The sequence below is a fragment of the Coregonus lavaretus genome, assembly GCF_964263955.1.
Source record: "Coregonus lavaretus genome assembly, chromosome: 37".
In the NCBI taxonomy this organism is placed as follows: domain Eukaryota; kingdom Metazoa; phylum Chordata; class Actinopteri; order Salmoniformes; family Salmonidae; genus Coregonus; species Coregonus lavaretus.
Window position 1 is genome coordinate 4628366 of NC_140024.1, and position 144179 is coordinate 4772544.

The 144179-nt window shown below is 43.5% G+C and overlaps 3 protein-coding genes and 1 long non-coding RNA gene across 4 annotated transcripts; 3 read left to right on the plus strand and 1 right to left on the minus strand.

Moving 5' to 3' along the window:
* Positions 1–11184: 11184 nt before the first annotated feature.
* Positions 11185–22225, plus strand: LOC311111227 (transcription factor E2F8-like; the record flags this gene model as incomplete). Its single annotated transcript, XM_084153942.1, has 13 exons — positions 11185–11253; positions 11457–11705; positions 11813–11966; positions 12211–12519; positions 12734–12895; positions 13149–13286; positions 13583–13783; positions 13887–13974; positions 14106–14613; positions 14799–15074; positions 16972–17101; positions 21426–21778; positions 22052–22225. The coding sequence occupies 13 exons, from the start codon at positions 11185–11187 to the stop codon at positions 22223–22225; spliced, it is 2811 nt and encodes a 936-aa protein (XP_084010068.1).
* A 2826-nt stretch (positions 22226–25051) lies between these two features.
* LOC311111226 (cysteine and glycine-rich protein 3-like) lies at positions 25052–32593 on the plus strand (the record flags this gene model as incomplete). Its single annotated transcript, XM_084153941.1, has 5 exons — positions 25052–25163; positions 30301–30472; positions 30842–30971; positions 31068–31161; positions 32520–32593. 5 exons carry the CDS (start codon positions 25052–25054, stop codon positions 32591–32593), a joined length of 582 nt encoding a protein of 193 aa, XP_084010067.1.
* A 1427-nt stretch (positions 32594–34020) lies between these two features.
* LOC311111305 (putative palmitoyltransferase ZDHHC13) lies at positions 34021–72312 on the minus strand. Its single transcript, XM_084154027.1, has 17 exons — positions 72219–72312; positions 63623–63843; positions 42771–42893; positions 42492–42569; positions 41616–41760; positions 41382–41446; positions 39465–39627; positions 39032–39157; positions 38632–38765; positions 38127–38227; positions 37387–37511; positions 37133–37195; positions 36856–36949; positions 36489–36572; positions 36215–36372; positions 35595–35692; positions 34021–35441 (listed from the first exon to the last, which is right to left on the minus strand). Exons 1-17 carry the CDS (start codon positions 72240–72242, stop codon positions 35303–35305), a joined length of 1941 nt encoding a protein of 646 aa, XP_084010153.1. The 5' UTR covers positions 72243–72312; the 3' UTR covers positions 34021–35302.
* Positions 72313–75182: 2870 nt separating this feature from the next.
* Positions 75183–91483, plus strand: LOC311111509. Its single transcript, XR_014610777.1, has 3 exons — positions 75183–75491; positions 85505–85650; positions 90594–91483. It is a non-coding gene; the product is annotated as an uncharacterized lncRNA (long non-coding RNA).
* Positions 91484–144179: the final 52696 nt, after the last annotated feature.

The window sequence follows — 144179 nt, forward strand, 5'->3', positions numbered from 1 at the left end:
GCCTTCCCCTCCCACCTCATTCCATCCCCACCTCTTAGCTCATTAGGCTGCTATTACCCTTCACGGTAGACCATACAGAAGCACATACGATCACAACAAACATGTCTCATTATCCTGGAAGAGAACACACACTAAACCCGTCTAAAACATGTTTAATGAGCAGCACAATCTAGCCTACAGAGCAGAGCAGATGCCTTAGCGAACACAACCAAAGGGTTTGATTGGGCAATTAGGCTGTGTCGGAACACCTATACTTTTGGTGAGCAAAAATAGAAAGTTAGCCTTAGAAACCTTGTCTGGACCACCCTTGTAGAGCAAGATCGTTTATACTTTACAGTATGAGCAAAATTGCATTTTATTACTTTGACACCTGGATTTGTTTAATGGGGATGTTTGGCATTCCATGCTCCTCCATCAAACCTCTCACACTAAGGTGCCACCAATATGAAACCATTATACTGTGTCTCGCTTTGCACTATAGGTGAACCAAAGTCAACACCTCAACACCATCTGCGCTTTTTGCCTTGGTATAACATTGATCCTGTAAATCAAACATTTTCCACAGCAACCCTGTGTGAAGTCAGAATGTAAATCAAGAGAGAGAGGTTTTTTAATAACCTTGAAGAAACAGGTTTTGTAGAGCTCTCCTGAGAACTCCATGTGAGGCGCAGAGGCAGACATGTTAGAAAATGCCAACGTATACTTCGAACCTCGTTAGTCAAAGATCAGCAAACAGTTCCTCCAACTGCTCTCACAGGTTTTTGAACCTGCTTTTCAGACCTGAAATCCCTCTGACTCAGACTCAACTCACATGGGCTAAAAGCACAGCGAAAAGACCAGGGTGGATGACGCTGAAGTTGAATCTGTGATGACGCAGCTCAACAGGGTTTAGCTCACTGCAGTAGCTGACTATAGCAGGAAAGGCAGCCTGGCACCATCCATGCTTCTCTGAATAACTTTTAGAAGTCAAAGCGGGTTAAGCAAACAAACTGTATGCTTGGAGTTCCTTAAGTCCCATACCTTTCAAAGCCAAGCACAACATAAATATTAAAATTAATCAAACTCTTGCCATGCTGAGGACCACACACAATCACACAACCCACCCAAACACACACACGGCACACTTTACCATGGTCTAGTAAAAAAAATGTCTTCCCTATATCTAGACTACATCTTTGTTTCTCATTACTATATTCCAAGGAGTCCCCCCTAATTCAATGAATGCAATGCACCACATTCCCAACGATCACCCCACAGGATCTCTCTTTGAGCATTGCTTCAGTGGATTAGATCAATGCACAGTCCTTTCTCATGTAATACTCCGCTTTGCCATGTATCCAATGATTGCCACTCAATGAACATTAATATTCGGAGGGGTGAGACACATACGCCGAGGCAGAATCTACAAAGGGAACAGAATCCAATTACCTCAACCAGGGGGTAAGTATCTGGTTGTGGATCTGGAGCTCACACAGCCCAGGTAATTGGGGGGACACTGAGGCGTGCTACACCGGAACCTGAAGTAATTCCTCAACAATTGGATCCCACCGCTCACATCACTACCTCAGTGCTTTACATTTATTCAAGACCACTGATGTCCATTAACACAGAGAGTCGTGGCTTTATCTAGCAGGCTCCCAGTCTACCTAGCCTCCCCAGAGATCCAAAGTGTCTCGTCTCATATTGATGATGTCGCCAGGTTGGTGGCTGAGACAGGCTTAGAGGAAGTATCAGTTTTACAGACAGGACGTGACACACGTCGATACCTCCACAGGCATTCAGTGGACCAAAACACCCATTATGAGCAGAATCATAGGGTATTGCCATAGCAACAACACAGAAATCTAGGCCTTGTTTGCTAAAATAGACCAAATTAGTACCTTGTCCAGGGCACTGGTTTTATACGCACTAATCCACAGTCCATCAGCCCTATTTTTATTTTCTTATGTGGTGCTCATTGTGGCACTTAGCAACTGAGAGATGCAGCAGTCTGGAAAATTGGAAAACAGCAGCTGGGATTCCTGTCCCGTCAATGAATATTCATGCTCTAGAAAATCAGAGATGATGAATTTAACACACCTGATCAAATCAATAATTTAGTGGGCAGAGAGAAAGAGAATAAAGAAGAAAACACAAGAATAGGCCTTCATTTTAACCAGCCAGTCCTCAGACTGCTGGAGTGAGAGTGCTGCAATTCCTCAAATATGAGAGCTTCGAGATCTCTTGCATCCCTATTTCTGGCAAAGAACCAAATTTGCCTGTGGTGGAACTCTTGCATGAAGTACCCTTCCTAGGGCAGCCATCCTCTCCAGTCTCCACAGCTACTCAGAGTATGTGCCACACATTTAGGAAACCAGCCTTAACCAAATGAGAAAGGAAAAAGGGTTCCCCCAAATGACTTTCTGTTGAAAACAGAGAAGGACAAACACTGAAGAGGGTCTCGAAGCCTCAACACCATTAGTTCAGCATGCCAGAGCCTGAGTGTCTATGGGTGGGGGGGATGGAATTCAATCCGACTCCACATCCAGATGAAGAGAAATGCGATCTGAGTCAACACAGAGATTTATTTTGCCCACACAGGATCAGTGATTGGGGCCTCCCACCCACCCTTCCAGGAGTCATTAGAAGGCGTTGGTGCATGCATACATCACTACATCACAGGACCTGGTGGTGAGAGACTGACGGGGCTGTAGCAAGGGGTGGTGGGAGTATTCCATCAGTATTACTGAGAGAAATACTGGGTCTTATTAGGAGTATTCCATACTGTACGTGACAGGAGGGGGGTTGGATTGACTTGCAAAGCATTGACCCATTTGTCCCGGTCCCACTCACAACTACATGGTAGATGGAGATTGCTACCAGCTCCATACCCAGTGAGTTCTACCCCCCATCAGCATCACCCTCTGTCAGAGGACAAAACAGATGGAGGATATGTTTCCCTCCCTCTCCCCCTTCTACCTCAAAATGCACACAAAACACACGCACGCACTCACACATCCATGCATACTAATGTCATTGAAGCTATCACAATACAAGTTCCTCTTATTAAACACGGGGGGCCCTTTCCTTGCTCTCGTCGGTTTTTCAAAAAGCACTTATGCAGATGGATGACACCTCTGGCTTGGTGAGAAAGTCAATGATGCACCATAAGCATTCAAATGCATTCAGTAACTGGCAGTTATACAGCCACTAATGTCTAATGTCAATTTTTTCTGATGTTGGTGGTGCCCACATGCATTTCCAAGCAGCCATATAAGACACACACACATCAATACACAAGTCAATTAAGCCCCAGTTACAGCTGATGCCACCATTGGGCCAGATGGTATGGGACATCCGCTGCAACAGCCAATCATAAATCACAGCACTTGAGGTGGGGGTGCCGCCGGGAAAGGCTCTGTAAGACTCTAACCTTGTCTAAGTATAGTTACATAAGATAAATCTCAGATTGATATGTCATTGGATAGGGCTGGGAATTGCCAGGGACCTCACGATACGATATTATCACGATACTTACAGTGCCTTCAGAAAGTATTCACACCACTTGACTTTTTCCACATTTTGTTGTGTTACTCAAAGTGGAAGAAAGATTCTAACATTTGTAAATAATTAATCAAATAAAAACACTAATACATCATGGTTAGATACAGTGGGGAAAAAAGTATTTAGTCAGCCACCAATTGTGCATGTTCTCCCACTTAAAAAGATGAGAGAGGCCTGTAATTTTCATCATAGGTACACGTCAACTATGACAGACAAATTGAGAAAAAAAAATCCAGATAATCACATTGTAGGATTTTTTATGAATTTATTTGCAAATTATGGTGGAAAATAAGTATTTGGTCACCTACAAACAAGCAAGATTTCTGGCTCTCACAGACCTGTAACTTCTTCTTTAAGAGGCTCCTCTGTCCTCCACTCATTACCTGTATTAATGGCACCTGTTTGAACTTGTTATCAGTATAAAAGACACCTGTCCACAACCTCAAACAGTCACACTCCAAACTCCACTATGGCCAAGACCAAAGAGCTGTCAAAGGACACCAGAAACAAAATTGTAGACCTTCCCCAGGCTGGGAAGACTGAATCTGCAATAGGTAAGCAGCTTGGTTTGAAGAAATCAACTGTGGGAGCAATTATTAGGAAATGGAAGACATACAAGACCACTGATAATCTCCCTCGATCTGGGGCTCCACGCAAGATCTCACCCCATGGGGTCAAAATGATCACAAGAACGGTGAGCAAAAATCCCAGAACCACACGGGGGGACCTAGTGAATGACCTGCAGAGAGCTGGGACCAAAGTAACAAAGCCTACCATCAGTAACACACTACGCCGCCAGGGACTCAAATCCTGCAGTGACAGACGTGTCCCCCTGCTTAAGCCAGTACATGTCCAGGCCCGTCTGAAGTTTGCTAGAGTGCATTTGGATGATCCAGAAGAGGATTGGGAGAATGTCATATGGTCAGATGAAACCAAAATAGAACTTTTTGGTAAAATCTCAACTCGCCATGTTTGGAGGACAAAGAATGCTGAGTTGCATCCAAAGAACACCATACCTACTGTGAAGCATGGGGGTGGAAACTTGGGGCTGTTTTTCTGCAAAGGGACCAGGACGACTGATCCGTGTAAAGGAAAGAATGAATGGGGCCATGTATCGTGAGATTTTGAGTGAAAACCTCCTTCCATCAGCAAGGGCATTGAAGATGAAACGTGGCTGGGTCTTTCAGCATGACAATGATCCCAAACACACCGCCCGGGCAACGAAGGAGTGGCTTCGTAAGAAGCATTTCAAGGTCCTGGAGTGGCCTAGCCAGTCTCCAGATCTCAACCACATAGAAAATCTTTGGAGGGAGTTGAAAGTCCGTGTTGCCCAGCGACAGCCCCAAAACATCACTGCTCTAGAGGAGATCTGCATGGAGGAATGGGCCAAAATACCAGCAACAGTGTGTGAAAACCTTGTGAAGACTTACAGATAACGTTTGACCTGTGTCATTGCCAACAAAGGGTATATAACAAAGTATTGAGAAACTTTTGTTATTGACCAAATACTTATTTTCCACCATAATTTGCAAATAAATTCGTTAAAAATCCTACAATGTGATTTTCTGGAAAAAAAATTCTCATTTTGTCTGTCATAGTTGACGTGTACCTATGATGAAAATTACAGGCCTCTCTCATCTTTTTAAGTGGGAGAACTTGCACAATTGGTGGCTGACTAAATACTTTTTTCCCCACTGTAAGTATTCAACCCCCTGAGTCAATACATGTTAGAATCACCATTGGCAGTGATTACAGCTGTGGGTCTTTCTGGGTAAGTCTCTAAAAGCTTTCCACACCTGGATTGTGCAAAATTTTGTCAAATTAATTGTTGATCATTGCTAGACAACCATTTTCAGGTCTTGCCATAGATTTTCAAGCAGATTTAAGACAAAACTGTAACTCGGCCACTCAGGAACATTCACTGTCTTCTTGGTAAGCAACTCCAGTGTATATTTGGCCTCGTGTTTTAGGTTATTGTCCTGCTGAAAGGTGAATTCATCTCCCAGTGTCTGGTGGAAAGCAGACTGAACCAGGTTTTCCTCTAGGATTTTGTCTGTGCTTAGCTCCATTCCATTTATTTTTAATCCTGAAAAACTCCCCAGTCCTTAACGATTACAAGCATACCCATAACATGATGCAGCCACCACTATGCTTGAAAATATGGAGAGTGGTGTTGTATTGGATTTGCCCCAAACATAACACTTCGTATTCAGGACAAAAAGTTAATTGCTTTGCCAAAGTTTTTGCAGTATTACTTTAGTGCCTTGTTGCAAACAGGATGCATGTTTTGGAATATTTTTTATTCTGTACAGGCTTCCTTCTTTTCACTCAGTCAATTAGGTTAGTATTGTGTAGTAACTGCAATGTTGTTGATCCATCCTCAGTTTTCTCCTATCACAGCCATTAAACTCTGTAACTATTTTAAAGTCACCATTGGCATCATCGTGAAATCCCTGAGCGGTTTCCTTCCTCTCCGGCAACTGAGTTAATAAGGACACCTGTATCTTTGTAGTGACTGGATTTATTGATACACCATCCAAAGTGTAATTAATAACTTCACCATGCTCAAAGGGATATTCCATGTCTGCTTCTTTTTTTTTTTTTTACCCATCTACCAATAGGAGCCCTTCTTTGCGAGGCATTGGAAAACCTCCCTGGTCTTTGTGGTTGAATCTGTGTTTGAAATTCACTGCTCGACTGAGGGACCTTACAGATAAGTGTATGTGTGGGGTACAGAGATGACGTAGTCATAAGAAAATCATGTTAAACACTATTATTGCACACAGAGTGAGTCCATGCAACTTATTATGTGACTTGTTAAGCACATTTTTACTACTGAACTTATTTAGGCTTGCCATAACAAATGGGTTGAATACTTATTGACACAAGACATTTCAGCTTTTCATTTTTAATTAATTTGTAAAAAATTCTAACACAATTCCACTTTGACATTATGGGGTATTGTGTGTAGGCCACTGGCAAAAAAAATAACTCAATTTAATCCATTTTAAATGTAGGCTTTTTCCAAGTAATGTGGAAAATGTCAAGGGGTGTGAATATGACTTCCTCTGAGCTCAAGTAAAATGTACAGACATTTAGCAGAGATCTGAAAGGGAGATTGGGAGGAAAGAGAGGTTTTGTCACTCACCCTTTTCTGGTCTTCCAGGCCGTGCATCACAGGTTTCCTCCTCTGGTGCTGCTGTGGTGATGCCTCTGCTCCTGATTCCATTTTCTCTTCCTTCTACAATATCCAACAGTCCCTTCTTTGTTAAAAAATATCCTATGAAATATCCTCTCCAAGAAACAAAGAGAAATGCTTATTCCAAAGTCCTTCAAACCCCCCACTCTTTCAACCAAAATCACTATTGGTCCAACAACTTTGAGGGAGATAAAAAAAACACCCAACAAGCTATCTCATGGGGGTATGTCCTGGGTGGAGCTAGCTCAGTCAGTTATGTCGTCACTCCATGGCTCTCGGCTGCAGTTTTTAGCCCACTGAGGCTGACCCAGACTGGGCATCAGGGGATAGGCAGGGGCCCTGAGATCCGGATTTCCAGAACCATGGTGGCCCTCTCTCCTCAAGCATTCACCCAGAGCAAAAACCTCTAATCTTCTTCCTGGATATGATCATGGCTCCCTATTCCCACAGGGCCAACATTCCTCCAATGTAAAATCACTGGAGGGGATCCAGTTTCGAACCCCCCAGTTTGTAAAAAATAAAATAAAAAAAGAGAATAGGAGAAAAATGGAATACCACTGATGCTGTTTCAAATTCACAGGCCCCTGAAGAGTCTGGTATCCTGATTGTGAGCAGGTGCGTGTGTGTGTTTTAGAAAAAGAAAACAGAGTTAAATTGAAGACACTTGCAGAGGTTACGGCATCAAGAGGGGGTGAATTTTGGGGGCCAAGGCATCTCAAGAGCCCTGTAAAGTCTGCTGGATTAACCTGTGATATAGTCACCAAACTATTCCCTTTGCACAACTGGATGGGTCAAAAAACAAAAGTTTAACCAGGCTGCCAATTAGACAACAGCATGGAACAATATTCTACAGCAGGGATGGGACTGTCCCCTTATATTTAGGAACTCAGTCGGGGTCTCAGAATAGTAGAATACACAATGTGCCATTTCGAAATGAGGTTATTTTTATGTCCGTCACTGACAGTCACTCAATTAGCACGTCAGCAAAATAATTGATTGGTAAATTAGTCTAGCCAGCTATGTAAACATGTAGTAATCATGATTGAATTGGCTAAATTAGTAGAATTGCATGAGATTTGTTATAAAATTGCAAAATCTTCTCTCAGCCCCATGGCAAAATGTGTAGAATTGCAGAAAACGTGCTTTAAAACTGCAACATTTTCTCTACACCCCATGGCAAAATGTGTAGAATTGCAGGAAATTAACTATACAAATTCAAAAAATTTCTCTCTGCATATGTGGGTATGGATGGGGGTACACAGACCCGCGAGCCACTGTGGACACTCCTGATAAATTCAGATGTTTTTGTGGCCCCCACCTCATCAAAGTTGCCCATCCCTGTTCTACAGGGATTATGTTACTTGCAAATGTATAGGCTACATGCAATAAATTACTGATGAAAGTTGTAATTGATCTTGAAGAATACACAATAATCTCAGACAATAAAGTGTCAATGATATGAATACTATACTTATACTACACTGGATGTAACTGCATAAATTGCTGACAAGAAATCAAATAAGGTTGGTAGGCTACTAACTGAGGTCTAGGCTGGCTACCTCAGAATGTTATAGAAAATAAAAAAACATAATGCATGAGTTTTCAGAATTTCAGGATGAAATGGCATGTTCTCGGGCTCGAGCTTCATGAAAACCAACAGCGAGAGTTGTATTGGGCAGGTACATAGTGCGTAGCATGAGCCGAATGCAATAGTTATATAGTGTATTAAACTAACGATTGTAGCTAAATCAGTTATACAAGCAAGCCCTCAACAATTTCTGCTCATACATTTCCAAATAATAAACACAAAACATGCTAGAAGAAGCATATGGATGATGGTATATCACCCTGCAGAAATCCTGCTAAGGCAGGTGCAGCATTTCCTTTGCTCTGATATGGGGTTTGTTGAAATAGACGTAACCTTACTTCAAATCATAAAAATATAGAGAATTTAAGTAAAAGGTGAGAAGTAGCTACTCACCCAACACAGCAGCAGCGAATGTAATGTTTCCCTTCAAGGACGAAATGCTCCCTACAGCACCTTCGCTACCCTCCCCTCTTTCCCTGTCCTTCTTGAACAGCCAGTGCACGCTTCGCTTTGCTCAGCAAGGTCCCACTCACTCCTCAATCGATTACATTACGTCACTGGCCCGCGCGCACAGCGTTTTCTCCACCAGCTTCCCTGCGCCATCTGTTTCCATGGATACTTACAGAGAATGATTTTGGTGCCATCTAGAGACATTGCATCGAATGTCTCATGCATATAGCAAATCTGTGCAAATTGTATTTTGTGTAAATTGTATCTCCCAGTCTCCCTCTCTGAGTCAACGCACAAAATAAAACGCCAATCCCAATTAATTGTTCAAAATTACATTGTTGCAATACGTTTTTAGTATTTTATGGAGATATATGTATTACATACTTTTTACATTTATTTCATTCATTTTTATCTCCAACGAATTGAAACAGCATGTTACCTGTCTGCTAGTCTGCATGCATTTCATGTTTGCATGATATGATAACATTTTACAGAATGGCTACACCGATATGGTACTAGAAACTGTGGTACTATTATAAAAGTCTACTGTGGGTCCTTTATGTCAGAGGAGGTTGGTGGGAGCTGCCATAGAAGGACGGGCCCATTGTAATGGCTGGAATGGAATTCTGGAACGGAGTCAAACATGTGGTTTCAATATGTCTGAGGTGTTTGACTCCGTTCTAGAACTCCATTCCAGCCATTACAATGAGCCCGTCCTGCAATAGTGCATCCCACCAGCCACCTCTGATGTATATTTGTATTTTCTTCTTCGCCAAAATGTGTGAAAAATAAACAATTGAAAGCTGTTGAAAAAGACGTTGCCTAATTTAATGGTTGCCAAATAATGCAAATGTTGCCAAAACTTAATTGAGTTTACGCCAAGTTTCTGGCAAGATATCCGTGCAGCGTTTATGTAAACTCGTAGGATCAAGGCACTCCGCCTGTGAGTAGTTTCACCGCCGTGGTTGGCTCTATCCGGTGGGGGAAGTGCAAGGTCGGTGCGGGGGGTTGGTTGAGCATGCTATATGCGTAAAACTAGGCGGGACAAATGAAATGGTCCTCAAATAAACCTATTTTACTCACTTGGGGAATGACTACATGGCTAAAGTCCTTTTGGCTCTCCTTTTAAACCTTTAGTGTGAATTAGCTGATCGTCTGGTTCCGAAATTGCATGGGGACATTGACAACATTTCAACATTTTTCCAGATATTAGGATTGTTTTGTCAGCCAATAGCAAAGCACACTTTAATCACCGATGGCTTTAGCTGCTTGACTTCGCAAGGGGGTGCAAACAAGAATTTGAGAGGGGAACAAATGTAACCTGTGGGTAAGTAACTACATATATTTGTATTCTTAATTTCTCTTAATGGGACTGTGATTGTCAGTCAGATCTTATTCACCATATTTAGCTAGCTAGCTACTGTACTTTACACCATTTGTTGGAGTCTAGTGAGCATAGAGTTAACCCGCGCCTTACTGTACGTGGCTAGCTGGTCAGCTAGCTATTGCGATCCAAATTGCATGGGATCTCATGTAAATAAAGGTGCATTTGTAGTTTCTAACATTATATTTAATACACCTCTTATGAATATTAAGGCGCTTATTTGTGACTTGTAGCTAGCAAAAAATACAGTTGTTTTTGGAAGACGTAACTATAGCTAGCGAGCCAGCTGATTAGAAACGGGTGTAGTGGTGACATTAACCCGCGCAACAGTTCATTAGCTGGCTAACAAACTAATTGGAAAGCGATACAATTTGTTCTGCCAGCCTTTATTAACGTGTAACAACATTTTTTTACTTTAATTAATTAATGCTGACTTGCTTTCGTGCACTATAAGCTATGTAAAGCAGCACAAGTTATCCATGTGTGTCACATTTCAATGTTCCGGGTTGTGTCATTGGACTATGTCTGGACATTCCGCGCCAAGATTTTAAAAAATATTTACTTGCGCGGGACAGTCCGAATTTCCTTGAGGTCATCTCCCGCTTCATTCTTACTGGTTACTTTCCGCAAATAGGCGTGTCGTTGAAGCCGTTTTGCTTGATCATTCGATAGAGTGCATGTCAGTTACCGCCAAGCATCAACTGTGATATTTTGATTAGATTCGATTTTTAACATTCATCTAGGGAATCAACCAAGAGGCACGGTATTATTTGGTAAATGTGATTGAATTAGAAGCAAGGCTGCTAGCTATATCATTAGTATGTTAACACCGAACAAATATAATGCAGTTAAGAAAAGGTAACTAACTAAGCCTATAACATTTTGTGAAACGTGGATTAAATGAATCAAATACATTGATCAGCTTGCTAACGTTAACTGTTATTGTTCTAGCTAGGCATTGCTTTTTTGTTAGCTAATATCAGTCTTACATCCTGTGTTTGATTGAAATGCAGGTGGAAAATGTCGAGCACTTTACCTGAGTCCCAGAATCTGAGACATAAAACACAAACCACCACCTCTAACCACAAGGTTAGTCATAGCTAGCTACATGTTTCTGTTATTTTTTTAAAATCCAGGTTACTATCTTAGTTTTTATATAGTAGTTAATATGCTGTAAAGCAGATTCTGTTTAGGGTATGTTCAAGGGCATATGACTGATCGTTACATAACTAACTCTAACCATGACATCCAGTGATCCTTAAATCATCATTGCTATTTACTTTGTCCAACAGGGTAATGTCTTTGCAGAGCCACAAGCACTGACAAAATCACCAAGGAAAGCATCTACCCAAGGCACTGTACTAACAGAGATTCAATCCAACATGGGACCCCTTACGACCCCAACTAAAGGAAGGGAGACTGGGACTGGTGAGCCTTGGACCCCAACTTCCAATTTGAAAATGCTGATCAGCGCTGCCAGCCCTGAGATCAGGAACAGAGAGAAAGAGCTGTGTATGGACCCTGAGGGAGGGGATGCCATGGTAAAATAATACACACTCACTTACACACACACATATGAATGAGTCTGCAGCTAATACCTTAGAAATTGATTGATTGCCTGTTTGGTATTTTTCCTTTTCACACGTAGGACTCTGAGCTTGGAGAGGAAGGGGAGAAACAGATCAGCAGAAAAGAGAAGAGTCTGGGTTTGCTCTGTCACAAGTTCCTGGCCCGCTACCCAGATTACCCCAACCCTGCCCTCAACAACGACATCAGTCTGGATGATGTTGCCACAGAGCTTAGTATGTCCTGTTTTACTCTCTCTCCACTCTCTTTATTCCCATCTCAGAATAGTCAGCTATATTACCCTTAGATTTTATAATTTAGTTTTAAAGAATTCAATACATACTGCATGTATTCCCTAAGTTTAGGCCTATATGTTGGTGGTGTAAATAAGCAGTTACAAACTATAGACAGACAGGACACAAACAAGACCACTTTACTCCTGTTCATTCAACTCACATTCTCTCTTCTCTGTTCGAACAGACGTGGAGCGCAGGCGCATCTATGACATCATGAACGTGCTAGAGAGCCTGCACATGGTCAGCCGACTGGCCAAGAATCGCTACACGTGGCACGGGCGTGCTAACCTGCCACAGACCCTGGCCAGGTTGCGGCAGGTGGGCGAGGAGCACCGCTACGGGCAACAGATGCAGCAGATCCGCCAGCGCAGCCTGGAAAAGGAGTTTGACTCGGACGGCGAGGAGAAGGAGAACGAGGAGGTGGAGGGAGGAGGAGAACAGGGACAGAAGGAGATGTTCTTCGTGGAGCTTCCTGGGGTGGAGTTTAAAGCAGGTGAGAGGCCAGGATTAACCTAATGTGATTAAGAGATATTAATACAATCGTTTGTAATATGTAGCATGCAATTGATTGAGTCTGTACTGCAAGGCTTTTGTAAAAAAAAAAAAAGTTTTCCCTGTAGATATTTCTTGTTTTAGTGGGCTGAACTGAGTGACCATGGTCTTGGCTATGTAATAACCATGCTATTATTCCCCTGTGTTCTCTCCAGCCTCAGTGAACAGCAGGAAGGACAAGTCTCTGAGGGTGATGAGCCAGAAGTTTGTCATGTTGTTCCTGGTGTCCACACCTCGGGTGGTCAGTTTGGAGGTGGCTGCCAGGATCCTCATTGGAGAGGACCAGGTAGCTGATCAGGACAAGAGCAAGTTCAAGAGTGAGTGTTGAGCCCATAAGGGCAAAACAGTCCTTCATGCCTCTGGCACAGCCTGTGGAAGTCTGTGTATAACAGAATTACTAACTAGCAAATGTGTTCTCTCAGCACATTTCTAGCTAGGATACACAAGATTTATCATAAAAGTGTCGTTGGCGCAATAAGTAAGATTCTGCGCACTGAGATGCTCCCCCATGTGTGTTAAGACCTTTATCTGGTGATGATGAGTCTAATGTTTGAGTCTGTGTGTTTGCAGCTAAGGTCCGCAGGCTGTATGATATAGCCAACGTGCTGCGGAGCCTGAAGCTGATAGAGAAGGTCCATGTGACAGAGGAGAGAGGGAGGAAGCCAGCCTTCGAGTGGACCGGCCCTGAGGACTTCCCCAATGTGAAGGGTAGGTACTCATCAGAACACACTGTCTTCCAAATAATACTTCACTTGAAGGGGTTGCCATACATAATAACACTATCACAACGCCTTTATAAGCATCACATGTCCTCGATTTCTACATGATATAGAGGTACTCTGTGCCATTGAAGCTATGCTGAACCTTTGCTATACAAGTTAGTGGTTTATATGGACTTTGTTAGTCAGACGCTATCGTACCATTTAACCTGTAATGGTGTCCAACCTGCCTCTCCCAGTTCACCAGACTAAGTCTTGTCTTCTTGTGTTTCAATTCAAACATAGAGACCACCACCACTGCCACTATAGCCACTGCCAAGAGGACACTTGAGTCTCGTGCCTCCGTAGACAACTGTGCCAAAAATCTCTTCTCCTCTCCGGGGAGCAAACGCAGCTTCACCCGCCACCCCTCCCTCATCAAACTGGCCAAGAGCATCCAGGAAGACCGGCGCAAGGTCAACTCAGCTCCCACCAGCCCTGTCAAGAGTAAGTCCTGGGAGATATATAGACATTAGAGTCTGGGAGATGGAGTATTCAGATGTTTTTCCTGAGAGTTGGTGTCTAAATTAGCTTCTGTTTTTCTTTTCAGATGATTCTTCGGCCAGCGAGTTCTTTCCCACCAAAATGGCCCAACTAGCGGCCATCTGTAAGATCCAGCTTGACCAGCAATCAAACAAGTAAGTGCGGCCTGATTCTCATTGCGATATCGTATCTTTTAGTCTTCTAAATAAACCAGAAATTTGCTACATTTCCTTGTTAACATCAACTCAGACTGTCAGATGTTACAATGAGTCTTGTCTCGTTCCAGGGTTGTTGACAGGACATCTAAGCTTGCCGTTAATGTGACTGAGGCAGTGCCAGCTCATCAACAGAGAGCTGCTAAAAAGCCAGGAGCTCCCCAGCCGCCAGTATTAACATCCACAGAATCCCGTGCCAGCACTGTCCACCTCACCCCACAGGCACAGTTCACCCCCCAGCCTACTGGGGCAATGTCCTTCCACCCTGCCCAGTGTTCACCCCTCATCCCTGTGCTGCTGCCCCAACACCAGGGAGGCGGACCCTACGCCATCTACATGCACCCCTCTTCCTTCAGGCCACACCCCCTAACCAGGCCTCAGCCAACCAGCCTCGCCGTGCGCTCCATGACCTTCGAGGATAAGATGGGGCGGAGTCCAAGTGATGTCACAGTGCAAGGCAACTCGCCTGCTACAAACAAGCTGCCAACCAGCAGCCCCTCAGCACTAAAACGTGTGTGTTCAGAGAGACCCTCCGAGGGAAGCCCCTCCAAGGCCAAGAGGATTGACCCCAGCACCGGGGTAAGACCTGTTCTTTACACGCAACCTCTGCCTCTACGCAGCTCAGTTGTACCTACTTTGACCAGAATGTGAGGTGACACTAGTAGAGAACTTTGACAATGTCATACAAATAAAGAAACCTGATACATAGTTAGAGCAACAGTCATACGAAGCTAACCCACCTCTCTTCCTCTCCTCTCCTCCAGGACACGTCTCCTAAGCTGTGTGAGATCCTCCAGGCTCGTCTGAAGGCGCGTCGCGGAGGTCTCCTCTCCAACCGTCCCTCGCCCCGAGCGCTCCACCTGGACCCCGAGTTCGTCAACACCCCTGGGAGCTCAGCGGCCGCCGCAGCCAATCAGACACTGGAGCAGAACCTGGAGACCTTCCTGGAGAAGGAGGAGAAGGTCGCAACCTCAGACAGTGAGGCAGGGCTCACGCCGGTCAGAGCTGTTCCACTGACCCCCCAACACCTACACACAGAGGTAAACACACAACACACACAAGACATATACACAAGGTGAAAAAACACACACACATACTGGTAATAACAGAAAACACTTGACTTTTGATGCTATGTGTGTATAGTATTTTTGAATGATGTGCATCTTTCCCTTTCGAGAAGATTCGATACGTATCTAGATACATGGGCTCCAATACGATACAGGAACAATTTGTTTTAGTTTGAAACGATTCTGTGCGGTTCGGTTTGATTAGAGAACGAATCGATTTGATACGATTCGATGCACAAACATCTGTTGCATAAACACATTCATATCAAATGTTTTATTTATCACCTGCGCCGAATACAACAGGTGTAGTCTTTACATTTACATTTTAGTCATTTAGCAGACGCTCTTATCCAGAGCGACTTACAGTTAGTGAGTGCATACATGCTTGCTTACGAGCCCTTCCCAGCGATACAAAGTTTACAAAATGATAACACAAGGAATAAAATACACAAGGATGGCGTACCGGTACCAGATCAATGTGCAGGGGTACGAGGTAATTGAGGTAGATATATACATGAAGGCAGGGTAAAGTGACTAGGCATCAGGATAGATAATAATAAGGTAATTGAGGTAGATATGTACATGAAGGCAGGGTAAAGTGACCCGGCATCAGGATAGATAATAATAAGAGTAAAATAAAGAACAGAGTATCAGCAGAATATAATGTGTATGTGTTTGTGTTGTCGGGATGAGTGTGTGTGTGTATGTTATGTGTGTGTGCGCGTATGTAATGTACAGTATGTGAATGTGTGTGGGATTTGTGTGAGAGTGTATATAGGCTAGTGTGTATGTATAGTCTTGTGAGTGTGCATAGAGTCAGTGCAAGATAGGGTCTGTGCAGATAGATCGGGTGACCATTTAATTGACTATTTAGCAGTCTTATGGCTTGAGGGTAGAAGCTGTCTCGGAGCCTGTTGGTCCATGAGCCGATGCTCCGGTACCGTTTGCCGGACGGTAGCAGAGTGAACAGTCTATGGCTTGGGTGGCTGTAGTCTTTGGCAATTTTTCGGGACTTACTCTGACACCGCCTTATATAGAGGTCCTGGATGGCAGGGAGCTCGACCCCAGCCTGGGAAGTCTAAATTAAAATCTGAGCTGGATCTGTCTGAGATTACTTCTGAGTTTGTGTGTGTGTGTAAATGATATATGTCTCTGGTGTATGTACTATGTAGGCACCTGAGCTGAGCCATAAGGGAGACTATTAGGAAGGTGTTCCTAATGTTTGGCATGCTGATTGTTTAAAGCAAAACTACCAAAACTATTGGTGAACCTGAATAATCCAAATGAAATCTATTGTAAGCCCCGTTCAGCAGGTATAGCCAGATGAGAGTTGTCTCTGGTAGCTTACTTTAATTCCGGTAAAACACCATTTTCAACAGCGCATACATAACAATAACCTAGCAAATCACATAGGTTGTCACAATCTTAATATCATGAAAGCCATTTTAGCATTTGAATGCTGAAGGTGCCACACAGATTTGCAAGACCAACTTGTGTTGGTCAGCACGTGAAGCTGGGCACAGTGCGCAGTTTGACTAGGCTACTGATATTGCCTGGAGTTGTTCGGCATGCAAAATTACTTGTAGATCAATGACTGTCAACACAGTTACATTCAGTTCGACACAAGATAAGAGGTATTTTCAGAAGGTAGAAAGAATGTATTAAGAGCCCCAAATAATTATGAACCAGTGATTCGTAACGTTTGAATCGATTTTCTGACCGATGCATGCTACATTTAGATCGGTTTGGGGTCTGCGGACTGACGCACTTGTATCTTAAACATTTGAATCTGGGACCGATGCATATCGGTGAATCGTTACATCCATAATGCTGTGTTAATGACTATTTTCTCTCTCTCACTCTGTTCCAGACTCTGATCCCCACTGGCTACCTGATCCCCATCTCCCAGCAGTCCCTCTTCAGCTACAAAGACCTCCACAACACAGAGAGCAGCAAAGCCTCCACACCCACCTACAACATCTACCACACACCCACTGCAGGTTTACACACCTTTTGTTTTTATATATTTATTTATTTATATATATATATATATATATATATATATATATATATATATATATATATATATATATATATATATATATATATATATTATTTATGAATTTTCAGTTTCATAAACAGACAGATAATGACAGCAAACAATACATTGAGAATACCCCCCAACTGGAGACAGAAAAAACGGAACACAACATTGCTCTTAAGGAATTGGCACCTTGCTTCATTTATATTTGACATACTGTACAGTATAAGGATTACGCTCTGCACAAAAAATAATTACTGTGAATCAGGGTGGGTTGCAGGTTGTATGTTGTGTTGCCCATCACAACGTGAAAGATGCACTATAAAGGGCTGCCATATCTTAACGAATGAATTAGATCTGCCAGAGATCATGTCGAATCCTTTCTGTATGTAGCAAACTGGTGACTTCAGCTAACCAGGTTTTAGAAACAGGTACAGTCTCCTTATTCCAAAAGCTTAAAATGTTTCTTTTTGCAATAACCATGCCATATTGTACAGTCTTCTGTTCCCAGTGGGTTAAAGTCGTTAGGTGCTGTGACCTGCCTAAAACAGCAGTGTCCGGGGCTGGTATTAGGTTACAGCTGTATACTTCTGAGAAACACTTAAAACTATCCTGCCAGAAAGTGTGCAGTTTGGGGCATGACCAGAAGAGGTGACCCAGGGTACCCTCGGCAGATTTGCACTTGGGGCATATCGGAGAGAACAAAGAGTAGAACAAGTGTAATTTGGTACAGGAATAGTGTAGTCTGTGAATCACTTTGTATTGAATAAGTTGGTGTCAGAGGTTTATCGAGCACAAGTGAATATCTCGAAGGCAATCGGCCCAACTGTCATCAGTAATCTCCATACCAAGGTCTTCCTCCCAGGTCTCCTTCAAATGTTGTGTGGATACAGAGTGATATGCTGTAAATACTCTTGGAGTCAGGGGCGAGGTTCATGAAAATATACAGTACGCGGGCAGGTGTAATTGCCTCAATGTGATATATTTAAGCGAACGTACTTTCTTATCTGAAGATGTCGAACACATTTTTTCTATATATTTATTTATTTAGGGGGTAGATCAGCTTTAATATTGCAGATAAATTGTAACTTCCATCAATGTAATTGTCTGCATCACTTACAATCCCCCATATTATTATTTTTCTCGCAAATATATATATATACACATACATATATACACACATACATATACATTTCCTTTTTAAAAATATATTTCCCTTTATTACTTTCCAACCCCACCACCCCTTCCCTAGTTGGAGTAAACTAGTGAACAACAATGCTTAGGCCTCTACTTCCAGCTTATACATACTATATACATTTTATGGACACAGTCAATTTTACAATAATTCTATTTTGTTTGTTTTTACTCCTGAACTTTACACTCAACCTCTCAGATCATTTTCATGATGTCCATCCAGTTTGCCATATCTTTCTAACTGTGCTCTTTCACAAAAGCTCTCAACCTATAACCTATATACTTATTATGGACACAGTATGCTTACATTATTAGTTATCTGTTTTACAAAAGTTCTATGTAGAAAGAAGTTAGATTCCTGGGAGATCGTACACTTCCCTCAACTGTGGCGAATGTGTCAAAAGTATTATTGATGTAGAGGTCTGCGATAGTATTAATACCCTGTCTCTTCCAGAATAGAAAATTATTGTCAGTTGGGGGGGGGGGGGCGTGGTTATGGCAAATAGGAGTACAGGCTGATTTTTTTTTTGTTGCATAAAGTTGCCAGTAATACCTGTAGGGGATTTAGTTGATGAAAAGAGAAGTGCTGGAAGAGAGGTGTTGTGTGTACAGTCGTGGTCAAAAGTTTTGAGAATGACAAGAATTGGTCTTCACAAAGTTTGCTGCTTCAGTGTTATGAGATATTTTTATCAGATGTTACTATGGTATACTGAAGTATAATTACAAGCATTCCATAAATGTCAAAGGCTTTTATTGACAATTACATTAAGTTTATTTAAAGAGTCAATATTTGCAGTGTTGACCCTTCTTTTTCAAGACCTCTGCAATCCGCCCTGGCATGCTGTCAATTAACTTCTGGGCCACATCCTGACTGATGGCAGCCCATTCTTGCATAATCAATACTTGGAGTTTGTCAGAATTTGTGGGTTTTTGTTTGTCCACCCGCCTCTTGAGGATTGACCACAAGTTCTCAATGGGATTAAGATCTGGGGAGTTTCCTGGCCATGGACCCAAAATTTCGATGTTCTGTTCCCTGAGCCACTTAGTTATCACTTTTGCCTTATGGCAAGGTGCTCAATCATGCTGGAAAAGGCATTGTTCGTCACCAAACTGTTCTTGGATGGTTGGGAGAAGTTGCTCTCGGAGGATGTGTTGGTACAATTCTTTATTCATGGCTGTGTTCTTAGGCAAAATTGTGAGTGAGCCCAGTCCCTTGGCTGAGAAGCAACCCCACACATGAATGGTCTCGGGATGCTTTACTGTTGGCATGACACAGGACTGATGGTAGCGCTCACCTTGTCTTCTCCGGACAAGCTTTTTTCCAGATGCCCCAAACAATCGGAAAGGGGATTCATCAGAGAAAATGACTTTACCCCAGTCCTCAGCAGTCCAATCCCTGTACCTTTTGCAGAATATCAGTCTGTCCCTGATGTTTTTCCTGGAGAGAAGTGGCTTCCTCGCTGCCCTTCTTGACACCAGGCCATCCTCCAAAAGTCTTTGCCTCACTGTGCGTGCAGATGCACTCACACCTGCCTGCTGCCATTCCTGAGCAAGCTCTGCACTGGTGGTGCCCCGATCCCGCAGCTGAATCAACTTTAGGAGACGGTCCTGGCGCTTGCTGGGCGCCCTGAAGCCTTCTTCACAACAATTGAACCTCTCTCCTTGAAGTTCTTGATGATCCAATAAATAGTTGATTTAGGTGCAATCTTACTAGCAGCAATATCCTTGCCTGTGAAGCCCTTTTTGTGCAAAGCAATGATGACAGCACGTGTTTCCTTGCAGGTAACCATGGTTAACAGAAGAAGAACAATGATTTCAAGCACCACCCTCCTTTTAAAGCTTCCAGTCTGTTATTCTAACTCAATCAGCATGACAGAGTGATATCCAGCCCTGTCCTCGTCAACACTCACCTGTGTTAACGAGAGAATCACTGACATGATGTCAGCTGGTCCTTTTGTGGCAGGGCTGAAATGCAGTGGAAATGTTTTTTGGGGATTAAGTTCATTTTCATGGCAAAGAGGGACTTTGCAATTAATTGCAATTCATCTGATCACTCTTCATAACATTCTGGAGTATATGCAAATTGCCATCATAAAACTGAGGCAGCAGACTTTGTGAAAATGAGTATTTGTGTCATTCTCAACTTTTGACCACGACTGTATCTTGTTCAATAGCGAGGCATGAAGGGGTGGAAGGATCTACCACGCCAGGGTATGCATCCTGCCAATAAACCAGTGCTCTAGCATTTGCTGCCCAATAATAATGCTGAAAATGTGGCAGACTCATGCCCTCTAATTCTTTGGGCTTGATTATATATATTTTTTTTAGAGATACGGTGTACTTTGTATCACCACACAAAAGGCAAGATAATAGAATCCAAGAATTTGAAAGAAGCTTTAGTTAAAAATATAGGCAGATTCTGAAAGAGATAAAGGAATCTGGGGAGTGTAACCATTTTAATAGCATTAACATGGCCTATCATAGATAGAGGCAACACTCTCCAAATGTCAATGTTGCGCTTCAACTTCTCTGTCATGGCGAGGTAGTTCCATTTATAAATCAATTTAGTGTCCTTGGGGATGACAACACCTACATCTTTAATTTTGTCTCTTGTGATTTTAAAAGGTATATGTTTAAGGAACTCTGGGTTTAAGTCGCCTTTAAGAGGCGAACAAGATGATGTCATCCGCATAGAGCGAGATGCGGTGATCAACCTTGCCCATGTTTAGCGGAGCAATGTCAGGATGGCTGCTGATGCTAATAGCTAGGGGTTCCATAGTAATGGCGAATAGCAACGGACTCAAGGGGCACCCCTGGTGGCAGGAACGTTGAAGTGAAAACGGAGGTGATTTATTGTAATTAGTGAGAACTGAAGCCGTCGGGCACGTATATAGTATTTCAAGGTATACACACCTTTAACATTTATTCACAGTCGGTACACACTAACGCAAATTTGAACTATGTCTTTTAGTTCATTTTTTTGTGAGGACCTTGAGTAAAGCATACGGTATCAGATGACTTCAACTCAATTAAAATAGGAAATATGTATCTTATGACTGTAATTAACATGTCTTCCTTCTCCTTCCCAGGCTCTAGACCTCCCCCAATCCAGGAGTTCACCCCCACCAGCCTCCCCCTCCACAGGCCTCCCCCCGCCTCGCCCTTCTCTGCCCAGGGGCACCGCTTCCACAGCCCTAGCCCTGCCATCCTCAACTTCACCCTGCAGAACCTGGGCCTCATCCCTGGCTCTGTGCCCGCTTGCAGCCCTGGCACTGCCCACACCCCGGAGCACCCCAGCTCCATGCCCAGCCCCCTGCCTCCCCACCTGGGCCTGCATCAGAGGGGCGGCATGGTCTTCGTTAAGCCCATGTCCCCCGTGCCAGTCCAACATCAGATGACCGGCCCAGGCGGGCAACCACTCACGCTAATCAGCCTACAGCAGGTGAGATACATGCTTGCATACATACATCCACACAAACACTGTTACACACACACAAACACTGGGTCGCACATACAGCATACATACACACACAGCCAATAAGCTTAACACACACACAAACAGTCAAAGTCAAACCCCTCCCTAATTGCTAATGGTATGCTGCTGGTTCAGTGCTTGGGTAAATAGCCTCACTGATTATATGAACGAGGTGTGATGTTGATTGTAAACATCTGCTAACTAACTTCTCTGTCGTCGTCTTTCTCCCCTCCTCTTCAGATGACCACGCCCAAAGGGACGGCCCTCCCCCAGCACAGTTTCTTCCACACCCCTGTCTCCCTGTCCCCGCTGGCTACCGTGGTAACCACCAGCCACGGACACACGGCGCCGGCGGGCGCTAAAAGCGTTTACATCCCTCAGAGGAAGCTGGAGGTCACCACTGAGGACACCTAAAGACTATGCTGCTACACAACCTCTGTGTGTCAACCAGCCCTTCAATGTGTGTGTGTGTGTGTCTGTACATGTCTGCATGGTTTTCTAGGGTTTGACTGTTGTATTTTTAAGGCGTACTGTAGGTTGAGGGATTTTGTGTTCTAGGGTATGTGATGTCTCCAAATGATTTCATCTTAAAACTGGTCCACGGGTTATTCGGCCCTCAGGACCCCAAGGGGTGCACGTTTTGGTTTTTGCACTACACAGCTGATTCCAATGATCAAAGCTTGATGATTAGTTGATTATTTGAATCAGCTGTGTAGTGTTAGGGCAAAAACCAAAACGTGCACCCCTTGGGGTCCCCAGGACCGAGTTTCAGAAACCCTGGTTTATTCCATTTCTACAGGGGAAGACAAAGTATGTGAACGTGGTGTGGAAACTCCATACAGAAACAGCTGCGTGTCACTGTCATCACAGCTCCAAATATAACTCTGATGGAGAGACCAGCCATGGTAAATGCTCTTAACCCTGGGGCTTTAAGACACAATATGCCGGATATTACTATGTAATACTATAATACTACAGCATACTTTTGATACTGGTTTATGTATGGAAATATGATTAGGGATCACCAGTAGGTATTACAAACTGGTGATGGGTGCTTTCTCTGTCTAAATACTAAATAGTGAAACAGTCGGTCTTATTTAGGTTTTGAAGGGTTGTTTGCCAAAATGTAAGATGCTGGCTGAGTATTTCAACATTTCCCAAAGAGAAGTTGTATTGAAGTCCCATTACATCATCAATGTGCCATAGAGAAGAACAGCAACTTAACCTCAGTTCACCGGGATGACATTAATATGTGACAGGGGGACTTTTAATGACTGAAAGAGAAACATTTGATTGAAAAGTATTGTAGATTAACTGTTATTGTATGTGTCAAATTGTTAAGATTACAATTTTGCACATTGTACATGTTAACTGTTACCCTTAAAAAGCTGAATTGTATGTGATTCAAATGTAAGGGGTGAATGTATGTGATGGATTCCTACCTTAGTCTAATCAGGTAATTGAAATTGGATCTTAATGTATAGGGAATGGACTTTAAGCATTACATTCAGCTCAGATATCCTTGTATATAAAATTGTAAATAAACTATAAATATTGTTAAACCGGTGTCTGTCCTATAATAATAATTATTGTTATTGTTCATGTATGCTTTTCTGTCTCCCACGGTTGATGAATACATGGTCGATGATATGTTGGTGTCCTTTAGCATTAGGCGAGTAGAGTATGAATATGATAAAGGTGGTTTCATATCCAACAGTAAATACAGTACATGCCTTAAATTCCAACCAATTAAAAACACAAACCCGTTTAGATCTATTTAATTATGTGTACACACCCCTCTTAAATCATGTGCCATTCCTATTACCATCAGCCAGACACATCATTCATTCCCCTTGGCTACTGTCACCCAGAAGTTTCAGGAAATCTCTATAAATCATGCTTGTGTAAAACCAGGACAAATGGTTGGTGAAATCTCCAGGGCCCAGCTTAGGACCAGGGGTCTCTGTGGCCTGTGTTGTCAGAGGTGGGGTGGGGGGCTACTGTAGGTCTCGAGTGTTAGTCCAAAGTTATTTTAGGAGGATGCTTTAATTTGAGCGTCACCATTCAACTCTGGGTGATGAGAGAGAGATGGACTGTATTTAAGGACTCCCCTCGGTGGTGTTGGAGCGGTCGCACTCAGATTTGAGACTGAACTGGGGGGAAGAGATTGATACTGAGACATCTACAGACTTGTGCAGGTATAGTAGTAAAATATTTATGATTTGTGAGTGATATGTTTGATATTGATAAATCTAACCACACACTGGTTGAATCAACGTTGTTTCCACGTCATTTCAATGAAATTACTTTGATCCAACGTGGAATAGACATTGAATTGACTGGGACCGGCTGTATTTACAGTAAAACCGATATCATATACTGGCCAGTGTCCAATCAGTGCCATACTTTTAGAATATTTGGTCCAAGGGCCCATGGATCAGACTGATGATGAACTTGATCAAGCTATCTCTAATTAATTTGAAATGCATGAACATGATTTGAATTCATCCATCACGACTCACTGGATGTTGGAAATGTCCATGTGAGGTAAGTGTTACTGACCCGGCTGCTTCAAGCGGTCCAGGGTGAATACTGGCTTGTGTTCTTCCATGGTCCTAGTGGGCTCTATTCCTGGAGTCTTATCACCACATACCAACCCTATGAGGTGACGGACTACCTCTAAAAGGAATAGGTGAGAATAGAGGAGAGTCAGGACTGGCTGAGATACCTTATCTCTGCTAGAAGAACAGTCTTGACAACATCGCTGTCACTATACTATGATGGGTAGCATCAAGGAGAATGCAAATATATACTTTTTTTTGTTAATGTAGTCTGAACCAATCGCAATGCATGCATAGCCGCTGGAATTAGGGCTGCTGAGGGTGCTGCAGCACCCCCTGATAAATCAGTATTAAAATAACAGCACGACCACCCCTAAACATTACATTTTACATTTTAGTCGTTTAGCAGACGCTCTTATCCAGAGCGACTTACAGTTAGTGAGTGCATACATTTTCATACTGGCCCCCCGTGGGAAACGAACCCACAACCCTGGCGTTGCAAACGCCATGCTCTACCAACTGAGCTACACGGGGCATCTTCCCGCATGTTTATTTATTGACCACTATGTCATGATAAGTCAGCAATCAACTGATGGTCTTGAGGCCACCCCTGAGTAGATTAAATCTGCAACCTCCATCCCACCCCCCTCTTGATGCAGACTCTCACCCCGAGACTAGGATGCCAAACTGGGGCGGCGGGGCCAAGTGTGCGGCCTGTGAAAAGACTGTGTACCACGCTGAGGAGATCCAATGCAACGGGAGGAGCTTCCACAAGACCTGCTTCATCTGCAGTGAGTTATACTCAGTCACCCGCCATGTAGGCCTAGACTGACAGAGAAGACAAACTGATGACACCAAGACTGGTAATAAACAGTCATTACTTATTCATAAAACCAGGATCTGCTTACAGACTCGTTCCATGTAATTTCAGTAAGCCATGACACCCACCATCTCATATTGTTCTAAAATTGTTTCTGTAGTTAGAAACAGGTAAGATTGGCATCCCTGAAACATTATTTTGTTGAAATTGTATTTTATCTCAGAGAAATTAAACTAATTGATTGCACACAAATTGGCCATTTTAATTTATAGGATTCAGATAATATTCAATAAATATAGTACCCGACATCTGATTTGGACCAAAATCTTACTGCCAATGAGTAAGATATGAGGAATCCCCCAAAAATTGTCAAAAGCCACCCACGGACCCCCACACCCCATGCCAATCCCATCCCAACAACCAGTATACACTATAATTTCTCTATATTTGACAGGTAATATGAAGCTGCAGCTTGGAGTATTGCTTCTCCATACTATGTAATGTATTCCCTGTGAATCTGGTGATGTTTCTTTTCCCCTGTTCAGAGAAATTAGTAATTGAAGTCGCTTGCATTATTTACCGTAAAGTAGTGAAAGTACCAGGTCTTGACCACTAAATGCCGCTGTTCCTTCTATACCGCCACACTCCCATTTTGCTGGTCTCTTGTGTTTATTAAATAGATCAAAACATGTCGTTTGCAACTTTGGGTAGAAAACCAATAGATTTGGCTCATGATGAAAATAAATGACGTGGTCATCCTTACAATTCAAGCCAGTCCTCCATGGAAGCAAATCAGTTTCTACATCCTTTACGCTTAATCTGTGTCAAGGAAACAGTCCCTTTGTGTGTGGTTTAGTTACTGTAAAACAGCTCAAAGAAACTGCATAGGATGGGTGGGAGGTAACACAATGGGTATGTCTGCGAGAACACAAGGAGAGGGTTAGCCTTTTGACCTTTTATTGAATAGATTTTGTATCTTTGGTCTTTGTAGGCTTCCAACGCTGTAACCGGTAATAGATGATGATGATGAGGATGGTGAGAAATGGTGATGTCTTGGCTGCCACACACCACACTCATGCAATACTCACAGTCAATAACGCATCTCTAGTGGTCCGTGCTGGTTTGGTTGAAAGAGGACTAAATGACTGCAGGTGGGGCATTTAAAGGGATAGCCCCACCTCTTTCAGTTGGACATGATTGTTCTTAACAAGCTTTGATGGAGGTGTGTGGCATGCAATGAGGGTGGGTCCCCTCCAGGTATGAAGGGAGTGGGAGGGGTTTTGTAGAGTTACTGTTAGACCATTCCTGGTGAACAAGCAAACCATTAGGCTACAGCACTTCTAATGGATTCAATGTTATAGTCTCTAATGGTCTTCAATGGTAAAAGTCTCAAACACACACTGTATAATATTTTGCAATTGTAATGGTATTGGGTTGCATTGGGTTTAATGGTAAATATTACTAATCACAATACAAATAGAGCTGTTTCCTGATAATTGTATTGAAAAACATGCAATTAATTGACTGCCATGCAATTCATTATTTTATTATGGTTGTCACAACATTTTAGTCCCTAGCCCATTTCTCCATCAAAGTTTTGGGCTTGTGCCTCCCAAGTGGTGCAGTGGTCTAAGGGTGCTTGAGGCTTCACTACAGACCCGGGTTCGATCCCAGGCTGTGTCACAACCGGCCGTGACCGGGAGTCCCATAGGGCGGCACACAATTGGCCCAGCGTCGTCCGGGTCAGGGGAGGGTTTGGCCAGGGTTGCTTTACTTGACTCATCGCGCTCTAGCAACTCCTTGTGGCGGGCCGGGCGCCTGCAGGCTGACTTCGGTCGTCAGTTGAATGGTGTTTCCTCCGACACATTGGTGCAGCTGAATTCCGGGTTAAGCGGGCGGGTGTTAAGAAGCGCGGTTTGGTGTGTCATGTTTCTGAGGACGCATGACTCAACCTTCGCCTCTCCTGAGCCCGTTGGGGAGTTGCAGCGATGAGACAAGATCGCAATTGGATATCACGAAATTGGGGAGAAAAAGGGGGTAAAAAAAGGTTAAAACCACACTATTAATTTTCAGAATGAGATAATGTCGGTAATGTTGGTCACAGATACCTTAAAAAAAGGTGTGGATCAGAAAACTAGTCTGTATCTGGTGTGACCACCATTTGCCTCATGCAGCACGACACATCTCCTTCCGCCTAGAGTTGATCAGGCTGTTGATTGTGGCCTGTGGAATGTTGTCCCACTCCTCTTCAATGGCTGTGCGAAGTTGCTGGATATTGGTGAAACTGGAACACGCTATCGTACACATCAATCCAGAGCATCCCAAACATTCTCAATGGGTGGTGACATTTACATTTTACATTTTAGTCATTTAGCAGACGCTCTTCTCCAGAGCGACTTACAGTTAGTGAGTGCATACATTATTTTATTTTTTCATACAGTCCCCCCGTGGGAATCGAACCCACAACTGAGCTACATCCCTGCCGGCCATTCCCTCCCCTACCCTGGACGACGCTGGGCCAATTGTGCGCCGCCCCATGGGTCTCCCGGTCGCGGCCGGCTACGACAGAGCCTGAATTCGAACCAGGATCTCTAGTGGCACAGCTAGCACTGCGATGCAGTGCCTTAGACCACTGCGCCACTCGGGAGGTGTGTCTGGTGAGTATGCAGGTCATGGAAGAACTGGGACATTTTCAGTTTCCAGGAAACGTGTACAGATCCTTGCGACATGGGCCCGTGCATCATCATGCTGAAACATGAGGTGATGGCGGCGGATGAATGGCACGACAATGGGTCCCAGGATCTTGTCACGGTATCTCTGTGCATTCAAATTGCCATTGACTAAATGCAATTGTGTTCGTTGTCTGTAGCTTATGCCTGCCCATACCATAACCAAACTGCCACTCTGGGGCACTCTGTTCACAACGTTGACATCAGCAAACCGCTCGTCCACCCGACGCCATCTGCCCGGTACAGTTGAAACCGGAATTCATCCGTGAAGAGCACACTTCTCCAGCATGCCAGTGGCCATCGAAGGTGAGCATTTGCCCACTGAAGTCGGTTACAACACGAACTGCAGTCAGGCCAAGACCCTGGTGAGGACGACGACCACACAGATGAGCTTCCCTGAGACGGTTTCTGACAGTTTGTGCAGAAATTCTTTGGTTGTGCAAACACACAGTTTCATCAGCTGTCCGGGTGGATGGTCCAGCTGTCCGGGTGGCTGGATGTGGAAGTCCTGGGCTGGCGTGGTTACACGTGGTCTGCAGTTGTGAGGCCGGTTGGACGTACTGCCAAATTCTCCAAAACGACGTTGGAGGGAGGCAGCTTATGGGGGGTTACCAGTCTGCTAGTACAGGAGTAGTATAGCCAGTGCACTACCCTTTTTGTTGTTGAAAAATATATATTTTCCCACACTGCAGACGGTTATATCGGTCCGCTAATACAGGAGTATTTTTTATATTTTTTTTTATTTAAAACGTTTATGGGGGTGCTGCAGCACTCTCAGCACCCCTACTTCCCGCGGCTATGTCTGCCTTCACTGCCTTCACTGTATCATATTCTCATTAAGGAACCAGCTCAAAGGGTTTTAAAGGAGCAATATGTTGTAGAATGTAAACTAGCAAACACAGGAATACAAAGAAGTTGACAAGATTTGGACAAGCTGGCTTCTGTTTACAGTTCTACAGTTGCCATCTTATTGCGGTCCCACCCTTCTTTAACAGTCAAGTCACACCTTGAAACTCAAACAATAATCCTCTTCTTTCGTTTGGCTTTGAGGTTGTCTGTTTAATTCTGCCTGGTCAACCAAACAACCAGCAAACCCTTCACTCCGTAGGCAGTGGTCATTATTCCCAGCCAGTCTATCAGTGTTGTGGTGTTTTTAAGATGACTTGTTATCCTTAGATTTGAGCCCTGAATCCAGCTGCCTCTTACACAGAGAACCTCTTAGTTTATGCAGATTATATTTTAGTGGTCACTGGACCATGAGAGATCACGGCAGCAGCAAAGAGAGGGGAAAGGTGGAGCCCCTATCAGAGCACACAAAATGGACCCCCTAAAATGTCCGTACTCCTCCTAATGCCCCACTCAAATAGCACGTTTCAATCTCACCTAATTACTCGTGAATGGCTGGGGCTGGGCTTTGGACTGGGGGCTGCCAATAGGTAGATAGCACCACTGGGAGCACTAAAAGGCCTTTGTAATTATCTGCAATTGAGGAGGGATCTGCTGCTCCATCTTGCTGGGGCTGGCAAATGGGAGAGTCTGTTTGTCCACTATTAGCCTCTGTCCTACACAGTGGTGGAAAAAGTACCCAATTGTCATACTTGAGTAAAAGTAAAGATACCTTAATAGAAAATGACTCAAGTAAAAGTACAAGTCACCCAGTAAAATTATTTGATTTAAAATATACTTAAGTATCAAAAGTAAAAGTATAAATCATTTCAAATTCCTTATATTAAGCAAACCAAACGGCACCATTTTCCCCAAAAAAAATTTACGGATAGCCAGAGGCACACTCCAACATTCCTACATCATTTACAAACGAAGCATGTGTTTAGTGAGTCCGCCAGATCAGAGGCAGTAGGGATGACCAGGGATGTTCTGTTGATTGGACAATTTTCATGTCCAGCTAAGCATTCAAAATGTAACGAGGACTTTTGGGTATCCAGGAAAATGTATGGAGTAAAAAGTACATTATTTTGAGTACTTAAGTACTTTACACCACTAGTCCTACACAACCCCTCCGGACTGTAGTTTTCAGAAATAGACCCTGACCAGGGACAGCTGAAAGGGCTGTGTTGATTGACGTGGGTGGGACCATTATTAGACTCCAGGCCCAGGCTTCTGCGGCCTAGTAATATGAATAATGCCATTATGCACAGCCTGATATAGTCGCTTAATAGGTATCCGGGCATGAAAAAATATATTTTGCTATTAAAATAAAGGAACCAATTTTTTTGCTGTCCAACCTCTATCCTGACAAACTGACGAAAGTTAGTCCATAGCTGTCATGGCCACAACATTCTTTCTCTTGTAAACTGTGGTTAAGTGTAGACAGTGTGTCAATGTGTTCAAGTGTTGGTTTGGTTTTGCTCTTCACCTCAGTGGCCTGCAGGAAAGGACTGGACAGTACAACAGTTGCGGCGCATGAGTCAGAGATCTACTGCAAGTCCTGCTACGGCAAGAAGTATGGGCCAAAAGGCTACGGGTACGGCCAGGGTGCCGGAGCCCTCAGCTCTGACCCCCCTGGACAGAACCTGGACATGCAAACTCAAGAGTAGGTCCCTCTCGTTATTCTCTCTGACACCCACACCCCCCATCTCTACCCCTCTCTCTGTTCATCTGAACAACCAATTTAAGGACTCGACACAACTAACGTTGAATAGGCCTACTTAATTAAAAACACGGCGATGTCCAAGACACTGCTGCAGTTAAATATCAATGAAAACCTACATCAGTCATATTTTCATTATCAAAGAGACACACAAATACAGCTTTCATAAAAGGTTTCCCAGACTTTTAAATGTTACCAAGGAAACATTTTAATCGACATGTTCAACATATGGCAAAGCCTCTCTGTGAATATGGATGTTCGTGTTGGTCTCTTTGGATATTTATTGTAATTTATTCTTTCCTCTTTATGAAGCTCTAAACCTCGCCCCACATCCACAAACTCCAACTCCAGTAAGTTTGCACACAGGTTTGGAAGTTCAGATTGCTGCCAAAGATGTTCGAAGGCTGTCTACGCAGCAGAGAAGATCATAGCGGCAGGAAAGGTAAAAGTCCTCTATATAAGCCTTGCTTGCACCCTTTAGACCACAACAATACAAAGATCAGCTAACTCTGATATACGGGTGTATTTCTTGTTGCAGCCTTGGCATAAAACCTGCTTCCGCTGTTTGCTGTGTGGGAAGAGCCTGGAGTCTACCACAGTGACAGACAAGGATGGGGAACTCTACTGTAAAGGTACATACACGCACACACACAGGACCAAACAAGCTCCCACCATTTACGTGCTGTAAAGACCACACCGCTAGCCTGCCCTACAGAGCTATCTTAGATCAATTATACAGCCAGGCTTCAGTAGAAACCAGTGGCGGTCGGTGACGTTTAAGATGAGAGAGAGCATGGCCTTATTTATTTTTAGTAGCATGGCCTTATTTATATTACTGCATATTGGATGACACACATTCATAATCCATTCACCCAGCTCAATGTAACATCGATATGTTTAGGCTACTACATGATACTCAAATTTTCCCTATACCCATCATGAGGTTGCTACAACCTAGCCTATGAATGAAAGTTTACAACGTAAGTGCACAGGTCAAAAGAAATTTGAGTAATCAAGGTCACAGACATTGACACATTCAATACCGCCTTGCACACTCTTGCCTGCATCTAGCTGATCTAGGGTGTAATCATTAGTCCAACAGTTGCAAACAAGTTTCTATTCGACAGATTCAGGTATGTTTATCCCCGTTTCGTTCTGTTTGCTTCCGTTTAAGAAATGTTTTTCAACAGAATCGGTGGAATGAATACACCCCTGATCTAACGCAAACACAGTTCACTTTCATAGCAGCCACATACAAACAGCATGATAACTTTGCTCGTTGTAATTACTTCTCGCATCTACGCACTCTCCTCTCACCTTTTCCCTTTGCTTGTGGACTTTAGTGCACAACACATCAGTGACCAGGCAACAAAAAACTTTCCAAGCCAAACCTTCATATGATAACCGCTAACCACAACACACAGCCTACATCGTTGTCACCATATTCATGTCATAGTCAACATATCTACTAGAACTAACACGTTAGTAAACCAGCTACAATCATGCAGTACAGTGTACAGTCAGCAGCAAGCAGTTTAGCAGTCACACCGGCGGCAATAAATTAATAAAACCAAAAGCTTACCTTGTCTTGGAAGAGTTCCAGTGTTGTCCTCTGGCTACACCATGGCGCTACCCTACAGAGTGCTGTTGAGGCTACTGTAGACCTTCATTGCAAAGCAATGTGTTTTAATCAATTATTTGGTGATGTGAATATATTTAGTGTAGTTTTATCTAATAATGATTTTAATGTTTCACTATTTTTATGAAATTCACTGAGGAGGATGGTTCTCCCCTTCCTACACTGAGGAGCCTCCACTGGTAGAAACTCAAGGACCCTCAATCACCGATTAGGCTGTGGATTGCCAGATGGAGGGACTAATTTATCATACTCAGGCCCTGATTGATGCACACAATTATCTGTTGCTCTTGTCAACAGGAAGGAACTCATTATTTCTTAGTTGGTTTCTTCCCTCTTTCTTTGTCTTTGCAGTTTGCTACGCCAAAAACTTTGGGCCGAAAGGAAAAGGGCTGGGGAACATGGGAATGGTGGAAGATGGAGAATGAATTCCTCGTAATAGTTTGTGTGTGTGTTTTCTTTTCTTCAAATATAGAGCATTTTGAGCACTTAGTAAAAATGTGTGTTCATTAAATTTTTCACCATTAGCTTGTATACTACTTTTCTTAAAACCTCTTTCTCTTGCCTTACTGTCAGCTGGATTTGTACCCGTAGGATTTGACATAATTGTAACTCCATCACAGCATTTACTAACACACCAAACGATGGAGAGAGAAGTGATGTCTAGCTTGTATAAACTGCACATTCCTTTCTTGTGTTCAAGGCAATGGATGAAACAGCACTGCCTCATTTGCATAAAAATGACATTGTTGATCTAAGGGTCGTCATATCAAAGCGAGCTATATGTCAAATAACGTGGACCACACACACACACACACACACACACACCTGGGTACAATACAGACGGTCACCTATGGATGGTGTATAGCAGGGTTCCCCAAATTTGGCCCACGTGTGGTTTAATTTGGCCCCCCCAAGTAAAAAAAAAACAAACGATTTTATGTCATTGTTGGACATAAAACACTGTAAAAACACCAGGAAATCAGCTCCAAGTGATTTCAATTTGGGAAATCTGTTCCTAAGTATTCCCACGCATAATAGAGGGACACGTGATCAAATACAAATGTAAGAAAGGTTTGAAATATTATATCTGTTTGGGCTTTGAGGCAAAAACATTAAGCGCCAAACAAAGCCAACAAGCCGTTTAGCTAATAATATCTCTCCACATTAAAAACAAATGAACATGAAAACGAAAACAAAAGGGAGGGAAAGAAAGACATAATTAAGTCATATTTCTGTTATGTGTTAATGTGCTGCCTGGTGAAGACGGCTACACTAACTTGCCTCCAGCTGTGTTTATAATTCATTATTAATAGGATTTAATCTGCGCTCATAAATATGCCTGTGTAATTTAAATAAACAAGGCAACGCTAATTACCAAACACATTTGCGTTAATCTATCCAAACTATAATGTCTGGACTTTTTCTATTTAAAAGTACATAAGCTGCTGGAGGCTGACGAGGGTGTGTGTACATGGAATTTTTTTAACGTTTACCTGTAATGAGATGGTGTGAAGTAAAGGAATGATGTCTTGAATGATGTCTTTCTTTGGCTTCAATTAAAGAGGTCATGGTATGCATAATTTGTTTCATTAAACTGTCTCCTGTGGTGTGGATAACATAAGTAAATTGGGAGCCTGATTTAGTACAGGCTTACCCCAACATGTAAAATAAATACCACATATCAATTATAAAAAGGTAAATAAGAGGATCATTACAGTTTTACAATGTCTTCACTGGGCTATGCAGGATTGATTGGAACATGAAGATACTAATCTCTCCATAAGCAGTCATGGGTACTTAGATACTGTATGTGAGCTTTGATTTAACTCAAAGGGCATTCTGACACCATAGTAAAAACAAACTTGCATTGCTTTATTCTAACATCCAGTGCAGTGAGTTACAATGGCACATTATTTTATGTGGTTATGCAAAAAAACAAAAAAGCAACATAGCTTGGATGCTAATGTCATTGCAAACTGTCCAGTGTCATTTAAGCCACACCCTGTAAGATATGCATACCATCAGTATGACTTCAACACAAATGTAAACAATGAATCAAATGCATCCCATGACATTTTCACAGGAAAATATCACTTGATTTCTATCTGTAGGAATGATATTCCATGAGAACATTACTTTTTCTTAGCATGACTTGAAGCTATACATTAGTTTACAAAGTCCTCATATGACAACAAAAACATAACTAATTAAGTAATAGGTCTTTCATTTTGGTTTTTGGTTACGATAACATAAGACCATTGGTCATTAATCGAAATGACTGGAAATCTCAGACTGTTGCTTTAAGGTTGAAATAGAAGAGCATAGTAGATAGGATAGTGGTTGAATATTGGATTGTTGAGATACGGGTTGAGTTCCGATTCCTTGCCTTCTCCCAATAGTGTGCACTAGTTCACCCTTAATGGATGTAAAAGCACTCCATTTGTGTAACAACTGCCAACAGTCCACTGTCCACCATATTTCTTCCACCCATCCATTTCTTCTAAATCCACAAGCGGGAGTGAACGAACGCACACCTCTGGGAGTGGGAATTGGAAACGGCCATGGACTCAGGTGCGTACCCACTGTCAAGAGAGAGGCTGGATAGAAAGTCAGCATACTTAGAGGTACAGTACTACAGGACCAGTATTAGAAAACTGTATGTACTGTATCCTCCAATAAAAAGAGTTCAGTGACTGAAAGCAATGTGAGGCTTTGCTTTAACTGTCTACAGTGTTGGTCCTTCAATCAAAAAACTCACTTACAGCCTCTTGCGAACACTGTAAAACAGACACATTTAAAAGATCCTTCTTCATTAAAAAACACATTGATCAAAATAGAACTATATTTATATTAATAAAAACAATGACTAACTTAATATACAATTTAAGCCATATTAAGGCTAATTTGACCCCCCCCTCATTAATATATACCAGCGTAAGGCAGCAGCAGTCTGTACAAAGAGCAAACTCATAAAATAAAGTCAGTACAACTTCCTCCGTGCTATTTCCCTTTATAGTGGTGTTTCATCACAGGCAGTCCAAAATATATAAAAGATAAAAAAATGAATAAGCTTCATCCGTTTGGTCCAGAACAACAGTGGACCCAGGTCCTAGCTGCCCTCTGACCCTGTGGGGTCAGACGATGTCGGGGTGGCCGAACATCATGTGGTCTCGGCCGGGTGGGTACTGCTGGGTCCAGTCGACCATGGCGGGCTTGAACAGCCCACAGCAACGCAGCTGGAAGAACGACACCAGGTTCCGCACCACACCCAAACTATGGAGGGAGAGAAAGAAAAGAGAGAGGAATGGAGAAAGTGAGCGAGAGAAGCACTGGGCTACAATCCTAAATAGTGTGAGGGAATACTGCTTATTGCTTTAGTCACCAAGTAAACTGAATTGGCAGGTTAGCCTGATGAAGACCACTTACTTGTAAGGGTTCTGTCTGAGAGAGATGGATTGTGGGAGTTTCCTCTGACGAAGCATCAGGTTTGCCCTCTCTGCGGTGGTCAGGCCGAAGAACGCAATCTGTTCAGACAGACACAAACACACACACGTCTAACTAAAATAGAAATGCCACTATACCTCCAAATTGTCACTTTAGCTTACAAGTCCCTGTCGTAAAAAAGAATGATAAAACAACGATAAATAATGCATCCGTTGAATATTTCCTCAAAAAGACAACAGAAATAGCAGCCCAGCTCTCCTCCCAGCCCAGCATCATTAAGGCAGTGAGAGGTGTCTCAGTGTGAGGGGGGCCCAGCAGGGGGGACTGTCCTGGGGAAGGCACAGCAGCAACACATCAATCATGAATAATACACGCAGCGTTTGATTCTGAGCAAATCAAAATAAACACACAGCGAAAACAATGGCATCTCGAGCAAAACGAGGAAATCAAATAGTGTTTGTAGCTCGAGAGCACATAGTAATGCGGTCGTTTTCTTTCACAGCTCTGAGACAACAGCGTTTCAAGAAGTTATTCAAATACTACATGCCTACAGTTGTTGCAGTGGAGGTAGCATTATATAGCTACTACACAAACACAGTTACCTGGTAGAGCTGTAGGACCAGTAGTATGGAAGCCCAGGCGGTATGGAAGAAAGCTACACAGAAGATGCCCAGTACCCAGGAAGAACAGTCCACCAGGGCAGAGATAGCACCCCACACACCCTCTTCCTGGTAGTGCAGCGGACAGTGCTTTGACCAGTCTGGCAACACACACACACACACACACACACACACACGAGAAAGTCAGGCAGGAAGATAATGCATGTACACAAATAAAGTGCTATTGTCTATGTGATTAATTGAGACTGTCACTCACACATGAGACATCCGTAGAACATCCACGCTCCCATCAGGCAGAGAGAGAGGAGGAAGAGAACAAAGAAGTGGTGATTCCTGGCACCTGAAGAAAGTAAGGATGGGTGAGAGAAAGAGAAGCCCGAAACTTTGTCATTAAAACGTAAAACTCTGGTGCTGACAAAGTGGCAAATGCTGGCTGTGTATTTGAGTCAGCTAATCTCAGAAGCATACTGTATTTCCAAGTGTTCAAATACTAGTTGACTGCCACTACAACGATTGTATTCCACTACACAACCCTATTAGTGCATACTGAGGCTTAGTGTAGATTATCCTACAAACTATATCTATAATAGACAGAAATATATATACTATGTGGTTTTAGTTACCTATGCAGCCATTGATCCAGAAGGAGTGATGATCCTGTTTTGCCACACAGGCATCACAGGAGAAGCAGTGATTGGCCCTCATGGGCTTCTTCATCTGCATAACCGAAACAAATCAACCAATCAGCATTTCTTCATATCACCACATTTCCTAAAGTGATAGCTTGAGCAAACATATTTGTTAATTGGAGGTCTTCGGTATCCCGCTATCTCGCTAATAGCTATGGTTTGAGTAAATGTGTTAGAATGTGACTGGTCTATTTTGGTCCTTGTGGCTTACCATACAGGAAGTGCAGAAGATCCTGGGGTCCAAGCAGCCTGCCTCTGCCAGCAACACCACATTCTGTAGGAGACACAGAAGACCAACAACATCCATATGTCATTGAAGTAGATTGGCAGCCATGTCACATGCCAACTACCCCTCTAGCCAGACCAGGGTAAACATTGTGACCTGTCGATAATGTTTTTCTACCAGTCTTTAAAAACAAAACAACAGTGATAGAACACCTTTTTTTCCGATGTCCTGCTCCTTACCATCCTTTTCTCTTCCTCGGTTGCCTTGACGATGCCGGGGTCAGTCCTACAGGAGCGGAGGTAGTAGTAGAGCAGAGCAGTGGCGTTGAAAGTGAACAACACCTGTAGCATGGCACTGGGACCATGTAGGGAGACGGGTTAAGGACATAACATCGCACCACATACAGTAGGTGTATTACAATCCTACCCTGGAGGTCATGTTCTACCTGATCATTAAAAGTGCACCCACCTGGTGTCCCAGGACTAAATAAGTCCCTGATTAGAGGGGATGAATGGAAAAAAAAGCAACTGACTGAAGTTGAGATTTGAATTTTAGGGGTATGAAACACAGTATATTGCATTAACTACTTTAACACCTAAACCATGATACTGGACTGAGATGGACTTGGCGCAAGAGCGCGGCGCAGCGGTAGTGCTGCAGCCTCGCAAGCACATATTGCCCACAGTGGCATGAGTAGAAAATACCACCTGAACCCCATACTTTCGTGCCATCTCCCCTGCATACACTGTACCCTACCTGCCATCTGATCAAATACGCAAGGAGGAAGAAGCTCCGGTTCTCCTTCAAAAAAATATTTTTAAAAGAGATGTTCTTGGTTGGGCTGGACTAGAATGGGCTGGACTGAACTAGACTGAGATGGACAGTCAATGACAGGGTAGCGTTTTAGTGTTGATTCAGTACAGTGTTACATGCTGGGCTGGAGTGTGAGTGTCAATAGAGGCCCTGTGTTAAAGGATATCAGGCAGGAACCACAGGCACCAGGTGACCAGCATCCAGAAGACTGATGCCATGAGAGATGTAGCTGGAACCAGCGACTGCAGGGCCCGGCTCGCCAACTGCCTGTAAGTGCGCACAAGCACACTTATTATTGTACACGTTATAATATTGTTTCAACTAATAGCAGTCTTGTATGAAAATGTAAAATGAGTTGTGCCATAAGTGCTCCTAGAGTACATTTTCTACTTAATGAGCAGTCATCTAAGCAAACGACTGCCCAGGGAGACTTTACAGAACCAAGCACAGACAGTATGAATAAAAGCAGGCTACTAGAGTCAGTATTTGAGTGCTATCTTGCAGAGGTCCCTAGTAATAACAACAGAGCTCTAGACAAGGGGTGCACTGCAGATCTCTCAATGCATCTCAGTTAACTAGCAGATGAAGAACAGTTGATCAACCCTAACCGCTGTGATGGTGTGCGGTCTTGTCTACTGGATTGACCACGGGCGGCCAACGTGCGTTCTCACCGTTGGGCCAGGTTGGCCACAGCCATCACACAGGCCAGCAGAACCCCTTTCAGCAGCCAGGATTCTGAGCTCAAGTCAGCTATCGCTCCCACACTGCCCAGCACAGCAACGCAGAAGATAAACTGAAGACACACCTAAAGAGAGACAAGGGCAGAGAGAAAGAATCACGTAAATATACTAATATTAATTTCAACCACAATGCCAGGAAAACTGCAGCGTTGGCATCTCTATTTTAACCCGAGGTTAATTATTGTTATCTTGTTCTCCCCCATGCTCTCACACACACATAATATTGGAAATTCTCATAGGCATTTACTGAGTATGTGAAAGTGTAGTGCCCACACCCTGTGTGTGTTGAAGTAACGTAGGCAGAGAGAAAGTGTGTGTGGTGTGTCCATACCCTGTATGGGTTAACTAGGCGCATGCAGCGGGAGTTGGCGCGTATCCTCTCCTGCTTGATGTGGTTGAGCATGTGGATGAGCAGGGGGCTGTGCACCTGGTGGGCCAGGTCTATGGGAGTGTGACCCTGAGGACACAAATCCTTAGTTAACCTCACACACTATAGTCCTTCATTATATTCACTATAGCAAATAACTAAGAACATGCTCATCTTTCTAATACCCCAACACATGTATATCAGAACCTTATATGTTAGTAACATCCTGAGTATGATGCATGCATCGATTTAGTCTATGAATTTATAACCCCCCCCCCCCCACCCTGAGGTGTGTAACTGTGTGTGAAGAATACCCATCGCTCTATGGCAGCCATAATAGTGTCCTCCAGGAGCTGACATTGATGATAGAATTAATTAGTGTGTGTGTGGCACTCACGTTGGCGTTCTCGGCATCCACGCTAGCCTCGGCCTCCAGCAGGATGTGGGCGGCGTCTACGTTTCCCGCCAGCACGGCACAGTGCAGCGGAGAGTTCCTGTTCACTTTGTCCACCGCACTCACCGACGCATTGCACTTCATCAGGAAGTTAGTGGGCTCGGGCCTGCATTAAATTATTGGTTTATTGACTTCAGATCTCCCCACCCTAACACTAACCATGACCTTTCTTAGTAGTACATTACCAAAACAGCCCAATAGGCCAGTTACTGAGGACATACAGTGGGGGAAAAGGTATTTAGTCAGCCACCAATTGTGCAAGTTCTCCCACTTAAAAAGATGAGAGAGGCCTGTAATTTTTATCATAGGTACACGTCAACTATGACAGACAAAATGAGAATTTTTTTTCCCAGTAAATCACATTGTAGGATTTTTAATTAATTTATTTGCAAATTATGGTGGAAAATAAGTATTTGTTCACCTATAAACAAGCAAGATTTATGGCTCTCACAGACCTGTAACTTCTTCTTTAAGAGGCTCCTCTGTCCTCCACTCGTTACCTGTATTAATGGCACCTGTTTGAATTTGTTATCAGTATAAAAGACACCTGTCCACAACCTCAAACAGTCACACTCCAAACTCCACTATGGCCAAGACCAAAGAGCTGTCAAAGGACACCAGAAACAAAATTGTAGACCTGTACCAGGCTGGGAAGACTGAATCTGCAATAGGTAAGCAGCTTGGTTTGAAGAAATCAACTGTGGGAGCAATTATTAGGAAATGGAAGACATACAAGACCACTGATAATCTCCCTCGATCTGGGGCTCCACGCAAGATCTCACCCCGTGGGGTCAAAATGATCACAAGAACGGTGAGCAAAAATCCCAGAACCACATGGGGGGACCTAGTGAATGACCTGCAGAGAGCTGGGACCAAAGTAACAAAGCCTACCATCAGTAACACACTACGCCGCCAGGGACTCAAATCCTGCAGTGCCAGACGTGTCCCCCTGCTTAAGCCAGTACATGTCCAGGCCCGTCTGAAGTTTGCTAGAGTGCATTTGGATGATCCAGAAGAGGATTGGGAGAATGTCATATGGTCAGATGAAACCAAAATATAACTTTTTGGTAAAAACTCAACTCGTCGTGTTTGGAGGACAAAGAATGCTGAGTTGCATCCAAAGAACACCATACCTACTGTGAAGCATGGGGGTGGAAACATCATGCTTTGGGGCTGTTTTTCTGCAAAGGGACCAGGACGACTGATCCGTGTAAAGGAAAGAATGAATGGGGCCATGTATTGTGAGATTTTGAGTGAAAACCTCCTTCCATCAGCAAGGGCATTGAAGATGAAACGTGGCTGGGTCTTTCAGCATGACAATGATCCCAAACACACCGCCCGGGCAACGAAGGAGTGGCTTCGTAAGAAGCATTTCAAGGTCCTGGAGTGGCCTAGCCAGTCTCCAGATCTCAACCCCATAGAAAATATTTGGAGGGAGTTGAAAGTCTGTGTTGCCCAGCGACAGCCCCAAAACATCACTGGAATGGGCCAAAATACCAGCAACAGTGTGTGAAAACCTTGTGAAGACTTACAGAAAACGTTTGACCTGTGTCATTGCCAACAAAGGGTATATAAAAGTATTGAGAAACGTTTGTTATTGACCAAATACTTATTTTCCACCATAATTTGCAAATAAATTCATAAAAAATCTTACAATGTGATTTTCTGGATTTTTTTCCCTAATTTTGTCTGTCATAGTTGACGTGTACCTATGATGAAAATGACAGGCCTCTCTCATCTTTTTAAGTGGGAGAACTTGCACAATTGGTGGCTGACTAAATACTTTTTTACCCCACTGTATGTTATTGTAAGCATACATGGAAAAGAAACAAATAATCATTGGGTTGCAGGGAAACGTACCCAATGATTTTCTGTGCAGCCAACATCAGGGGTGTCTGCCCATTTGAGTCAGGAAGGTCAACTTCCTATAACAGCAACAAAAAAAGAACTCAACACTCGTGAAAAAAAGTGCATGTTAGATTGAAGAGGGAGAATAAAGGAGAAAGTAAGGATGAGAAAGCACAAGAATAAGAGAGAGAAGGAGAGTGTGAGGCTGAGCGAGAAAAAGAGAGCGCAAGAGAGAAAGAGTCTCACCTGCCCCTTGGCCATGAGGTAGGCTGCTATGGGCATGTGTTGGAAGAGGATTGCCAGATGCAGGCTGCGGTAGCCCTCCCCGTCGGCCACAGATGGGTCGGCTCCGTACCGAAGCAGCTGGATCACCATGGAGAGGTGGCCCTGCCTGTCCACAGACAACCATACATAAGTCATCAAACCATACCCCATAACATAATTCATATATCTGATTGAAAACCTTCTTAGCACTATGTCGGTACAGATCCGGTCAAATATATTGGCCCCCTAACACTTTTTCCACCATTCATTTTTCCCCATAGGGGATTTTAGAAACACTTAAAATAAAGGGCTGTGTTTCGTGTAGGCTTACCCTGGTGTGACGTTTTGATAACCGTGTAAATCTCTCTCGGACAAGGTGACTTTTATCAATATATTCGCCTGTATTTACCCCCCAAAAAATGAAATGCTAATTTGGCTATCATAAAGGACTATAAATGCCATGAAGATCTGGACGAGACTGCCGAATCGAGGCAAAGGTAAGAATCTCTGGATTAACTAAATGCTAAATGTAGTAATGAATAAATTGGCAAAAAAATTTTTTTTATGGACAATTCTGTGAAATTAGATAACTTGCCTCCAACCAAATTCATTTGAATAATTTAGTCCAGGCCATTTTTGACTTTGAAGTGAAAAATCATAATTTCAGTTTTATTTTTTTCTTGGTCGTATGCAGTTGTAAATCAAACAAATACACTTGTGAACAATGCGTGTTTTCCATTTAAACATAACCGAGAAGAAATAGTAAATAATGTAAGGGTGCCAATATATTTGACCGAAACTGTAAGGGTGGACAGAGAGGGAGAGAGGGGTGACCTTGCCTACCAACAAAGCAATTACCTTATGGCCCAATGCAGGGGTGTGGAGTTCAGGTCCCCACCTAGCTGGTCTATGACGGCCCCTTTGGATATATAATACCTATGAAAGAGCATCGAAAGCACATCTTAAAACTACAACTACATATGTCTTTGCACAGGAATCTTACACTTAGCATGGGCTCCTCTTTGGGAATGACGTTGGATTGTTCAGTTTGTAAGAAAAAAGTCAACGTTTAAAATCTAAAACTACAGTGAGATGCCTAAGTCCTAACCAGAAACGTGTTTGATGTAGAGCCCTTACTTGACCACCTCCGCACGGTTGTTGATGGCTGCCCAGTGTAAGAGGGAGACATTCTCCTTGTCAGGCTGCCTCACATCGTAACCAGCCTCCACCAGTTCCTTACATCGGTCCAGGATACCAAACCTAGAATCCAAGCACGGGGGAAAAGATATTGAAAATCGATCCACTCGCACAAAGAATACATCTGTCTATCCATCTATCGATCTCTGGTAAAAGTTTCTGGAAGGTGTACTGGAATATAAGCATGAATCAAAAGGAAAATCTGGCACACTAAAAGAGGTTACCATTTTTCTAACTTGTTGGTGAACTACAACATTCTGTCATGTCATATATATGTACTGACACTAGGGGTCAGTATTTAGTCCTGTTCATAAATTGATGCCATGGCTTTTCTGCATTTGGTAAATGTCGGAAAAGTTATGCTAGTTATTATCATGCATGACTGCAATGACATTTACATTGTCTGGTTGGAAAACAGCGATGTTGAGTTTGAGAGAGAAGTTGCCGGAGGGATGCAGGATTTTCACAGGAACGAAACAAAACGTGGTCCCGTGTGGCTCAGTTGGTAGAGCATGGCGCTTGCAATGCCAGGGTTGTGGGTTTGATTCCCATGGGGGACCAGTATGGAAAAAAAGTATACATTCACTACTGTAATCGCTCTGGGTAAGAGCGTCTGCTAAATGACTAAAATGTAAACAAAATGTGTGTTTAACTCCTCTTCCTATATCACATTAGGGTGGGTGTGTGTAGTCTTGATCTTAGACACCTGAGCTCTCTGTTTACTTACTACAGCAAACAGACTGAGTAAGGAATAGGCATTAGCAAAACTCAGGGGTGCAAACTGATGAGGGCCCAAAAAGGTGACAAAGATTTTTTGCATGGAAACACGCGAAAAAATCTGTGTAAACTGCAAGATAATGTGCCTATTTACAGAATATCAACATTTGACTAACGATGTGATACCAGGCCAAGTATCACGATACCGTTGATAGATTTTTGATTCCGATTTAGCTTATAATTAAATTGATAAGGCATATGCATCCTACCTTTGAAGCATCCCTGAGTAGGCTATCTATCCCTTTCCCATTTTTCCTGTGCCATCCAAATTTGTGCATAGCCAAGGTACGATGTTGTTAGCTAGCTGGCCAGGTAACATGACTAAACAAGTTTGTTTGTTATCAAACCAAAAACTTGCGAGTCGCTAGTAGTTTAAAACAGCACGCAACATGGTTTATAAAATTACATAAAATGGGCTCCAATTCGCGTAGAATGTGGAGAAGGTACAGTAGCTCCGGTAATATAGAGCATAACTTTTGAGTGGTTTGGGCTAGAATCTCACGGTTTTAAGTGATGTAAAAATGCAAGCATGACTGTCACGGTGCTCCGTTTTTCCTATTTGGCAGTGGAACGCAAGAGACTTCGTGACAGCGAAGTCAGACTGGCCTGTTTGTTCTTACAGAAAATAAAAAGATAAGTATCCACTTCGCTCGTGTTGCGAGCCACTCCAATAATTAAACAAATTTAACAGAAACCCCATCACTCTCTGCACACCCCTGCTCATCACGGCTAAATAACATTTGAAAACTGATGGAGAAACGCAGTAACAACGGACGGAGAGAAGCAGCTGAGTAACCAGTGTGGTTAAGGGATGAAGCTGGCTGTGATATTGGATGGACAACTCATTCTGAATGACATCACGCTCTGAACTCTGTTTGATATTCTATTTGTAGGACGCATAGGGTTGCATTCTGTGCTTAGTCATTAATTGTGATATGAGAAACACACCATTTGTTGCTATCAAGGAGGGCATTTGATTTCACTGAGTGAAGACAGGCATAGTTTGCACTGAGTGAAAAGTGATTGCATTAGTTTTGGAACCGGGCTGCCTTCCATTTCCATTTCAGTAATTTAGCAGACGCTCTTATCCAGAGCGACTTACAGTTAGTGCATACATTCTTTATTTATTTTTTCATACTGGCCCCCCGTGGGAATCGAACCCACAACCCTGGCGTTGCAAACGCCATGCTCTACCAATTGAGCTACATCCCTGCCGGCCCTTCCCTCCCCTATCCTGGACGATGCTGGGCCAATTGTGCGCCGCCCCATTGGTCTCCTGGTCGCAGCTGGCTACGACAGAGCCTGGATTCGAACCAGGATCTCTAGTGGCACAGCTAGCACTGCGATGCAGTGCCTTAGACCACTGCGACACTCGGGTGCCCTGTTCTGGCCGACGACAAATTCGGCTTAAAACAAAAGTGATGTGCGAAGAGCCTTGGCGTGACCCTGGACAACACCCTGTCGTTCTCCGCTAACATCAAGGCGGTGACCCGATCCTGCAGGTTCATGCTCTACAACATTCGGAGAGTACGACCCTGCCTTACACAGGAAGCGGCACAGGTCCTAATCCAGGCACTTGTCATCTCCCGTCTGGATTACTGCAACTCGCTGTTGGCTGGGCTCCCTGCCTGTGCCATTAAACCCCTACAACTCATCCAGAATGCCGCAGCCCGTCTGGTGTTCAACCTTCCCAAGTTCTCTCACGTCACCCCGCTCCTCCGCACACTCCACTGGCTTCCAGTTGAAGCTCGCATCTGTTACAAGACCATGGTGCTTGCCTATGGAGCTGTGCGGGGATCGGCACCTCTGTACCTTCAGGCTCTGATCAGTCCCTACATCCAAACGAGGGCATTGCGTTCATCCACCTCTGGCCTGCTGGCTCCCCTTCCTCTGCGGAAGCATAGTTCCCGCTCAGCTCAGTCAAAACTGTTCGCTGCTCTGGCACCCCAATGGTGGAACAAGCTCCCTCACGACGCCAGGACAGCGGAGTCACTCACCACCTTCCGGAGACACTTGAAACCCCACCTCTTTAAGGAATACCTGGGATAGGATAAAGTAATCCTTCTACCCCCCCACCCCTAAAAAAAAAAAAAGATATTGTAAAGTGGTTATCCCACTGGCTATAGGGTGAATGCACCTATTTGTAAGTCGCTCTGGATAAGAGCGTCTGCTAAATGACGTAAATGTAAAATGTAGGTTATGCAAAAGTGGTTGCTTTTGATAAAAACAGTTTATATGCCTTCCCAATAAAAACTACACTGAACAAAAATATAAACGCAACATGTAAAATGTTGGTCCCATGTTTCAGGCGCTAAAATAAAATATCCCAGAATTCTATTCATACGAACAAACAGCATGATCATTACACCTTGTGCTGGGGACAAAATGCTATTCTAAAATGTGCAGTTTTGTCACACAACACAATGCCACAGATGTCTCAAGTTGAGGGAGAGTGTAATTGGCATGCTGACTGCAGGAATGTCCACCAGAGCTGTTGCCAGAGAATGGAATGTTCATTTTTAAGCCGCCTCCAATGACGTTTTAGAGAATTTGGCATTACATCCAACCGGCCTCACAACAGCAGACCACGTGTATGGCATCGTGTGGGCGAGTGGTTTGCTGATGTCAATTTTGTGAACAGAGTGCCCCATGGTGGCGGTGCGGTTATAGTATGGGCAGGCATAAGCTATGGACAACAAACACAATTGCATTTTATCAATGGCAATTTGAATGCACAGAGATACTATGACAAGATCCTGAGGCCCATTGTCGTGCCATTCATCCACCGCCATCACCTCGTGTTTCAGCATGATAATGCAGGGCCCCATGTCGCAAGGATCTGTGCATAATTCCTGGGAGCTGAACATTTCCCAGTTCTTCCATGGCCTGCATACTCAGCAGACATGTCACCATTGACATCACCAGACCCGGGCTTTCGGGGCTTTAGCCCCGAATGATTTTGTCCCAGCCCCAAGTCTTTTGCCCTGCTGGGACGGTGTAAAACAAGCTAGGCTACACTGAATTACACAATGCAATGAATCCTCCAAAACATGAGCCCTGGCCTGCCTTTTTAGTGCTGCCTAAAAGCAGCATTTCTGTGTACAGTGGCACTTTAGGAGGCGGAGTCAAAGTGGTTTTCCAAAGTCATTTTTTATTAGTCCAAATTATTTTATATTTCGGCGGGTGACTGTTCATTCTCTGAGGGAGAGAGCGCAAAGATGATAAGGAGAACCGGAGGTAAACTTTGTTAGCTTGCTATTACTATAGCACATTTTGTTAGCCCATGATGATGTTATTCAGTTATTGACCTCACAGTAAGCCAGATTCGAGTAATTTACATTTCAACATGTTGACTCAAAAGCTGCACTGACAGATAATGTTAAGCTAACTAACTAATGTGAGGGACTACCCAGTCTAGCTAGCAGTGCTGCTTCATTAGCAACCTAGCAAATGTTATGAACAGGGTTTTAACAGTACAGTTATTGATTAACTATCTGGACACTGAATCGAACTGCTGGAGCTCTGTTCACCACCCGACACTAACTAACCAATTACTGTCTAATCAAGTACTGTCCAAATACGCAAAAAAATACTAATAAAGATAACTAGCTAACTTAAGGCTAACATGACGTTAGCTACTTTTGGCAGGTTTGACACATGACTTTTTTAACAACGCTTTTTCAGATAAAAACGAGTTCATTGCATCCGCCGTGAAGCCCAGTTTCATAATATTACCATATGTCCCAGCTCCTTGCCGTAGTTTTGAAGTAATCGCGAAGGAACAGGCTTATTTTAGGACATTTTTCATCCTGCCAGTTCCTATTAGTTCTATTGAGCACCATCGCACCAACTCGCCTTCCGAACGTTCTATTCAAAGCCCATTGCTGACAATGAGACCTGCCCACGTTAACCTTGTAGGCTTACCTCCGGTAATTTATTATTAAGAAGGTTACGGCTACTTTGTGAGCAAGCTCACTATTCGCCTGGGTACACGTTGTCGATCGCTGGCACATAGAGATCAACCGTTAAACATTTTCTGGTCATGGTTCACCATATTTTTTCTCTCCAGAAAAAGGTATAGACCTAAACAAAACGCATGTCCCTGTCCTTTTATTTCAAGATGTGGCTGATTTAAACAGCCAGAATACATTTTTTTTATTAAGAAATACACTTTTTTCTTTTGACGATTTGTTGTATCTAAATGGCTGCTGGGTAATTTGATAGCCGTAGAAATGTGTTCGTTTGTAGAAATCGAATTGAGCGAATGCTGCGCAGGTTCACTGAGTTGCAAACCAAATGGACAGGTCTAGCTCATTGATTTGTAGATCTGACGCAGTTGCTACCTCTGATTATGAGCCTAGCAAATGTCTCGAATGAGTTATGTAGTACCCACCGAAGGCCAAAGGGAGGAGCAACAGAACTATAAACCCATATAGTTTTTTGCCTTAAACCCTAAACCTACGTATAAACCTAATTTAGCCTTAACCCTAGGTATAACCTATTTTAGCCCTAACCCCTAACAATAGGTATAACCTATTTTAGCCTTAACCATAACCCTAATTCTTAGGTAGGGTAGCCTACAACACTTTTAGAAAACTATTTTAGTAATAATATTATGTTAGTAAATACCATTATAGTACTAAATAGCATTTTGATTTTTTTTAAATCAAAACCTATGTAAGCATTTTTCTGTTTTTCTGTTGTTGTTATTAGTTATTTTATATTTATTATAGCAAGGCAGAACACTTGATAAACAAGCCACATTTTATGCTTTATTTTTCAAATGTGGTTTGAACTGGGTGTGACCTAGTAACCTCTATATGAAAGTCCAGCAATTGGCGTGGGATAGGTGTGGCAGGTTTGAGACTGATCTCAGGAATTAATAAGAAAAACACACTTTATTTCTCAGCTGCCCCACCAATGTCTTTGAGTTTTTTAAATTGCCAAATATGTCCAATAGATGGCAGCATAAGACCACGAAGCATCAGTTATAGGCTATAGCAGCAATATAATTGACATCAAATAGCATGCAACCAAAGACTATATCCCATGATTTTCTAAAATGGTCACCAATTACTTTACAGTTAGCTATATATCTAGTATTAGCCCTGTGTTGCTTTTGGGAGAGCAAAAAAAGTGACTTTAGCAGGTATTGAACACCGGCCAAATAAACACTAGTCAGATGCCCTAACCTCAACCCTAGCAGACATGCATTATACAAAAAAAATCATCTTAACATATCATATTGGGAGTAAACAGCCTCGGAATAGAAAAGACAAGAGTGCATCTTCCAGCCCGCCAATAAATTACATCATGCAACCCTCACGATTAGCAAATTTACCTCAACATGCCCCTCGTTTGCACGAGAAGGCAGAGTGCGCACTGCCGCTGACGGTACAAACTTTTGGAGGGGCTTGTTGAGTTGGCTACTTTTGCGAGAAGGCAGAGCGGGTCGATGATGGTTGATGAATTTGACAATGAATGTACTAGGAAAATATGTTTTTGTCGACCAGAGGTGACTGAATTAATGTTCAGGCTTATTGATAATCGTTATAGTAATTAAGTATAATTTCAAAACATGAGCATAAAAACAGGTAATAATAAACATTAATCATCATTATATTACTTCACAGTAATCTGTTGAATGCTTTTTCAGCCCTTCCTCTGGTGTTAGCAGTGTGGAAAGGGACAGAAAAAAGCGTGCGCAGGAGTTTTCCTGTGAGGGGAGTGGTGTATCCAGGGAGAAACTAAACAAATCTTCTGAATGTATTTCGTGGTCTTATACTGCCATCTATTGGAATTATTTAGAAACTGCAGTAGTACTGACTAAAGTATTAATTACTCAGAATTGCAAAATATAACATTTTCTAGTTCATTTTATCACTTACAACCATAAAATAACCATTTATAGCATAACAAACAATGAAACTAACAAACACCATACATTTAATTATATTTTTAAAATATATATGTATTTAGATGGGTGACATTATCTGCCAAAGTAACACCCCCCCCCCCCCCCCACTGAAAATGAGCTTTTTTTAAATGTTGTGATGTGTGTGTATATATATATATACACACATACATACATACATACATATATATACACACACATACATACATACATACACACACAGTTGAAGTCGAAAGTTTACATACACCTTAGCCAAATACAATTAAACTCAGTTTTTCACAATTCCAGACATTTAATCCTAGTAAAAATTCCCTGTCTTAGGTCAGTTAGGATCACCACTTTATTTTAAGAATGTGAAATGTCAGAATAATAGTAGAGAGAACGATTTCTTTCAGCTTTTATTTATTTCATCACATTCCCAGTGGGTCAGAAGTTTACATACACTCAATTAGTATTTGGTAGCATTGCCTTTAAATTGTTTAACTTGGGTCAAACGTTTTGGGTAGCCTTCCACAAGCTTCCCACAATAAGTTGGGTGAATTTTGGCCCATTCCTCCTGACAGAGCTGGTGTAACTGAGTCAGGTTTGTAGGCCTCCTTGCTCGCACATGCTTTTTCAGTTCTGCCCACACATTTTCTATAGGATTGAGGTCAGGGCTTTGTGATGGCCACTCCAATACCTTGACTGTGTTGTCCTTAAGCCATTTTGCCACAACTTTGGAAGTATGCTTGGGGTCATTGTCCATTTGGAAGACCCATTTGTGACCAAGATTTAACTTCCTGACTGATGTCTTGAGATGTTGCTTCAATATATCCACATAATTTTCCTTCCTCATGATGCCATCTATTTTGTGAAATGCACCAGTCCCTCCTGCAGCAAAGCACCCCCACAGCATGATGTTTTTCTGAGGTCTTGGCTGATTTCTTTTGATTTTCCCATGATGTCAAGCAAAGGAGGCACTGAGTTTGAAGGTAGGCCTTGAAATACATCCACAGGTACACCTCCAATTGACTCAAATGATGTCAATTAGACTATCAGAAGCTTCTAAAGCCATGACATCATTTTCTGGAATTTTCCAAGCTGTTTAAAAGCACAGTCAACTTAGTATATGTAAACTTCTGACCCACTGGAATTGTGATACAGTGAATTATAAGTGAAATAATCTGTCTGTAAACAATTGTTGGAAAAATTACTTGTGTCATTTACAAAGTAGATGTCCTAACCGACTTGCCAAAACTATAGTTTGTTAACAAGACATTTGTGGAGTGGTTGAAAAACAAGTTTTAATGACTCCAACCTAAGTGTATGTAAACTTCCGACTTCAACTGTATAAACTCAGCAAAAAAAGAAATGTCACTTTTTCAGGAACCTGTCTTTCAAGGATCATTCGTAAAAGTCCAAATAACTTCACAGATCTTCATTGTAAAGGGTTTAAACACTGTTTCCCATGCTTGTTCAATGAACCATAAACACATTAAATGAACATGCACCTGTGGAACGGTCGTTAAGACACTAACAGCTTACAGACGGTAGGCAATTAATTAAGGTCACAGTTATGAAAACTTAGGACACTAAAGAGGCCTTTCTACTGACTCTGAAAAACACCAAAAGAAAGATGCCCAGGGTCCCTGCTCATCTGCGTGAATGTGCCTTAGGCATGCTGCAAGGAGGCATGAGGACTGCAGATGTGGCCAGGGCAATAAATTGCAATGTCCGTACTGTGAGACGCCTAAGACAGCGCTAAAGGGAGACAGGACGGACAGTTGATCGTCCTCGCAGTGGCAGACCACGTGTAACAACACCTGCACAGGATCGGTACATCCAACATCACACCTGCGGGACAGGTACAGGATGGCAACAACAACTGCCCGAGTTACACCAGGAACGCACAATCCCTCCATCAGTGCTCAGACTGTCTGCAATAGGCTGAGAGAGGTTGGACTGAGGGCTTGTAGGCCTGTTGTAAGGCAGGTCCTCACCAGACATCACCGGCAACAACGTCGACTATGGGCACAAACCCACCATCGCTGGACCAGACAGGACTGGCAAAAAGTGCTCTTCACTGACGAGTCATGGTTTTGTCCCCATGTGGGGAATCATAAGTGGCTTATTTCAGCATGTTTCATGTTATTGATACCATGTCCTGTTTTGAGGTTTTTTGACTGAGCGAGAACATAGCGAGAGGGGAGGCCCACACAAGACAAACATGGCATATTCCTCTCAAGCCAGAGTCCTGTGTGTATACATTGTTAGACCCTGATATGTTCCCATCACTGAAGGCAATCATACAGGCTGCGCTGACCATCCCAGTTAGCAGCTGTGAGAGATCTTTCAGTACATTAAGATGTCTACATACCTGGCTTAGTAGCCCAATGACCCAAGATAGAATGCATCATGACAAATGAGAAAGATACACATACTAACAAGCTTGGGAAAGAGTGAAGTAATAGACGTGTGCACCTACAGTTTAATTTAGTTTAGTTTCTAATCTTTATGGATGGACAAACATCCTAGTACTGTGTAATATAACTCGCAAACATTGTGAATATTTATTTGGAGAAAGGATTGTATGCTGGTATGTACGTGTGTGTAACATTGTGAAGTGTTGTTACTACAGGGGTGTTGGATGGGGTGTATTTGTTTTTGTGTAATTAATTAGGTAGAAATATTGTCCTGCCGCTAACTGACCTTGGAATCTGTGATTTATTCCCATAAATATTATAAAAATCAGGTTTTAAGCGTGTTTGGTGCCTGCGTTAGTTATAATACACCACTCTACAGTTATAATACAAGCCTACTGCTAATGTGAGTTTATGCAGTTCCAACATAATCCAAAAGGATGGGAGCCTAAAATCCCAATCCTGCTTTATTGCACGTAACTAGAACATTATTTCATGCAGCGCTCCTAGTGGCCGGGGACTTTAATGCAGGGAAACTTAAATCCGTTCTACCTAATTTCTACCAGCATGTTAAATGTGCAACCAGAGGGAAAAAAATTCTAGACCACCTTTACTCCACACACAGAGACGCATACATAGCTCTCCCTCGCCCTCCATTTGGCAAATCTGACCATAACTCTATCCTCCTGATTCCTGCTTATAAGCAAAAACTGAAGCAGGAAGCACCAGTGATTCGGTTAATAAAAAAGTGGTCAGATGACGCAGATGCTAAGCTACAGGACTGTTTTGCTAGCACAGACTGGAACATGTTCCGGGATTCTTCAGACAGCATTGAGGAGTACACCACATCAGTCACTGGCTTCATCAATAAGTGCATCGATGATGTCGTCCCCACAGTGACCGTACGTACATACCCCAACCAGAAGCCATGGATTACAGGAAACATCCGCACTGAGCTAAAGGGTAGAGCTGCCGCTTTCAAGGAACGGGACTCTAACCCGGACGCTTATAAGAAATCCCGCTATGACCTCCGACGAACCATCAAACAGGCAAAGAGTCAATACAGGTCTAAGATTGAATCATACTACACTGGCTCTGACGCTCGTCGGATGTGGCAGGGCTTGAAAACTATTACAGACTACAAAGGGAAGCACAGCCGCGAGCTGCCCAGTGACACAAGCCTACCAGACGAGCTAAACCACTTCTATGCTCGCTTCGAGGCAAGCAACACTGAAGCATGCATGAGAGCACCAGCTGTTCCGGATGACTATGTGATCACGCTCTCCGTAGCCGATGTGAGTAAGACTTTTAAGCAGGTCAACATTCACAAGGCCGCAGGGCCAGACGGATTACCAGGACGTGTACTCCGAGCATGTGCTGACCAACTGGCAAGTGTCTTCACTGACATTTTCAACATGTCCCTGACTGAGTCTGTAATACCAACATGTTTCAAGCAGACCACCATAGTCCCCGTGCCCAAGAACTCTAAGATAACCTGCCTAAATGACTACCGACCCGTAGCACTGACGTCTGTAGCCATGAAGTGCTTTGAAAGACTGGTCATGGCTCACATCAACAGCATAATCCCAGAAACCCTAGACCCACTCCAATTTGCATACCGCCCCAACAGATCCACAGATGATGCAATCTCTATCGCACTCCACACTGCCCTTTCCCACCTGGACAAGAGGAACACCTACGTGAGAATGCTATTCATTGACTACAGCTCAGCATTCAACACCATAGTGCCCTCTAAGCTCATCACTAAGCTAAGGATCCTGGGACTAAACACCTCCCTCTGCAACTGGATCCTGGACTTCCTGACGGGCCGCCCCCAGATGGTAAGGGTAGGCAACAACACATTTGCCACACTGATCCTTAACACGGGGGCTCCTCAGGGGTGCGTGCTTAGTCCCCTCCTGTACTCCCTGTTCACCCACGACTGCGTGGCCAAGCACGACGCCAACACCATCATTAAGTTTGCCGACGACACAACGGTGGTAGGCCTGATCACCGACAACGATGAGACAGCCTATAGGGAGATCAGAGACCTGGCAGTTTGGTGTCAGGTCAACAACCTCTCCCTCAACGTGATCAAGACAAAGGAGATGATCGTGGACTACAGGAAAAGGAGGGCCGAGCATGCCCCCATTCACATCGACAGGGCTGTAGTGGAGTTTCAAGAGTTCCAAGTTCCTTGGTGTCCACATCACCAACAAACTATCATGGTCCAAACACACCAAGACAGTTGTGAAGAGGGCACGACAACACCTTTTCCCTCTCAGGAGACTGAAAAGATTTGGCATTGGTCCTCAGATCCTCAAAATGTTCTACAGCTGCACCATCGAGATGATCCTGACCGGTTGCATCACCGCCTGGTATGGCAACTGCTCGGCATCCGACCGTAAGGTGCTTCAGAGGGTAGTATGTACGGCCCAGTACATCACTGGGGCCAAGCTTCCTGCCATCCAGGACCTTTATACCAGGCAGTGTCAGAGGAAGGCCCTAAAAATGGTAAAGACTCCAGCCACCCTAGACATAGACTGTTCGCTCTGCTACCGCACGGTAAGCGGTACCGGAGCGCCAAGTCTAGGTCCAAAATGCTCCTTAACAGCTTCTACCCCCAAGCCATAAGACTGCTGAACAGTTAATCAAATGGCTACCCGGACTACTCTCATTGACCCCCCCCCCACCCGTTTATTTAAAATGCTGCTGCTACTCGCTGTTTATTATCTATGCATTGTCACATATTACCTCGACTAACCTGTACCCCTGCACATTGACTCGGCACCGGTACCCCCTGTATATAGGCTCATTATTGCTTAACTTTTTATTTTTATTTTATTCAGTTTCTTTAATAAATACTTTCTTAACTCTTATTTTTTTTTACAACTGCATTGTTGGTTAAGGGCTTGTAAGTAAGCATTTCACAGTAAGGTCTACACCTGTTGTATTCGGCGCATGTGACAAATAACATTTGATTTAAGCACATTTCTACTCCTGCGCTTATTTAGGCTTGCCATAACAAAGGGGTTGAATCCATATTGAATCAAGACATTTCAGCTTTTCATGTTTAATTAATTTGTAAAACATCCTGTAAACATAATTACACTTTGACATTATGGGGTATTTTGTGTAGGCCAGTGACAAAAAATCTCAATGTAATCAATTTTAGATTTAGGCTGTAACCCAACAAAATTTGGAAAAGGTCAAGGGGTATGAATACTTTCTGAAGGCACTGTAGATGGGAGGGCATACAGGCTGTCGCCAATTTATTAACGCGTAATTTGCCTAAATGAGTAATGGAAACACTTCAACCACTACATTTTTATTCTACACTGTAGGTTTTTGCAAAATAGTTTTTTTTTTTTTGGTGTGAAGTCATTACGGTCAACTGTTTTAATCAAAACAAGATAGTTAAATGGAAATGCACCCTAGCAGGAAATTCTCTCATCTACTTTCTATGCGAACTTTCTAATTTTGACCAAAAAAATGACCACTGCACAAGTTAATGGAAACCACTAGTGATTGAAATGACACCCACCCTGTATTCAATAGCATGTTGTGTCTCAACCGATGGTGGGCAGAACACACAAACCTCAGATGATGTAAAGTAGGGTCTAAGCTACAACATGTTTACGCATTTTTGATAATTGATCTTAAAAAAAGGTAAATAAATGCAATAATTGCTATAAAAATCATTCATTTATTATAAAATAATGCCAACCCTGTTTGTAAGCTTTTAAATTATATCAAACAATCTTTTCCAGTGATGAAGACATGGATTTCTCATGGTATGATGGAGTATCCAAAATGAGTCAACTTTGAGCACCTTTATCTCCTGAATGTTTTGGCATTCAGGTCCAAAAAGTCACTTTCTGACAACTTCTTCCATGGGCAAACATGTTTGGAAAGTTTTGTTTAAATCAAAAAAGGTATGCTGCCAAAAAGTTAATCCCGCGCTTCCTCCAATGCATAGAAGTGTTATGTGGGTTATTACCCACAGGCGCGAAGTAAGCTGAGGCAAGCGGGTGGTTATGTTAGTTTGCCAACTTAAATGATAACGTAGTTAGCTAGCTCAAGTCCGCTAGATAGCTAATATCAGCTAGCTAACGTTAATTTCCGCTATTGAAACATACAGTGGCTTGCGAAAGTATTCACCCCCCTTGGCATTTTTCCTATTCCCCCCACCCCCAAAGTCAATACTTCCTAGAGCCACCTTTTGCAGCAATTACAGCTGGAAGTCTCTTGGGGTATGTCTCTATAAGCTTGGCACATCTAGCCACTGGGATTTTAGCCCATTCTTCAAGGCAAAACTGCTCCAGCTCCTTCAAGTTGGATGGGTTCCGCAGGTGTACAGCAATCTTTAAGTCAAACCACAGATTCTCAATTGGATTGAGGTCTGGGCTTTGACTAGGCCATTCCAAGACATTTAAACGTTTCCCCTTAAACCACTCAAGTGTTGCTTTAGCAGTATGCTTAGGGTCATTGTCCTGCTGGAAGGTGAACCACCGTCCCAGTCTCAAATCTCTGGAAGACTGAAACAGGTTTCCCCCAAGAATTTCCCTGTATTTAGCGCCATCCATCATTCCTTCAAATCTGACCAGTTTCCCAGTCCCTGCCGATGAAAAACCGGGATGGTGTTCTCAGGGTGATGAGAGGTGTTTGCTCAATTTTAGTCTCATCTGACCAGAGTACCTTCTTCCATATGTTGTTTGGGGAGTCTCCCACATGCCTTTTGGTGAACACCAAACGTGTTTGCTTATTTTTTTCTTTAAGCAATAGCTTTTTTCTGGCCACTCTTCTGTAAAGCCCAGCTCTGTGGAGTGTACGGCTTAAAGTGGTACTATGGGGGAGATCACGTGACCCTTGAACGAGATGGCCGCATGAACTAGGAGCTCCGCACAAGTAGTTTCCAATTCCTAATCTTACCTCCACTTCAAGTTTAAACTCATTTAGCTTTAGTCAAAAAGTCATGGCGGCTTCAAAAGGCAACACTACAGGTGACATTTTTACCCGGACTCGAGTACTAGCGACGGAAAAAGCCTCCAAGAAGCAGCTAGCTTCAGAAAAAGCTAGCGCCATTAGCCAGGAGAAAGAGGACCCGTCCCCCCCCGAGGCCCAACGAATGCCAACCTCGCACTCTGTCGAAGACATCTTTTCTGAGCTGAGATCCCAACGTACAGAACTCAACACTAAACTAGATGCCATTAACGCTCAGCTCAGTGCGATAGGGGGCAAGGTGACAATCCTGGAAAATGCCTTGCCTGACATAAACAACAAGATAACCATAAACGCGGGGCGCCTGGACGAGGCAGAGGGGCGAATCCTATCCACGGAAAACTTATTGACAGACGCCATGGAAACAATAGCATATGCTAAAAAAAAAAATAGAGCAGCTGGAAGAGAAAACAGAGGACCTGGAAAACAGGGGGCGAAGGAATAATTGTGTTCTATTAAATCTGGGCGAAAAAGAAGAGGGAAACATGCCACTGATCCGCTACCTGCAAGACAAACTTCCCGAGTGGCTCCACCTGTCCACCGACAGGCCCATAGAACTCGAGAGAGCTCACCGAGCACTGAGGCCCCCACCAGCAGCCAGACAACCACCGCGCCCAATCACCATACGTTTCCTGAGATTCACCGACAAGGAACGAGTCCTACAAGCGGCGAAAACCAACACCATTACAGTGGGAAACGCCAAACTCACCTTACTCCAGGACCTGTCAGCTGGAATACGCCGAAAGCGCCGAGAGTTTGACGAGGTGAAGAAATGCTCCATTGACCGAGGCATCTTTAGGGGATTCAAATTCCCAAACGAGCTCAGGATTCTTCACCAAGGAGCCCTGCGACACTTCAAAACTCCCAAAGAGGCAAAACGTTTTTTGAAAGACAACCCCGGTCAATGAGAAATGGACCATTGACTAAATGCGATTAATGCGATTACTGTTATTACTAAAGGAGGTAAGACAACATATAGCCGATATCCAAAGACCCACCGCCCTGCTAAATTTCATTATAGCCGTCCAATCTATATTTATGTTCCTTTAGCTGAGAGGGATAGGCCCCATATTATAACTTAGGCCTACTGTATGTAGGCTGGGCTATTGATTTTATTTTCTCCCTTTCTTAATGTGGTCTGGACGGGGGCTACGTTGTCAGTTACTCAATGCGGGCGGAGAGGATGAGGCATTTCTTTGGTGGGGAGGGGGAGACGTTGTGCGTTGCTAACTGTTCCCGGTCTTTTTTTTTGTTGGAACACAGAATTGTGACTGAGCGGGGAGGTAATAGATCCAACGGGATATGTCGAGTTGTTTGGGAACTCGGCTGGGGTGTTCAGAGATTGGTATTTTATGTAAACCATTTATTTTCCTTTTATGTGAACGCAGCTGTAACTACGATCCACCTTTACCCAGAGATGACTTGCACTAAAGTTCGATTACTGTTCGATGACGATGACTAGTACCTTAAATCTATTGACATGGAACTGCCACGGTCTAGGCCATGCAATAAAACGGAAAAAGATACTATGTGCTCTAAAAAAGGAAAAAGCAGACATCGCGCTATTGCAAGAGACACACCTCTGTGATGCTGAACATGCCAAACTCCGCAGAGCTTGGGTGGGACAGGTGTATTTCTCATCTTTCAAATCCAACAGTAGAGGTACAGCAATACTTATCCATAAGAATGTTCCATTCATAATTGACAAAAACATATCTGATCCGGAGGGGAGATTTATCTTGATAACTGGGTCACTGTATGGGCAACCAATTACTATCTTAAACATATACGCCCCTAACACAGATACTCCTGCTTTTATGTCGAAAATGATAACTCTGTTCAATGAGCATTGTGTTTCCTTTGGAGTGTTGGCCGGAGATTTTAATTGTACCCTGAACCCAACCCTAGACAAATCATCTCAAATCACCACCACAAATCCTAGATCTGCAAAGATGTTGAACTCTCTTACTAAAGAGATGGGACTGATAGATATCTGGAGAGAGACTAATAGCTCAGCTATGGACTATACATACTACTCTAATGTCCATAACACCTACTCCCGTATAGATTAAATTTTTATCCCAAAGAGTTTCATAAATTCAGCCACGTGTACAATCGGACCCATAGCGCTTTCGGATCACGCCTTTGTCCACCTCCGCTTTGACCTCTGCAAAAACATTCCGAGATCAAAGAGCTGGAAATTCAACACCTCCATGCTATCAAACGAAGCATTCCATACATTGGTAACTACATGGATAGACAACTACACACAAGACAACAAAGATTCTCCTGTTTCTCCGGCCACAATGTGGGACGCTGCTAAAGCCACACTAAGAGGTCATCTAATTGCATATGCTTCCTCTAAGAAAAAAGCAATGGAAGCACACAGGCTAGATCTGGAGAGGGAGCTGGAACGCTGTGAAAAAGTACATAAACAATCCCCAGACAGCACCTCCTGGAGTCAACTTAAAGCAGCCAAAGCCAAACTGAATTTGGACTATACTCGGGAGATTAAAAAAAAAGTTTTCTTTACTAAACAGAAATACCATGAGTATAGCAATAGGCCTAGTAGATTGCTTGCTTATCAATTAAAAAAAGAGCAGTCAGAGCGTACAATTATGGCTATCCGAACAGCAGAGGATGAGGTCACATATGATCCAAAAAAGATCAATTTAACTTTTCATGATTTTTACTGCAAACTATATACCTCTGAGAGAAAACACACGGAGGCAGAACTCCACTCCTTCCTAGAGGGAATCTCGCTACCTAAACTATCAGAGACCGACCAAGAAGATCTCAACTCCCCCTTCACTCCTGAGGAGATCCTGGAGGCAATTACCTCCATGCCACCTAACAAGTCCCCAGGCCCAGATGGATTCCCCAGAGAGTTCTACAAAGCTTTTTGGCCCCAGCTTAGCCCTATTTTCATGCCAATGCTGGAGGATTTTTGCAAAAACGGAGTTCTCCCAGACTCAATGCACACAGCTCGCATTACAGTGTTGCTCAAAAAAGACAAGGATCCCCTATCCTGCTCCTCCTTCCGGCCCATAAGCTTGTTGGATTTCGACTACAAAATAATCACCAAATTGCTCGCCAAAAGACTAAACACTCTTCTTCCCAAAATAATAAAAGCGGACCAGACGGGATTTATTAGAGACAGATACTCTTCTGATAACATTCGCCGTCTTTTTGATATTATTGATCAAGTAAACGCACAGAAGACCCCTGTCCTGCTGGCTTCACTGGATGCTGAGAAGGCGTTCGACAGGATGGAGTGGAGCTTTCTGTTCTCAGTCTTAGAGAAGTTCAACATGGGCACAAACTTTATTAAATGGATCAAATCACTATACTCTCATCCAAATGCCATGGTGACTACTAACGGACTGAACTCTGACAGATTCCCTTTGGGACGGGGCACAAGACAAGGGTGCTCGCTGTCCCCCCTGCTCTACTTGTTGGGGGCGGAGCCTCTGGCAGAGTTGATAAGGAGCAATCCAAGTATTATGGGTGTTCCTGCAGGCGGCCTGCAGCACAAGATTTCGCTTTACGCGGATGATGTCTTGCTCTACATATCCAACCCTGAGAAATCCCTTCCTCCCATCTTAGATACAATTGCTCAGTATGGCACGTTTTCAGGTTATAAGATTAATTTTAACAAATCCACTGTCTGCCCTCTCAATATTATACTCACCAGTTCTATGAAGACACTATGCCCATTCCAATGGAAGACACAGGGGTTTCAATACCTTGGGATATTCATAACACCAGATCTGAATAGGCTTTTCAAAGAGAATTATCTTCCACTCCTGGATCAAATCAAGAACAACCTCCAAACCTGGATCTCCCTCCCAATTAGCTTAGTAGGAAGAATTAATGTAATCCGTATGAACATCCTCCCTAGACTGAACTATTTATTTCAGATGCTCCCATGCTATCTCCCAGCTTCCTTTTTCAAAACAATTAACCAAAGCATCACCAAATTTATATGGGGCAATAAAAAACCTAGGATCAAGCTTTCCACTCTATCGAAACCTGAATCTAAGGGTGGTCTTGCCCTTCCCTCCCTTCAATTGTACTACTGGTCTGCCCAAATCCGCAACATGCTAACATGGATCACAAACAGACAAGAGTCAACGTGGAGCCAGATAGAAGCCCAATCTTGTGGTTCATTGCCACTAAGCTCAACTATATTCATTGATAACTTTAGTGAAGTGGGCAACATAGCCAAAACATTTGTGATTTACAGTACCCTACGAGCGTGGAGGGACTGTAAGAAATACTTGGGCATCTCCTCCCAAATATGTTCTCACTCGCCTATAGTAGGCAACCCAGACTTGCCAAAAGCCCTGAGAGATGCCAACTTTAATCTTTGGCATACTCTAGGAATCAGGACCTTTTCAGACCTATTTCATCAGAAGACCACTACACTGAAATCCTTTCAAGAGCTCTGCAATGAATTCAATGTGCCAAGATCCCATTTTTTTAAATATCTACAAATTAGACATGTCATCTCCTCATTTACTTCCAAGAGGAGGTTTAGAACTCAGTTGAATGAAGTTGAAACCCTTCTTGTCACAGCACAATCCATTAAAGGCAAAATATCCTATATCTATAGACTCCTTTCTGAGAAAGGAGGATCCTCCTTTACTCCTTTGAAAATAATATGGGAAAAGGACCTTGGTCTGACTATCAGTGATGAGTTATGGGCGGAGGTTTGCGACAGGGTATACTGCTCCTCTACTAATGTAAAAATGAAAGAATCTAATTACAAATTTTTGTACAAATTTTATTACACTCCCCTGAGACTCCATAAAATGAAAACAGACATTTCTCCTAATTGTAATAGATGTACCTCTGAAAGTGGAACCTATATGCATGTATTTTGGAGCTGCAGAGAGATTGCCAGATTTTGGCAATCTATACATACTGCTGCACAGAAAATACTAGATGTACAGTTTGATATGACCCCGTGTCTCTATCTTCTTAATGCCCAGCAGGACTTTGTTCTTGATCCTGACAGAGAAAATTTGCTCATGACCATTACATACTTTGCTAAGAAATGTATTCTTCTATTGTGGGCCTCTAATACTTCTCCTACATTTAAAATGTGGATTGACCAGATTGTTGACTTTCTCCCTCTTGAAAAGCTCACTTATGACCTCCACAAGAGACAGCCCAAATTTGATAGACTCTGGTCTCCACTACTCAACTATATTTCAAATTGGACAGAGTGAATGGGGGAATCAGGGAGATGGGCAGATGCGTGTTGTGTAAGGTGCTGTAAAACCTAAAAACTAATTATTGGCTCGTCATCTCAGCTAAGGCTGGAAATAGCTAATAAGAACCTTGATAGTGCTGCTGCAAGTTCTATAATTTAAATTTTGTTATAATTATTATTTGTGTGTGTATGTATGTATGTATGTATGTATGTATATATATGTATGTATATATATATACATATATAAAACAATTTTTTATTATTATTATTTTTTTAATCTTTTTTTAATTCACATCTGTGAATGTGGAATGTGTTTGGTTGGTTGATTGAAAACTTAATAAAACTTTAAATTGAAAAAAAAAGAAAATAAATAAAGTGGTACTATGGACAGATACTCCAATCTCCGCTGTGGAGCTTTGCAATTCCTTCAGGGTTATCTTTGGTCTCTTTGTTGCCTCTCTGATTAATACCCTCCTTGCCTGGTCCGTGAGTTATGGTGGGCCGGCCCTCTCTTGGCAGGTTTGTTGTGGTGCCATATTCTTTCAATTTTTTTATAATGGATTTTTAAAAATGGTGCTCCGTGGGATATTTCTTTATAGCCCAACCCTGATCTGTACTCCCCATAACTTTGTCCCTGACCTGTTTGGAGAGCTCCTTGGTCTTCATGGTGCTGCTTGCTTAGTGGTGCCCCTTGCTTAGTGGTGTTGCAGACTCTGGGGCCTTTCAGAACAGGTGTATATATACTGAGATCATGTGACAGATCATGTGACACTTAGATTGCACACAGGTGGACTTTATTTAACTAATTATGTGACTTCTGAAGGTAATTGGTTGCACCAGATCTTATTTAGGGGCTTCATAGCAAAGGGGGTGAATACATATGCACGCACCACTTTTCCAGTATTCCTTTTTTATACTTTTTTTTAAACAAGTGATTCTTTTCATTTCACTTCACCAATTTGGACTATTTTGTGTATGTCCATTACATGAAATCCAAATAAAAATAAATTTAAATAGGACTCAACTCTAATCACACCATCATTTCGAATACAGGTTACTTACCTCGAGTTGCATTCCAAATTTCCCAGTCAGGAAACAAGTTTGTTGCGTGGAGTGCGTGATGACACAGCCGCCAGAGAAGGTAGTAATCACACAGGAAGAAGATCTGTTCGCACACGCCACCCCCCAGTTTTTTTTTACAGCTCTACATGATTCACGTGGATGAATATTGCTGAAGAGTGACGAGTTTGCATCCCTGAAAGCTATTCAGTCCTCAGAATTGCCATTTATCCTGAATGCAAAGTAGTGAAGCATAACAATCTGATCCCTACTGCTTAATGGATCTTCAGGGGTGATTTCAAATGAAATTCTATTACCCATATAGTGTACTACTTTTGACCTGAGCTATGGTGCTGGGAGCAGAACAATTGCACCGTGTGGGCATTAATAGGGTTTCATATGAGACAACAGTGGTGAATCTTACTGTGTTGCCTTTACAATGTCCCAGCTGCTGCTGTCATCCATATGCGACCGTTTCTTGGGCTGCTGAGTGGGGTCTATCATCTGGTCAGCTCTTGGGCCAAACTGGCCATGGAAAGCAGGCATGAACCCGTGCGCCATCCCACTGCCGTGACCACCGAATCCATGCACCGCAGACCCATGCGAGTGACCCCCGTGGCCATGGCAACTGTCATGGTCGTGACCCTGTAAAATAAAAAGACAGAATGGGCACATTATCAACTATGGATGGGAATTCTCAATTCTGGTGAGTTTGCCTGACTTGCAAATAGATGGTATGCAGTGATTGACATTAAGGGTTGGCCTACTGCCTGGGACAATTGAACTGAGCAGTCACGCAAGTTGAGCCTGCTCTGAGGTTGACCCATTGGGCAGGTGATTTAAAAAAATACAAAATCGTGAAAACAACCTAACTGCAAAGAATTCCATCTTTCTGGTTCCTCCCCATTGTTTAAGTAAAAGACAGACAATTTATGGCATTTAGGCAATTCCATGGTAACAGAATTGCGGTGAGACTCAGATAAAATGTATGCCAAACAAAAAACATTGATTTCAAAGTTTAACAAACCATACAAGCTCTATGCACAAGGACTACTTATAACAATTTAAACTGAACATTTTACTAAAACCCATTTACTGTAAGAACTCTGCAGATGCAATGTTTCTAACAGAATTTCTGTAAAATCTCCCTCCGTTTTTTTTATGTGTCCACGTTTTCCAAAAACTCAGAATATGCTCCGAATTGAGATCCAACGATGTTTGCAGAATGAAATGGGTGTCAGCTGACATCGAGAGATCTGGGGAAGGGTACCAAAACATTTCTGCAGCATTGAAGGTCCCCAAGAACACAGTGGCCTCCATCATTCTTAAATGAAATAAGTTTGGAACCACCAAGACTCTTCCTTGAGCTGGCCGCCCGGCCAAACTGAGCAATCAGGGGAGAAGGGCCTTGGTCAGGGAGGTGACCAAGAACTCGATGGTCACTGACAGAGCTCCAGAGTTCCTCTGTGGAGATGGGAGAACCTTCCAGAAGGACAACCATCTCTGCAGCACTCCACCAATCAGGCCTTTATGGTAGAGTGGCCAGACAGAAGCCACTCCTCAGTAAAAAGCACATTGCCAAAAGGCACCTAAAGCACTCTCAGACCATGAGAAACAAGATTCTCTGGTCTGATGAAACCAAGATTGAACTATTTGGCCTGAATGCCAAGCGTCACGTCTGGTGGAAACCTGGCACCATCCCTATGGTGAAGCATGGTTGTGGCATCATCATGCTGTGGGGATGTTATTCAGCGGCAGGGACTGGGAGACTAGTCAGCATCGAGGCAAAGATGAACGGAGCAAAGTACAGAGAGATCCTTGATGAAAACCTGCTCCAGAGCGCTCAGGACCTCAGACTGGGGTGAAGGTTCACCTTCCAACAGGATAATGACCCTAAGCACACAGCCAAGACAAAGCAGGAGTGGCTTCGGGACAAGTCTCTGAATGTCCTTGAGTGGCCCAGCCAGAGCCCGGACTTGAACCCGATCTAACATCTCTGGAGAGACCTGAAAATAGCTGTGCAGCAACGCTCCCCATCCAACCTGACAGAGCTTGAGAGGATCTGTAGAGAGGAATGGGAGAAACTCCCCAAATACAGGTGTTCCAAGCTTGTAGCGTCATACCCAAGAAGACTCAAGGCTGTAATCGCTGCCAAAGGTGCTTCAACAAAGTACTGAGAAAAGGGTCTGAATACTTATGTAAAGGTAATATTTCAGAATTAGCAAAAATATTCTAAAAACCTGTTTTTGCTTTGTCATTATGGGGTATTATGTGTAGATTGATGAGGGGAAATTTTTTTAAAAATCAATTTTAGAATAAGGCTGTAACGTAATAAAATTTGGAAAAAGTCAAGAGGTCTGAATACTTTCCTATGAACTTCACATTTTGGTACTTATCGGTCCTTTTACATGGAAATGACCATTTATGGCAATCGGGCAAGTTGAGCTTGCTCTGATTTTGTATATTCCTTTTTAACTGAGAACCAAAATACAAATAATTCCATTAGTGATCTTTCTGATTCCTCCCGTGTGTGTGTGTTGGTGAAAGGCATGCATTATTGCCCTTCTGAGTGTAGATTGTCGGGCAAGTGATAATCTTCGGGCAACCAAAAAAATACTCCTGACATGGCCGGTGGCAAGTGCCTTTCAGACTTTACTGTCAATCCCTGGTATGCACAATGTACCATCCTCCAAGTCACCAAACCAAGGGTTACTGATCTCAGTGTATTCGCTTGGTATTGTAGCTACTGACATAGGTTCAAAGCCAGTTTGGTTTATAACCCAACATCACTGATTAATTGGTCATCATCTGAGACATGTTTCTAACTGGACCTCTTGGCAACATGGAATATTGTACAGACTACCCCCAAATTTGCTGCAATATCTATAAATCAAAGCACAAAGGCAAAGAAATATCCTAAGTTACTGTACGGCGTTGGACCACAAACAACAGCGTGTAGACTCGAGTCGCATGACCTGGTCTCAAGTCACATATTTGATGACTTGAGACTTGACTCGAACTTGGAGCCTCAAGACTCAACTTTGACTTGAGACTTGAAATTAGCTGGCCAGGTTTTGTAACATGTTGTGGCACAGTCTCTCCATGGATTACTCTCCACGCAAACAGAGACATCAGCCGCAGCATGCACTTGAAAAAGAACGTGCAACATATTGGCTAGTGAAACTCACACTCAGCTCTCTGGTCGGGTGAGCTAGCGCAGGGGTTCTCAAATTGGGGAGGTTTTGGGGAGTCACGAGTGTAAAACTGAGTAGAGTATATATATATATATATATATATTAGTACCAGTCAAAAGTTTGGACACACCTACTCATTCAAGAGTTTTTCTTAATTTTTACTATTTTCTACATTGTAGAATAATAGTGAAGACATCAAAACTATGAAATAACACATATGGAATCATGTAGTACCCAAAAAAAGTGTTAAACAAATCATAATATATTTGAGATTTGAGATTCTTAAAAGTATCCTCCCTTTGCCTTGATGACAGCTTTGCACACTCTTGGCATTATCTCAACCAGCTTCATGAGGTAGTCACCTGGAATGCATTTCAATAAACAGGTGTGCCTTCTTAAAAGTTAATTTGTGGAATTTCTTTCCTTCTTAATAAGTTTGAGCCAATCAGTTGTGTTGTGACAAGGTAGAGGGGGTATACAGAAGATAGCCCTATTTGGTAAAAGACCAAGTCCATATCATGGCAAGAACAGCTCAAATAAGCAAAGAGAAACGACAGTCCATCATTACTTTAAGACATGAAGGTCAGTCAATCCTCAATTTCAAGAACTTTGAAAGTTTCTTCAAGTGCAGTCGCAAAAACCATCAAGCGCTATGATGAAACAGGCTCTCATGAGGACCGCCACAGGAATGGGAGACCCAGAGTTACCTTTGCTGCAGAGGATAAGTTCATTAGAGTTACCAGCCTAAGAAATTGGCAATTAACTGCACCTCAGATTGCACCTCAGAGTTCAAGAAACAGACACATCTCAACATCAACTGTTCAGAGGAGACTGCGTGAATCAGGCCTTCATGGTCAAATTGCTGCAAAGGAACCACGACTAAAGGACACCAATAATAAGAAGAGACTTGCTTGGGCCAAGAAACACAAGCAATGGACATTAGACCAGTGGAAATATGTCCTTTGGTCTGATGTGTCCAAATTTGAGATTTTTGGTTCCAACTGCCGTGTCTTTGTGAGACGCAGAGTAGGTGAACGTATGATCTCCGCATGTGTGGTTCCCACCGTGAAGCATGGAGGAGGAGATTCTTTGAAGAATCTCAAATAGAAAATATATATTTGTTTAACACTTTTTTGGTTACTACATGATTCCATATGTGCTATTTAATAGTTTTGATGTCTTCACTATTATTCTACAATGTAGAAAATAGTAAAAGATTTTTAAAAAAACCTGGAATGAGCAGGTGTGTCCAAACTTTTGACTGGTACTGTCTACATACACTGACAAAAATGTCAAAGATTTTGAGTTACAGTTCAAATGAGGAAATCAGTCAATTTAAATAAGTAAATTAGGCCCTAATCTATGGATTTCATATGACTGGGAATTCAGATATGCATTTGTTGGTCAGATACACAATTCGGTGCCTTGCAAAAGTATTCATCCCCCTTGGCGTTTTTCCTATTTTGTTGCATTACAACCTGTAATTTAAATGGATTTCTATTTGGATTTCATGTAATGGACCTACACAAAATAGTCAAAATTGGTGAAGTTAAATGAAAAAAAATCACTTGTTTCAAATCATTCTAAAAAATTTATAACGGAAAAGTTGTGCGTGCATTTGTATTCACCCCCTTTGCTATGAAGCCCCTAAATAAGATCTGGTGCAACCAATTACCTTCAGAAGTCACATAATTAGTTAAATAAAGTCCACCTGTGTGCAATCTAAGTGTCACATGATCTGTCACATGATCTCAATATTTATACACCTGTTCTGAAAGGCCCCAGAGTCTGCAACACCACTAAGCAAGGGGCACCACCAATCAAGCGGCACAATGAAGACCAAGGAGCTCTCCAAACAGGTCAGGGACAAGGTTGTGGAGAAGTACAGATCAGGGTTGGGTTATAAAAACAATATCAGAAATTTGAACATCCCACGGAGCACCATTAAATCCATTATTAAAAAATTGAAAGAATATGGCACCACAACAAACCTGCCAAGAGAGGGCCGCTCACCAAAACTCACAGACCAGGCAAGGAGGGCATTAATCAGAGAGGCAACAAAGAGACCAAAGATAACCCTGAAGGAGCTGCAAAGCTCCACAGCGGAGATTGGAGTATCTGTCCATAGGATCACTTTAAGCCATACACTCCACAGAGCTGGGCTTTACGGAAGAGTGGCCAGAAAAAAGCCATTGCATAAAGAAAAAAATAAAGAAAACGTGTTTGGTGTTTGCCAAAAGGCATGTGAGAGACTCCCCAAACATATGGAAGAAGGTACTCTGGTCAGATGAGACTAAAATTGAGCTTGGAATGGCCTAGTCAAAGCCCAGACCTCAATCCAATTGAGAATATGTGGTATGACTTAAAGATTGCTGTACACCAGCAGAACCCATCCAACTTGAAGGGAGTTGGAGCAGTTTTGCCTTGAAAAATGGCCTAAAATCCCAGTGGCTAGATGTGCCAAGCTTATAGAGACTTGCAGCTGTAATTGCTGCAAAAGGTGGCTCTAGAAAGTATTGACTTTGGGGGGGGGGGGGGGGGTGAATAGTTATGCACACTCAAGTTCTGTTTTTGTCAGACAGCATCTCTATAGAGATGAGATAATGACTTGGAATGAAATAATAAAGTCATCAAATAAAACAAATATTTTATTAAAGTAATGTGAATAAATGATGGTTAATAAGTGATAAGCAGTAATAGGCAGTCACTACCATCATGGGACTTTTATTAAATTGTTTTATTCTGTGTTGTTACCGCATTCAACTCACATAATGCATTTAATGTCCCAAGAAAATAATAGAAACCATGATTATTCTTTAATAATGAACCGATCTCAGAAAGCACTAATACGCAGGTATACACCGTAGACCCACTTTTTTGGGTAGGCATTGCGTATACTCACTTCTTAATACCCACAATGCATATCAAAGTAGGCTAGTGTAGTGGAAGTATACACCATATCAATGAATAAGGCTGATGGAACAGATTAGAATATGTCGCTTAAAATGTTGATTAACTATTATTTCTTCACATTTTAAGAGCAGCAATGAGCACACGGTAAGACATGCCTAATAATATGAGGTAAAACATCCAGGTTTCAAACAATTAAGAAACAGGAAAAATATAGCGATGCTATTGATAGGCCTAACGGTCTTCTGGTAGATGGAAAGGCTATCCCAAAACCCTTCAATTAAAATGTTAACTAGCTACAAAGTAGCCCATGCCTACCTGGCAGAAAGATATCATGATTATTTGCATCAATCCTGTGGCCATTTGTTTAGCAAACTCCCTCTCATGTGCGCTACAGAAACACTGTTAACCAAACAGTGCTAGGTGCCTGCACAGTTGAATTTAAAGGGTAACTACACTCAAATACATTTCTTAGATTTTTTCCAGACCTGAAAAGTGTCCTCCTGATGTGGTTTAAGCATTGTTGTGGACTTAGAAAAACAACAATATTGGATGTTGTATTTAAACAGTGTGACTGAAAAACAATGCGAAAAATCTTAAACCTGTGAATTTCTGTCACATTTATCTATTTCAATTATAGGAGACAAATTAGAGTATACCCACTTCCCCAGGCACCACTAAAACAATGGCTGTAACATTGCACTGCCTTCAATATTATGGGATGAAGAAGTAACATTCTGGCAAATTAATTACAGTATTTGTGAGGAAGAAAAGGGCTGCCCAGTTGGCAATGAGCATTCTGCAGGCAGGCAGCCCTCCAAAGTGATAGCGTGTGGTGCAGACAGACCATGCTTTCCTTCCGATCCTGAAATCGTCGCTGCATACAGGTAGATAGGCCGTATAATTCTGTTTGATCTGGACGCCAGAAAAGTGACATGATATCCCTACTTGATATTGAATGCTAACAATGACTTGCTGATTTGCTGTACAGTTATTGGATCGGGTGCAGCGATAACGTCAAATTGTAGGGAGAGGATTGCCATAAATATTCAGCTCCAAAAATTGTTTGGTAATCAAGAATATTAAAGGTTTACTTTGCAAGCTCACCAGCAATGGGGCATCAAGCAGAGTATGTGAGTTGAGTGGTCTGAAATCCCGCTCAAAACTCCTTTCCAACCGCTCCGCTAAAAACCACTCCTCGCTCCATATCCACTAAAAACTGCAGCTCCAAATTCGCTCCATTTATTAAAATCACCATTTAACCAACACCCATCTATTTTTGTGACTACCTGAACCTACCATTTGGGTTTGAAGTATTGAAACTAAACTATATGATTTGAATGAAAAGTATTTTAATAAACATGAAAAGGTGACTAAGAAGCACTCATAATTTCAAATAGGCTACATGTCGTATTAAACAGCATATAAACACTAAACAGGTCAGGATCCAAATAGGTAGCCTAAGAAGGAACAAAGATAAATTATTTAGGCTATATTTCAATTATTTCAAGGATATAGCCTACAAATAAATAAATTGTGAAGCATTTGCGAGTGATAAACACTAGCCTGGCAGGAACATTAAGCGCGCAGCATTTAAACAACATTTTCTTGTATTAAATCATTATAGTCTATAAATTGCGCATATATACTGACTTGCTTAGAATTACATAAAAATTAAACGAAAAATTCCTTATTAGTGCCTTTGAATTCACTTTTAGAAACACTAGTTTGGCCAGAGTCTGTGGATTCAGGCTCATGCGATCAGGCCAGCAGCGGAGAATACCATCTCCCTGCTTGCAGACCACTGGGGATGGTGAAGTGAGCGCTACTGGAGCGGGCGAGAAGGCCTACACTCATTTACATTACATTTACATTTTCGTCATTTAGCAGACGCTCTTATCCAGAGCGACTTACAAATTGGTGCATTCACCTTATGATAGCCAGTGGGACAACCACTTAACAATATTCTTTTTTTGGGGGGGTGGGGTAAGGGGGGGTAGAAGGATTACTTTATCCTATCCCAGGTATTCCTTAAAGAGGTGGGGTTTCAAGTGTCTCCGGAAGGTGGAAACACTCCAGCCTAAGGCACGCTCCGCTCACATACTCTGGCATCAAACAACAATTACTAGCATAGGCCTACTGATCTTTTGGTATGTAAAAATTGCTTGAAATCATTTACTTATGAAACTTGCATTTGGAATTTGTTGTAAAAATGAATTCTTCCCTAATCAAAATATGTTGTAGATAAAATAATGAAAAGGGCTGTGTGGTAGCTTCAATAATTACAGATTTGTAGTTTAACAAGTCTGTGCATGTCAAGATTTTTTTTTCTTAATACTTAGAGATTAAAAAACTTGACTCGACTCGCTCTCAGAATGAACGACTTTGCCTTGACTCGACCAGTTCTTCCTGGGACTCGACTTGAGACACTGACCTAGTGACTCGAACAATAGTGACTTGATCCCACCTCTGGGAAACAGCCACCAGTTGTCAGACCTTGCTAAACTAGTTATTGCAGCTTTGTTTGTAAATTAGCGAGCTACCTAATACAGTTTCCCAGTTCTACGGCACACACATCCAGCTACCTAACCAACTTAGCTAGCTATACTGAATAACGCCAGCTGCATAGACGATGACAGTTGTCTGAAACGTTGTTGGTAATCTGACATTACATACCTACTGTTCAGTGCTAGTTTAGTTATTTTAACGTTATTAGCCAGCTAGCTCGCCTTGGCGTGCAAGACTGCTGCCTCTTCTCAATGGCATTTCCCCAAACTTGCTGCCAGTTCATGAAGCAGCTAACCTTAGGCTAACTAGCTACCTAGCTAGATATGCTGGCTATTTTAGCACCACTCTAAATATACAACAATTTTTCCCTTCCTCTTCACTCAAGAATCACTGTAAAGTTAAACTTACGGCATTATCTCCCGTCCAATCCATTGTACAGCCAGAAATGTGAAGAGAGGACAACGAAAACGCTTTATTTTCCTCACGAACTCTCCTCTTCTTCTTCTGTGGGGTTTATCGGCGGTTGGCATCCAACGTTATGGTGCATTACCGCCAACTGCTGTACTGGAGTGTATCCCCTTCTCCCTCATACTAGATCTCAGCCTCTCTCTTTCTCTCTGATACTGCCCACACTGTAGCAATACATGCTCCACGGTCTCTGTTGCCTGGCAAAAATCACACTTTCCTGTTGGATGCTTTCCTATCACATTTAAGGTATTATTCAACTGGCGGTGTCCCACCCATAATCTTGTAAAAATAGCCTCCTCTCTTCTGTCCCTTCCTGCTGTCCTCCCCTCCCCGACTTTCCTCTGTTCTTGAAATAAATGCCTACCCTTAGTATCTCCATTCCACTAATCCTGCCATCTCTGCACCATCACTGTCCATATCAGGCTTTTTGCCTCTGCCTTGCTAATTGAAACTACAACATCAACATCCCCATTACTAAGTCCTTGTTTAGCCAGTACATCAACTGCCTCGTTCCCCTCCACCCCCACATGGGCTGGGACCCAAGTAAATCTTATCTGTCTAATCCTGCCATGGATTTGTAGCACCTCATAAAGCAGGTATTGTCTGCTACGTGAGCTAAAGGACTGGAGACTCATTAACACTGCACATGAATTAGAGCAAAAAACTACTCTGTCTGGCTTGACTTCCTCCACCCACTGCATGGCCAACAGTATGGCCATCAGCTCCGCCGTATATACAGCCAGATGATCTGTATCCTGACTTCCACCCCACATTCCTGCCCTACAAATGCTGACCCAGTACTTCCTGTCCTTGGATCTTTTGAACCATCTGTGTAAATGGCAACAAAATCCTGATACACAGTATCCAGACATCTCTTAAACAAATCAGATGGATAAACACCCTCCCTATCTTTCTGTAGTCTCTCCAACACTTCTAGATCAACTACTGGAGGCAAGAGTAGCCATGGGGAATTTACAGGAATAGCTACAGTTGGACTAAACTCCCTTCCATATAGTCCCATCTCCTTCGCCTGGGTATTACCCACCCACCCAAAGCTCATGTTCTGTGTTCGCTCATGTTCCCAGCATGCCTGTAAAATCCCTTTCGCAGGATGAGACAACCAATGTCCCTGTAGGTTGACCCAATAATTCATTGCCAGCTGCTGTCTCCTAATCTGCAATGGCATATCCCCCATCTCCACCAGTAGTGCAGCCACTGGGGACAACCGAAACGCCCCACTACATATTCTGAGTCCTTGCCCCTGTATGACATCTAGCCTTTCCAATGAGGTCTGGGCTGACGAACCATACGCTATACTGCCATAGTCTATTACAGATCGGATCAAAGCAATGCATGGTCCTCAATGAGGAAAGCCCAGCCCCCCACTCCTTTCCCGTCAGACAGCGCATCACATTTAGCACCTTCTTAGACTTTCCCACCACTTTCTCAATGTGTTCTGCCCAGGTCAGTCTAGTGTCAAAATATACCCCAAGGAACCTGAAGGTCCCCACCCTCTCCAAGTTTGTTTGTTTCACAATAAATAAATATTTTGCATCTTCAAAGTGGTTGGCATGTTGTGTAAATCAAATGATACAAACCCCCCAAAAATCTATTTTAATTCCAGGTTGTAAGGCAACAAAATAGGAAAAATGCTAAGGGGGGTGAATACTTTCGCAAGCCACTGTAGCTCAGCTGGTAGAGCACGGCGCTTGTAACGCCAAGGTAGTGGGTTCGATCCCCGGGACCACCCATACACAAAAAAAATGTATGCACGCATGACTGTAAGTCGCTTTGGATAAAAGCGTCTGCTAAATGACATATTATATACATTTATGCATTTAAGTCATTTAGCAGACGCTCTTATCCAGAGCGACTTACAGTTAGTGAGTGCATACATTTTTCATACTGGCCCCCCGTGGGAATCGAACCCACAACCCTGGCGTTGCAAGCGCCATGCTCTACCAACTGAGCTACACAGGCCTATACAACTTTTGACCAGTAGTGTAAATATTTTCGTTATTACTGATCAATGAATTTATACATTTATAATTAGTAGGTTTTGTTATCTGTTTTAACAAACCTTTTTTATTTTAGTACTTATGTATTGTATATTGTTTTTTTGTGGTGTGGTTTTCATATTTATTTATTTTATTTCATATAAGCCTTTGGGCTTCCAACCATTCCTGCACCGTTTTTTATTTTGTGTTTTCTTTTATCTGTATTGTTGTCTATCACTTGTTTTTCTTTGGTGCAAATAAATACATAAAAATAAACTAAGCCTAAAACATCTGGTTTTCGATGAAAATATTATTATTCAAGAAAGTTACTCTTTGAAATATGATTTGAAACCTAACCCTAAATGTAACCCTAACATTGACCACAATGCCAATTTAATGCCTAATCCTAACCTTAAATTATGACCTAAGAGCAATTTTTTGTTTTCATGAATTTTTATCTTCGTGGCTGTTTTATCTAGTGGAAACCGTACTGAGTCAAATCAGGGAGACCGGCCTCAAACTCCAGTACAGTAGGTGGCGGTGTATGCACCTTTCAGTTGGTTGCTATCTTCCAATACCAAATTTAAAGAACAAGAAGGATGAGTCGCGTCAGGCTTTGACAACGGTACTGTTTACCTGCTGCTGCAAGCTAGCTATCCTCGGACGTCCACGTGGAGGTCACTAGTGACACAGATAGAACATTAACATATTTTGTAGTGATGGGGAAACAAAGCTTCCTGAAGCATTGAGCATTTTCAGTCAGTTGTGTTGAAAATAGGTTCATTACCCGTCGTTTTGATCAACACGTTGTACACTAGTGGCACTGATGGTCAAAATCATTTAGAACAGCCAAATTATTATAGATTACGTCACACACGCCATAGCGCGTGCGCACGGTAGCCTTTTTGTCTTCTACCAAACCAATACCAAACTAATCAGGTGGTTGTTCGACAAAACGAAGAGTCATTGATCACGTGTTTCTGATAAAGCGATAACTACAAGCATCCGCACACTGATTCGAAGTAAACTGCTAGCGATTTCGACGCATGCCTCGGAGTTCCGGTATCAAACGTAACATCACTAGGGTTCAGCAGAAACAGTGGATACCAATGCAAAAAATATTGGACAGTTGTACCACACAGTTCATGTCTCCTAGAGTAATGCTTTCAGACGGAGTCGGGAATCCTAGGGAGCCGCATCTGTTCACTGCAAACAGGTAGTCAGCTCACTGTGCCAACTAGCTGGCATATTCTTGCTGGCGGGAAGGGTTAGATTTAAGTTAGGTAGTGAAGTTTGTTTAGATAACAATAAGCTAACGTTCGTTCCTTAAGGAAACATCGTAATTCGTTTCCAAATGTGTATATTTGTTCCATTGTCACCAGCTAACTTTAACTATTGGATTTTCCTGATGTCAAGCAAACGATGCTAGCTAACTGCCGTAGGTGCCTGCCCTGGGTGGGTGGTAGCTAGCTGAGGAAGATTATATTTGGTTAGCTAGTGTTATTGTTATGTCGATTGTCGTTTAGCAAGCCAGCGAAGTCTAGTAGCTTACTACATTGAATCCAGTTTCTGTGGTCTGCAGTGTTACTTGTAACATTCTGGCTAACGTTAGCTAGCAAGATATATTGTGTGTTTTGTTGGTGATTACTGGTGTGATAAGGCTAAACAACTGCTCACTAAAGTCTTGAAGTGTGAACTAAATTATGTAAACAAAATAATGATACATTGTTTGAGGTATTCAGTCTAGACATTTCATAATAGTGATCTTATCCAAGTAGGCTAGCTGTTTTTTTTGCAATTCTGTCATACACAATGTCAATGGAAGTATATGTAAAACCTGAGGAGGAGGAGAGGGAGGTCTCTCCTATCCTTGCCATAGGTTCAGTTGTCTCTTTAAGAACTGTTAGCATTCCTCATGCAAAAACACAAGGACAGTTATTTCCTGTGTTTGAAAAGACTGGAGTAAGTAATGGACAGGCACAAGCTCAATTAACAAACGAGCTCAGTAGCACACGAACACAAACACCTACTAAACATTTCCAGAGTGCAGCAGAGGCAAGCAATGCTGCAGAGACAATTAGTGATCCACTGCAAAATCAAAAAACTGGTACCTACATCCTCCCTCCGTATTCTCAACCCTCTGTATTGCAACCGCCATCTACAGTCTTGAGTCATAATAATGCACTGGCAAACCAAGAGCAATCACTGATTGCTCCTCCTGTGCAAGAGGAAATCAGAAAAGTGAATGCTGAGTTGGAGGCTAGGGAAGGCACTAGCATCGAGTCAAATCAGTGCAATTCAGTATCTACCACAGAAGATGACAATAACTCTTATCCTCTCTGCAAGCAAATAGGATTTGACCTGGATTTGAAATCAAAGTCAACTGAAAAGAAAAAACTTGACCCACATGTGTTGACAAATGGCATAATGTATGAAGTTCACAAATGTGCCAAAAAGGCAGATGGAGTTTACAGATATGCGGTCCTAAGTATTTTGGAGTCCAATTTTGATCTTTGTCTGGACAGTGAGCAACAGAAAATAGGCTTCTCTAAGAGAGTAGTTCTAAAACTTAAAAGAGTGGTGGTCCATTTAAGGTGTTTGGCCCGCTTGGCAGAGAAGCTTTCATACCAGGAGCGAGTGTTTACATTACCTGATACAAATAACCCCAAAAAAGTGACCCCAGCTAGAGGTGTAGGCGTACTATCACCAGTGATGTCCAGTGAAACGGACATAGACGTTGAGGGCCGCACCATATCTCTAGTGAAAGATGAATACAACCTCAAAAAGGCGATTGATAGAAAGCGACTCGTCATCAAGATGCTGAGAGAAAAATGTGACACTCTGAAAGAGCACAAAGCTCATTTGAAAGAGGCAAAGAAGGAGAGAGGAGTGAAACTTCAGAGAGCTTATAGGGACAACAAGTTCTTGTTCAGTAGATACAAGAAGATGAAGGAAAAACTATCTAAGATGTCTGTGTGTAACGAGGGACAGAGGGAGAATGTGAGAACTGAAACAGACCCCAGGTTGGTGAAGTTAAAGGAGAAAGTGCGTTTTTGGAAACAAATGTACACAGAAACTAAGGATGAATTGGACTCTTTCTGCACCCAAAAGGTACCAACACTTAAAAATGGCCTCTTCAATGATAATATAAGAGAATTGTACCTGGATTTAACTGCCAACAAGGGGATCAACTGCAGCAAAGTATCTGAGGTTGTAGAAGCAGTACTCAACAAAATGCTTGGCATGAAAGCAGAGAGGCTTCCTTCTGCATCGGTGGAAACCAACTTTGTCCTTGAAGCAGATCAGGCTACTCCTTCTTCTGACACTGGTGCAGCTGAATTTGTTCATGAAAATGCTGAGGTCTGTATGAAGGATGAATATCGTTGTCATTTGGAGATAAGGGAGCAAAGCGCTGGTGTAGAAGTGGATCAGTTGAACATTGTTCGCCAAATGGTCCAGGACATTGTTGTGGCTGCAGTAAAGGATAAAGACATGGGTGATCATCAGAGGGGCATCTTTGCCAAAATAACACATCTCTTTGATGACCGTGTTGTCCTGGAAACAGGGTTTAAACAACTTATTTCTGAATATCAATCAGACATCTTGCCAAAGATGGTTAAGTGGTATGACTTCTATACTCATTCTGACAAGGCCAAGCTTTCCTGTGTGAATGAGGTCTTCTGTGGATTGCATTTGATCGATAGCTTAGCTCATCAGGCAAAGGCAACGCTTCTATTGTGGGAAAAGATGATTGTTGAAGATGAGGAAGTTGGAGCCAATAGGTTGTCAGACAGCAGTAAAAATGCACTGGAGTCTGGAACAGTGCGCTTGGTGAGGACTGTGAGTGATGCTGTCCAAGCAAAGGATGGCAAGCCTGAGAAATTCAAAGCCTTTTTGACCAGAAAAGGGGTGTTTGATGATGTGCCTCTGGCGCCATCCAGAGGAAACCGAATTGACGCTCTGTTTCATAATGCTGCTGGAGCGTACAGCATACATGAGGAGTTGGTTGAGTTTACTACTAGGGAGTACTTGGATGATAACAGTTTGCTTGCAAAAGTTGCTGCTGATTTTGAGGTCCAACAGTTCAAAGCCGGATGCAGAGCTCTAGGTCTAATTTCCAAGATCATAATTGATCCCCTCTTCAAATCAATGAGAGACACATTGAAGATGGAAACACGCTACCAAACTCTCATTACCAAGCTCAAAGAATGGAAAGAGGATGGGAGACAGATTGTTGAAGGAACAGCATGCTTGTTTAACGACATAGAGATGCCCAAGGACCTTGTGTTGGAAAGGCTTACTATGTGGACAGATTCAGAGTTTTTTGACTTGACCATCCAGATTGTAGAAGTGATCCTGGCTAGTTTTCTGAAGGTATGTTGTACAATGATGGCTGATCAGCTACAGCATAAAAGCAATCATTTGCCAGATGGCCTCAGAGGAAAGTTGAAGGCTGTCCTAAAGTCAAATGTGAGCTCAGAGAAGGACTTAAGTGTCTTAAATTATTTGATGATGGCAAAGTCAAAGGCAACGAGCATAGCACTTGAGGGAATGTTAATGTTCAAGAAGAACCGCAAATGGGAATGGCTTTCGTCTTTGGACAAACAGAAAAAAGAATCAATGCTGACAGCAGCACAAGAGTCTATGAAGCAGAGAGACATGTTTAGAGAGAGAACAAGACAAATCGAGAGAGGCAATCTCCACACTTCCAAAAACATGGAAGGAGACACGATGGATTCTGGGAATGATGCAACTGCAGAAGAGAAGGAAATACCTGAAAAAACACACAAAACAATTCCAGAAAGATCTGCTGTAACAAAGAGGAAGGAACCTACGCGACTAAGGGATGCATTGATTAGCCGTAAGAGGGCACGTAATGACAGGCATGATGTCAGCGTGACACAGCAGTTGACCACTGAGTTGAAACAGTATGGTGGTTTGTGGGACAGTGTTAAGATTATTGATGAGCAGTTGGCCTCTTTATGTAAGGAAAGCAAATATTCTGCAGTGGTATGCCAACTGCAATTTAGGAGGTTTGTTCTTGGTATGAAAAATGAGAGGGGTATTTTTAATACCTCAGTTGCAGGGAGGAAATTAAGCCTAGATAAGCTTGTGTCAAATTTGAAACAGAATGTGTCAACAGTTGCCACAGAGGAACCACAGCCTGTGTTAGTAAATGAGTCTGAACAAGGGCCTCAGTCTGTTGACGGGGTGCTTGTAGAACAGAATAGTGTGAGAGATAGAGAACCAAAGCTGAGTAGTGCTTGTGGTTCAAGAAAGGGAGGGAGATGCAAAACTCAGAAGAATGAGGTCATGAATGATGGAGAGGACCAACTCAAAAACTGTAGCAGAACCTCAAAAAAACGAGTGGAAATACAGTCAGGCATGAACAAAAACGAGGTATTGGCTGATGAAACATTGAATAGTGAAATGCTGGAAAGCATGGACGAACCCACCGCTGCCCAAGAATCTTGCACCGTTTACTTTGAGTTTGACTTTCCATATGGTGCAAGTGTTCCAAAGAAGGCAGGATCAACAAAGGTGGCCGGTAAACAGGACGACACCGATAGAAAACATATTGTATTTTCAGTCGATGGAAACAACCTGAGTGACACTAGGATCCCAGTTGTGTCTCACTCAGAGCAGCTCCTTGGAAAGCGTGTAAAGCAAGCCCTCGACGTGGACGGCAATATTGAGTTCTTCTCCGGTACAGTTGTGAAAATGAAAGAAGAGAACGGTGTCAATTTGTTCCAAATGAAATACGATGACCTCTGTATCGATTGGTGGATTGACCTTTGGAAGGAATACGAGCAGAACAATGTCTTGGTTTTGCCCATTGATTTTCAAAGTATTATTGGCAAAAAGGTGGAACAACGTGTTGCAAATGATGATGGTCAGGAAACATGGCGGGTTGGAGACCTAAGCTCTAGTGCTAAAGGAGACACCCAATATGCAGTCATGCAGTTTGATGGACTTACATTTCTTTTAGTAAGGGTATGCACACTTTTGGAAGATTATTTAGAAAATAGGTTAAGAATTCTGTCGTAGACCCTGATATCACTGCTTTAATAAGTGCTGTTCCATATCTCTGTTTAGAATCATTTCATACATCCATGTCAGCCTTAAACTAAATAAGTCATTTTTATATACCAGACAAAATTAAACGCTGTTTCTAATATTATTAGTTTCCTGTTACTTACTGCAGTTCTTTTCTACTATTGGTAAGATCTTTCAAACTTGAATATGCGCTTATTATAAATAGGCTACAGTTTTAGTGTTGGGGAAGCTACTCTGAAAATATAGTTTACTAAGCTAACAATTACTTCACACTGGAATAAGTTTTAAGCTATACTAAAAGCTACCCTTAATGGTCATGAACAGTCAAAATCATGTTTTTCATGAAATGTGATGATATTTGGATGAAACCAGATCAAAGTTTGAAAAATGACTTGCTTCTATATTGATAAAGTTTGATCATAAAGTTACTGGTCCCCTCCCCCATGTCAAACAATTGGATTCAGGAGGTGGGATTATTAAGGGGATAGGGTGACATCACCCTAACTCATTTTAATACACCAATGGTAACATAATATTATCTTCCCTGATTTAAGTAAGGACTGTCTTGTAACCAACATAAGAGAAGGTGTGTTTGCAGAGGGGTTGGTTTATATAGCTAGATAGCTACTCTACTGGTGCCAACATTTCACTGTAGGGAGTCTGCAAATATAAATAAAAGTTTACACTGGGGGGGTAGGATCGTTCAAAACTGACGCAGTTGTCATGTCAACATATCCGTCAGTGCTGCTGTGAATTGCATCAGAAGAGACATGCCAAACGGAGAGTGGGCACAATACCAATACCAGAGTGGGCACACTCGCTAAATAACGCAAATTTTTTTTGTGAGAAAACCATCAGTAGAGTTGTGAAACCCATTTAACTTGGTACATGGGAATTTAACCGCAAAATATATTTTTATGCCCACTACGTCATCACGCACAGCCTTTTATCTGAAACAAGATGGAGAAACATCTCTGGTGGGAAAATGCACATTGTTTTTATGGAAGTTTTTAAATATTCGCATGAATATCTGTCGCCTATTTGGATGGAAACCTAGCTAGTGATGCAATTTCAATGTTATTTGATTTGCTTTCAATTTCAAAGAGTTGTCAGTCAAGGCGAGGTCATGAATATAAGCTCCCTGCCCACTCAGCCCGTCTTCAACTTTCCTGGTAGTTAGACATGAGAGGAAACATTTCTATACCCCAGATATTTTAGTCACTCAAAAGGCTATTTTACATGGGAATCAGAATGACTGTTCGGGACCTTTAAGAAAAATATAGTTTAATTTAAGATTGAAACTATGGCATGATAAATTATGTGTCATAGACTACAAATTGCGAGACAGATTAAACTGGAGTCCGATGTTAACAGAATGTGTAATAGCCTTTTGTAATTGTAATAGCCTGTAATTAGCCTATTAAACACACTATTTTTCAAGTGGTCTGATGCCGAAAAAGGACATTCTGGTCTTCTTCACCCATATTTTATTTTTGCTAAAAAACGTATTGTGTAGTTCCAGTAACTGGCAAAGAAGAATGAACTACTGAAAACACTACCAAGATTTGAATTGAGTTAAATAATCTACCACCAAACTACTGAAAAATGCAGTTAAATTACTAGTTGAATTACATGTAGTTCACTACTCCCCAACACTGTACAGTTTAGATGTGTCAGATAGGCTACAATTTCAGCACTTTTGAGTCAAATGAAAAATATTCAATTTAGTGCAATTTGCACAATTGCACTTGATAATATTGTGGCTGTTCACACTTCAAAACCACTGCTGAGAACAGTCAATTTGAGTGAGGTTACAAAGGCAGAATACACAAGTTAAGGGTTAAGGGCTTAAAGTCGAGGGACGTGGGATTTTTTTTTTTTTTTATGTAGGTGTAATTTCATTTAGAAGATATGCTTTTGTAATGAACAACCAAGACTTCTACGGACAATGATTCGTTTATAGAAACAGTTGAACTGAGCGAGCTCCCTCAGCCTACTATTCACGCTTATGTCTATTGTTGGAAGGAATACCTGAGCGTAATAATTTTTTTGTGGCACAGCATTGTAATGGACACATTGAACACGGCAAAGCATTGCAATGGAAACATGAGGATTCCCCCCCTCCCAGGAATAACTTTTATCGTTCCTTATTGTTCTTATGGATTTAATTAAGTTGGAGTTCTTTGTTTGTTTTATGCTCCAAGTTCCACTGAACTGTGGAATAAATATTTTTATTCTGTTAAATCAGAGGTATGTCCCAAGCCTGCAATCTGTTGTTTTATGCCCTGTGGACCAAAGAGGTATGTATTGCAGTTGTCAGAAATGTGTTACAACGCCATCAGTTTTTGTAAATAACAACTGTTTCTGTATCTCTTGGTTACCCAGACCTTGCTTTCTAGTTGAGGCAGTGAGTTGTGCCCTCTAACCTACCAAACCATATGTTTTGCACAGGTGTATTCCGCTATCTCGGTTATCACATTTAACACAAGTTAACTTCTGTTTTCAGATGTCTGGCAAAAAATGACTTTTGGAACCACTGTGGGACCTTATATAGACAGGTGTGTGTGCCTTTCGAAATCATGTCCAGTCAATTGAATTTACCACAGGTGGACTCCAATCAAGTTGTAGAAACATCTCAAGGATGATCAATGGAAACAGGATACACCTGAGCTCAATTTCGAGTCTCATAGCAAAGGTCTTAGTACTTAAGGTATGTTTTATTTTTTTACTACATTTGCAAAAATGTCTAAAAACCTGTTTTCGCTTTGTCATTATGGGGTATTGTGTGTAGATTGGTTATTTATTTAATCCATTGTAGAATAAGGCTGTAACGTAACAAAATGTGGAAAAAGTCAAGGGGTCTGAATACTTTCCGAAGGCACTGTATATATGTGTGATGGGATGTATAGACATTATGGACAGTGTGGATAGAATATGTAGTGTATCTGAAGAATACGTAGGATAGAATATTATACTGTATGTACAGCAATTGTTAAATAGCATGGCCTTGACTAGAACACAGTATATACATATGAAATGGGTAAAACAGTATGTAAACATTTTTAAAGTGACCAATGTTCCATTATTAAGGTGATCAGTGTTCCATGTCTGTGTAAATAGGGCAGCAGCCTCTAAGGTGCAGGGTTGAGTAACTGGGTGGTAGCCGGCTAATGACGGCTATTTAACAGTCAAATGGCCTTCAGAAAAAAGCGGTCTACCATACCCCGTTCAAAGGCACTTAAATATTTTGTCTTGCCCATTCACCGTCTGAGTGGCACACATACACAATCCATGTCTCAAGGCTTAAAAATCATTTTTTAACCGGTCTCCTCCCCTTCATCTACACTGATCGAAGTGGATTTAACAGGTGACATCAATAAAGGATCATAGCTTTCACCTGGATTCTCTTGGTCAGTCTTTGTAATGTTTTGTACACTCTGTCTACAGTGGGGAAAAAAGTATTTAGTCAGCCACCAATTGTGCAAGTTCTCCCACTTAAAAAGATGAGAGAGGCCTGTAATTTTCATCATAGGTACACGTCAACTATGACAGACAAATTGAGAAAAAAAAATCCAGAAAATCACATTGTAGGATTTTTAATGAATTTATTTGCAAATTATGGTGGAAAAGTAAGTATTTGGTCACAAACAAGCAAGATTTCTGGCTTTCACAGACCTGTAACTTCTTCTTTAAGAGGCTCCTCTGTCCTCCACTTGTTACCTGTATTAATGGCACCTGTTTGAACTTGTTATCAGTATAAAAGACACCTGTCCACAACCTCAAACAGTCACACTCCAAACTCCACTATGGCCAAGACCAAAGAGCTGTCAAAGGACACCAGAAACAAAATTGTAGACCTGCACCAGGCTGGGAAGACTGAATCTGCAATAGGTAAGCAGCTTGGTTTGAAGAAATCAACTGTGGGAGCAATTATTAGGAAATGGAAGACATACAAGACCACTGATAATCTCCCTCGATCTGGGGCTCCACGCAAGATCTCACCCCGTGGGGTCAAAATGATCACAAGAACGGTGAGCAAAAATCCCAGAACCACACGGGTGGGACCTAGTGAATGACCTGCAGAGAGCTGGGACCAAAGTAACAAAGCCTACCATCAGTAATACACTACGCCGCCAGGGACTCAAATCCTGCAGTGCCAGACGTGTCCCCCTGCTTAAGCCAGTACATGTCCAGGCCCGTCTGAAGTTTGCTAGAGTGCATTTGGATGATCCAGAAGAGGATTGGGAGAATGTCATATGGTCAGATGAAACCAAAATATAACTTTTTGGTAAAAATTCAACTCGTCGTGTTTGGAGGACAAAGAATGCTGAGTTGCATCCAAAGAACACCATACCTACTGTGAAGCATGGGGGTGGAAACATCATGCTTTGGGGCTGTTTTTCTGCAAAGGGACCAGGACGACTAATCCGTGTAAAGGAAAGAATGAATGGGGCCATGTATCGTGAGATTTTTAGTGAAAACCTCCTTCCATCAGCAAGGGCATTGAAGATGAAACGTGGCCGGGTCTTTCAGCATGACAATCTTTGGAGAAAATCTTTGGAGGGAGTTGAAAGTCTGTGTTGCCCAGCGTCAGCCCCAAAACATCACTGCTCTAGAGGAGATCTGCATGGAGGAATGGGTCAAAATACCAGCAACAGTGTGTGAAAACCTTGTGAAGACTTACAGAAAACGTTTGACCTGTGTCATTGCCAACAAAGGGTATATAACAAAGTATTGAGAAACTTTTGTTATTGACCAAATACTTATTTTCCACCATAATTTGCAAATACATTCATTAAAAATCCTACAATGTGATTTTCTGGAATTTTTTTTCTCATTTTGTCTGTCATAGTTGACGTGTATCTATGATGAAAATTACAGGCCTCTCTCATCTTTTTAAGTGGGAGAACTTGCACAATTGGTGGCTGACTAAATACTTTTTTCCCCCACTGTATATCATTAATTTAAAGTCCAAACATGAATGTAGCAATCCCGGATTGTCATCAGAAATGTTGTTACCAAAAAAAAGTTAGTTGTATGGTCTTGTCCCCCCCATAGATTATCTTGCCTTTCCAAGTGCTCAACACGTTTGTATATTCTTATATTTCCCTCTCTATGTTTTTGTTTCTCTCCACAGTCTCATCCTGGCATCTTTTCAGAGGCACAAGATAGACCCCCCCCCCCCCCCCCCCCCCCCATTGTCAGCTTGTGGATCATTCTGAGAATGCGCCATCCCAACTGTTGGATCATCAGCCTTGTCCTGTATCTAGCCAAAGGCAAGGAGAGTCTGAGTGATGTGCAGATCTACATTATCACAGGTACAAGATGCCAAACAGCTGTCTATTGGACAAGGAGTAGATGAAATGGGTCAGTATTACATTTGATGACATCTCCCATTGACAAATACTCATTAAAGGACACACTGGCATTTCCTATCTTGGAAATTGGAAGGGAACTTTTTGGGGTAGTTCCCACAAACGGTTTATATAATGTTCAACAATTAACAAACGGTTCAACTAATTATCCACATAGGCAATACCTTGCTGGGTTTAGGGTATCAACCAGGGTTGGGGTACATTTTTGAATTTTATTCAATTCAACCCATGAATTGAAATTCGAATTTGAATTGGACACACCCCACAGGAAGCAGAATTAGAATTACATTTGAATTAAAGGACATATAATTTAATTCAAACCAATTCAGCTGAGACATGAAGCATGACAGTTTCATTCCATTGATAAATATTTTACCATAAGAATCTGTCACTTATTACTTTAAAGAATGCAGATACCATTTCAAATATCAGCTTGATTATAACTCAAAGATGTCAAAAAGTATTTTTTATATATTTTGTTGTCAGGAGATTAGGTTGTTCCCATTAGTGTTGTCCCCGACAAAATAAAATATTGGTCTACTGAAAGTCGTCTGTTCTTTCAACCAATCTGAATTTTTAAACGTGTATTTTTCCATATATAGACACACCCTATGTGTTTTAATAAAATCAACTATATCCATTGAGCTTGTCTGATTTAGCTTACTGTTTGATTAAATAAGACACAAATGACTCAAGAGGGAGCCAGAGATGTAGATAACCAGAAGAAATAAACCTTAACCTGACCCAACCATTCTCCTCCCGCTCCTGCTGGCTTTCGCAGATTTTGCCATTACTCTCCTGAAGTTGCTGGTAATAGGCTACACGAGGAGTCTGCAACCTTTCTCATGTGGAATGCCAATTTATTTGACAATTTCTACCGATCTGCATGCCATTTATGGTTTTCATATGCACATTTTCGTGGAACAGTTTCATTTAATTTATAAAAACGTCTTCATATCTCAAAGTCATTGTCATGTGGTTAATCAAAATTCTATCTAAATGAAAATAATACAAACCTAAAAAATTACTTCTATTACCATTGGCAATTAAAAATAGCCTACATAAAGCCAACAAATAAAAACATTGCTGCCTGCAGGTAGAAAATATCCTAATAAAAAGAAATATCCTATAAATCACATTGGCTACGCATGGCCTGTCTGCAACGAACTTGAAACATTATAGCAACTGTCCTGCCGAAGCTTGCCCTAGCAAACTTGCAAAATTGTATAACATATTCTGGGCTCGGGACAGACACAGCTGTAGGCTATTTGTGCAAGGGATAAGTAGCATTGCTTGACTTGTGCAGGAGTACAGTCACCTCAAGTTTTCTACTGCTTGAGCTCCTGTTCCTCTTATAGGATATTAGCTCAAAAGTATTGTGGAGCTCCTGCACCTAAATATAAACAGTACCAGCACCCAAAATGAGCACCGGAACCTATTTCAGTCCAAGTCAAGCACTGATAAGAAGTAATCAGGTAGGCCTATTTTATGACGTTTCCACTGGATCCGAGCATGACATTTTTCCATTTCACGCTGAGTGGTTATCGAAAGGGAGAGAGCTGGAAAGATTTTAAATACATTGGAACTATTTTCATTCTCAATGGATGTAAAAACAGACTTATTTTGCTTGCTGTTTGAGGTGAAGAAAACATTACTTTGAGAAGCTCCACAGCTCATTAGTGGTGGTGCGTTAAGCCAATCAGAAATACTATCAAATCCCCCAATGGGCACATTTACAGTATATGCCTACATTTGCGTGCAGGCCAGGTAGCCTATAGGCCTACTTCTAAGCGTAATCAGGTGTGCCTCCTTACTCAACATTGACAGGAGCGCTCCAAACAAAAGACAATGACTAAACTGAATTGACAAAACTGGTAAATGGAATGAAATAAACCAAAACTTGTTTCTCAAGTGTAGCATAGGTTGTGCACTCTGCAAACAATGTGTCCACTCCCACAATGAGAACGGTAAAAGACTGGAATAATAATATATTGAATGCATTAACAGAAATTACCGTAACCAAACAAATATTGTAGATTAGAATTCATAGGAATTAACCGTAAATGTACTACTGGTGATATGTAATGGGGAATTGATAGACGCCAACAATCAAACGCAAACAATTCACACAATGAAGTTATGAAACAATAAATGTGCACAAATTGGCGGGAGAGAGCGCATTCTGGAGAGAGAAGTGCCTTGTGCATCTAGGCGCTGCATGGTCAATCCAACGTCTGCATTGGCCATGCAGCATTTACCGTGACACGGCCTCTGCAGAAGTCAGGACATTCATACTACTTGTGCTTCTCGGAGCAGAGCAGAGCTGTTGTGGAGGAAGTTGTCAAGGAAGTGAGTTTGTGTTTATACAGGATGTACCGCCCCCACCTACCGTCAACCAATCATGTCAATGTGCAGCTATGCAGAGACCTCCGCATTGTTACAACATTTGGGAGGCGCATGGCGATGCGGTACGGAGCTCGATTTGGTCTCCGGAGGCTCTGCAATTGCGTCACACCCTCCATATGGAGTCACCAACCACATTTTCTGATCAAGCATTAATTGGCTTTTAGTCTAGGCCTCCACAATGGATTGGTTCACTGAGATGGGTGCAAATATATATTTGCTACTGCTCGACTAAAAAAAATCTTGGTCGACCAACAGTATATTGACCAAACAATCAACCAGATGACTAATTGGGGTCAGCCCTAGTTCCCATCCATTCTGGAATGTTTTATGCATTGTGAGAAATGTATTTAATATCAAATGTAATAAAATATAAGTGAATAATGAATTATTGTAAACCTACAAAAGGATCTTAGAATATTTCCAGACGACTGTAATTATTTAAAATGTGTTAGAATGAGTCTTTAAAAATAAAATGTTTAAATCATATGTTTTACATAGTATTGGTCACCAAAATAAACATTTGTATAGTGATGTATATAGAACAGGGGTTCTTAAACTTTTTCAGCCTGGGACCCAAATTAGAAATTCTGTGTTTTCCTGGGACCCAAGCTCATGAAAACATGCCCCGGGCACCCCCACCAAGCTGATTAAACGAATTGCATTCTAAACTGAAGATCATGATTAGGTGATTATTGGAGTCAGGTGTGTTAGCTGGGGCTGGGGCAAAACTGTGACACCAAATCAGGCCCCTGAGGACTGGAGGTGCCCACCCCTGCATTAGAGCGAGCGGCTCCCTCTGCTGGCTGAAACAAGCACAACACCCCTTGACTATAAATACTGTAACTGATTACAACATGACAAAGATTAGGCTACCATATCTCTCACAACACAGGGAACCCAAACATGAGCAAAAATTTTTACTATTAGTACAGAAAGTATTACCCCTTTTTCACAGCAACTATTTCCCTTTTTCTTTGATGTTAGACAAACTAGGACCAAGAATAGTAAGTAGCCTGTCTCTGACTTTATCAGAAACTTGCCCATACTGGTAAAAAATTCATCAATAAAATGCCAACCAACCTCTTTTGACCTTGGGGGGTTTATTAATTTAATGTATTATACTGCCATTTTACTACGGTAACACACAATTAATAAAGATGGTACCATATGATCATTTTTGGTACAATTTATCATAATGTATAATGGTATTTCCATGATCCAAATCTATACCATGGTAATATTTTAGGTACAATGGCAGTACCATGTTAGTACCATCATACTTCAAGGCTAAAACCATGGTACATTTCCATGATTCATACTATACCATGGTATAAGTGAAAGTACCATAGTAGTACCATGGTATGAATGAAAGTACCATAGTAGTACCATGGTAAAACATTTTAAGGGTAGGATTTTGAACACCACATTCAGCCAAGGGTGTCCAATGTCCTAAATTGTCAAAGAAATACGAAAACTGTGGTGGAAAATTGTGTTTTATAAAGAATGCATGCATATTTTCCCTTTTTTTTTTTTTTTTACTAGTTAAGGAGGAAAATTATGCCTTTGCAGCCTGAATGGAGGATGCTTTATGTACAAGCTGGTCCACAGGGGACACAAGTATTACCAGGAATGCACATCAAGCTTAGACGATAGTGCAGATCTAGCGCCCATGCACTAGTACTCCTGTTGCACTGTTCAATTATTTAGCCATTTAAACATGTATTTTTTTGATAAATGCTTTGTTTTTGCCATAGTCCTCACTGGCTTTCAGGCAATTTAAACGTGAGCTTGTCCAAGGTGTTGTACTCGACCACAGTTGCTATCCATTGGAGCGTTGCGATTGGTTGCCCAAAGTTCTGGGGCGGGGCTTAGCGAAGGGTCAATTGAATCCCATTGCGATGCAGGGGTGGGCACATTTTGGCAAGTAGACATGACAGGCCCCTGGAGGTCAGGGCCCCTGGGCACGTTCCCTGCATGCCCGGTCGGTATTTGGCCATGATTACTACAAGTTTAGATAACTGGCTAGACTAACTTACCAATCTAAAAATTGTTAGCTGACATGTCTAATTGAGTGACTGTCAGTGACTAACATAACAAGAGAAAAACTGCTGATGCACATCCAAAGTTCGAAATTGCACCTTGTGTATTCTACTATTCTAACTCTGAACAGTAAGTTGAGACCCCGACTTGAGTTACTATAAAAAAAAATCTTAGTCGCAACCCATACTTTAAGAAAGGCTGATATAGAATACATCAGCCATTTGAATTTCATTGAATTAAATTATGCTTCCTTCAATTCAAATTCTGCTTAATTGGAATTAAAGATACATTTGCAACTCAATTCAGAATTGGCTCCAACCCTGTCATCAACAGAGTGTAGTTGAAAGTTTGTTGATAGTCAATGGACCGTCTATAGGCAACTATCCAAAAAATACAGGGGCCACCAGCCTTTTAACAGTTTTATCTTCCTGTCATTTCAGAGGGAAAACAGGCTGCTTTCCGTCATTAGCCTGTGGACCACCCTGAGGGTGTTGGCCAGCACTGCCGCTTCTTCTTCCTCATCATCTTGGTGCTCGCCAGGCACCTTTAGTTCCATGACCATGGCTCAGACTCCTCTCTACTAACGGACTGCTTGAGCCAAAACCAACAAGAGACTCCTCACCAACTCTGATAATTGAACAGACTAGCTGATCCATATGGCTGATCTGAGACGTGCATCAGAATCCCCTCCCCAGTGGAACACTAACTAACTGTGATGTTGCAAGTGACCTGCTCTATGAAGAGAAAGTGCATTACCCACAGAGGATTTAATCTCATTACAGCAGTGTGTGAAAAACAATTATTAAATTTTTTTGATATGCAACTACCCCCAAATTACTTTTGCATTATATAAACACACCTGAATGTTACGAGTTTTTATTAGTGTTTATTATCTTGATAGCAGGTGTTTTGAATATGTAAATGCTATTAGAAGCCTGACCTGAGGGCCTATTGGGGTGGACAGAAGGATTTGAGAAACTTTTTTCATTTTGTATGATTATATTTCTGAAAAGAAACACTCTTAAACGTGTGAATGTCAACGCTAGGATTCTGTGTATTCACATGCAAAAGTGTTGGCTCGTTGATAACTGGCATATCTATCGGTTGGCCTTCCTCCTAGACTTTGATTGTTGCTTTCATGATATGGTATACAGTGCCTTCAGAATGTATTCACACCCCTTTAAATTCAGGCTGTAACACAACAACATGTGGAAAAAGTCAAGTTGATTTTGTGTCACTGATCTACACCCAATACCCCATAATGTCAGTGGAATTATGTTTGTAGAAAGTTTTGATATTAATAAAAAATCCAAAGCTGAAATGTCTTGCCAATAAGTATTCAACCCCTTTGTTTTGGCAAGCCTAAAGTTCAGGAGTAAAAATGTGCTTAACAAATCACATAATAAATTGCATGGACTTGTGTTCAGTAATAGTGGTTAACATGATTTTTGAATGACTACCCCATCTCTGTACCCCACACACAATTGTACTGAACAGAAATATAAACGCAACATGCAACAATTTCATTGATTTTATTGAGTTACAGTTCATATGAGGAAATCAGTCAATTGAAATAAATGCATTAGGCCCTAATCTATGGATTTCACATGACTGGGCAGGGGTGCAACCATGGGTGGGCCAGGGAGGGCATAGACCCATCCACTTGGGAGCCAGGCCCAGCCAATCAGAATGAGTTTTTCCCCACAAAAGGGCTTTATTACAGACAGAAATACTCCTCAGTTTCATCAGCTGTCCGGGTGGCTGGTCACAGACGATCCCGCAGGTGAAGAAGCCAGATGTGGAGGTCCTGGGCTGGCGTGGTTACACGTGGTCTGTGAGGCTGGTTGGAAGTACTGCCAAATTCTCTAAAACGATGTTGGAGGTGGCTTATGGTAAAGAAATGAACATTCAATTCTCTGGCAACAGCTTTGGTGGACATTCGTGCAGTCAGCATGCCAATTGGACGCTCCCTCAAAACTTGAGACATCTGTGGCATTGTGTTGTGTGACAAAACTGCACATTTTAGAATTGCCTTTTTGTGCGAATAGAACATTTCTGGGATCTTTTATTTCAGCTCATGAAACATGGGACCAATACTTTACATGTTGCAATTATATTTGTGTTCAGTATATCTGTAAGGTCCCTCAATCGAGTAGTGAATTTCAAACACAGAATCAACCACAAAGACCATGGAGGTTTTTTCGCAAAGACGTGCACCGATCGGTAGATGTGTTAAAAAATTTAAAAACATGCTGAATATCCTTTTGAGCATGGTCAAGTTACTCCACAATACTAACCTAAATGACTGAAAAGAAGGAAGCCTGTACAGAATACAAAATATTCCAAAACATGCATCCTGCATGCAACAAGGCACTTAAGTAATACTGCAAAAAATGTGGCAAAAAAATAAACTTTATGTCCTGAATACAAAGCGTTATGTTTGGGGCAAATCCAACACAACTTATCACTGAGTACCGCTCTTCATATTTTCAAGCATGATGCTGGCTGCATCATGTTATGGGTATGCTTGTCATCGGCAAGGTCTAGAGAGTTTTTTTTTTTTTACTAGTGCAGGACAACTGTTTTTCACAGCATTGCTACCACCTTGGAGAAAATGTATGAATAATTGGACGCATTTCATTTTTTATATTGTATTATTCATACCAGAATGGTATGTTGAAAGCTATTGTGTAGGCTACATTTAAAGATACTGTATATACCTTTCATAAAACAGAAATATAAGTTATTGGAATTACTCAAAATTGTCTACAAAACTTAAATTGGTCTCTTGTGCTGGTCAACGGGTTAAATACAGAGTCCTGGTGACTCCTTACTCCACCCACTCCATTCACTACAATGCAATAGACTGTATTGTTGTCTCTACTGTCATGACTTGCCCTCATGGGCTGAGGATCAAAGATGCCGGCTAGGCAAAGGTTTGAACATTCCCTTTCCTGGGGCCCAGTTTTATGACCGGTCTTAAATTCCTTGCAGAAACGTTATTTTCTATGCCATGCAGTATTGGGAGAGGGAATTTCCCTATGAGACAAAGGAAGTCTTCCCGCCAAGACTCCAACATCCAAAAGTGGAAAATGAAACAATATTCCTACCTAAAATAATGTGGGAAATGGTCGGTGGCGACTTAAAGAACAATCATGTCATGTTGTGATATCATTAAAGACGGTGAAACAACATAACTGTATATCTGGGGATGTACACTTCCCAGTTTTGGGGTTTGCATCTAATTGTTGTATAAAACGAATGATTAAGTATAATAATACTTTTGTGAAGATAACAATGTGATTTTAGCATTCTAGATGAGATGATTGTTTCCATATTGATTTGTTCTCAGTCAGTGGCCACACCCAGATGAGCACAAACATGATGAAACGCCCCCTTTTCTACTCAAGTATAAAACCCCTCGTGACGAAATTCACCTCAGACCAGCAGACGTGAAGCGTGAGCTAAACGTTACAAAATGGTTTAAAACTACAACTCCATTACCAAAGGAAGACCAAGCAGAATACGGTATAAGCCGGATGTTGCAAATGGTTGAATTTCTACCAGACCAGGAAGCGTTAAGCTGAAGCTGCATGGCTTAAAATGGTTGACACTCTACAGACCAGCCGACGTGCAGCGCAAGCTGAATATGGCAAAATGGTGAAACTCTCAACCTCTACATGAGGTGAAGAAGAAGACAACGCACTAGACCTTATCACCTCAGTCTGCAGCTGACATGTATAGTTGTCTAGAGAACTATCACTAAGACACGAGTTGAGAAGGAAATTCACTCTCAGACAACTGTTGGTACATCTGAAGGATCTATTCTAACAGATCAACTCTACGAACTACAGGGTACGCTGAAGTATCCATCCTAACCACCACTACGACCAGAAACTCTACCAAGGACATTGGGATCTCTGGTGGGCAAACCAGAGTCCTACATCATCAACTCAACTATCGAGGACAGCTACACGTAAATACATGTTGCATTTCTAATCCGAATGAGCGGTCAGTGGGGTTTTAAGCATTTGTATTTCCGTGCTATTGTTAGTCCAGTCCACTAGGGACCTGTTTTCATTTTATTACGTTAGTAATCAATAACCTATGTGTGTGTGTGTGTGTTTGTATTGTGTTATTATTTAGTTAAATAAATAATTAAGCTGTCACGCCCTGACGCAGAGGACGCTTATATGTTGAGTCAGGGTGTGTATATTCTATGTTGTATATTTCTATGTTGGTTTTCTAGTATGTGTATTTCTATGTTGGCCGGTGTGGTTCCCAATCAGAGGCAGCTGTCGCTCGTTGTCTCTGATTGGGGACCATACTTAGGTAGCCTATTGGCACTAGTGGGTTGTGGGATCTTGTTCCGTGTTAGGTATGTTGTTTGTGTACCTTGGACTTCACGTTTCGTTTCTTGTTTTGTTGTTGTGTTTAATAGTCAAATAAACATGTATGCATATCACGCTGCGCCTTGGTCCGTCCCGTCTATAAACGAACGTGACAGAAGATCCCACCAAACGAGGACCAAGCAGCGTGCCCAGGAGGAGCGAATAGCCATGGCACAGGTGGGCAAATTGTGGTCATGGCAAGAGATATTCGCGGGGAAAGGGCCATGGGCGAAGGTAGATGCCCAGGCAGGAGAGGAGCAACGGCAACACGGAAGCCGGCCGAGGAGGAGGGGGTGGTCGGGGAGCGTGAGAGAAGAGCCCCGAATACTGCACCCGGTTGGTTTTCAGTTTGTCGGAGGATGACGACGACGACAAGTTTCTGTTCCCTAACTCGTGGGGGCTCCCGGAGGAGTTCTCACGGGAAGAGGAGTGCCGATGACGGAGACCCGAGAGGCAACCCCAATAACATTTTGGGGGGGGGCACACGGTGTGGACGACGAGGCAGCAGGAGGCTGCGACAGGGCGGATCTGCAGGTTAGGAGAGGAGGCCACCATGTTATGGGGGCTATTGGTTCAGAGGGAGCAGGAGTTATTCGGTCAGAGGGAGGCGCTACAGGAGGCTATAAGGGAGAAGGAAAGTGTAGAGGCACGGTGAGAGGAGCTGGTTAGGAAGCAGAAGGAGCGGGGGTTAATAAAGGAACCCAGTCTCGCTCCTCGCACCAAGCAAGTGGTGCGTGTCGCCAGTCCGGTCCGGCCCGTTCCTGCTTCCCGCACTAAACCAGTGGTGCGTGTTCCCAGTACGGCCCGACCCGTTCCTGCCCCTCGCACCAAGCCAGTGGTGCGTGTTGCCAGTCCGGCCCGTCCTGTTCCTGCTCCTCGCACCAAGCTAGTGGTGCGCGTCGCCAGCCCAGCCCGGCCTGTTCCTGCCCCTCGCACCAAGTCAGTGGTGCGCGTCGCCAGCCTGGTCCGGCCTGTTCCTGCCCCTCGCACCAAGCCAGTGGTGTGCGTCGCCAGCCCGGCCCGGCCTGTTCCTGCCCCTCGCACCAAGCCAGTGGTGCGCGTCGCCAGCCCGGTCCGGCCTGTTCCTGCCCCTCGCACCAAGCCAGTGGTGCGCGTCGCCAGCCCGGCCCGGCCTGTTCCTGCCCCTCGCACCAAGCCAGTGGTGCGCGTCGCCAGCCCGGTCCGGCCTGTTCCTGTCCCTCGCACCAAGCCAGTGGTGCACGTCGCCAGCCCGGCCCGGCCTGTTCCTGACCCTCGCACCAAGCCAGTGGTGCGCGTCGCCAGCCCGGTCCGGCCTGATCCTGCTCCTCGCACCAAGCCAGTGGTGCGTGTGTCCAGTCCGGCACAGCCCGTGCCTGGTTCGGCACCGGTCAGCTGCTCTACTCCGGAGCCAGAGCAGTCCGCTCCACCGGTGCCCAGTTCAGCTCCGGTCAGCTGCTCCACTCCGGAGCCAGAGCAGTCCACTCCACCGGTGCCCAGTCCAGCTCCGGTCAGCGGCTCTAGTCCGGAGCCTGAGCAGTCCGCTCCACCGGTGCCCGGTCCAGCTCCGGTCAGCGGCTCCAGTCCAGACCCAGACGTTAGCCCCTCTCCAGGTTCGGGGTCTCCCACACCAGGGTCCAGACAGGGCTTGGAGTATAGTGGGAGGAAGGAGAGGGGAAGCAACGCGCCGAGGTCTAGACCAGACCAGGGGCGCAACAGGGAGGCGAAGAGTGAGAGGTCGTCACGCCCTGAGCCGGATCCGCCTCCGAGGCGGAATGCCCACCCGGTCCCTACCCTGTTATGTGTATGTTGTGCGGTCAGAGTCCGCACCTTTGGGGGGGGGGGGTACTGTCACGCCCTGACGCAGAGGACGCTTATATGTTGAGTCAGGGTGTGTATATTCTATGTTGTGTATTTCTATGTTGTATATTCTAGTATGTGTATTTCTATGTTGGCCGGTGTGGTTCCCAATCAGAGGCAGCTGTCGCTCGTTGTCTCTGATTGGGGACCATACTTAGGTAGCCTATTGGCACTAGTGGGTTGTGGGATCTTGTTCCGTGTTAGGTATGTTGTTTGTGTACCTTGGACTTCACGTTTCGTTTCTTGTTTTGTCATTGTGTTTAATAGTCAAATAAACATGTATGCATATCACGCTGCGCCTTGGTCCGTCCCGTCTATAAACAAACGTGACATAAGCCAATTTGTGTATTGCTGATTCATCAATAAGATTAGGGTTCTTGCAGGTTCAAGGATTATGCGATATTCAGAATGAGACTGATAAGAGGTAAATATTTAATAAGTGACTGTTATCGATATATAACATATATATCTTCTAAGACTTTAATTTGGGAGATGGTAACTCGCTAATCAACTTTTTCCGTGGTGCCCCAAATTCCTAATGAGTTCATTGTTACATGATTAATTTAAATCGAGTGACAATTAAACATAGTTAGTTGATTCGATAAATAACAGTCACCCTATTAATGAAAGTCACGTCACGACACTACCTTCTTGCCCTTTGTGCTGTTGTCTGTGCCCAATTATGTTTGTACGATGTTTTGTGCTGCTACCATGTTGTGCTGCTGCCATGTTGTGTTGCTACCATGTTGTTGTCATGTTGTGTTGCTACCATGCTGTGTTGTCATGTGTTGCTGCCATGCTATGTTGTCGTCTTAGGTCTCTCTTTATGTAGTGTTGTGGTGTCTCTCTTGTCGTGATGTGTGTTTTGTCATTGTAAATAAAAATAAAAACATGGGACACAGTGGCTTGTAGAGAGAAAACATTTCGATCTGTCCCAGCTAAAGTGTGGTGGAAAATACTCAGTAGGGTCTCTACTAATCAAATATGGTTTGTTTTTGAGGGGGACTGTGTCCTACATATCCAACAGCACCAGGGGCGGACTGGCCATCTGGCATGCCAGATAGGCTGGTCCATTTTTGCCCAGAATGCCTGTCTAACTTCAGGTTTTAGCGCAAAATTATAATTATCTGGCTAGTAATGAGGGCCTCAAGGAAAATAATGGGCAAGTGTGGGGGCGTGGAGGAAAAGAATGGGCCTGTGTGGGGGCCTCAAGGAAAAGAATGGGCCGGTGTGTTAGAAATGCCAGGGCTGATTTTTTTGGGGGGAGGGAAATACTCAGTAGGGTCTCTACTAACCAAATATGGTTTGTTTTTGAGGGGGACTGTGTTGCACGGCCTGATGCTGGCTTTTCTCAGTAGGGTCTCTACTAACCAGATGTATTCCATGTACAGTCTATTACAGTGTATTGCATTGGGGGCTATGGAGGGGGCGGAGTGAAAAGCGAGCAGCAGGTCGTGCGACGCAGTCCCCTTACAGACCTCACTAAAACTCAAACCCTGGTTACGGCACTGGCTGCTGGATATGTACGACACAGTCTCCCTCCAAAACTACACATATTTGGTTAGTAGAGACCCTACTGAGTATTTTCCACCCCACTTTAGCTGGGACGTGTAGAAAAGTTGTCTCTCTACAAGCCGATATGTATCCCATGCACAGTCTATTACAGTGCATTACATTGGGGGCTATTAGGGGGCGGAGTGAAAAGGCTGCAGCAGGCCGTGTGACACAGTGCCCCTCAAAAACGAACCATATTTGGTTAGGAGAGACCCTACTGAGTATTTCCTACCCCACTTTAGCTGGGACAGGTAGAAAAGTTCTCTCTACAAGCCAATATGTATCCCATGTACCGTTTATAACAGTGTATTGCATTGGTGGCTATGGAGGGGGTGGAGAACTAAGTGTTGCTGGATATGTATGACACATTCCCCCTCCAAAACTACACATACAGTGGGGAAAAAAAGTATTTAGTCAGCCACCAATTGTGCAAGTTCTCCCAATTAAAAAGATGAGAGAGGCCTGTAATTTTCATCATAGGTACACGTCAACTATGACAGACAAAATGAGAAAATAAAATCCAGAAAATCACATTGTAGGATTTTTAATGAATTTATTTGCAAATTATGGTGGAAAATAAGTATTTGGTCAATAACAAAAGTTTCTCAATACTTTGTTATATACCCTTTGTTGGCAATGACACAGGTCAAACATTTTCTGTAAGTCTTCACAAGGTTTTCAATCAATCAATCAATCAATTTTATTTTATATAGCCCTTCTTACATCAGCTAATATCTCGAAGTGCTGTACAGAAACCCAGCCTAAAACCCCAAACAGCTAGTAATGCAGGTGTAGAAGCACGGTGGCTAGGAAAAACTCCCTAGAAAGGCCAAAACCTAGGAAGAAACCTAGAGAGGAACCAGGCTATGAGGGGTGGCCAGTCCTCTTCTGGCTGTGCCGGGTGGAGATTATAACAGAACCATGCCAAGATGTTCAAAAATGTTCATAAGTGACAAGCATGGTCAAATAATAATCAGGAATAAATCTCAGTTGGCTTTTCATAGCCGATCATTAAGAGTTGAAAACAGCAGGTCTGGGACAGGTAGGGGTTCCATAACCGCAGGCAGAACAGTTGAAACTGGAATAGCAGCAAGGCCAGGCGAACTGGGGACAGCAAGGAGTCACCACGGCCGGTAGTCCCGACGTATGGTCCTAGGGCTCAGGTCTCTCAGTTGGCTTTTCATAGCCGATCATTAAGAGTTGAGAACAGCAGGTCTGGGACAGGTAGGGGTTTCGTAACCGCAGGCAGAACAGTTGAAACTGGAATAGCAGCAAGGCCAGGCGGACTGGGGACAGCAAGGTGTCATCATGCCCGGTAGTCCTGACGTATGGTCCTAGGGCTCAGGTTCTCAGAGAGAAAGAGAGAACGAGAGAATTAGAGAGAGCATACTTAAATTCACACAGGACACTGGATAAGACAGGAGAAGTACTCCAGGTATAACCAACTAACCCCAGCCCCCCGACACATAAACTACTGCAGCATAAATACTGGAGGCTGAGACAGGAGCGGTCCGGAGACACTGTGGCCCCATCCGAAGAAACCCCCGGACAGGGCCAAACAGGAAGGATATAACCCCACCCACTCTGCCAAAGCACAGCCCCCGCACCACTAGAGGGATATCCTCAACCACCAACTTACAATCCTGAGACAAGGCCGAGTATAGCCCACAGAGGTCTCCACCACAGCACAAACCAAGGGGGGGCGCCAACCCAGACAGGAAGATCACGTCAGTAACTCAACCCACTCAAGTGACGCACCCCTCCTAGGGATGGCATGAAAGAGCACCAGCAAGCAAGTGACTCAGCCCCTGTAACAGGGTTAGAGGCAGAGAACCCCAGTGGAGAGAGGGGAACCGGCCTGGCAGAGACAGCAAGGGCTGTTCGTTGCTCCAGAGCCTTTCCGTTCACCTTCACACTCCTGGGCCAGACTACACTCAATCATATGACCTACTGAAGAGATAAGTCTTCAGTAAAGACTTAAAGGTTGAGACCGAGTCTGCGTCTCTCACATGGGTAGGCAGACTGTTCCATAAAAATGGAGATCTATAGGAGAAAGCCCTGCCTCCCGCTGTTTCACACACTGTTGCTGGTATTTTGGCCCATTCCTCCATGCAGATCTCCTCTCGAGCAGTGATATTTTGGGGCTGTCGCTGGGCAACACGGACTTTCAACTCCCTCCAAAGATTTTCTATGGGGTTGAGATCTGGAGACTGGCTAGGCAACTCCAGGACCTTGAAATGCTTCTTACGAAGCCACTCCTTCGTTGCCCGGGCGGTGTGTTTGGGATCATTGTCATGCTGAAAGACCCAGCCACGTTTCATCTTCAATGCCCTTGCTGATGGAAGGAGGTTTTCACTCAAAATCTCACGATACATGGCCCCATTCATTCTTTCCTTTACACGGATCAGTCGTCCTGGTCCCTTTGCAGAAAAACAGCCCCAAAGCATGATGTTTCCACCCCCATGCTTCACAGTAGGTTTGGTGTTCTTTGGATGCAACTGTCAAGGCGTGCTGAAGGTGGGTGTGGTGTAGGAATCATGCGCAGGACACAGAGGCTCAGTCCAAAGGCTTTAGTGCAATAAATATATATCCAACCGAAGCAAAATAAGCCCGAAGGCAAAATGCACGACGCACACAGGCGACAAAACGAATGACGCACAAACATGTGCAAACAACCCTCTCAAACACTGGAGGGAAAATGTAGCTCCAAAACACGAAACAGTAGTACAATCACACACAACGACAAGCACACACAACGAGAACTAAATAGGGCACTAACGAGGACTAACAAGACACAGGTGTACAACATCCAGACAAAACCAATCGAACATGAAACATAGATCGGTGGCAGCTAGTACTCCGGGGACGACGACCGCCAAAGCCTGCCCGAACCAGGAGGAGGAGCAGCCTCGGCCGAAACCGTGACAGTACCCCCCCCTTGACGCGCGGCTCCAGCCGTGCGCCGACCCCGGCCTTGGGGACGACCAGGAGGACGCGGAGCAGGGTGCGCGGGATGGTCCCGGTGGAACTCCGACAGGAGAGATGGGTCTAGGATGTCCCTCCGCGGCACCCAGCACCGCTCCTCCGGGCCGTACCCCTCCCACTCCACGAGATACTGAAGACCCCCCATCCGGCGTCTAGAGTCCAAGATGGACCGAACGGTGTATGCCGGAGCCCCCTCGATGTCCAGTGGGGGCGGAGGAGTCTCCCCTATCTCATTGTCCTGGAGTGGACCAGCTACCACCGGCCTGAGAAGAGACACATGGAACGAGGGGTTAATATTCCTATACTCAACAGGTAGATGTAATCTATAACATACCTCGTTCAATCTTCTCAGGACTTTAAAGGGCCCCACAAACCGCCGACCCAGCTTCCGGCAGGGCAGGCGGAGGGGTAGGTTTCTGGTAGAGAGCCAGACTCGATCTCCGGGTGCGTACACCGGCCCCTCACTGCGGTGGAGATCGGCGCTCGCCTTGTGACGAAGGACGGCCCGCTGCAGGTAGACGTGGGCAGCGTTCCACGTCTCTTCCGAGCGCCTCATCCAATCATCCACCGCAGGGGCCTCGATCTGGCTCTGCTGCCAAGGTGCCAGAACCGGCTGGTACCCTAACACACATTGGAAGGGGGTTAGGTTAGTAGAGGAGTGGCGGAGAGAGTTCTGGGCCATCTCGGCCCAGGGAATGTACCGTGCCCACTCCTCCGGCCGGTCCTGGCAATACGACCTCAGAAACCTACCCACATCCTGGTTGACACGTTCTACCTGCCCGTTACTCTCCGGGTGGTACCCTGAGGTAAGGCTAACCGAGACCCCCAAACGCTCCATGAACGCTCTCCAAACACGAGAGGTAAACTGGGGACCTCGATCAGACACTATATCCTCGGGTACCCCGTAATGCCGGAAGACATGGGTAAATAGGGCCTCAGCGGTCTGTAGGGCAGTAGGAAGACCCGCCATAGGGAGAAGACGACAGGCCTTAGAGAACCGGTCCACAACGACCAGGATGGTGGTATTCCCCTGAGAGAGGGGAAGGTCTGTCACAAAATCCACCGAGAGGTGGGACCATGGTCGTTGTGGAACGGGCAGGGGTTGTAACTTACCCCTGGGCAGATGTCGGGGCGCCTTACACTGGGCACACACCGAGCAGGAGGAGACATAAACCCTCACATCCCTAGCCAAAGTGGGCCACCAGTATTTAGTGCTGAGGCAATGCACCGTCCGGCCGATACCCGGATGTCCAGAGGAGGGTGACGTGTGAGCCCAGTAAATGAGTCGATCCCGAATCTCGCGCGGAACGTACTTCCGACCCTCAGGACACTGTGGAGGGCTGGGGTCGGTACGCAACGCTCGCTCGATTTCGGCATCGACCTCCCACACCACCGGTGCCACTAGGCAAGACTCCGGTAGTATGGGAGTGGGCTCAACGGACCTCTCCTCCGTGTCATACCGCCGGGACAGCGCATCTGCCTTACCATTCTGGGACCCAGGGATGTACGTGATTTTAAATACGAACCTGGTGAGAAACATACTCCATCGAGCCTGGCGAGGGTTCAGTCTCCTCGCTGCCCGGATGTACTCCAGGTTCCGATGGTCAGTCAAAATGAGGAAAGGGTGTTGAGCCCCCTCAAGCCAATGCCTTCACACCTTAAGGGCTTGAACTACAGCTAACAGCTCCCTGTCCCCAACGTCATAGTTACGCTCCGCCGGGCTGAGCTTCTTACTGTAAAAAGCACAGGGGCGGAGTTTAGGTGGCGTGCCGGACCGTTGAGAGAGAACGGCCCCTATACCAGCCTCAGACGCGTCTACCTCGACCTGAAAGGGTAATGCGGGATCCGGATGCGCCAGCACCGGAGCCGACGTAAACAGGTCCTTCAGTTTCCTAAAGGCCCTGTCCGCATCGGCTGACCACTGCAGGCGCACCGGACCCCCCTTCAGAAGGGACGTGATGGGAGCTGCCACCTGTCCAAAACCCCGGATAAACCTCCGGTAGTAATTCGCAAAGCCCAAAAACTGCTGCACCTCTTTTACAGTAGTTGGGGTTTGCCAATTACGCACAGCGGACACACGATCCACCTCCATTCTCACCCCTGACGCGGACAACTGATAACCCAAAAAGGAGACCGACTCCTGGAAAAACAGACATTTCTCTGCCTTGACATATAGGTCGTGCTCCAACAGCCTCCTCAATACACGCCGCACCAGGGTTATATGCTCGGCTCGGGTAGACGAGTACACCAGAATGTCATCAATGTATACGACCACCCCTTGTCCCTGCATATCCTGGAAAATGTTATCTACGAAGGATTGGAAGACTGATGGAGCATTCATCAACCCATATGGCATGACGAGATATTCGAAATGACCAGACGTGGTACTAAACGCTGTCTTCCATTCGTCACCCTCCCTAATGCGCACCAAGTTATACGCGCTCCTGAGATCCAGTTTTGTGAAAAACCACGCTCCATGCAATGACTCCGTCATGGTCGCAATCAGAGGGAGTGGATAACTGTATTTCACAGTAATCTGATTGAGACCACGGTAATCAATGCACGGGCGCAACCCTCCATCTCTCTTTTTCACAAAAAAGAAGCTCGAGGAGGCGGGAGAAGTGGAGGGCCGAATGTATCCCTGTCTCAAAGATTCGGCTATATAAGTCTCCATAGCTTTCCTCTCCTCTTGAGACAAAGGATACACATGGCTCCGTGGGAGCGCTGCTCCTGCCTGGAGATCAATCGCACAATCCCCCTGTCTATGAGGAGGCAACTGCGTCGCCCTAGTTTTACTAAACACGAGTGCTAAATCCCCATATTCAGGCGGAATGTGCAGTGCGGGCACTTGGTTTGGACTTTCCACCGAAGTCGCCCCCACGGAAACACCCAGACATCGCCCCTCGCACTGAGCAGACCACCCACCGAGAGCCCTCTGTTGCCACGAAATAGCAGGGTTATGGGTGCTTAACCAGGGAATCCCCAGCACCACTGGGTACGCAGGAGAGTCGATCAGATACAACTGTATAGTCTCCTCATGACCCCCCTGCGCACACATCCGAAGTGGCGCTGTGATCTCCCTGATCAACCCCGACCCCAACGGACGGCTGTCTAAGGCATGAACGGGAAAAGGTTGGTCAACAGGTAGGAGAGGGATCCCTAACTCAAAACAAAACTTACGATCAACAAAATTCCCAGCTGCGCCTGAATCTACTAGCGCCTTATGCTGGGAATGAGGTGCAACCTGTGGAAAACAAACAGGTATACAAAAGTGTGCAACAGAAAGCTCTGGGTAAGTGGGACGTCTACTCACCTGGGAGGCCCCCCCAGTGCGTGACCTGTTGTCGTTACTCCCGGAGAACCCTCCCCAGCACCTGGCCATAGTGTGCCCTCCACGAACGCACTTGGTGCAGGAGACAGGCCCCCTCGGGCTCTTCCTACTCCGTTCTCTAGCGCCGGCACCCCCGAGCTCCATAGGGCTCGGCTCGGAGGTGCCGGAGGGCGGAATGGACGGACTCCCCTCGGGACGTCCACGGGTGGCCAGCAGGGTGTCCAAACGGATGGACATATCGACCAACTGGTCGAAGGTAAGATGGGTATCCCTGCAGGCCAACTCACGTTGAACGTCCTCTCGTAGGCTACATCGAAAATGGTCGATGAGAGCCCGTTCATTCCACCCTGCATCCGCCGCTAGAGTCCGGTACTCTAGAGCGAACACCTGAGCGCTCCTCCTCCCCTGTCTCAAATGGACCAGACGCTCCCCCGCCGCTTTGCCCTCAGATGGATGGTCGAACACGGCCTTGAAGCGGCGGGAGAACTCGGCGTAGGTAATGGTGTTGGCGTCCATCCTCCTCCACTCGGCGTTAGCCCACTCCAACGCCTTGCCCGTGAGACAGGAGATGAGGGCGGAAACGCTCTCGTATCCCGAGGGCACCGGGTGTACAGTGGCCAGGTAGAGCTCTACCTGCAGGAGGAACCACTGACACCCGGCAGCTGTTCCGTCATACGCCCTCGGGAGCGAGAGCCGAATCCCCCTGGGTTCCGAACCTGGGACTGGTGGACCGACCGATGGGATGGACAGGGTAGGTGGAGGTGTGGGTACACTGCTGGCCTCCCATCGGTGCATGATGTTGATTACCTCCTGTAGAGCAGTCTCCAGGTGTCGGATCTGGTCCTCTTGCCCACGGAGATGCTCCTCGAGCGACACAGGCGTCACTGCCGATCCTGCTGATTCCATTATAGTGGTGTGTGATTCTGTCAAGGCGTGCTGAAGGTGGGTGTGGTGTAGGAATCATGCGCAGGACACAGAGGCTCAGTCCAAAGGCTTTAGTGCAATAAATATATATCCAACCGAAGCAAAATAAGCCCGAAGGCAAAATGCACGACGCACACAGGCGACAAAACGAATGACGCACAAACATGTGCAAACAACCCTCTCAAACACTGGAGGGAAAATGTAGCTCCAAAACACGAAACAGTAGTACAATCACACACAACGACAAGCACACACAACGAGAACTAAATAGGGCACTAACGAGGACTAACAAGACACAGGTGTACAACATCCAGACAAAACCAATCGAACATGAAACATAGATCGGTGGCAGCTAGTACTCCGGGGACGACGACCGCCGAAGCCTGCCCGAACCAGGAGGAGGAGCAGCCTCGGCCGAAACCGTGACAGCAACTCAGCATTCTTTGTCCTCCAAACACGACGAGTTGAGTTTTTACCAAAAAGTTCTATTTTGGTTTCATCTGACCATATGACATTCTCCCAATCCTCTTCTGGATCATCCAAATGCACTCTAGCAAACTTCAGACGGGCCTGGACATGTACTGGCTTAAGCAGGGGGACACGTCTGGCACTGCAGGATAGTTGAGTTCCTGGCGGCGTAGTGTGTTACTGATGGTAGGCTTTGTTACTTTGGTCCCAGCTCTCTGCAGGTCATTCACTAGGTCCCCCCGTGTGGTTCTGGGATTTTTGCTCACCGTTCTTGTGATCATTTTGACCCCACGGGGTGAGATCTTGCGTGGAGCCCCAGATCGAGGGAGATTATCAGTGGTCTTGTATGTCTTCCATTTCCTAATAATTGCTCCCACAGTTGATTTCTTCAAACCAAGCTGCTTACCTATTGCAGATTCAGTCTTCCCAGCCTGGTGCAGGTCGACAATTTTGTTTCTGGTGTCCTTTGACAGCTCTTTGGTCTTGGCCATAGTGGAGTTTGGAGTGTGACTGTTTGAGGTTGTGGACAGGTGTCTTTTATACTGATAACAAGTTCATACAGGTGCCATTAATACAGGTAATGAGTGGAGGACAGAGGAGCCTCTTAAAGAAGAAGTTACAGGTCTGTGAGAGCCAGAAATCTTGCTTGTTTGTAGGTGACCAAATACTTATTTTCCACCATAATTTGCAAATAAATTCATTAAAAATCCTACAATGTGATTTTCTGGAATTTTTTTCTCAATTTGTCTGTCATAGTTGACGTGTACCTATGATGGAAATTACAGGCCTCTCTCATCATTTTAAGTGGGAGAACTTGCACAATTGGTGGCTGACTAAATACTTTTTTCCCCCACTGTATTTGGTTAGTAGATACCCTATTGAGTATTTTCCACTCCACTTTAGCTGAGACAGGTAGAAATGTTCTATCTTAAGGACAATATTCTCAACATAGTATTTTTTCATAATTGGTCTTAAAAAAATTTTTTAAACCATATTTTTTATTTGTGTTCAGAAATGATTTATTGCTTTTTCTTGGCACAATAAAAGTGGCCATTTATTAAAATGCAACATCTTTTGAATGAGTTATCCACATTGCAATGTTTTGAAATGCTGCCTTTTATTTTGAAGGTTTCCTCTTTACCTTACAAACGTGATGTCATCATTTGTGCTGCTGGCAGAATACTAGTATGTTTTTTTTCTTGCAGTCGCACGTGTTGGCTGTGATGGTTCATGAGACGTCTAATTAGCCTAGCTAATGTTAGCTATATCCAAAAGACTTGGCAATTTTGTCAAATTATTACACTCGATGGAGGCGAAGGGACTTGCGTTTCTACCCAACACTTTACATGTTGCGTTTATATTTTTGTTCAGTGTAGCTAGCTAAACCTTCTAAATCGATAGCTAAATCGGGATAAGATAGGCCTAACTTAGCATAGTTAGCTCTTGCAATAATTAATTGATTCAACTGTGCCTTATTGGTAAAAAAAAAAGTATAACTAACTAGCCATAGAAACACCCTTTTAATTCATATTAATAATATGGCTACTGAATACTATTATTTTTTAGGTGCATTTATATTCCCATCTAACGTTACTACATGGGAGCTAAAACAAGATAAAATGATGTCGTTCCACGTTATATCTACCGTAGCTTTGATTGGACTGATCATGTCAACATCACACTTTCAAAATCTTAGCTAGCAAGCTAACAGTCATCATCATGAATCAAGTCGACAATCTACTGGCAAATCCTTTTCAAACCCTCGGCCATTGGACATAAAAATTACACAACAAATTGGAAATCGCAAATTCAACAATGAGTGGTTTGAAAAGAATCAGTGGCTACCTGCAAGCATTGCAAAGCAGTCACTAGCCTGCTATTCAGTGGAGTGGCTGTGTGGTCCCAAATCTGGGATTAAGGGTCTATTTTCCAAGTTAAAAATGATAAACATTCAACATTGGCCATGCTGTCAATGAAGCATGATTTGTGCCGCGCTCAAAACAACTGTTAACTCGGAATTGCGAAAACTTGACTTCAGTGAGTTAAAGACAACTGGGGACTCAGGGAAAAAACGAGCTCCGACTGGGAAAATACATTTTGAACGGTCATCCAACTCGGAATTGTACATCCGGAACTCAGGCCTTTTTCTAGAGCCACGACCTGAGGATCGCTGACGTCATCATGATTCGACCTTGTTCTTTTCAGAGTTCCCAGTTGTCTTGAAAGCACCATAAATCCAGAGAATGCCAGACTTTGATGACAAAATTTGCCCGCAAAGGACCGTCGCGCCACCTTCCTGTTCAAGTGAGCACATCACAACAAGGTGAGTCCAAAAATGTATTGTATGCTGCTGCATAAATTATGTTATATGCCAGGGAGATATGTATACTATAGCTAAGAAAGTAATACTAAGTGTATGTTGTGTAGTAAGCTGTTAGTAGCCCATGTACCTCACCCTAATAATTTGGTCTATTTTCCCCTCTTAATTTCACCTACTGTTCTGACTTGGTGGTGCACATATAGCCTATAACCTGTTTTAGAGAAATGTAATCATCTAATATTGTAAGAGCTACAATTGTCTGCTTATATGCCCCCTTTATTTAGCCTACGGTTCTGACTTAGTGTACAGGGAGAACACTGTAAGAATGGCCCATGTTCTGAATTATGTCGCTGTACATTTCAAAAGTGCTAAACAAATAGGTATATTGACTACGTCCGTACTAGCTCGCTCATTAATGTCTTAATCGAAATGACGGATTGCCTCTTATCCGCATGTCGTCCCCTAATGCCATAGTTTGTCAGTAGAAACCACATTTGTTTAAGCAAGTCAGCCATATCAGCTATGTTTTTTTTTTAAGGCAGTAAATGAGATTTACCAAGATTTACATGCTAAAATCACCACTGGTTGCATCGACTCACTTTGTGTGCAATAAAAGTGTTTAACATGATTTTTGAATGACTACCTCATCTCTGTACCCACACATACAATTATTAACACATATTCAACCACAAAGACTAGGGAGGTTTTCCAATGCCTCGCAAAGAAGGGCACCTATTGGTAGACATTGAATATCCCTTTGAGCATGGTTACGTTATTAATTACACTTTGGATGGTGTATCAATACACCCAGTCACTACAAAGAAACCGGCTTCCTTTCTAACTCAGTTGCTGGAGAGGAAGGAAACCGCTCAGCGATTTCACCATGAGACCAATGATGACTTTAAAACAGTTACAGAGTTTAATGGCTGTGATAGGAGAAACTTGAGGATGGATCAACAACATTATAGTTACTCCACAATACTAACCTAATTGACAAGTGAAAAGAAGGAAGCCTGTGCAGAATAAAAATATTCTAAAACATGCATCCTGTTTGCAACATTGCACTAAAGTAATACTGCTAAAAATGTGGCAAAGCAATTCACTTTTTATCCTGAATACAAAGTGTTATGTTTGGGTCAAATCCAATACAACACATTATTGAGTACCACTCTCCATATTTTCAAGCATAGTGGTGACTGCATCATGTTATGGGTATGCTTGTAATCATTAAGGACAGGTTAAAAAAGAAACGGAATGGAGCTAAGCACAGGCAAAATCCTAGAGGAAAACGTGGTTCAGTCTGCTTTCCACCAGACACTGGAAGATTAATTCACCTTTCAGCAGGACAATAACCTAAAACACAAGGCCAAATCTACACTGGAGTTGCTTACCAAGAAGACAGTGAATGTTCTTGAGTGGCCGAGTTACAGGTTTAACATATCTATTTTTTAATCTATGGCAAGACCTGAAAATGGTTGTCTAGCAATGATCAACAACCAATTTGACAGAGCTTGAAGAATTTCTAAAAGGATAATGGGCAAATGTTGCACAATCCAAGTGTGGACATTTGTTAGAGACTTACCCAGAAAGAGTAACAGCTGTAATCGCTGCCAAAGGTGCTTCTACAAAGTATTGACTCAAGGATGTTAATACTTATGTAAATAAGATATTTCTGTATTTCATTTTCAATACATTTGCAAATATTTCTAAAAACATGTGGTTCCCTGACACTCGTAGGTTGATGGGGGTGGTATTGTGGGTGACCCGGCCTATAGAGTGCCCGTCCAGCACTCTAACGTCCATGGGAATGGAGAGGGGCTGAGTGGGGATGCCCAGCTCGGACGCCAGGGTAGTGGCCATAAAACTCTCATCGGCCGCAGAGTCAATGAGTACCCGGAGAGATTTCGACTGGTTCCCCCACAGCAGGATGGCATGGAAAGGGGTGCAAGTAAGGGGAAAGGAAAAGTTATCCGTATGGCCCACCAGAGTACTCGCCCCTACCGGTGAGCCTGGTCTTTTAGTGGACAGGAGGACACGAAATGACCAGTAGTCCCGCAATACAGGCAACTCTTCGTGTGAAACCTGTGTTGACGTTCAGGGGACAGCCTAGCTTTTGCCTAGTTGCATCGGCTCGGGAAGAGGTGAATCGGCAGACTTCGGAGACAATCGGGGGAACTCGGGTAGCATCGGGTTCTCTCAGCAACAGAGATGTCGGGGACTTCCGAGGTGGAATCCTTGGGCGGGCGAGTGGAATCTCTCCTTCCTACGTTCCCGTAGCCACCCATCGATCCAGATGGTCAAGGGAATGAGCAAGTCGAGATCCGTCGGAAGTTCCCGGGCTGCTAGCTCGTCCTTAACTTCCTCCGATACTCCATGCAGGAATGTGTCGAACAGCGATTCCGGGTTCCAGGCACTCTCAGCTGCCAACGTGCGGAAATCCACCACATAGTCTGCCACACTACGGGAGTCTTGCCGAAGCTGGAGTAACTTCCGGGCAGCCTCTCTCCCAGACAATGGGGCATCAAAAACCTTCTTCACCTCTGCCACAAGCTCCTCCAGACTGAAGCATACGGCTGACTGTTGTTCCCACAGTGCCGTAGCCCAGGCGAGAGCCCTCCCGGACATCAGCGTGATGAGGTACGCTATCTTTGAGCAGTCCGAGGGGAAGGAGGAGGGCTGCAGCTCGATGATGAGAGAACACTGAGCGAGAAACACCCGACAGGTTCCCGTCTCTCCAGAGAAGCGTTCCGGGGGAGGTAAGCGGGGTGCTCGGGAAACCGGGGTGGCCGGGGAGGCAGCGCTGCTAAAAGCTGGGTTACTGAGGGGCTGGGAGGTTACCGTCGTGGTAGGCTGCCTGACAGACAACCCGCGGAATTGCTCCAGCAATGTGTTTAACGCTCGGTCATGGCGTTCGGCCAGGGTCTGGAACCCTTCTATAAGACCACGAAGCAACTCCTCGTGCTTTCCAATGGTGGCTCCTTGGGAGGAGACAGCGTTGCGGAGCTGGTCCGAGTCTGCTGGGTCCGTCGTGGCCAGTTCGTACTATCACGGCTCAGGAGAAGACCCAGATACAGACAGTTTCGAAGTAACAAAAGTTTATTACAAAAACAGGGCGGGCAGGAAAACGACAGGTCAAGGGCAGGCAGAGGAAAGTAATCCTTAACAGAGTCCAAAAGGTACAGAACGGCAGGCAGGATCAGGGTCAGGGCAGGCAGAGGTCAGTAATCCAAGGCGGTGTTACAAGGTACAGAACGGCAGGCAGGCTCAGGGTCAGGGCAGGTAGAATGGTAAAAACCGGGAAAACTAGAAAACAGGAACTAGAGAAAAACAGGAGTACGGGATAAACGCTGGTAGGCTTGACAAGACAAGACGAACTGGCAACAGACAAACAGAGAACACAGGTATAAATACCCTGGGAATAATGGGGAAGATGGCGACACCTGGAGGGGGGTGGAGACAAGCACAAAGACAGGTGAAACAGATCAGGGTGTGACAAGGCAGGGTGTTGACATCAATGCCTGCTTAGGTTTAACCAAAGCAGCCTCAGCCTCAGGTGACCATTCAACCACACCAGAGATTTCCATCTTTTTCCCATAGATACAATCCTGCAAAGGTTGCCCTGTTTCCGCATAATCCTTAAACCAGGGCCTGCAGTACCCCGCTACTCCTTATAGAGACATCGTGTTGTTTTGTGATGGGTTTTGGCAATGCCTTTATTGCTTCTAATCTGTCTTTTGAGAGGGCGTGACCCTCAGTGATGTCATGACCCAAATATATAACTGAACTTCTACACAGCTGCATCTTGGAGGGGGAAACTTTATGGCCATTTTTTGTTTATATATATATATATATTAAAATATTTATATTATTTTGTAGTGTTTTTGTGTGTTTTTTTGTTTTTGTTTGAGGAACATGAAAGAGAACCAATCTTGTGATTCCTCAGCTACTGGAATGCTGAAGAATGCATTAGCCAAATCAATCATTGAAAAATAACAGCTACCTGGTGGAACTTGAGGGAGAATGGTCACCATATTAGGCACAAGTAGTGCTCGAGCATGTACAGCATTATTAACCAATCTTAAATGTTGCACGAATCTGAATGCCCCTGAGGGTTTTCTTACTGGCAGGATTGGGGTGTTACAAGGTGAATTTGGGCATTGTATAACAGCACCCGCCTCCACTAATGCTGTATGTACTGGAATTATGCCTTTTTCTGCTTCTTTGCTCAGGGGATACTGGGCCTTTTTGGCACAACCACCACCATTATCTATTCTGTGGGGAGGGTTAGTTTTTTTCTACTTGCTCTTGCTGCTGCCCAATAGGGTGAGAAAAAGGTTGCTGTTGAGGGTGACCATTTCCCATTTCCTTGCCATGCCACCCAATCAGTTGCTTCCATACCACCTTTCATCCAAGGCCCAGTGTCTTCCCATTTAATGTCTTTGGTTTTTGATAGACTGCAGTGGGGGACAGCACCATGCACTTCATACAGTTCTTTCTGTGCATCTGTGAGGAGGACCGCTGCTGCGGTTAATGATTCACCATAGTATTAGCCATCAATTCTCAGTTCTGTTTTTTTCCAGGAGCTTTGTCCAGTGTATATCATAGCCTTGGTCTTCTTCAATGGAGGGAACTGCTGCTGTGCAGTGAAGGTGTTTTGGAACCTCCCAGTCTTCCTGATGTGGGGAGGTAAGAGACATCCCTCTGAGTTCTCCTTCGACGTCTGCATCTTCCAAATGGCAGGCATAGTAGGACTGTGCCATTCATGGGAAAATTCCACTTGTTGGTGGAATTAGATGTAGATGTGAATATTCATTTTGCACATGACGTCTCTTCCCAGTAGATTTACTGGGCATGATGATGAATACAGGAATCGATGTCTCCATTTCCCAGTTTCCCGTGCTACTGGGAGGGGGTATGTGAGGGCTTCAATAGAGGGGATGCCTGACGCGCTGACAGTTTGCATTGTTCTTTTCGAGGGAATGAGTTTCAGGGCTGATTTCTTCAGGACAGAGACTGCTGCACCAGTGTCTATTAGGAATTGAATTTTTTCTCCCAGTATCTCATTGTCAATTTGTGGATTTTCTCTTGAGAGAGTAGTTAGTTGTAACATCTGAAGAGGTGCTTCTTCTTCTTCATCTTCTGTGTCCGCCTCATCCTATTGTCCACCTCCAAAAGGGTCATCCACCCTCACGTTTCTCCCTGCCTTCATTTTCTTGGCAGTCTCTGGCAAAATGTCCTGGTTTACCACAGCTATAACACTTCCAACCGTTTCTTTCCGGGGGTCCAGAGTTCCCACCTCTTCCTCGACCTCCTCTTCCTCCTTCTCTCCCTGGATACAGGCTGTTCTCTCTTTTCTTTGCTTGTGTCCTTCTCTCACTTCCTTCTGTTTCCTTTTTTTGTCTACTTGCTTCACCATTAATCCTTTCACTGTTCTCTTTAAGTGAGTCCGCTTCTCTTTCCCACTTGCGGAAATCAACCCATTTAACTTATATTTTCTTGTGTCCCTTCTCTGCCTCTTCTCTGGCTTCTACAAGTCTCTCTGTACTGAGGGTCCCATCTGAATGGAATGCTGCATTTGTCCATTCAGTCCATTTAGCTGTTTGGCCCAACACCCCTTTCCAAAATTTCTGACTCATCATTTTGGCAGGGACCCGAGGTTCGGGGCGACCTGTATTTTCATTCTTGTCCCCATTCTCTCTCTTAGATCCTGAAACAGGCACACTTTAACTATAATCGGCAATACTGTAGTTGTTGTAAAATACAGTCGTATCTCCCTAAAGAATCTGCATTATTGGTCCATATCAATGTTGTATTTTGTGTTTCTGTAGTTACTCTCTTACTTTTATAATACAGGCGTTTAGATATACAGTGAGGGAAAAAAGTATTTGATCCCCTGCTGATTTTGTACGTTTGCCCACTGACAAAGAAATGATCAGTATATAATTTTAATGGTAGGTTTATTTGAACAGTGAGAGACAGAATAACAACAAAAAATCCAGAAAAACGCATGTCAAAAATGTTATGAATTGTTTTCCATTTTAATGAGGGAAATAAGTATTTGACACCCTCTCAATCAGAAAGATTTCTGGCTCCCAGGTGTCTTTTATACAGGTAACGAGTTGAGATTAGGAGCACACTCTTAAAGGGAGTTCTCCTAATCTCAGCTTGTTACCTGTATAAAAGACACCTGTCCACAGAAGCAATCAATCAATCAGATTCCAAACTCTCCACCATGGCCAAGACCAAAGAGCTCTCCAAGGATGTCAGGGACATGATTGTAGACCTACACAAGGCTGGAATGGGCTACAAGACCATCGCCAAGCAGCTTGGTGAGAAGGTGACAACAGTTGGTGCGATTATTCGCAAATGGAAGAAACACAAAAGACCTGTCAATCTCCCTCGGCCTGAGGCTCCATGCAAGATCTCACCTAGATCTCAAGGCAGCTGGGACCATAGTCACCAAGAAAACAATTGGTAACACACTATGCCGTGAAGGACTGAAATCCTGCAGCACCCGCAAGGTCCCGCTGCTCAAGAAAGCACATATACAGGGCCGTCTGAAGTTTGCCAATGAACATCTGAATGATTCAGAGGAGAACTGGGTGAAAGTGTTGTGGTCAGATGAGACCAAAATCATCAACTCAACTCGCCGTGTTTGGAGGAGGAGGAATGCTGCCTATGACCCCAAGAACACCATCCCCACCGTCAAACATGGAGGTGGAAACATTATGCTTTGGGGGTGTTTTTCTGCTAAGGGGACAGGACAACTTCACCGCATCAAAGGGTCGATGGACAGGGCCATGTACCGTCAAATCTTGGGTGAGAACCTCCTTCCCTCAGCCAGGGCATTGAAAATGGGTCGTGGATGGCTATTCCAGCATGACAATGACCCAAAACACACGGCCAAGGCAACAAAGGAGTGGCTCAAGAAGAAGCACATTAAGGTCCTGGAGTGGGCTAGCCAGTCTCCAGACCTTAATCCCATAGAAAATTTGTGGAGGGAGCTGAAGGTTCGAGTTGCCAAACGTCAGCCTCGAAACCTTAATGACATGGAGAAGATCTGCAAAGAGGAGTGGAACAAAATCCCTCCTGAGATGTGTGCAAACCTGGTGGCCGACTACAAGAAACGTCTGACCTCTGTGATTACCAACAAGGGTTTTGCCACCAAGTACTAAGTCATGTTTTGCAGAGGGGTCAAATACATATTTCCCTCATTAAAATACAAATCAATTTATAACATTTTTGACATGCATTTTTCTGGATTTTTTTGTTGTTATTCTGTCTCTCACTGTTCAAATAAATATACCATTAAAATTATAGACTGATCACGTCTTTGTCAGTGGGCATCAAATACTTTTTTCCCTCACTGTAGATACACAGGCAGGTAATGCATATGATATAAATCCTCATGAAATGACACCAGAGCAGATATGTGGTATTTTGTCCAAAGATACCAGAGCAAGAGATGGGGAGGTTAAATAGGCCTAATTACTGTTGGTGTTCAGGACAGGGAGATTACAGATAGTGTACTTGCTTCAAGTATCAACTCAGTGTCTCAGGACAAGGGTGTAAAGAGAGCCATTCTGAATACAAATGTTGAAGGTGGAAATGTTAATGTCCATTCATACAGTGTATTCAGACCCCTTGACGTTTTCCAGCCTTATTCTAAAATTGATTAAATTGTTTTTGTCCCTAATCAATCTACACACAATACCCCATAATTGTCACGTTCGTTTAAGGACGGGTCAGACCAAGGCGCAGCGTGAAATGCGTACATGTTTATTAAAATACTAAACACACGACAAACCAACGAAACGTGAAGTCCTAAGGCTAAATACAAAACAAGCCTACTCACGGAACAAGATCCCACCACTACCTAGTGCCAATAGGCTGCCTAAGTATGATCCCCAATCAGAGACAACGAGCGACAGCTGCCTCTGATTGGGACCACACCGGCCAACATAGATCTATACATACTAGAACACAAACATAGAAAATACAACATAGAATATACACACCCTGACTCAACATACAAGAGTCCCATGAGTCAGGGCGTGACAGTACCCCCCCCCCCCCCAAAGTTGCGGACTCCGACCGCACAACCTTTACCTAACAGGGTAGGGGCCGGGTGGTCATTCCGCCTCGGAGGCGGATCCGGCTCCACATACTCTCCGCCTCCCTGTTGCGCCCCTGGTCTGGTCTGGACCTCGGCGCGCTGCTTCCCCTCTCCTTCCTCCCACGAAGTACCAAGCCCTGTCTGGACCCTGGTGTGGGAGACCCCGAACCTGGAGAGGGGCTAACGTCTGGGTCTGGACTGGAGCCGCTGACCGGAGCTGTACTGGGCACCGGTGGAGCGGACTGCTCTGGCTCCGGACTGGAGCCGCTGACCGGAGCTGGACTGGGCACCGGTGGAGCGGACTGCTCTGGCTCCGGAGTAGAGCTGCTGACCGGAGCTGGACTGGGCACCGGCTGAAGCCTACATACAGACTTGAAAATCACTGGCCACTTTAATAAATGTAACACTAGTCACTTTTAAAAAATTCCACTTTAATAATGTTTTCGTATCTTGCATTACCCATCTCATATGTATATACTGTATTCTATACTATCTATTGTATCTTAGCCTATGCCATTCTGATAATGACATTGCTCATCCATATATTTATATATTCTTATTCCATTCCTTTACTTAGATTTGTGTGTATTAGGTTTTTGTTGTGGAACTGTTAGATATTACTTGCTAGATATTGCTGCACTGTCGGAACTAGAAGAACAAGTGTTTCGGTAGCTTTTTTTAGTCACGTGGTGTCAGCTGAGACTTTTTCAAAGTAACAAAGAGGGTTTTTGACTTGATCTGCACCACAGCAAGAGGTGCTCCAAATGTTGCTCACTTGAATGAGGTTAATAGGGAGTGGAATGACTGTTTTTATAGGGTTGTGTTAGGATTAGGAATGATCAAATCTATGCCATTTCCTTAGAATTAACCCTGTCACCCAACTAGCCTACTTTGGAGTGAGATGGATGTAGAAGTAAAGCTAGATGAGAGGGATAGGCCTATATCCCCAGCTGTCGTAAGTTCGGATCGTTTTGATACACAGGCAGGTTATGTGTATGATATAAATCCTCATGAAGCGACGCCACAGCAGATGTGTGGTATTTTGTCAAAAGATACTGGAGCAAGAGATTGGGAGGTTAAGGCAGAATCAATAGGCCTAACTACTGTTGGTACTCAGGACAGGGAGATATGCCAGGTAGCGTTCTCCTGGCATCCGCCAAACTCAGATTTGTCCGTCGGACTGCCAGATGGTGAAACGTGATTTATCACTCCAGAGAAAGAGTTTCCACTGCTCCAGAGTCAGCTGTCCGTCCTGTTCTTGCCATAATATGGACGTGGTCTTTTACCAAATAGGGCTATCTTCTGTATACCCCCCTACCTTGTCATAACACAACTGATTGGCTCAAACGCATTAAGGAAATAAATTCCACAAATTAACTTTTAAAAAGGCACACCTGTTAATTGAAATGCATTCCAGGTGACTACCTCATGAAGCTGTTTTTGAGAATGCCAAGAATGTGCAAAGCTGTCATCAAGGCAAAGGGTGGCTACTTTGAAGAATCTCAAATCTCAAATATATTTTGATTTGTTTAACACTTTTTTGGTTACTACATAATTACATATGTGTTATTTCATAGTTTTGATGTCTTCACTATTATTCTACAATGTAGAAAATAGGTAAAATAAAGAAAAACCCTTTAATGAGTAGGTGTGTCCAAACTTTTGGCTGGTACTGTAAACATTACACAACAAGTTGGAAATCACAAATTCAACAATGAGTGGTTTGGAAGGAATCAGTGGCTAACTGCAAGTGTTGAAAAGCAAACTATTTTGCTTCCCCTGCCTACTATTCGGTGTAGAGGGTCCATGTCCGGGTTTCTTTTCTGAAGTCACACGCAACACCATGGGTCAGAAAAGGTTGAATACATTGGCCATGCTGTCAATCCAGCGTGACTTCTGCCCCGTTCAAAACAACTGGAAACTCAGAACTGGGAAATCTCAGACTTCAGTGAGTTCAAGAACTGGGAATTCTGATAAAAACTAGCTCCGACTGGGAAAATAAGTTTCGAACGGTCATCCAACTCGGAATTCCAAGTCGGGAACTCTGGCCTCTGTAGAGCTCCGACCTGAAGATCACTGACGTCATGATTCGACCTTGTTTTTTTCAGAGTTCCCAGTTGTCTTGAAAGCACCATAAATCCAGAGAATGCCAGACTTTAATGACAGTTTCATGAGAAATTTTGCCCACAAGCAGGACTGCCGCACCACCTTCCTGTTCAAGTGAGCACAGCACAACAAGGTGAGTCCAAAAATGTCTTGTATGCTGCTGCATAGATGATGTAATATGCCAGGGAGATATGTATAATGTAGCTAAGAAAGTAATACTAAGTGTATGTTGTGTAGTAAGCTGTTAGTAGCCCATGTGCCTCACCCTAATAATTTGGTCCCTTTCCCCCTCATAACGTAGCCTACTGTTCTGACATGGTGGTGCACATGTAGCCTTCAGCCTGTTTTAGAGAATCGTCATCATCGAATATTGTAAGCGCTTTCATTGTCTGCTTATATGCCTCCTTTATTAATCCTATGGTTCTGACTTGGTGTACAGGGAGAATACTGTAAGGGCCCATGTTCTGAATTCTTTCGCTGTACATTTCAAAAGTGCTGAACAAATAGTTATATTGACTACGTCAGTCCTAGCTCGTTCATTAATGTCTTTATCGAAATTCCGGATTGCCTTATCCGCTCATCATTTCCTTATGCCATAGTTTGTACATCTCAATAGTCAGTAGAAACCACATTTGTTTAAGCAAGTCAGCCATATCAGCTATGCTTTTTAAAAAGGCAGTAAATTAGGCTGAATTAACTGTTTCACCGCCAGACAAGGCTCCGCTGATAGCCAGGTGTAGCAGTGGTAAGAATTCACTCCACTTTATGTAGGCCCTAACAGTTTGTGGGAACTGTTTGTCACTGTTATAGTGCAATTAATGTATTGTTTAATGTTGTGTAGTGGCTTTGCTGGCATGCATCTAAAAATATATATGTAGAGTTTGCCCCACCAAGAATGACATGCTAAAATCGCCACTGCTGTCCCAATAATTACGGATGGACAGTAATTTTCTTGCTAAACTGAAGTGCCAGACTGATTAGCTTTTTATTCGACAATTATTCACACTAACAGTTGTAACAGTGCAATGTGCACTCCTCGGGAGAGGCTATACAGACACAAAGGTGAACAAATCGATGACTTATGTCGCGCAGCTGAGAGCCGAGGGAACCGTACAATTAATAATGAGCCCTGCAACAAATATCCTTTGAGTGCAGATAGAAAAGTGGTCCACAAAGGTGGCACACCTGTTAATTGAAATGCATTCCAGGTGACTACCTCATGAAGCTGTTTGTGAGAATGCCAAGAATGTGCAAAGCTGTCATCAAGGCAAAGGGTGGCTACTTTGAAGAATCTCAAATCTCAAATATATTTTGACACTTTTTTGGTTACTACATGATTACATATGTGTTATTTCATAGTTTTGATGTCTTCACTATTATTCTACAATGTAGAAAATAGGTAAAATAAAGAAAAACCCTTTAATGAGTAGGTGTGTCCAAACTTTTGGCTGGTACTGTAAACATTACACAACAAGTTGGAAATCACAAATTCAACAATGAGTGGTTTGGAAGGAATCAGTGGCTAACTGCAAGTGTTGCAAAGCAGTCACTAGCCTGCTGTTCAGTGGAGTGGCTGTGTGGTCCCAAATCTGGGATTAAGGGTCTATTTTCCAAGTTTAAAATGATAAACATTCAACATTGGCCATGCTGTCAATGAAGCATGATTTGTGCCGCGCTCAAAACAACTGTTAACTTGGAATTGCGAAAACTTGACTTCAGTCAGTTAAAGACAACTGGGGACTCAGGGAAAAAACGAGCTCCGACTGGGAAAATACATTTTGAACGGTCATCCAACTCGGAATTTTACATCCGGAACTCAGGCATTTTTCTAGAGCCACGACCTGAGGATCGCTGACGTCATCATGATTCGACCTTGTTCTTTTCAGAGTTCCCAGTTGTCTTGAAAGCACCATAAATCCAGAGAATGCCAGACTTTGATGACAAAATTTGCCCACAAAGGACCGTCGCGCCACCTTCCTGTTCAAGTGAGCACATCACAACAAGGTGAGTCCAAAAATGTATTGTATGCTGCTGCATAAATTATGTTATATGCCAGGGAGATATGTATACTGTAGCTAAGAAAGTAATACTAAGTGTATGTTGTGTAGTAAGCTGTTAGTAGCCCATGTACCTCACCCTAATAATTTGGTCTATTTTCCCCTCTTAATTTCACATACTGTTCTGACTTGGTGGTGCACATATAGCCTATAACCTGTTTTAGAGAAATGTAATCATCTAATATTGTAAGAGCTTTAATTGTCTGCTTATATGCCCCCTTTATTTAGCCTACGGTTCTGACTTGGTGTACAGGGAGAACACTGTAAGAATGGCCCATGTTCTGAATTCTGTCGCTGTACATTTCAAAAGTGCTAAACAAATAGGTATATTGACTACGTCCGTACTAGCTCGCTCATTAATGTCTTTATCGAAATTCCGGATTGCCTTATCCGCTCATCATTTCCTTATGCCATAGTTTGTACATCTCAATAGTCAGTAGAAACCACATTTGTTTAAGCAAGTCAGCCATATCAGCTATGCTTTTTAAAAAGGCAGTAAATTAGGCTGAATTAACTGTTTCCCCGCCAGACAAGGCTCCGCTGATAGCCAGGTGTAGCAGTGGTAAGAATTCACTCCACTTTATGTAGGCCCTAACAGTTTGTGGGAACTGTTTGTCACTGTTATAGTGCAATTAATGTATTGTTTAATGTTGTGTAGTGGCTTTGCTGGCATGCATCTAAAAATATATATGTAGAGTTTGCCCCACCAAGAATGACATGCTAAAATCGCCACTGCTGTCCCAATAATTACGGATGGACAGTAATTTTCTTGCTAAACTGAAGTGCCAGACTGATTAGCTTTTTATTCGACAATTATTCACACTAACAGTTGTAACAGTGCAATGTGCACTCCTCGGGAGAGGCTATACAGACACAAAGGTGAACAAATCGATGACTTATGTCGCGCAGCTGAGAGCCGAGGGAACCGTACAATTAATAATGAGCCCTGCAACAAATATCCTTTGAGTGCAGATAGAAAAGTGGTCCACAAAGGTGGCACACCTGTTAATTGAAATGCATTCCAGGTGACTACCTCATGAAGCTGTTTGTGAGAATGCCAAGAATGTGCAAAGCTGTCATCAAGGCAAAGGGTGGCTACTTTGAAGAATCTCAAATCTCAAATATATTTTGACACTTTTTTGGTTACTACATGATTACATATGTGTTATTTCATAGTTTTGATGTCTTCACTATTATTCTACAATGTAGAAAATAGGTAAAATAAAGAAAAACCCTTTAATGAGTAGGTGTGTCCAAACTTTTGGCTGGTACTGTAAACATTACACAACAAGTTGGAAATCACAAATTCAACAATGAGTGGTTTGGAAGGAATCAGTGGCTAACTGCAAGTGTTGCAAAGCAAACTTAGTGTTGATAAAGACTGTGGTCAGATGCCCTGAGTGACATTCCATCATAGGACCCCAGGGCTCTATTCAGTCCGTATTGCAGAAGTGCAGCGTTAGTGTGATTGAAATTTAAAGGCAATATCCCCTGTTAGCAGAGACTGCTTTCATGCTAAACGCTGCATGTCGGCTCAATCAGAAATTACCATTACATTTCTATCACGCAATCTGTAACGCTTCAGCAATACATTTTGAATAGAGCCCTAAGGGAGCTAGAAATGTATTGACTTGCTTTGTGCTATATAGCCGAGAAACAGCAATATGGGTTTTCGTGTTTACATTTTTTGGTTGACACCAAAGCACCAACAATTCCCTGCCTCCTCCCAAATCCTCAACTAGTTGTCACAATGTGGGTTTTCTACATGTTCAGTCATAACTTGGGGGCATGTTCTCTTACAGGTGTTAGAATACGCCACCATCTTTTGAATGACACATTTCACACAATGGATTCTTATGTGCTCTCCAGAGACACTTTAAACACCGTTTTATTTTTTAAATAGGTTGTATTTACCGAAAACACCAAACAGTTAAAAAAATATATATAAGGTTCTGAGATCCCAGGCCACCACACAGACAAGGCTATAACAGTTAACGGTTTTAAGTTTTATTTTACAATCATCTTGGGTTCACACCATTCACACACACATTTACACCAACCATACGCTCAGTCCACAGGTCCTTAGTCTTAAAAAATGCGACCGGAGATGACTACAGATTTTCCGCTGTGTTGTGCAGCTGCTTAATTGTTGCCACCACGGCAAAATCTGTACAAAATGTTTTTACATCAAAATATAGCATACTCCTACCGAGGCGCATTTTCAAGATGCTAGAGCGCTCCACTCTGTGTGTGCCACAGCTAGTCAGATGTTGACAGATGAGCGAGCACAGCCAGTAAGGTAGGCTACAAAATAGATAGCCAATTCGAAACATTGCTTGTACCTTGGCTGGTTAGCTCACTCGTTAGCTAGCTAGTCAACTATTTAGCTATTAAATGATTTGGTCAAACAGTAAAGCGCATCATCTTCATAATTCCTCTTAATGAAAGTGTCTGCCCTGCCCATGTGCCTGTTTCGCTTGGGCCTGCTGCAGTGATAGCCAGTGAGCGAGCCACTTTTTACGGCCTTTCCCACTGCGCTCCTGTAGAAAAAAAAGTGTCCTGATCCTAGCTATAAGAAAACACAGCTATCCTGAGTAATACTTGTCACAGTTGAAGAGAGTATGTTCTCACCTTTGTGCAGGTATTTATTTTCTCAGCTGTCTATTTTACAACCGAGATATTGATATGGATTTGAGATATGGAGAGCGCGAAATAAGCATTGGCCATTGCGAGTGCATCCACCGCCTGAGCACAACGGCCACATTGGGTATTAGGCTATGACAGCAATGTTATTTTAGAACATTAGTAATTACTTTACTGTTAGATTAAAACATTGCTACAGCAAGTGAAAATTATATTTAGAGGTAGTGATCTAGCTAATGTGTTTTGAGTTTCCACTTATCCAACTGGTGAATTAGCACCAAATATTAGTCTATGATAATAGGACAACACTCAGGTAAATAAACTTACATTTTTTTTGCCGCACGAACGTTTCTGGTATGAGCCCTTCTTCAGCGTGCAATGCTGTCACAACAATAATACCACACAGGTGGGAATAATTACAAATTCACAGTGAGTATTGGCCCAATCAAGAGATCCCAGCAGAGGGAGTTGTGGGGGAAACATGAAAATCAATTAAAGATAGACACACAATAAAAATACATGATGTCATTACCTAAAAGTTTGGCCTATTTATAACCTACTACTAAAAACAAGAACATTAACATTCCTCATTAAGGTCTGCTGGGGCAAGAGTGCCCAAGCAGTCTATCCAATTTATATCTCTGGAGAAGTAATTTATCCCCATCTCCTCCCCTACATGGCGCCTTCACCAATTCAATACCCATATAAGGTAAGGCACTTAGTTCATGATTATGGCTATTGAAATGCCTGGCAACAGGTGATTTTTGATCATGGTTGCTAATGGAGCTCTTATGCTCACATATCATTGTCTTGACTTCACATTTGGTCTTACCCACATAATAAAAAGTTACAGGAACACTTAAGGAGATATACAACATATTTTGTATTACATGTTATTCTACCTCAAACCGGATGGATAAGAGAGTTCTCTGATCATGGTGTAACAGTGGACACAGTTGTGACAAGGGAAATTGCGATCAGGAATGATAAGACAAAATGTGATGCTTTTTTCTTAGGCAAATATGAGTTTCCTAAACAACCCCGTAAATTTGAGGGTCTCTTAGCAAAACCTCAGAGGGGATTCAAACGCTTTACCAAAGTTGGGGTCACTGTGTAATATGTGCCAATGTCTATTAACCACATCCTTGGTCGAACTTGAAATAGGACTGTAGGTGGACACCAAAGATGCAGAGAGAGGAGAGGGATTCCTTTGACGTGTTTGCATTCTGCACAGTTTGTATTACTCTCTTAAGGCAATTGTCCAATAATTACACTTTATACCCTCTTGTTTTGAATCATTCACATAAATCTTTGGCACGTACAGTCGTGGTCAAAAGTTTTGAGAATGACACAAGTATTGGTCTTCACAAAGTTCGCTGCTTCAGTGTTATGAGATATCTTTGTCAAATGTTACTATGGTATACTGAAGTATAATTACAAGCATTCCATAAGCGTCAAAGGCTTTTATTGACAATTACATTACGTTTATGCAAAGAGTCAATATTTGCAGTGTTGACTCTTCTTTTTTCAAGACCTCTGCAATCCGCCCTGGCATGCTGTCAATTAACTTCTGGGCCACATCCTGACTGATGGCAGCCCATTCTTGCATAATCAATGCTTGGAGTTTGTCAGAATTTGTGGGTTTTTGTTTGTCCACCCGCCTCTTGAGGATCGACCACAAGTTCTCAATGGGATTAAGATCTGGGGAGTTTCCTGGCCATGGACCCAAAATGTCGATGTTTTGTTCCCCAAGCCACTTTTACATTTACATTTACGTCATTTAGCAGACGCTCTTATCCAGAGCGACTTACAAATTGGTGCATTCACCCTATAGCCAGTGGGATAACCACTTTACAATTTTTTTTTTTTTTTGGGGGGGGGGGGGGGGGGGGGGGGTAGAAGGATTACTTTATCCTATCCCAGGTATTCCTTAAAGAGGTGGGGTTTCAAATGTCTCCGGAAGGTGGTGAGTGACTCCGCTGTCCTGGCGTCGTGAGGGAGCTTGTTCCACCATTGGGGTGCCAGAGCAGCGAACAGTTTTGACTGGGCTGAGCGGGAACTATGCTTCCGCAGAGGAAGGGGAGCCAGCAGGCCAGAGGTGGATGAACGCAATGCCCTCGTTTGGGTGTAGGGACTGATCAGAGCCTGAAGGTACGGAGGTGCCGTTCCCCTCACAGCTCCATAGGCAAGCACCATGGTCTTGTAACAGATGCGAGCTTCAACTGGAAGCCAGTGGAGTGTGCGGAAGAGCGGGGTGACGTGAGAGAACTTGGGAAGGTTGAACACCAGACGGGCTGCGGCATTCTGGATGAGTTGTAGGGGTTTAATGGCACAGGCAGGGAGCCCAGCCAACAGCGAGTTGCAGTAATCCAGACGGGAGATGACAAGTGCCTGGATTAGGACCTGTGCCGCTTCCTGTGTAAGGCAGGGTCGTACTCTCCGAATGTTGTAGAGCATGAACCTGCAGGATCGGGTCACCGCCTTGATGTTAGCGGAGAACGACAGGGTGTTGTCCAGGGTCACGCCAAGGCTCTTCGCACTCTGGGAGGAGGACACAACGGAGTTGTCAACCGTGATGGCGAGATCATGGAACGGGCAGTCCTTCCCCGGGAGGAAGAGCAGCTCCGTCTTGCCAGGGTTCAGCTTGAGGTGGTGATCCGTCATCCATACTGATATGTCTGCCAGACATGCAGAGATGCGATTCGCCACCTGGTTATCAGAAGGGGGAAAGGAGAAGATTAGTTGTGTATCGTCAGCGTAGCAATGATAGGAGAGGCCATGTGAGGATATGACAGAGCCAAGTGACTTGGTGTATAGGGAGAATAGGAGAGGGCCTAGAACTGAGCCCTGGGGGACACCAGTGGTGAGAGCACGTGGTGCGGAGACAGCTTCTCGCCACGCCACTTGGTAGGAGCGACCGGTCAGGTAGGACGCAATCCAGGAGTGAGCCGCGCCGGAGATGCCCAGCTCGGAGAGGGTGGACAGGAGGATCTGATGGTTCACAGTATCAAAGGCAGCAGACAGGTCTAGAAGGACAAGAGCAGAGGAGAGAGAGTTAGCTTTAGCAGTGCGGAGTTCCTCCGTGACACAGAGAAGAGCAGTCTCAGTTGAATGACCAGTCCTGAAACCTGACTGGTTTGGATCAAGAAGGTCATTCTGAGAGAGATAGCAAGAGAGTTGGCTAAAGACGGCACGCTCAATAGTTTTGGAAAGAAAATAAAGAAGGGATACTGGTCTGTAGTTGTTGACATCAGTGGGATCGAGTGTTGGTTTTTTGAGAAGGGGTGCAACTCTCGCTCTCTTGAAGACGGAAGGGACATAGCCAGCGGTCAAGGATGAGTTGATCAGCGAGGTGAGGTAGGGGAGAAGGTCACCGGAGATGGTCTGGAGAAGAGAGGAGGGGATGGGGTCAAGCGGGCAGGTTGTTGGGCGGCCTGCAGTCACAAGTTGCAAGATTTTATCTGGAGAGAGAGGGGAGAAAGAAGTCAAAGCATAGGGTAGGGCAGTGTGAGCAGGACCAGCAGTGTCATTAGACTTAACAAACGAGGATCGGATGTCGTCAACCTTCTTTTCAAAGTGGTTGACGAAGTCATCCACAGAGAGGGAGGAGGGGGGGGGGGGGGGGGTGGGGGGGAGGATTCAGCAGTGAGGAGAATGTGGCAAAGAGCTTCCTAGGGTTAGAGGCAGATGCTTGGAATTTAGAGTGGTAGAAAGTGGCCTTAGCAGCAGAAACAGATGAAGAAAATGTAGAGAGGAGGGAGTGAAAAGATGCCAGGTCGGCAGGGAGTTTAGTTTTCTTCCATTTCCGCTCAGCTGCCCGGAGCTCTGTTCTGTGAGCTCGCAATGAGTCATCAAGCCACGGAGCTGGAGGGGAGGACCGAGCCGGCCGGGAGGATAGGGGACACAGGGAGTCAAAGGATGCAGAAAGGGAGGAGAGGAGGGTTGAGGAGGCAGAATCAGGAGATTGGAGGGAGAAGGATTGAGCAGAGGGAAGAGATGATAGGATGGAAGAGGAGAGAGTAGTGGGAGAGAGAGAGCGAAGGTTGCGGCGGCGCATTACCATCTGTGTAGGGGCAGAGTGAGTAGTGTTGGAGGAGAGCGAGAGAGAAAAGGATACAAAGTAGTGGTCGGAGACATGGAGGGGAGTTGCAGTGAGATTAGTAGAAGAGCAACATCTAGTAAAGATGAAGTCAAGCATATTGCCTGCCTTGTGAGTAGGGGGGGACGGTGAGAGGGTGAGGTCAAAAGAGGAGAGGAGTGGAAAGAAGGAGGCAGAGAGAAATGAGTCAAATGTAGACGTAGGGAGGTTGAAATCTCCCAAAACTGTGAGGGGTGAGCCATCCTCAGGAAAGGAACTTATCAAGGCGTCAAGCTCATTGATGAACTCTCCAAGGGAACCTGGAGGGCGATAGATGACAAGGATATTAAGCTTAAATGGGCTAGTGACTGTGACAGCGTGGAATTCAAATGAGGAGATAGACAGATGGGTTAGGGGAAAAATTGAGAATGACCACTTGGGAGAGATGAGGATTCCTGTGCCACCACCCCTCTGACCAGATGCTCTCGGGTATGCGAGAACACATGGTCAGACGAGGAGAGAGCAGTAGGAGTAGCAGTGTTTTCAGTGGTAATCCATGTTTCCGTCAGCGCCAGGAAGTCGAGGGACTGGAGGGTAGCATAGGCAGGGATGAAGTCAGCCTTGTTGGCAGCAGAACGGCAGTTCCAGAGGCTGCCTGAGACCTGGAACTCCAGGTGTGTGGTGCGTGCAGGGACCACCAGGTTAGAGAGGCAGCAGCCACGCGGTGTGAGGCGTTTGTGTAGCCTGTGCGGAGAGGAGAGAACAGGGATAAGCAGAGGCATAGTTGACAGGCTGTAGCAGATGGCTACAATAATGCAGAGGAGATCGGAATGAAATGAACTAAACATCTGGGAAAGGAGAGAGCAGGGCCTCCCTCACCAAAAAACTCCCAAATATAACTCTCCCAACTTCCACCTCAGAAACTATAATTGTTTCACTGAACCACCCGAATAAAACTCTCCCAACTTCCACTTTAGAAATTAGAATTGTTGTAAACTACAGCGGTTCAATGTTTCAAGGAATAGACTCAACTTACTTTATTCAGCTAGCTAACTATGACGCCATAGCTAACTAGCATGCTAGCATCCAATAACACACAGTTTAGCACCAATACTTGGTTACAACAAACTACCAATAGTGTGTTAACACACTAAACAGATAATTCGTGTCCGTGTCTAGTTCTTTCATAACGCAGCAATAATTAAACGTTGGCTAGCTAGCACAAATATATTGTATTTAGCTACTACAGTACAGCTAGCTGGTAGTGTTGGCTAGCTAGCAATGGCTGCTGTGTTGAAAAACGGCGTCGCTGCGAACGAATGTAGCTGGCTAAAAGGATATTGTATTTAGTTGCTACCGTTGCTAATAGCTACTCGCCAGCTAGTCCAGGAGGTGAGTTAGCTAGCTAGCTTCGTGCTACACCCGGCACCGCCGAATACAAAAGTAACCTACAATAACTACATACAACAACTACCCACAACAACCCACGATGCCTAGCTACAATCTAAATACATAGTTTAAGCCTTACTCGACAAAGCCCAAGCTATGCATAAAGCCAAACTTACCCGACGCCAGCTGTCTGGGTGGCAGACAAGACATTGGTCTTCTGCAATCAGTAGCTGTAATTAAGTACAGTAGCTACTAACTACCTAACGTTAATGCCTCAGGTAATGAGGTTAGAAAAACAGCTGAATGGTAGGTAGCTAGCTGGCTTAATTACAGGTACTCTTAAGCGTGAAATAACATTGGAAACAACTGTCCACAGTTGCTAAAAGTTACCAGTAGCTACCCGCTAGCTAGCTAGCTCTATCGGTCCAGGCAGTGGGTTAGCTAGCCTCGTGCTTCACCGGGCTCACTCGAATACAATACTTACCTACAATAATTACCTACAATAACTACCTATATAAACTACCTACAATACCTAACTACAATCTAAATACATGGTTTAAGCTTTACTACAGTTGCTAAAAGTTACCAGTAGCTACCCGCTAGGTTAGCTAGCCTCGTGCTTCACCGGGCTCACTCGAATACAATACTTACCTACAATAATTACCTACAATAACTACCTAAATAAACTACCTACAATACCTAACTACAATACGTACCTACAATCTAAATACATGGTTTAAGCTTTACTCAACACCATATAAGAAGCCAAGCTTACCTCCTGCTAGAGAAAACACAACCTCACCCGACGAGATGCAGTGCTTCAGTCCTTAGTTATCACTTTTGCCTTATGGCAAGGTGCTCCATCATGCTGGAAAAGGCATTGGTAGTCACCAAACTGTTCTTGGATGGTTGGGAGAAGTTGCTCTCGGACGATGTGCTGGTACCATTCTTTATTCATGGCTGTGTTCTTAGGCAAAATTGTGAGTGAGCCCACTCCCTTGGCTGAGAAGCAACCCCACACATGAATGGTCTTAGGATGCTTTACTGTTGGCATGACACAGGACTGATGGTAGCGCTTACCTTGTCTTCTCCGGACAAGGTGTTTTCCGGATGCCCCAAACAATCGGAAAGGGGATTCATCAGAGAAAATGACTTTACCCCAGTCCTCAGCAGTCCAATCCCTGTACCTTTTGCAGAATATCAGTCTGTCCCTGATGTCTTTCCTGGAGAGAAGTGGCTTATTTGCTGCCCTTCTTGACACCAGGCATCCTCCAAAAGTATTCGCCTCACTGTGCGTGCAGATGCACTCACACCTGCCTGCTGCCATTCCTGAGCAAGCTCTGCACTGGTGGTGCCCCGATCCCGCAGCTGAATCAACTTTAGGAGACGGTCCTGGCGCTTGCTGGACTTTCTTGGGTGCCCTGACGCCTTCTTCACAACAATTGAACCTCTCTCCTTGAAGTTCTTGATGATCTGAAAAATTGTTAATTTAGGTGCAATCTTATTAGCAGCAATATCCTTGCCTGTGAAGCCCTTTTTGTGCAAAGCAATGATGACGGCACGTTTTTCCTTGCAGGTAACCATGGTTAACAGAGGAAGAACAATGATTTCAAGCACCACCCTCCTTTTAAAGCTTCCAGTCTGTTATTCTAACTCAATCAGCATGACAGAGTGATCTCCAGCCTTGTCCTCGTCAACACTCTCACCTGTGTTAATGAGATAATCACTGACATGATGGCAGCTGGTCCTTTTGTGGCAGGGCTGAAATGCAGTGGAAATGTTTTTTTGGGATTAAGTTCATTTTCATGGAAAAGAGGGACTTTGCAATTAATTGCAATTTATCTGATCACTCTTCATGACATTCTGGAGTATATGTAAATTGCAATCATCAAAACTGAGGCAGCAGACTTTGTGAAAATTAGTATTTGTGTCATTCTCAAAACTTTTGACCACGACTGTACATCGAATGATAACTCAGAGTCACAAATGTGCCTAATGCGAAGGAGTTGGCTATATGGTAAACCTTTATTTTTTTTATGAAGGTGTCTGATAACTGTTGAAATGAAGAAAGGTATTTCCATCCGTTTCTTTTCTATACACCTCAGTGTGCAAGCCATTGCAATCTTTCTAAACCAAAACATCCAAAAAGGAAACATGTTCTTTATCGGATACTAACGTACATTTAATGGATGGCATCCTGGAATTCATGTGTGTAAAGAATTCCTGCAATTCAAGATCATTACCTGACCAAATGAAAAAAGATGTCATCGATCTCATAAACACTTTGATAAACTTAGAATAGAGATTATCATCGTATACAAAGTCCAACTCAAATCTCCCCATAAATTCATTTGCACAATTGGACGCAACTGGCGATCCCATAGCAGTTCCTTGAACCTGAAGATAATAACAGTCTTCAAACGTATCTTCAGGTTCAAGGAACTGCTATGGGATTCCCAGTTGTGCCCAATTATGCAAATATTTTTATGGGCTCATACCGAAAGTTCATGCGGCAATAAAAATGTCAATTTAAGTTTATTTACCGGAATGCTGTCCTATTTCTGTTCTTTGGATTATACACACGAGGATCCAGCACCCGATTTAAGTTTATATAAATGCCATTAGAAGATGATTATTGGAATATTAGCAGGTTTGTGGCGCACGCAGACCTCAAAATTGGCATTAAATTTCAAGTGGCATTAAAAAGGTCTTAAAAAGTCTAAAATTCAACTTGATAGAACCTGCAAATACAGAGATTCAGACCATGCTGATGGAGGTCCTCAAGATGGCCACCAAATCAAAATCAAATTGTATTTGTCACATGCCCCGAATACAACAGGTGTAGACCTTAGAGTGAAATGCTTACTTACAAGTCCTTAACCAACAACGCAGTTTTAAGAAAAATAAGTGTTAAGTAAAAAATAGATAAGTAAAAATAAAATCATTAAAGAGCAGCAGTAAAATAACAGTAGCGAGGCTATATACAGGGGGTACCGATACAGAGTCAATGTGCGGGGGCACAGGTTAGTCGAGGTAATATGTACATGTGGGTAGAGGTAAAGTGACTATGCATAGATAATAAACAGAGTAGCAGCAGCGTAAAAAGAGGGGGTGGGGGGTGAGACAATGCAAATAGTCTTGGTAGCCATTTGATTAGCTGTTCAGGAGTCTTATGGCTTGGGGATACAAGCTGTTAAGAAGCCTTTTGGACCTAGACTTGGCACTCCGGTACCGCTTGCCGTGCAGTAGCAGAGAGAACAGACTATGACTAGGGTGGCTGGAGTATTTGACAATTTTTAGGGCCTTCCTCTGTCACCGCCTGGTATAGAGGTCCTGGATGGCAGGAAGCTTGACCACAGTGATGTACTGGGCCGTACGCACTACCCTCTGTAATGCCTTGTGGTTGGAGGCCGAGCAGTTGCCTGGAACAACTCCCATCTCCAAGGAGCTCAGCCAAGGGGGATGAGTCTGCAATGAATCAATTAGAAAACACAAGGGAGAAACACAGCAAGCCATAGATCATGTAAAATTAGAATGAGGTGAAAAATAAAAGCAAAACGCCACACACTGCTGTTCATGCTCCCAGGTGATTTTGATGTGACAACGTTTCGACCCTTAGGTCTACATCAGGCATCCATGACCTAACGGTCGAAATATTGTAAAAATAAAATAATCTGAGAGCATGAACAGCAGTGTGCGGCGCTTTCCTTTTTATATTTCATGAGTCCACCTTGAACTCCAGCACCTGCAAAAAAAAAGTACCTGATGTGTGTATTTTCTTCAGCTTTTGTACGAAAATGTAAATTAAGGAACACAAAATATATTAAATAAAGGTCACTGCAAACTCAAAATACATATTACATTTTAAAAAGGGCTGGTCTCCAAATGGGGGAAAAACTAGGGAAGGCAACGTGACAGTGTTTGCATAAGCATTTACAGTACAATTGGTGGTGAAGATCTAAGTTTGAGATGAAGAGGAAAAAAAACTATTGGCCACAAAATATTGCTAACAAGAAAATATGAAATAATATACTGAACAAACATATAAACGCAACATGCAACAATTTCAACGATTTTACTGAGTTACAGTTCATATAAGGAAACCAGTCAATTGAAATAAATTCATTAGGCACTAATCTATACATTTCACATGAATGGGCAGGGGTGCAGCCAATCAGAATGAGTTTTTCCCCCACAAAAGGGCTTTATTACAGACCAAAATACTCCTCAGTTTCATCAGCTGTCCGGGTGGCTGGTCTCAGACGATCCCGCAGGGGAAGAAGCCGGATGTGGAGGTCCTAGGCTGGCGTGGTTACATGTGGTCTGCCGTTATGAGGCCGGTTGGATGTACTGCTAAATTCTCCAGAACGACGTTGGAGGCGGCTTATGGTAGAGAAATGAACATTCAATTCTCTGGCAACAACTCTGGTGGACATTCCTGCAGTCAGCATGTCAATTGCACACTCCCTCAAAACTTGAGACATCTGTGGCATTGTGTTGTGTGACAAAACTGCACATTTTAAAGTGGCCTTTTATTGTCCCCAGCACAAGGTGCACCTGTGTAATGATCATGCTGTTTTTGTTTAGTTTTTTTGATCATGCTGTTTAATCAGCTTCTTGATACACCACACCTATCAGGTGGAGGGATTATCTTGGCAAAGGAGAAATGCTCACTAACAGGGATGTAAACAAATTTGTGCACAACATTTGAGAGAAATAAGCTTTGTGTGTCTATGGAAAAATTCTGGCCTCTTTTATTTCAGCTCATGAAACATGTTGCGTTTATATTTTTGTGTCAGTATAAATCATTCAAATCATAATAGCTACAAGGTCAAATCTTTATTCCGACGGATACTGTTCATTTGCACCTCACAGACCTCTTTCAAGATGTATGTTTTTGCACATACTGTGGTGTTGTGTTCTTCATATGCCCCAAAAAGGTAAATATAAAGAAATTCACAGTAAATGTAAATAAATTAAATAAATCAAGGATGCCTTTTCATTAGGGCATTGACCAGAATTATTGCATGTATACGGTTTCTGTCCTGTTTAAAACAGCATGTCACAGTTCAAGGTACCCTCCTGACTGGATGTGCGTATGTTTTTCAGCTTTTGTACCCTTCTGACTGAAACATTGAATTTGAACAATCTAAACAATATTGCTGGAACATGCAATGCACTGAGCAGATTTCTCCCTGTGTGTGTCCCATTTAGTTCTCATATCTTCTTTCATGGAGAAGTACTTGCCGCAGCTGTGTGCATCATCATGTGTTTCTTCAGGGTTAGATTGAGCCTAAAGCATTCGCCACAATCATGACATCGATACGGTTTCTCTCCTGTGTGAATCCTTAAGTGCTCTGTCAGTTTTTCCTTTCGGTTAAAGCACTTCCCACAATCTTGGCACTGATGAGGTTTTTCTCCTGCATGAACCTGCATGTGGCGATTAAGATTTATAACACCTAGTCCACACACAGGGCACATGCATGATTTCCCCCCTGTGTGACTCGCCATATGCGATCTCAGGTTTCCCTGCAGTTTGTAGCATTTGCCACATTGCTTACAGCTGTATGGTTTTGTTCCAGTGTGGGATCTCATATGGTCTGTCAGGTGCTCCTTCCGTGTGTAGCATTTCCCACATACATTGCATTGAAATGGCCTCTCTCCTGTATGGAGCTTCTTGTGACGACTTAAGTGAGATAGAAATGTAAAGCATCTGGCACAGAAAGGGCACTTGTATGGTTTCTCCCCTGTGTGTATCCTCAGGTGATCTATTAGTCTTGTGTTTAGAGCAAAGCATTTACCACAATACTGGCAGCAGTATGGTTTCTCCTGTGTGTGAGTTAACATATGCACGTGCAGGCAATACTTGCGGTTAAAGCATTTACCACAGTCTTTGCACTCAAATGGTTTCTCGCCTGTGTGAGTTCTCTTGTGTGTTTTCAAATGACATGGTCTGTCATAGGTTGCTGTGCACTCAGTACAACTGTAGGACCTCTTCCTTGTGTGAGCCCTCAATGGCTCTATCAGCTCACTGGTTGTCTTGACCTCAGCGCAGATGTAAGAGCTTTGTCCTTTCTTTAACCGTGTTCTCTTAATTTTGAGAGGCTTTAACTGTGTGAGGGGAGCGTAACTGGTTGATTCTGATATTCCGTCATCCTCTCCATCAGGTTTTGTTTGGATCTGTTCTGCTGCAATTGTGGATAGGGAGTCCCTCTTGCTGTTCTTCCCAGTTTTGTAAAGGTGTGAGCCCTGATCACTGTCACTTTCCACACAGGGAATGAAGATCTCTGTGTCCTCTTGATCACTCCAAACCTGCTCAGAGTGCTGCTGGTCAGAGGGAACCTCGTCTTCAGAGACAGTGAGTGTGAGCTGCAGGGGGTCTGGAAGGAAAGATAGGAAATAATTTTCAAGAAAGATTTTCAATAAATAATCTACCTCTGTGACTTGACTCTTAACAACATGATTTATTAGCATCACTCACATAGTGTAGATATAACTGCTGTTGTAGGAGCCAAATAGTTTATTCAATAATTGTATGTTTCAAATTCATAATGAATTTCTGTTGTGTGTGTGATTGCCACTAATCTTCTGTGAAGTGTGTGTACCCCCTCTACAGGCTGAAGGGGAACACAGTTAAAAGGCCTATAGGGAGTGACTGGAATGGCAGCCACAGTCTTTTGACCATGCGTCCATGCCATCAAATTACATTTTTCAAATCAAATTGTATTTGTCACATACTTCATAGACAACAGGTGTAGACTAACAATGCATACGGGTGCATTTCCAACAATGCAGAGTTAAAGATTAGATCAAATAGAAATAAAATATAAATACTGCCATGAGGAATAAATACAGTGAATAACAAATCCAAATGATGAGTAAAAGTAACATGGCTATATATAGGGAGTAGAAAATAACATGGCTGTATACATGGAGTACCAGTACCGAGGCGATGTTCAGGGGTACGAGTTAATTGAGATAGCTACTGTATGTACTGTACATATAGGTAAGGGTAAAGTGACTAGGCAACAGGATAGATAATAGACGGTAGCAGCAGCGTATGTGGTGAGTGTGAAAGTGTGTGTGTGTGGCGTTAGTATGCATGTTATGTGTGTGGGGGGGTATGTAGTGTGTGTGTTGGGTTGTCAGTGTAAGTATGTGTGAGTGTGGGTAGAGTCCAAAGTGTGTGCATAGAGTCATTTCAAGAGTGTGAGTACAAAAAAGGTTCAATGAAGGTAGTCCGGGTAGCCATTTGATTAGCTATTTAGAAGTCTTGTTTAGAAGTCTTATGGCTTGGGGGTAGAAGCTGTTCAGGGTCCTGTTGGTTCCAGACTTGCTGCATTGGTACCACTTGTCATGCGGTAGGAAAGAGAACAGTCTGTGGCTTGAGTGGCTAGAGTCTTTGACCATTTTTTGGACCTTCCTCTGACACCGCCTGGTATAGAGGTCTTGGATGGCAGGGAGCTTAGCTTCAGTGATGTACTGGGCCATACGCAGTTGCCATACCAAGTGGTGATGCAGCCAGTCAAGATGCTCTCAGTGGTGCAGCTGTATAACGTTTTGAGGTTCTGAGGGCCCATGTAAAATCTTTTCAGCCTCCTGAGGGGAAAGAGGCGTTGTCATGCCCTCTTCACGACTGTGTTGGTGTCTTTGGACCATTATACATCCTGATGTGGACACGGAGGAACTTGTGGACACGGAGGAGCTCTCGACCCGCTCCACTACAGCCCCGTCAAAGTGAATGGGGGCGTGCTCGGCCCTGTGTAGTAGGATTCGATCTTAGTCCTGTATTAGCGCTTTGCCTGTTTGATGGTTCGTTGGGGACTTTGAATTGAAGGATCCTGGGCGTCAGAGGAAATCTCGTCTCCTCAAGCACAGCTACTGGTTCAGCTGCAGCTGTGATAAATCTGGTTAAAACAATGTATAGTAAGTGTATATTTAGCATTTGTGAAATTATTTGAATGTGATATGATAGTAAAGGGCTTTATGTTTCTAGGACCGTATCGCAATTGAGAATCGATTCACATTTAGATTAGGTATTTGGCTATTTTGGCTGCCAGAGCCAGTTTACCTCTGAAAATAATATACAGTGCATTCAGAAAGTATTCAGACCCCTTCCCTTTTTCCACATTGTTACGTTACAGCCTTATTCTAAAATTGATTTTTTTTTTTTTTCCTCATCAATCTACACACAATACCCCATAATGACAAAGCGAAAACAGGTTTAGAAATGTTTGCAAATGTATTAATAAAAAACAGAAATACCTTATTTACATAAGTATTCAGGCCCTTTTCTATGAGACTCGAAATTGAGCTCAAGTGCATCCTGTTTCCATTGATCATCCTTGAGATGTTTCTACAACTTGATTGGAGTCCACATGTGGTTAATTCAATTGATTGGACATGATTTGGAAAGGCACACACCTGTCTATATAAAGGTCCCACAGTTGACAGTGCTTGTCAGAGCAAAAACCAAGCCATGAGGTCGAAGGAATTGTCCGTAGAGTTCAGAGACAGGATTGTGTCAAGGCACAGATCTGGGGAAGGGTACCATACAAATTCTGCAGCATTGAAGGTCCCCAAGAACACAGTGGCCTCCATCATTCTTAAGTGGAAGAAGTTTGGAACCACCAAGACTCTTCCTAGAGCTGGCCGCCCGGCCAAACTGAGCAATCGGGGAGAAGGGCCTTGGTCAGGGAGGTGACCAAGAACTCGATGGTCACGCTGACAGAGCTCCAGAGTTTGTCTGTGGAGATGGGAGAACCTTCCAGAAGGACAACCATCTCTGCAGCACTCCAAAAGGCACCTAAAGGAATCTCAGACCATGAGAAACAAGATCATCTGGTCTGATGAAACCAAGATTGAACTTTTTGGCCTGAATGCCAAGCGTCACGTCTGGAGGAAACCTGGCACCATCCCTACGGTAAAGCATGGTGGTGGCAGCATCATCGTGTTGGGATGCTTTTCAGCGGAAGGACTGGGAGACTTGTCAGGATCGAGGGAAAGATGAACGGAGCAAAGTACAGAGAGATTCTTGATGAAAACCTGTTCCAGAGCGCTCAGGATCTCAGACTGGGGCGAAGGTTCACCTTCCAACAGGACAACTGTCACGATCGTCATAATGATTGGACCAAGGCGCAGCGTGATATGCGTACATCTCTTTAATAGTGTACTAGCAACACGATACAAAAATACAAAACAACAAAACGAAACGTGAAGTCCTCGGTCATGAACACAAACCAGCACAGAACAAGATCCCACAAAACACAAGTGCACAACAGGCTGCCTAAGTATGGTTCCCAATCAGAGACAACAAGCAACAGCTGATTCTCGTTGCCTCTGATTGAGAACCACCCCGGCCAACCTAGAAAACACATGAACTAGAAACTGAACATAGAACACAAAACATAGACCCTACACACCCTGGCTCAACATATAAGAGTCCCCAGAGCCAGGGCGTGACAGTACCCCCCCCCCCAAAGGCGCAGACTGCGACCGCGCCAACATAAACCCAACAGGGGAGGGGCCGGGTGGGCATGCCGCCTCGGAGGCGGATCCGGCTCTGGGCGTGACCACCACCCTCTAACAACCCCCCCCGTAGCACCCCTGGTCTGGTCTGGCCCCGCTGGCTGGAGCTGGACATCGGTGGAGCGGATTGCTTAGGCTCCGGTGTGGAGCAGCTGACCGGTACCTGACCAGGCACCGGTGAAACAGGCACGGGCTGCGCCGGACTGACGACGCGCACCACAGGCTTGGTGCGGAGAGCAGGAACGGGCCGGACCGGACTGACGACGCGCACCATTGGCTTGGTGCGGGGAGCAGGGACGGGCCGGACCGGGCTGACGAAGCGCACCACTGGCTTGGTGCGGGGAGCAGAACAGGCCGGACCGGGCTGACGACACGCACCATTGGCTTGGTGCGGGGAGCAGGGACGGGCCGGACCGGGCTGACGAAGCGCACCACTGGCTTGGTGCGGGGAGCAGGAACAGGCCGGACCGGGCTGACGACGCGCACCATTGCCTTGGTGCAGGGAGCAGGAATGGGCCGGACCGGGCTGACGAAGCGCACCACTGGCTTGGTGCGGGGAGCAGGAACAGGCCGGGCCGGGCTGGCGACGCGCACCATTGGCTTGGTGCGAGGGGCAGGAACAGGCCGGGCCGGGCTGGCGACACGCACCATTGGCTTGGTGCGAGGGGCAGGAACAGGCCGGGCCGGGCTGGCGACGCGCACTATTGGCTTGGTGCGAGGGGCAGGAACAGGCTGGGCCGGGCTGGCGACGCGCACCACAGGCTTGGTGCGAGGGGCAGGAACAGGCCGGGCCGGGCTAGCGACGCGCACCACAGGCTTGGTGCGAGGGGCAGGAACAGGCCGGGCCGGGCTGGCGACGCGCATCACAGGCTTGGTGCGAGGGACATGAACAGGCCGGACCGTACTGGGAACACACACCACTGGCCTTGTGTGGGGATCAGGAACGGGCCGGACCGGACTGGTAATACACCTCAGTACCTCTCACCGTGCCTCTACACTCTCCTTCCCTCTACTGACCAATGGCCCCCGTAACCTGGTGGCCTTCTCTCCTCGTCCACAAACTTGCCCTTTATCTGCCTCCAGCAGCCCCGTCGTCCATGCCGTGTGCCCCCCCCCAAAAAAATTATTGGGGGTGCCTCTCGCCTGTCCGACGACGGCCCGGTTGGCGCCGCTTCTCCTCTCCTGCCTGGGTCTCCCCCTTCATCGCCCTCCGGTAACGGACGGCCTCCTCCTCCGTGATCTGCCCCCAACCGAGGAGGACATCCACTAATGTTACCTCCGGCGTTTGCTCCTGGACACGCTGCTTGGTCCTGTATTGGTGGGATCTTCTGTCACGATCGTCATAATGATTGGACCAAGGCGCAGCGTGATATGCGTACATCTCTTTAATAGTGTACTAGCAACACGATACAAAAATACAAAACAACAAAACGAAACGTGAAGTCCTCGGTCATGAACACAAACCAACACGGAACAAGATCCCACAAAACACAAGTGCACAACAGGCTGCCTAAGTATGGTTCCCAATCAGAGACAACAAGCAACAGCTGATTCTCGTTGCCTCTGATTGAGAACCACCCCAGCCAACCTAGAAAACACATGAACTAGAAACTGAACATAGAACACAAAACATAGACCCTACACACCCTGGCTCAACATATAAGAGTCCCCAGAGCCAGGGCGAGACAACAACGACCCTAAGCACACAGCCAAGACAACGCAGGAGTGGGGGACAAGCCTCTGAATGTCCGTGAGTGGCTCAGCCCGAACATCTCTGGAGAGACCTGAATGTTATTTTATTTTAAATTGGATATTTGGTTCTCTTGTCAATAGCTATTGAACCAAGCATGCCATGACAATGAAAATTGGATATTCTGAATCAGGGGTGGATGGAGAACAATAGTTTATCATTTAAATGATAATAAAAAAATACATCAATTAATTCTAAATGGATATCTAAAACAAAATCTAGACTCTAAAATCAAACATATTTGGGTCAGTATCAATGTGTGACGTCATGTCCGTAAGACAGCCTGAACACGCATTGTGTAAGAGCCAATAGAATGTAAACATTTTCCCGGCTTTCAATCTTCAATAGCACTTACAAAGTGTGCCATGACAATGAGAATGATATATTCTGAATCGAAGGAGGATGGACAACCCCCCCCACCAAAATGTAGTTATACAATTTAAATGATAATAATAAATAATCTATTAATTCTAAATGGATATCTAAAATACACTCCAGACTAAAATCAAACAAATTTGGGTCAGTATCAATCCAAAATCTTTTTTATAGAGATTTTTTTAAGGTGTGGAATGTTCTCCATCAACTCTGATTCAGAATACACCATCTTCATAGTCATGGCATACTTAGTTCAATAGCTATTGATGAGAGAACCGAATATCCACCGAATATCCAATATATTTTTTTTTTACCTCAGTCACTTACACTCCTTAATAGTACATTCTTGGGCTAACTTCCACCAGGGTTGCCATGGTTGCAGTTTTCTATCCAGTAGCCTATTACTTTATCCGCCATTGTAGGCTACCATTTAATACAATAAATATGTTGAAATGACTATATCACTGGAGTCATTGCAAATCAATTTGTGCCACTTGTGTAGCCTACCTGGAGCTGGCAAATAAATGGATTGAATAAATAGCCTATAACTTCAGTGTATTGTTGTTGTAGCCTTGTGTTCTTATGCAATTATTAATGGCCATGTTCAGTTAATTAAATTGGAAGTTATCAAAGCTCTATTGCAATTGCCGATCAGTTGTTAGAACGTATTAGAATGACGGTAGTCATTAGTCAGTCGGAATAGGCTATAGGTAAAGAAATTAAATAAACACTGAGTGTTGTTGACAAGCATGTTCAGTTTATATACAGTTGAAGTCGGAAGTTTACATACACCTTAGCTAAATACATTTAAACTCTGTTTTTCACAATTCCTGATATTTAAAATTCCCTATCTTAGGTCAGTTAGGATCACCACTTTATTTTAAGAATGTGAAATGTCAGAATAATAGTAGAGAGAATTATTTATTTAAGCTTTTATTTCTTTTATTTCTTTCATCACATTCCCAGTGGGTCAGAAGTGTACATACACTCAATTAGTATTTGGTAGCATTGCCTTTAAATGGTTTAACTTGGGTCAAACGTTTCAGGTAGCCTTCCACAAGCTTCCCACAATAAGTTGGGTGAATTTTGGCCCATTCCTCCTGACAGAGCTGGTGTAACTGAGTCAGGTTTGTAGGCCTCCTTGCTCTTCACAAGGTCTTTTGCTGTTGTTCTGGGATTGATTTGCACTTTTCGCACCGAAGTACGTTCATCTCTAGGAGACAAAACGCGTCTCCTTCCTGAGCGGTATGACGGCTGCGTGGTCCCATGGTGTTTATACTTGCGTACTATTGTTTGTACAGATGAACGTGGTACCTTCAGGCGTTTGGAAATTGCTCCCAAGGATGAACCAGACTTGTGGAGGTCTACAATTTTTTTTCTGAGGTCTTGTCTGATTTCATTTTGTTTTCCCATGATGTCAAGCATCATTTACATTTTCATTTTAGTCATTTAGCAGACGCTCTTATCCAGAGCGACTTACAGTTAGTGATTACATATTTTTTTTTATACTGGCCCCCCGTGGGAATCGAACCCACAACCCTGGCGTTGCAAACGCCATGCTCTATCAACTGAGCTACATCCCTGCCGGCCATTCCCTCCCCTACCCTAGACGACGCTGGGCCAATTGTGCGCCGCCCATTAGTCTCCCGGTCGCGGCCGGCTGCGACAGAGCCTGGATTCGAACCAGGATCTCTAGTGGCACAGTTAGCACTGCGATGCAGTGCCTTAGACCACTGCGCCACTCAGGAGTTTAAGCAAAGAGGCACTGAGTTTGAAGGTAGGCCTTGAAATACATCCACAAGTACACCTCCAATTGACTAAAATGATGTGAATTAGCCTATCAGAAGCTTCTAAAGCCATGACATCATTTTCTGGAATTTTCCAAGCTGTTTAAAGGCATAGTCAACTTAGTCTATGTACATTTCTGACCCACTGGAATTGTGATACAGTGAATTATAAGTGAAATAATCTGTCTGTAAACAATTGTTGGAAAGATGACTTGTGTCATGCACAAAGTAGATGTCCAATCTTGCCTACATTTCACCTAGGCTATCTGAAATTAGATGTAGGCCTATCAGGGGCTATAGGCTACCTGCATCTAGCTAAGAAACCATGGCAAAGTTGAATTACAATCATAAACCCAGATTTTCGTCTGTAGCCTATGCCTATTGAAATGACAAGTCCATCTTGCAAATGGGCCATTTAAAACTGTTTGTAGTCTTAACATCTGCACATAATAACGGCACAATTGCCATAAAATAGCCTAACATTTGTTTTTTTAAGTATGTCCAAGTGTTTCTTGCTCAGAGATTTCGAGATCCTCTGTCCAACTTTCATCACTCAAACTCTCCTGTCGGATTTATCTATAGTTATGCACATGCCAAAAGGGATTTATTTACAATTATAAACGGGGTTCGAGACCTGAATGCTGATTGGCTGAAAGCCATGGTATATCAGACCGTGTACCATGGGTATGACACAAAATTACTTTTACGTTGGTAACCAGTTTACAATAGCAATAAGGCACTCCGCATTGCGTAATACTAAGAACAGGCCTAAGCCATGGTATATTGGCCATATACCATACCCCCTCATGCATTATTGATTAATCATAGCAGTCAAACGAGTTAAATCGACATCCATTGATGGAAAATGATCTGGCGAGTTTAATAAGGGCAAATTATATTTTATCTTGCAACATATTCAAATTAGTTTATTAAGTCATGTCATAGTTTGCAATAATTATTATTTTGACAAACCGAATTTTGCTTCTAACGTAGTTCCAAGTTACGTCGATATTCCTTAATTGTCTCGATAACATTATGGGAAAATTGTTTATTGTATATATATATATATGTGGCAACTCCTCTCGCTGTCTGAAAAATGTGTGTAGTTTTCAGGCCTTTTGTGCGAGTTTTCAGTGTGATTGGGCACATTCTTTTTGCTAGACCTGGCAACTCTAACTTCCACCACTCTGTGCCTAAATGACTCGGAAGGAAATTGTATTGAGAACATTTTAGCCACTAGTAGTACAATGTGGTTATCTCAAGTGAAAGCTCTGGACAAGAGCGTCTGTTAAATGACACATTTAAAAATGTAATGTAAACATATAAACTCGCCTACCTGCTTTATGTAATTTTAGATCGGGATTAAAAACAGAATCCAGCAGCCTCTGCAGGCGTTGATTCTCCTCCTTTGAACGAGAGATCTCATCCTGGTACTCCGCAAACGCTTTTTCCACTACCACAGATATCTCTACAGCCACTGTTGTTAATCGGTCGGAGAGAAACGCTTGCAACAACTGTAATTTGGACATTTTGGTTGAAATGTCCTTCTACTTGTTCTGCCTTTGTGATTCGGTTCATGCAACACTTCATCAGCGTCTCATCAGCAACAATTAAAAAGTATTTCCGGGTCACGGAATAGTAGAAAAGTATCAAGAACCTGTATTGATTCATGATATATGAAAAAAATTTCCGTAAACATTAACAATGATTCATATTTGTTCATATTTAAGTGACATTTGCATTAAATGTGGGTTTTAAAACATGTTCCAAGGTCAAATAAATGCCCCCAATGTGAATCACTGTATATGGAATACATATTGGCTTATAGAGCAAAAACTATTCTGGGTACCGCAGTAAAAGTGTTGTAGGGAATACTCAGTAGGTTCTGTAGAATCTATATATGGTGTCATTTCATGGGGCTCTGAATAATACGGAGTGTTGTTGGCCTTTTACTCCACCCATTTCATTGGCCACAATGTAAATCACTGTATATGCATTACATAATATTCTTTGTGCCGATGTAAAAGTGGGGTGGGGAGTACTCAGTAGGGTACGTAGAATCTATATATGGTGTTATTTCATGGGGCTCTGAATAATGCAGAGTGTTGCTGGACTTTTACTGTGGTCAAACAGCTTAAAATGGGGTGCCTGGACACTATACGGTACAAATATAGTACTGTACAGGAAAAACGATAGATTGTGTGTCCATGATATCACACCATATATAAGCCAATCAGTGGAGGCTCCTCAGAGGAGGAAGGGGAGGACCATCCTCCTCAGTGAATTTCATACCAATAAAAATTGTGAAACATTAAAAAAGTTAGCCTTTTTAGATATAAACTTAGTGGTTAAGAGCTTTGTGCCAGTAATCGAAAGGTCGCTGGT

Excerpts from the sequence above, each read along its gene's own strand:
- LOC311111305 (XM_084154027.1), bottom strand. The coding sequence starts at position 72,242 with ATGGATTGGACGGGAGATAATGCC. Across the intron at positions 42,570-42,770 it reads AACCGTGCGGAGGTGGTCAA|GTATTATATATCCAAAGGGG; the intron begins GTAAGGGCTCTA and ends GCTCTTTCATAG. Across the intron at positions 36,573-36,855 it reads CTGGATCAATGGCTGCATAG|GTGCCAGGAATCACCACTTC; the intron begins GTAACTAAAACC and ends TACTTTCTTCAG.